General features: G+C 55.4%; 4 protein-coding genes and 1 pseudogene across 18 annotated transcripts; 1 reads left to right on the top strand and 4 right to left on the bottom strand.

Moving 5' to 3' along the window:
• Positions 1–2,657: 2,657 nt before the first annotated feature.
• Positions 2,658–10,928, bottom strand: EBI3 (Epstein-Barr virus induced 3). Of its 2 annotated transcripts, none has more exons than XM_084614849.1 (7): positions 10,754–10,928; positions 8,249–8,459; positions 6,946–7,191; positions 6,502–6,619; positions 6,045–6,217; positions 4,913–5,076; positions 2,658–3,976 (listed from the first exon to the last, which is right to left on the bottom strand). In XM_084614849.1, the coding sequence occupies exons 2-7, from the start codon at positions 8,331–8,333 to the stop codon at positions 3,824–3,826; spliced, it is 939 nt and encodes a 312-aa protein (XP_084470975.1). In that variant the 5' UTR covers positions 8,334–8,459; positions 10,754–10,928; the 3' UTR covers positions 2,658–3,823. The 2 variants fall into 2 exon arrangements, with proteins under 2 accessions (XP_084470975.1, XP_084470974.1); XM_084614848.1 differs by having other exon boundaries at positions 8,249–8,366.
• A 1,515-nt stretch (positions 10,929–12,443) lies between these two features.
• Positions 12,444–45,090, bottom strand: ANKRD24 (ankyrin repeat domain 24; the record flags this gene model as incomplete). 6 transcript variants are annotated; one of them, XM_084614363.1, is made up of 22 exons in its annotated part: positions 12,444–13,021; positions 16,481–16,546; positions 17,160–17,321; positions 18,202–19,737; positions 20,818–20,939; positions 21,415–21,487; positions 21,765–21,863; positions 22,195–22,239; positions 22,544–22,651; positions 22,742–22,843; positions 24,504–24,596; positions 24,919–24,947; positions 25,446–25,633; positions 26,231–26,337; positions 28,216–28,286; positions 28,601–28,658; positions 31,060–31,124; positions 32,656–32,744; positions 33,172–33,302; positions 40,682–40,762; positions 43,205–43,434; positions 45,071–45,090. In XM_084614363.1, the coding sequence occupies 20 exons, from the start codon at positions 40,715–40,717 to the stop codon at positions 12,944–12,946; spliced, it is 3,258 nt and encodes a 1,085-aa protein (XP_084470489.1). In that variant the 3' UTR covers positions 12,444–12,943. The 6 variants fall into 6 exon arrangements, with proteins under 6 accessions (XP_084470489.1, XP_084470488.1, XP_084470490.1 ...); XM_084614362.1 differs by lacking the exon at positions 45,071–45,090 and having other exon boundaries at positions 43,205–43,863; XM_084614364.1 differs by lacking the exons at positions 40,682–40,762; positions 45,071–45,090 and having other exon boundaries at positions 43,205–43,860.
• A 652-nt stretch (positions 45,091–45,742) lies between these two features.
• On the top strand, positions 45,743–70,633 carry SIRT6 (sirtuin 6). Of its 5 annotated transcripts, none has more exons than XM_084614366.1 (8): positions 45,743–45,861; positions 46,585–46,712; positions 53,526–53,708; positions 61,355–61,414; positions 62,692–62,787; positions 64,036–64,116; positions 65,131–65,254; positions 66,478–70,633. In XM_084614366.1, exons 1-8 carry the CDS (start codon positions 45,796–45,798, stop codon positions 66,823–66,825), a joined length of 1,086 nt encoding a protein of 361 aa, XP_084470492.1. In that variant the 5' UTR covers positions 45,743–45,795; the 3' UTR covers positions 66,826–70,633. The 5 variants fall into 5 exon arrangements, with proteins under 5 accessions (XP_084470492.1, XP_084470491.1, XP_084470495.1 ...); XM_084614365.1 differs by having other exon boundaries at positions 61,355–61,462; XM_084614368.1 differs by having other exon boundaries at positions 45,753–45,841; positions 61,355–61,462.
• A 14,433-nt stretch (positions 70,634–85,066) lies between these two features.
• On the bottom strand, positions 85,067–86,161 carry LOC311513187 (relaxin-3 receptor 1 pseudogene; annotated as a pseudogene). The gene has a single exon. The product of its transcript is annotated as a relaxin-3 receptor 1 pseudogene (transcript).
• A 9,789-nt stretch (positions 86,162–95,950) lies between these two features.
• Positions 95,951–111,800, bottom strand: CREB3L3 (cAMP responsive element binding protein 3 like 3). 4 transcript variants are annotated; one of them, XM_084614872.1, is made up of 10 exons: positions 111,649–111,800; positions 108,116–108,255; positions 107,353–107,650; positions 103,280–103,398; positions 101,419–101,553; positions 100,519–100,625; positions 100,078–100,146; positions 99,546–99,630; positions 98,624–98,720; positions 95,951–97,809 (listed from the first exon to the last, which is right to left on the bottom strand). In XM_084614872.1, exons 2-10 carry the CDS (start codon positions 108,248–108,250, stop codon positions 97,466–97,468), a joined length of 1,389 nt encoding a protein of 462 aa, XP_084470998.1. In that variant the 5' UTR covers positions 108,251–108,255; positions 111,649–111,800; the 3' UTR covers positions 95,951–97,465. The 4 variants fall into 4 exon arrangements, with proteins under 4 accessions (XP_084470998.1, XP_084470997.1, XP_084471000.1 ...); XM_084614871.1 differs by having other exon boundaries at positions 108,116–108,252; XM_084614874.1 differs by having other exon boundaries at positions 101,419–101,550; positions 108,116–108,252.
• Between the last annotated feature and the right edge of the window lie 5,014 nt (positions 111,801–116,814).

The following is a 116,814-nucleotide window of genomic DNA, read 5'->3' as shown; positions in this document are numbered from 1 at the left end:
CCTCAGGCCCAGCCCAGAGCCTGCACCCCAACTCTGTGCCCCAGCCCGGTGAAAGTGAGTGAGGGTTGGGGAGAGCAAGCAATGGGGGTAGGGGGGAGGAGGAGTGACTGGGGCGGGGCCTTGGAGAAGGGACAGGGAAGGGGCCTCAGGGAAGGGGTGGGGCAAGGTGTTTGGGTTTGTGTGATTAGACAGTTGGTAACCCTATTAGCATGTCTGATCCAGTGTTGCCAGTCCCAAGCCTTCCAAAATCATGAGGTGGGTTCTGAAAATCATGAGATTTTAAAAAAAAATACATTTGGGGACCTTTTCATTTGCCTTCCTGTTTTTGAGCCTTTAGGATGTACTTGGGTCACATTTTCCTGCTTTCCTCTACAGCTCCGAGGACTGTCTTTAAAAAAAAAATTAAAGCCAAGATTCTTATGTATTCACATCACTGAAGCTTCTGGGGCTTTAAAAAACAAAGAAACAACAAACAAATCCCGTTAAAGCAAGATTTGTGATAAAATGGCAGAAGTTGGCAACACGGCTGAGCATACCCCAAAATGAAGGCATGGCCTCAAACATAACTTATTAAGCCAGAAGGGACGACTGTGATCATCTAGTCTGACTGCTGTCTAGCCAGGCTTGCAAGGGTTGGATTTTGTATTGGTAAATGCCAGTAACTGTTGATTTCACCGTACCCACACAGATGAAAAATATTTCTATCAATAATAATCAAAATGTACAAAGTCAGAAAAATGATGCTTGAGAACTTTGAGTTTGATGTAAGGATTAGGGTTGCCAGGCTGGTTTTTGACCGGAACGCCCAGTTGGAAAAGGATCCTGGCAGCTCCAATCAGCACTGCTGACTGGGCCATTAAAAGTCCGGTCAGCGGCGCAGTGGGGCTAAGGCAGGCTCCCTGCCTGCCCTGGCTCCATATGGCTCCCGGAAGCACCCAGCATTTCCCTTCAGCTCCAAGGCAGAGGTGTGGCCACAGGGACTCCGCGCACTGCCCCCGCCCCGAGTGCCGGCTACGCAGCTCCCATTGGCCAGGAACCGCAGCCAATGAGAGCTGCGGGGGCAGTGCCTGGGAAGGGGGCACAATGCAGAACCGCCTGGCCGTGCCTCCTCCTAGGAGCCGGACATGCCAGGCACTTCTGGGAGCTGCCTGAGGTGAGCGCAACCCGGAACCTACACCCCTCACCCCCTCCTGCTCCCTAACCCCCTGCCCAAGCCCTGAGACCTGTCCCACACCCAAAGTCCCTCCCAGAATCCACACCCCCTCCCGCACTCTGAACCCCTCAGGTCCAGCCCCACACTAGAGCCCACACCCCGAGCTGGAGCCCCTCGTGTCCCAGCCAGGAGCCCACCTCTACATTCTGAACCCCTCATTTCTGGCCCCACCCCAGAGCACGCACCCCATCCCAAAGTCTGTCCCCCCCTCCCACACCCTATCCCCCTGCCCCAGCCTGGAGCCCCATCCCACACTCCGAACCCCTCATTTCTGGCTCCACCCTGGAGCCCTCACCCCCTCCTGCAGCCCAATCCCCTGCCCAGCCTGCTGAAAATGAGCGAGGGTGGAGAAGAGTGAGTGACGGTGGGGGCATGGCATGAGTAGGGGCGGGGCCTCGGAGAAGGGGCGGGGCAGGGGAGGGGAAGGGCAGGGGGTGGGGCAGGGTGTTCGGTTTTCTGCTGTCGGAAAGTTGGCAACCCTAGTAAGGCTATTTACTTTGTATATTTACATGTGATGTTGACAATTTGTGCTGTCATGGTTATAAAGCTTTAACTTTTTGAATCTCAAAGTCTATTGTCATTAAATAATTATTGTTTCCCATAACCGTGAAAATTTAAATAGATTAAAAACTGGAAAAAATGCTTAAAAATAAGCAGCAATATTATCCATCCAAATCATAACAAAATAAAAATCGAATGCTGCCAAACCTATGTATAACACAGGCCTTTGGGCATCCCTGAATTAATTCCTGTTTGAACTGACACATATCTGCTAGTGCAAATGTCCAATCTAGATTTAAAAATCAAATTTAATCTTACGAGGACATAAGAAAGTCCTTATAAAATATAATAGAGCAGGCCAAAACGCTGCCCTCACGCTAAACTGTAGTTTCAAATGGGTATGGTATTCTTACTTCTCCCTGTTCTACACTCTTGTGTCAAACAACCACCAGGCGCCACCCCAGAGGTGGCTGCATTCAGCTCTCCTCAAGTAGAGTATTTTAAGGCCTGATCCTGCAGACATTCCCTGCCAGGCCCAGCGCTCTCTAATGTGAGGCGTTTACTTAATGGGATCATTCATGATAGTAAACAATCCTATGCACAGCAGCAGAAGCTTTGGCAGGGTCAGGCCCATAGGCTGAGATGCTCCAGGGCACTCATGTACTTCCCTTTATACGCACGAGCAGCCCCTCTGGTGTCTTACTAAGCAGGTGTGTCAGTCTTTGCAAGGTTCGGGGCTTAGACTGTAAAACACTTTAAGGAGTGTACACTTTGCAACGAAAGGTGCGATTTAAAAGTAAGATGTTTTTTATCTTCTTTGTTTGAACAGCCTCTGTCTCTTGGCAAAATCGAATAAAATTGAGGAGGAATAGAAATGTGATACACCTAAATCCCCAAAGCCGAAAGGTACATCAGCCAGATTATCGCATAATATAAATGCACTTTATTTCTTTTATCCATTCGCTTTTTGATTTCTCTACAGTACACATTCTGCATTAAAGAGCACGTTCTCGGACAGAATGCCGGAGCATTCTGACTTCTTTGGCTAAAAAGTGAGGGAGTATTTTGGTTATTCTAAATATGTTTAACCTGATTAAAAGATGCCCTGTCTATCGGAAAATCCGACATATAAGCGATGCCTGTGGACACGGAATATTCCTATCCCTGTGACATCAACACACATGTCAGTTGGGTTATAAGGTCAGCTGCTAAATTCGTGCAAAGCCAGAAAATACGTGCATAGTTCCAAGGCACTGACAGATGGGATGTTAAAAGCTGGTGACACACCACCATGATTTGGTCCCATAGGGCCTCCCGTGCTGTCTCCTCTTTAGGAGTAGGATGGTGGGTCTGGCACAGAGGATGGGGACACAGGGAGAGAAGGGCATCCATCGTGGGGGAGGATGACAGGAAGGGAACTGGCCAGAGAAGGGGCAGGAAACCAGAAGGCCCTGGGAAGAGGGTCAGCGGGCCAGCGGGTGGGGAACCAGGCTCGGGAGGAGGATCTGCCATTGACAAAAGGGGCGTTTGAAGTGAACTGGCCAAAGCCAGCCTTGAGGCAGGGGCCCTGGGAAGGAGTGGCAGGCACTTCCTGCCGCCAGCTTGGCTTTGAATCAGGAGCTGAACCATGCTTTGTCCGAAGAGCAGGATTTGGGCTGGAATTTAGCCCCGGCTCTCTCGGGAACCATGTTCTGAGTTGGCCCGGCTAGCAGGGGAAGGTTAAGTGAAACAGACAGGGCAGGCGTGACAGACACCCTGGGGACCTCCCGAGCTGCTCTGGAGATGGGTCTGTACCAGACTCATGTCCTCGGTGAACTGGCCCAGAGCGGGCCTTGTCCCACACGCCAACCAGTGGGGCACGTACTTCCTCTGCTCCAAGGAAACTCATCTCCAGCGTCTGAGGCTCACAGCAGGTTGAATCCGGCAGGAGCCCTTAGTGGGTAAAAAAAGGTAACAAGGAGGATCATAGCATAGGGACCCTCTCCCATCCCAACCCAGCTCCTGTGTTTTCTGTCAGGTGAATTGCAGCGGCCTGAGCAGAAGGTGAAGGCAAAAGCAAGTCAAATCTTGACCCCGAGAGCTTCCGGCCGCGCCAGACACCCCCTCCGCTCACGGCTGTGTCCAGGGGGTGCCTGATACCAGCGGGCTCCAGGTGCTGTAGTCACCGTAGTCCGTGAAGTCCCTGGCTGCCACTTGCACATGGTGGATGGTTCTGGGGCGGATCCCAGTCAGGATGAAGGAGGTCTGCTCATATGGCCCGATCTGGGAGGCAACACACGCAGCGGAGGTGGGGTTAGGCCAGGAACATGCCCCTCAGAAACTCTGCAGGGCCACATGCAAGTGGAGGTTGCCTAGTAGACTGGGAGGCTGGAAACAGAGCTCCTATACCTGGCTCTGCCACGCACTCGCCCCGTGAACTTGGGCAAGCGGTGCCCCCTCTCTGAGCCTGGATTTGCCCATCGGCAGCGTGGGTTTGATGATTCCAGCCTGCCTTTGGGAAGGGCTCTGAGATCCCTTTCGGGAAAGGGCTGTATCAGAGTTACATGTTACCACTGATGTGACGCTCTGGGGGTCCCCAGCCGCCTACTGCTTCTAGGGGCAGTTTGGTGGGGGCGGAAAAGCGAAGGTACATACGAGGAGGCACCGTGCTCGGCGCTGTACGAGATGCTGCGCAGAAAGACAGAGGAGGAGGAGCAGCTGCTGGATACTTAGGGCACCAGAGGAATTGCCTGAGTGGATCAGATCTGGGGCCCATCTAGCTCAACTTCCCACCTCAGACAGTGGCCAGCACTCGCTGCTTCAGAAGAAGGTATAAGAATCCCGCGGCAGGCAGCTGCGGGATAATCTGCCCCCAGGAGGAACAGAGCCAAGGGATGGAGAATTGGGGGAATAGGGATCCCCCCACCTCCCCATGAATCAGCTCGAAGGCTCTTCAGAATGCTCAGAAAAGCAAAGGGGCGACTCTCTGCCCTCGCGCAGACCCTGCAGGCCCGGTGTGGGCAGCGGGCAGGACGTGATGGGAGCAATTTCTATGCCAAAGCAAATAACGGCCTTGACCCAGACCTGGACCGTTGGCCCTGGGAGGGCAGAGAGGGCCTCTCCAGTGGATGCCCTCAGTGCCATCCGCGAAGCAAAGCGAACCACCAGCAACCCGCAAGCTGCTGGAGCCAAGAGCGCTGGGGCGTCGTGGGCACTCACCGTTCGGTTGTTGTTGGCTCCCGCCCTTGCGTAGCGAATGAGGTACTTGAGCGGGAAGTACTGCGGGAAGGGCCAGGAACTGGGCGGCTGCCACTCCAGGAGCAGCTTCTTGCTCTCCCCAGGGATGGGGGAGACCCTCAGGTCTTCCGGGGGATCCGGCCGGACTAACAAGACACACAGAACAATCACACCCCGGAGCGTCTGGCGAGGCCGGCAGCCTGAGTCCTTCCGTGCCAGCGACGGGGACAGCCTCATTGCTTTGCCCAGCAGCGCCAGCTTAGGAGCCCCGCACAATGAGCGTCCCAGGGCTGTGCTCTTTGATATTTACCAGGGGCCCTGCTGGGGCCCCTGAGACCCCAACGTCCTCATGGTAAGGCCTGGAGCTGGAGACTGGCACCATACGGCGGGGGCAGGGGAGGTTTCCCAGGCACAGCCCCCCATGAGGGAGTCTCACCCCAGAGCGAGAGGGAGCACTTCTAAGCATGGTCCGTCCAGTCCCGGCCTGCGGTGATGAGCTTTGGGAAGTAGCACCTGCCCCTCGCACAACAGGCTGAGAGCCAACAGCTCATTGCACAAAGGCCTCCAAGCAGCCAGCCGACCCAGGGGACTTTCCATCCCAGGTGAACCAGCAAGGACCCGGCCTGTTTTGGCTGGGATTTCCCACGGAACCCAAGGGGGGGTGGGTCTGTCCCGTAGGTCTCCTTTGAGATTCCCAGCCTCCAATCCCAATCCAGCCAGTGCCACTGGTATCTGAAACGCGACTGTCAGATTCACTGAAATAGCTTCTCTTTCTCTGGTGCCCCACACTCCACTAGGTAACCCTTCACCCTGGCCCCATTACCTGGGTCACCAAGTGCAGGGAAAGCACAACAGTGGAGGTGGCATGGAACCCAGGAGTCCTGACTCCCACTCCCGCTGCCCTAACCAAGAGAGGTTAAGTGATGGGCTCAGGGTCAGGCTGCAAATCACTGGTAGCTCTGAGAACAGAACCCAGGAGTCCTGACTCCCAGGGCCCAGCTCTAACCATGGTGCCATGCACCCTTATGCCCTGGAGCCCTGCCCCCCAAGCCCCCGGGGATCCCTGCCCTACTCTACCCATGGTGGCGTATCCCGAGGGGCCGTGAACTCTTACTGATCTGCTCCACGATGAAGGGGAAGAGGTTCATCGTTGCGCCCAGCGGGTTCACGGCCGTCACGTTCAGCACATAGGGGGTGATGGAAAACATCTGGATGTCGCTGATGGAGCAGCTGCTGGCCCCGGCCCCTGGCTGGACACACTTGTTCTCCTTGGCCCCCAGGCCATGCCTGCAGTGTGGACGGACGCAGTTCAGCGCCCTGCTGTGGAGACGCTGCTCTCTGTCCAGTGGGCTCCTGTTGCTCATAGAGGGTCTCAATCCTCTGCCCACAGACATACCCCGTGGGCTCACCAGGGCAAGCTGGGAGTCTGCGCTCGCCTCTCACCCCAGCTGATAAGTGACGCCCCAAGAGTCGACTGATTGCACCTGGGGACTGAACTTGGGGTGCACCTAGAGGTCACCTTTCTCCCTCCCTCACCTCCTTGTCCCCAGCTGGCCCCTGAAGGATTTTACCTGTACGTGGTGATGAAATAAGTCTCCAGGCGCGGTTCAGACTTCAGCTTCCAAGTACAGTTGACAGTCTCGGGGTAACTGACAGCCCAGCACTCAATGGCAGGCTTCTCGGGGGGCGCTGCAGGAGGGGGAGGGACAGACAGTCACACAGACATCGCAGCGGGAAGATCAACTACATCCAGGGCAGCTCAGTCCTGGAGCAACACACGTCACCCACCTCACCCAGCCTGGCACTCTGTCCCTGGCAGGGCCCCACTGATCAGCCTGCCCCAGCCTTCGCTAACAGAAGCTGCTCTTTTAGCTCAGTTAGCAGAGGCACGTGCATCTAGAGCCCGAGGTCCCAGGTTCGATTCCCCCACTCCTGACAGCCTGTAACACAGCAGCTGTGGGTGCAGGGGCAGAATGAGAGACCCCCCCCTCCATGGAAAGGAATAGCTCACTCACAGCCCACCCGCAGCCGAATCCTGCTCAGGGTCTTCCCAGTGCCCGGGTGGTGGCAGCTGTATTCCCCCTCCTGGGCCAGGCTGGCGTTCCGCAGCAAGAGCTGGTCCTTGTCTCCTCCCGCTGCGTCCTCAGACATGGCCACCTTGGTGCCATTCACTCTCCATTCCGCCCTGGCGGCCCCCACGGGTCCGTCGCAGCGAAGAATCAGGTCGGTGCCGAGCGCGCCGTGGTGGACGTGGCAAAGGCCTAGAATGCAAGGACCAGTTGTCACAGGGTGCCCGGCATGTTAACCGGAGCTCGGGCAAGCAGTGGGTGCTGCTTTGGGGCGGGGGTAAAAAGCCCACAGAGAAGTGAGGTGCTCAAATCCCATTACAATGTAGGGGAATTCAGAAGGGAGCAGGAGATCTGGTCTGATCCTCTGGGTATCACAGGCCAGAGAATTTAACCTAGTTACCCCCATCATGAGCCCGGTAACTTGTCTGGACAAAGCATCTCTTCCAGAAAGGCCACCAGAGTTGATCTGACGACATCGAGAGATGCAGAATCCACCGCATCCCGTTAGTTAATCAGCCTCTCTGTTAGAGCTGGGGCCCCAGTTCTCACTAGAATGTGGCTGGCCTCTGCTCCCAGCCGCTGGGTCTTGTCCTGCTTTCCGCCGCTAGGTTGACTTGCCTAACTCCCTCAGCTGCTTTTGAAATCCTCACCCCAGGATTGTGACCCAGTGGCCAGGACACCAAACTGAGGAGCCAGGACTCCTGGGTTCTCTTTTTGCCTCTGCCACTGACTTCATAGTAAATGACTGGCCCAGCAGGGGGAAGTTCCCAAGACAGGTGGTGCTGCCTGGTGTGATCCTGGCTACATGGGGCCCCGACTCACTAGCTTGCAAAGCAATGTGACCCCCCCCAAAGGAGGCAGCCTCCCCTCCTCCCCGCCCTTCTCATTGTTAACCTAACGCGTCCAGCATCAGTCCCACTCCTGGGGTTATCCCCTTGCTAGGGGCTGCCCACCCGCCAGAATCAGGCACAAGCCGATCACCAGCTGGGGTCAGGAGAAATTCACCTCCCCCCCGCCCCCCGCCCCGATGAGTCAGGCACTCGGGGGAAGAGGGTTTGCTGCTGTCTCCGTTGCATGCGTCATTGGCTGGGTCCGAGTCAGGCGACTGGGGGAGATGGCGCATCGGAGTGCAAGGGACCATCTGCTCGGCAGATCCTGGCACCACAGAACCAACCCCGCAGCCCAGGGGCAGGAGAAATACACAAAGCCTTGCCGGGGGCCACTGGGAACCGGCCCTTCCTCCTCGTACCCTCCTCTCCCTCGCTCCCAGCCGTGCTGCTGCAGGGGGCGGACCAGGCCGGCAGGACCAAGGCGACAATCACCATCCACTTCATCTCCCAGCGGGCACCGGTCGGCAGCACGGGCGCCTGGAGAAAAAGCCGTCAGGAGTGGAGCAAAATCAGGGCCTGAAAGTGGGTGTGGCTGGGAACGGACGATGTCTTCCCGAGAGGGGCTCGACCCTGGGGGGTTGGTACAAGAGATTGATGTCATTTATGGAGAGGGTTTGGGTTGCACGAAGGCAGCATTGTATAGTGGTTAGAAGAAAGGCCCTGGGGTCTATGCCCAGCAATTGGGCAAGTCCCTTCCCCCTTCTGTGCCTCAGTTTCCGCTCCCCCTCTTTGTCTATTTAGGCTGTGAACTCTTCAGGGCAGGGCTCCTCTCTCTCACTGGGTGCCCTTCAGGGCAGGGCCCTGCTCCGGGTTGGGCCTCCTGCTTGCTACCGGCGTACGGCTAAACAACAATCCTGCGGTGAGGAAAAGCATCCTGCCAGCCAAGCGTGGCAGATCTGATGCTGGGGACGAGGCCCCCAGCTCGAATCCTGCGCCAAACGGCACATGCTGGCGGTTGTGCTCCAGGGGAGGGAATCCATCCGTCAGGCCGCCCCACCCGGCTTCCACTGGGGTCGGGCCCCAGCACCTCCACAGGAAGCTGCTGAATTTGTGCGAGCCCCATGCTCGGTGGCTGCTGCTTTGCTAACAGAGCGGGTCCCCAACAGGCCTCCCCTGGGGTGAAGCAGGTGTGTACTGCGGCAAGCCCTTTAGCCCAGCTGGGCTTCCCCCCACCGGAGGGCCCTGCAGCGTCTCCTGGGGAAGAAGAGAGGCTGGGCTGGGAGGAAACTACCCTGGGTCTCCTTCCATGGGGATCTGGAGACCCCAGTCACAGAGGGGACTTCGGACCATGCGCTTCCCCACCCCTGGCTTAACGCAGACTGAGCCCTAGACCTGCAATTTAACCCTTTCCAGATGACGTTGGCCAGCGCCCAAGGGGTTAACGGGTCCAAGGGGAGGGTGTGGTGCCAGCAAGAAGGAAACAGCACCAAGCAGGAGCTAGAGTCATGCATGCAGGGCAGGCGTCTCCGCTGGGGTTTCCCAGGCTGGGTGAGTGGTTGTGGCTTTGTGGCCGAGAGGGGGCCCTGCGGTAAATGCCGCTCTTTGGCAGAGGTATGAAGAGCCTGCCGCTCTCTGCTAGGGGCCAGGATCAGGACACACCAGGCCAGCACGTGGGCCCCACAGTGAGGTCGGGTTGTTTTACTGGCAGCCCAGCAAGGCAGGGACAGAAAAGGGGATTTTTTTGGCTGATACCGTCTTCTCATGGCGAAACCACTTTTGGAGGCAGCCTGGCCTACTGGTTAGAGCACTGGCCCCAGGGGGACCTGGGTTCTATTCCTAGCTCTGACCCTGGTCTGCAGGGAGACCTTGGGCAAGTCACGTCCCTGCTCCGTGCCTCAGTTTCCCCCTCTGTACAATAGGGGTGATGACAATGACCACTGAGGTTTGAGCTCTGCTACTGGAAAATGCTAGATAAGAGCCAGGGCTCAGCATTAATGTTCCCCTGCGGCCCCGGAGCTCTGTCGTTTAGCGGGGTGAATTCAGAGCTAGGGGCTCTGGGGGACAATCCTGCCTCTCTGCTAGGCAGGTCTCGTGTGGACAGCAGCTCCCGGAGCAGCTGTTCTGTTCTCTGGTCCAGCCTCCACAGCCCCTTCTCCTAGACAGCCCTGCCGCCGCTACCCCTGCTCTGCCTGGGCACTTACCCCGCGGTGAGCCAACATGTCTGAAAGCCTCCCCCCGAGTCAGGGATTTTAGCTTCCCCGGCAGGTAGGGTTACAGCCCGGGGCCCCAAGGCACCGGGTAAGTGAAGGGGCACATAAGTAGAGATAGGAATTGAACCCAGATCTTCCCGAGACCCAGTCCCATGCCCTGGCCACTAGACCACGCTTCCTACCCCAGTCAGGAGGGCAAGTGGCAGGGGGGATTTTGTCCTGCCTGGCACTGAGCTGAGGACCCAGCCCACATCTATGAAATCGCAGCAGTTTTCAGTCCCTGCCAGATCCAAACAGCTGGTGACCTATTTCAGGTTTCAGAGTAACAGCCGTGTTAGTCTGTATTCGCAAAAAGAAAAGGAGGACTTGTGGCACCTCAGAGACTAACCAATTTATTTGAGCATAAGCTTTCATGAGCTACAGCTCACTTCATCGGTGACCTAGATTCTTACCTGGACATTCAGGGTGTGTGTGGGGGGATCTGTCACTGGCCACCGCCCCCAAGCAACTCCACCACTGCGCTCGAGGGCGGACAGCAGCTCTGAGCAGGGCTAGATGCCAGGACGGTGAGTTACCCACCCCTCTCCCGAGCGCAGAGGAGGGCGTGAACGGCAGCGAATGTCATGGTTTCACCCCGCAATGCTTCACGCCAGCCGCCCGGGCAACAAACAGCCCCCACCTGCCACCAACGCCCAGAGGAAACCAGAGACTCACCTGATGTGCACAAATCGGCGTCCTGATGCCGCGCCGAACTGGAGGCAACTGGAGTCACCTCGGCTCGGGAAGCAAAATCCCCGTCTGACCTCAGCCCAGCCGCTGCTCACTTCCTCGCACACAACGCGCTCAGGAAATGCACCAGCCGTTCCCTCCACGGTTCCCGGAGACAACTCGGAACAAACCACAAAGCCCACAAGTCCCCGCCCTGGCCCAGGCGGGGTTTTGGTGGCTGGGGTACGTGGGCCCAGGTCTCTCTCGGAGATGCGGGGGCAGCTGCGGGGGGTGTGTGTGTGATGTTTAGCTGGTCTTTGCCCTGCTACCGCGGGGGAAAGCGTTTTTAAACAAGGGTTTCAGAAAAAGGCAGGGACCGGGTTATTCAGAGGCCTGTTGCTGGGACAAGGTTGGATCCTGCCCCTCAGGAGCCAGTGGGAATTATTGCCCTGAAACAAGCGGGAGTGGGGTTGTATGCACCGTAAGGTGGGGTTCGTGAGTCCAGCCCCCCAGCATGGGCAAAGCTGTACTCGGGGCAGACCCACCCCAGGGGCCTGGATGTGTCTCGGGACAGCGCAGCCATTTGCAGCCAATAGGATTTTTGCTCAACTTTGCTTTTTTTAACTAAGTTGTTTTTAACTCCCAGGTGTGTCTGGGGGCAGCCCCTTCCCAGGTGACCCTCCCCCCCAAAATGGCTAGTCCTGGAGGAAACCATGAGCCCCCAAAATCCCCTTCTGCTCCCGAGTTCTTGCCCAACCAGCTCTCCTTCATCAAAGCCTGTCCCTGGAGTCTCCCCATACTTGCTTATCTGCCTGCTAGCACTGGGCTCCCCCACCTCGGCGGGGTTGGTCCCCAGCTGAGAGCTCCCTTGGAGCAGAATGGGGCCCAATCCCCTGCTGGGAGTGCATCCCCTGGGCTGATGTCACCGGGATCAATCCCAAAGTTTCCCAAATGTTGCCATTTCGTGGGGTGCTGTTCATGACATTTCCCAGCTGGCCGAGTGGAAAAGGAGCATTTTTCGGCCACAGACAAAATGAGTTTGGCAGGGTCTCAGCCTAGTCCCTGCGAAAGGAGCCAGTGAGCGCTGGTTAACAGTCCAGCAGCACTGGCAGAGTCTGCTTGCTTGGGGCCCAGAGCGTGGCAGAGGAGGGTTGCGGCTGCGGGTCGGGATTGAGGGGCCCTGACAGAGCTGGGGTGACTTGGGGGGCAAGGGGGCTGCAGGGCCGATGGGCGTTGGCAGTTAGTGGCGTGGGAAGGCTACAGAGGAGGCCAGGACTGGAATACCAGTTGGAGTGGGAGCTGTCATCCAAGAGTGAGGTGCATGGGCTGAGCTGGGGGGAAGAGTCCTGGGCTGGAACAGCCCCAAACTGCAGCCCCCACCACTATTCCAGCCCTAGGCTCCCCCACCCCCAGCTCTGCCAGCGCCCCTCAATTCTGCTCCAGCCATAACGCTGTCAGCGCACCTCTGCCCTGGCCTGCAGCCCACCCCACCCCTCACCGTGGAGGTCCAGGCAGGCCCATGTCAGGAGGGGCTCCAGCCTGGAATAGCAGGTGCTGCAAGGCAGGAGGGCAGCAGTGGGACATTCAGCCCAACAGCTGCCTGCGTTTCCCTGGCACCAGCTCCCAGGTGTACGACCCCCCACCCTCGCCCCCGCACATGTCCCTTCCCCATGCAGGAAAACCAGTGAGCCTCTGCTGAGTGAGTATAAAGAGTTTATTGCTGTGGATGCTCCGCTGAGAGACGCAGGCAGGAGCTGGTGAATTACTGCAGCCTCTCCCCATCCCTGCTCCCTTCTGCCCACGGAGCGAGGATGGGCCCCTCGCCCAGTGGCATCGCCCGGGTCAGGAGCCTGCCTCCCTCATCCCGTCTTGGAGGCTGCCGAGGTGAAAGCACCCGTGGAAAGGGCCGTGTGAGCTGGGCCTACACCTTGCCACGAGGCACCTTCCAGCTACCTGCCCACGGGCACCTCCCAGCACAGGCTGCCCAGGAACAGGGAGCAAAGGTGCCGCCCCAGGGGTCACCCAACACACGTGTGCCTTGATCTTGGTGAGGAGGTGTGTGCAAAAAAGGGCCAGCTGGCCACAGGGCCTCGCCACACCGCTTGACACTGGAGTCCAGCCGGTTCCGCGTGCAAATCCACTCCGCTCCCCTGCTCAGAACCAGGGACCGGGCCGGGCTCCCTGGCCCCTGGGAGCTCATCTGCCTTGCTCCTGCAGCCTCTGCATCATCAGGATCTGGTACAAGAGTCTCTGCACGTCTTCGTCCATGTGGCCCTGCAAAGGAGACGGAGGCGGGGAAATCACAGCGGTCTCCCCGAGAGCAGGTCAGCGGTGCCCTGACTTACACCCTACACCAGCCCCACTGGCTAAGGCAGGGCAGGACTGTGCCAATTCCAGAGGCAGCCATCTCAGCAGGTGCGTGGCAGGAGCACGTGGCCATTGCCGGATGCTGAGTGAGATAATTCCTTCGTTTTGCTGGATATGGGCTCAGGGTGCAAAGTTCAGCTCCAGATCCCAGCTGCCCCAGAGGCCGGGGGGGCCCAGAGCTGGGGAGCTGGTTCTGGCCCAGCCCTACATTTCGGGAGCTCAGATAGAAAAGGTTGTTCCAGGATTGGTTTCCCTGCTTTTCACATACACTGTCACAGCAAACACGCCCTGGACACGCGGCGCGTCCCGGGCACGGAGACGCAGACGTCGCCACGCGTGCACCGCACGCCCTGGACACGCGGCGCGTCCCGGGCACGGAGACCCAGACGTCGCCACGCGTGCACCGCACGCCCTGGACACGCGGCGCGTCCCGGGCACGGAGACCCAGACGTCGCCACGCGTGCACCGCACGCCCTGGACACGCGGCGCGTCCCGGGCACGGAGACCCAGACGTCGCCACGCGTGCACCGCACGCCCTGGACACGCGGCGCGTCCCGGGCACGGAGACCCAGACGTCGCCACGCGTGCACCGCACGCCCTGGACACGCGGCGCGTCCCGGGCACGGAGAACCAGACGTCGCCACGCGTGCACCGCACGCCCTGGACACGCGGCGCGTCCCGGGCACGGAGACCCAGACGTCGCCACGCGTGCACCGCACGCCCTGGACACGCGGCGCGTCCCGGGCACGGAGACCCAGACGTCGCCACGCGTGCACCGCACGCCCTGGACACGCGGCGCGTCCCGGGCACGGAGACCCAGACGTCGCCACGCGTGCACCGCACGCCCTGGACACGCGGCGCGTCCCGGGCACGGAGACCCAGACGTCGCCACGCGTGCACCGCACGCCCTGGACACGCGGCGCGTCCCGGGCACGGAGACCCAGACGTCGCCACGCGTGCACCGCACGCCCTGGACACGCGGCGCGTCCCGGGCACGGAGACCCAGACGTCGCCACGCGTGCACCGCACGCCCTGGACACGCGGCGCGTCCCGGGCACGGAGACCCAGACGTCGCCACGCGTGCACCGCACGCCCTGGACACGCGGCGCGTCCCGGGCACGGAGACCCAGACGTCGCCACGCGTGCACCGCACGCCCTGGACACGCGGCGCGTCCCGGGCACGGAGACCCAGACGTCGCCACGCGTGCACCGCACGCCCTGGACACGCGGCGCGTCCCGGGCACGGAGACCCAGACGTCGCCACGCGTGCACCGCACGCCCTGGACACGCGGCGCGTCCCGGGCACGGAGACGCAGACGTCGCCACGCGTGCACCGCACGCCCTGGACACGCGGCGCGTCCCGGGCACGGAGACGCAGACGTCGCCACGCGTGCACCGCACGCCCTGGACACGCGGCGCGTCCCGGGCACGGAGACCCAGACGTCGCCACGCGTGCACCGCACGCCCTGGACACGCGGCGCGTCCCGGGCACGGAGACCCAGACGTCGCCACGCGTGCACCGCACGCCCTGGACACGCGGCGCGTCCCGGGCACGGAGACCCAGACGTCGCCACGCGTGCACCGCACGCCCTGGACACGCGGCGCGTCCCGGGCACGGAGACCCAGACGTCGCCACGCGTGCACCGCACGCCCTGGACACGCGGCGCGTCCCGGGCACGGAGACGCAGACGTCGCCACGCGTGCACCGCACGCCCTGGACACGCGGCGCGTCCCGGGCACGGAGACGCAGACGTCGCCACGCGTGCACCGCACGCCCTGGACACGCGGCGCGTCCCGGGCACGGAGACCCAGACGTCGCCACGCGTGCACCGCACGCCCTGGACACGCGGCGCGTCCCGGGCACGGAGACCCAGACGTCGCCACGCGTGCACCGCACGCCCTGGACACGCGGCGCGTCCCGGGCACGGAGACCCAGACGTCGCCACGCGTGCACCGCACGCCCTGGACACGCGGCGCGTCCCGGGCACGGAGACCCAGACGTCGCCACGCGTGCACCGCACGCCCTGGACACGCGGCGCGTCCCGGGCACGGAGACCCAGACGTCGCCACGCGTGCACCGCACGCCCTGGACACGCGGCGCGTCCCGGGCACGGAGACGCAGACGTCGCCACGCGTGCACCGCACGCCCTGGACACGCGGCGCGTCCCGGGCACGGAGACCCAGACGTCGCCACGCGTGCACCGCACGCCCTGGACACGCGGCGCGTCCCGGGCACGGAGACGCAGACGTCGCCACGCGTGCACCGCACGCCCTGGACACGCGGCGCGTCCCGGGCACGGAGACCCAGACGTCGCCACGTGTGCACCGCACGCCCTGGACACGCGGCGCGTCCCGGGCACGGAGACCCAGACGTCGCCACGTGTGCACCGCACGCCCTGGACACGCGGCGCGTCCCGGGCACGGAGACCCAGACGTCGCCACGTGTGTACCGCACGCCCTGGACACGCGGCGCGTCCCGGGCACGGAGACGCAGACGTCGCCACGTGTGCACCGCACGCCCTGGACACGCGGCGCGTCCCGGGCACAGAGACCCAGACGTCGCCACGTGTGCACCGCACGCCCTGGACACGCGGAGCGTCCCGGGCACGGAGACGCAGACGTCGCCACTTGTACCACAGGCCTTGGACACGCTGCACGTGAGAGACACACTGTGGCAAGGAGCGTGCACTCGACATGCACACGCACACCGGCATACACATGGCTCACAGGCTCCTGCCTTCTGCACAAGTCTCCTTCCACCCAGCATGAGCCGCCAGCTCCTGTCCAATGTGCACGGAGACCCTCCGCCCTTCCTCCAAACTCCCACTTGAGCTTCAAGGGACAATGGCAGGATTCCCCACCCCCAAGGGCATGGCACTTCCAAGGTGATGTCGTTCACGTGCTGGGGAGCTTGGGGGCAGGGACGGGAATGGGGGGAGACCAGGATGTCATTTTTGTAGGTCCAAACAGGCCTAGTAAACACTGTGTCTGAAATGCTTGGAATTCAGTCACCCAATACACCCCCCCACACCCACTTATATTGACACACCCACGTGCGAACACCCCCCCACTTCCACACACACGTATGCAAACACCCACCCACATATACTGAGACACACGTGCATCCACACACTTACACACCCCCATGTTCAAACACACCCACTTATACTGACATACGTGTGCAAACACACTTATACTGACACACCCACGTGCAAACGCCCACTCACTGACACGCAGGTGTGCAAACACACACACACTTCTACTGATTCAGACACACGGACGGACACACCCGGAACAGCGAACACCCGTGCCCGATCACTGCGAGACACTGCGCCCCCAGCCCAGCCCTGCCCCCCACGCACTGACCTGAATCGCACAGAGCAAGTGGTTCCGGTAGAGCGAGACGACCTTGCGGTGGTGTGTCTCCATCTCCTGGAATCAAGGGGCGAGGGGGGGTCACACTACGGTCCCAATGGAACTGGGCCACTCTCTGCTCACGGCACCTCTGACCAGTGCCCCCCTGCCAGACACGGCACGGAGCTGGGGGAATCGGATCCTGCTCTGGCTCTCACACCGAACACAGCCGAGAGGAACCGGTGTCACTCCCCTTCCGGCACCCAGCTAAAGCAACTCCCTCAGTGCCGTAGAAAGAAGCGGATGTTTTAGCGGAGGGGTTACTGCTGGACCTCTGCTGTGACCAGGGACGGAAGGGCAGAAGGCATCGGGCCAAGACACACTGGCCCAGATCCTTAATGGTATGTAGGAGCCGAACTCCCAGGGGAGTTAGGAGCCTATTATACCTTTGTGGGGCTGGGCCCCCGAGCCAGCATGGTCCACGCAGCCCTCGGAGCCGCCGTCCCAGCGACTCCGCTGCTTCCACCTGCCCGGACGGTGCCCCCAGGTCCCGAGCTGCACGTCACTTTCCAGACTCAGCCGAGCTCAGCACTTAGCCCCTGCTGTCCCCGAGCCCAACAGGGGACTAACACCACAAACCCCGGGCTCTGCTCCTCCCCGCTCCCCAGTCCCGCTGGTCCCAGATACCCACGGCCAGCTGCTGTTCCAAGGCCTTTATCGTGCTCTGCAGCTTCGCCACCTCCTGCGGGTTCTGTGGGGCCGCCTTGGGCAGGGCCCCCACCTGGCCTGAGCGCTCAGACAGGCTGTTCAAGGCCTCCTTCAGCTTGAAGACTTCCTTGGACAGCTCGGTGATCTGCAAAGGCGAAGAGATTGCCTGGTCACAAAGGGCTGGCTGAGTTCACCGGGGCGGGTTCGAGTCTAGGGCAAAGGCTCGCATGATGTTAGGACACGCAACGCAAGAGATTCCAAAGCCCAGCTTCCCAGCCCCCCCCCGCCCCGGCCAGCCCTCCGCAGACACGCACCCCTCCACAGAGCCAGACCTGCATCTTCATTCTCACTGGGGCTGCTCGTTAACCCCTGGGTTGCTGCTGCTTCCTCCTTTGGGGGCACTCGCATGCCACTGGGGCATCGGCCCTTTGGGCATCAGCAGGGCATGATCTGCTCTGGGTGGCAGATAAACAGCTAAAGAACCAGCGGAACAAATGTCTGTTGCTGGCCAGCCAGCTCCTGTCCCTACCAGAGCCAGTGAGGGAGGTGGGTCGGTCTCTTTTGCCACAAATGTGCCAAACGATTTGTTTTCTTGGAGGTTTTTCGCTCTGCGACCAAAGATGGTGAAAAATTCTGTTTCATTTCCCTGGGGGAACCTCCCCTGCTCGCTTTCTCCCCCTTTTGGAACCTCTTTCCCGTGCAGTGTTCCTCCTTCGAAACAAACGTACTTTCAGGGAACGCTGCACTGTCCCCAGACCCACCTCTCACCCCCTCATGCGGCTCTGTCTCGGGCTGGGATCTGGGATCCCCAGACCCACCTCTCACCCCCCTCACATGGCTCTATCTCGGGTTGGGATCTGGGACTGCCAAACCCACCTTTCACCCCTCTTGAGTCCAGGCTGGGCGATGGGGTTGCCAGACCCAAATTTCACCCCTGTCCCATGGCTCTATTGTGGGCAGGGATAGGGGGTCCCCACCTAACCTGGCTCTAGCGTGGGCGGGGTGATGGGGAAGCCCAGACCCACCTTCCTGTCCTTCTCCTTGACCAGTTTGGCCGAGTCCTCGATCTGGCCGTGCAGCTCCTGGATCCGCCCGGACTCGGCCCGCAGGCTTTGCAGCTGCTTCTCCGTGGCGGCCAACTGGGCCTCGGCCGCGTGCTTCTCGCTCTTCATGAAGAGGGCCTCGCGCTGCACCTGGAACACCTCCGTGCAGGTCTTCTCGTGCTTGCGCTCCAGGTCGCTGAGCTGCAGGCTCAGTGCGCTCGCCTCCGCCTGCAGGCTGCACCGCAGCTGCTCGAGCTCCTCCCTGGGGACCGTGCCCTCCCGAGCGCTGGCCAGCTCGCCCTGCAGCCGCAAGGCCTCCTGGGCTTTGGCGGCCAGCTCCTGCTCCAGCTGCTGGGCTCTGGCCTTCAGCTCCCGGACGCTGCCCTCCAGGGCCTCCTTGGCTCGGGCGTGCTCGGCCGGCGGGACCCAGTCCCGCCTGTACCACTCCGCCGCATGCTGCAGCTCCCTCGCCTCCCTCTGGGTGGCGCTGTGCCTCTCCTCCAGCTCCAACAGCTTCTTGTTGGCCTCGGCCAACGACCCGCCCAGCTTCCCCGCCACCTCCTCCTGCTCCTGCCTGGAGATGCTCTGGGAAGCCAGTTGCTCCTTCAGGCCGCTCAGCTCCTCCTCCCTCGTGCCCTGATCCTCCCGGAGCTGGGCCTGCACCTCCTCGTACTGCCCCCGCAGCTCCGCCAGCTGCTCGCGGAGCTGCCGGCTCTCCTCCTCCAGCCTCTGGCTCTCCGAGAGGCGGCCCATCACTTCCTGCAGCTCCCCGGCTCCCTCCTGCACGCTCCTCCTCAGCTGCTCCGCTTCTGCCTCCGCGTGGCGGCACCTGCCCAGCAGCGCGGCCTTCTCCGCCGCGGCTTCTCCCAAGGAGACGCCGAGGGCCGCCCTCGCCTCCTCGGCGGAGCAGCCTCCACCGGCTGCTTCTTCCTGGGCATCCAGGCGCCCCTCCAGCTCCTTCACCCTCTGGTCTCTCTCCAGCAGGGCCTCCTGGGCTTTCTGCAGAGCTGCCCTCACCGTCTCCAGCTCGCTCCCGGAGCTCTCAGCCGCCTCCGGCTCCTCCACGGACAGGATGCCCAGCTGGATCTGCTCCCGCAGGAGCCACACCTCAGCCACAGCCGCCTCGTGCTTCTCCCGCATCTCAGCCAGCGTTTTGGTCAGCTCTTCCACAGCCGCATCTCCAGCCCCTCCTTCCCTGCTGCTTCCTTCTGCCTGCACCCCAGCCTGGCCTTTCCCCTCGGGCTCAGCTGGGGCGCTGCTCCCCTGCAGCGCCTGCTCTAGGGCCTGGATCTGCATCTCGTATTCAGCCTTCAGCTGCTTGTAAGCCTCCACCGGGACTAGCTCGCAGGAGGCCCCGTGGGGCCCGCCACCTTCCAGAGCCTGCAGGGCAGCCTGGGCCTCAGCGTGCTGCTCTCTGAGCTGGTCGAACTCCAACTTGAGGGAGTTGTAGAGGACGATGGGGACGAAGACTTCAGATGGGCAGACGTCACTCTCGTCTTTCTCGTAATTCTCCAGGATCTGCCAAGGGCAGGGGGGGATAAAACAATGAGATTTCCTCACTGGGATCCTGAGCCCCCGCTACATGGGGATATTACAGCAGCACCACACAACTGTGCCTTGCCATACAGAGCTGCTCAGCTCCCCTGGCCCCGAGCTCCTGTACCCTCAGATGCTTCCTAGGGCCTGATCTCTCCTTCCTTCAATTACACCAGTCCAGGTCCACTGATGTGGGTGGAGTCACCCTGGATTTACACCAGCATGGGAGGAGAAGCAGGCCCTGTAGTTTCACTGTACAGAGGGCTATGATACAGAGACAGAGTTAAACAGCAGGGCCTTGGAGCCGAGCGGATAAGTACAAGGCAAAGGAGAAAAGATTAGGTTTTGATACGAACAGTAGGAGTTGGCAAAGGGAAGCCACCTAGAAAGCCTGCTCCAGAGGCCAGGAGCTGCATGGGAGAAGGCTCTTGCACCGTGACATTACAAAGATTCGGGGCAGACGGGGGAGAGAAAAGAGAAGAGGCTGAAACATGACTTCGGAAGCCGTTCCCAGCAAATTCGAGCTGGATCCTGCAGCGAAGCAGGGAGCCTGCAGAGCCATTTGAAGAGGGTAACGGGGACGGCTGCATGGTCTGATGTCTCTGCACACACAGTAAGGCAGGTGGCGGCTTCCTGCACCTCCCTGAGTCTGGAGAGATCATGGAGGAGGGAAGAGCCATTGGTGTCATCACCGGAGGGTCTGGAGGGCTCCCCCCGAGATGGAGCAGACGCAGTGGAACCGGGGTGACAGCAGGAACGCGTGCAGGCAAAGGGAACGGGGAGGAGAACTCAGTATGAAGAACACTGCCAAGGTTACAGACAGAGATGGGGAGCGGCTGAGGTCTTTGCCGTGCGCGAGGGGTGAGAAACCTGCCGTCCGCGTCTGTGACAAGGCAGCAGCCACTGGCTCACCCCGCCCCCAGGCCCGTTGGGCCCCAACCCGGAACCGGCACACTAAGGAGATGCTGGCCCTGGGAGGGGGGACTAGAGAGGGCCTCCGGGGGATGCTAGCAGGGGAAACCCGAAGCGTGCACCTGGCTGAAGGGGAGGATGGGCTGGTACCTGTATCTTCTCCAGCAGCTCCTGGTTTTGCATGGTGAGCGACTGCACCTGGCCCTGCAGCGTGGCCAGCAGCTCCTCCGTGGACAGACTCAGGGTCTTCCTGGACAGCAGCAGCTCTGCCCCTGAAAGAGCAGCAGAACCCCCGCCCCACCCCCACAAAGACCCATCACTAACTAACCCTGGTCCTTGACCTGAACAGCCCCATCCCCACCCTGAGAGCTGCCCCCTGCCACGCCAGGGCACTTCCCCCTCCACCACCTGCTTCCTGCAAAACCTTCCCAGGCATTAACCAGCACAAACCCAATCCTGCAAGATGCCAAGGGCCCTCCTCTCCCATGGGAGCCACTCATGGAGCCAGTGCGGCGCTCCACCCCCTGGCAAGGGCTGGGCCGGGTACACTGGTGGAGGGGCCTGCTACGTTCTTGGCCAATACAGCTGCGTCTTTCAGCCCAGGCAGCAGGAGCTCGTGCTTAAAGATTCGCAGAGCCCAGCGCCAATCCCCGCTCTGCGGGATACGCTCAGCCCCTCGCTGGGCCGTGCCCTCGGTGTGGAGCAGCACCGGCACCTGGCGGGCACAGGCCGGGCGCGATGACCAACCTGGGAATTCCAGCAGGTCCCCCTCTTCGTCCTGCAGCGTGTCAATGTCGTAGCTGGTGTTCTCCTTCTCGGCCTGGGGCACAGACAAGCAGGGAGTTAGGGACCCCCCCCCCAAGATCACAGCTCCCCCCCACGTTCCCTGCGCTCTCCCACGGCACCAGTCACCGATACATGCCGCGGCTGATGCCAACATGATAGTGCCAAGACAAGGTCAGCGCCTGGCTGATGCATTAAGACAAGGCCGCACTGTCCCTATCACACCTGCGCCAATGTCAGGGAAAGTCCCACAATTCACTGGCCTCCTGCGTGACTCGGTAAGACCTAAAGCTCCCTGTCCCCTTCTCGCCTACCTCCAGCAAGGACAGGCGGCTCCGGAGCACTTCAACCTCCTTCCCCAAATGCTCCTTTTCCCCCTCACTGTCCGCCAGTTGCTGCTGGAGTTCCTTTAGCTGGATCAGAGAATTAGACACATCATTAGATCCGGACACTCGCGCCAATTCCCATCCGTACCTTCCAAACTAGGTGGGGTGGATCTTTCACAAGGCTCCATCTAGTCTAGTATCTTATTCCAATGGTGGCAGATCCCAGATGCTTTGGAGGACGGGGTAACCCCCACCCCGTTATATCCCTAACCTGGCGCTGGCATCCCAAAATTTCCTCCTGACCCCCAGCTGATGACCAGCGTATGCCCTGAAGCATCCACATGAAGCCATTTCCCCTTCCCATCCCCCATTCAGAGCTCTCCGAGTCCAGTCTCCGGAGACATAACACCTGGCCTACCTGCTTCTCCATGGAGCGTAGGGAGCCCTCCTCCAACTCCAACTGCTAGTGGGAACACAAGGAGAGTCCAAGACGGTTAACTCTGCAGCCTGGTCCTGCCCATGGTCACGCATCAGCAGGTCTGACCGTGGGCTCAGAGCCGCAGAATGAGCAGCCAGGCATTCCCAGCCACAAGATGTCCTCTCTCAATTTCCTCCCCACCCACCTTGCCAGTGCAAGACCCTCTGGCAATAGCCAAGGTGATGCCACAAGCAGCTCCCTTCCTTCCCATCCTCCTTCCACCAACCCGCCCAGTCACCCGGCTCCTCCCGGCTCTGGCCCTCGCGGGGCGGGGGAATCACATCAGTACCTCCCGCTTCTGCTTCTCCTGCTGCTGTTCTAAGCCCTTGATCTTCTGCAGGAACCGAGCCCGTTCCTGCCTCAGACGGACGATCTCCTCGTAGGCCTCCCTGTCCTCCTGTGGGGAATCCCAGAGGTGGGGCAGTCAGGGTAAAGCAGTGGGTACCCAGCCCACCCCATCCCGGTATCCCTGCCAGGGGATCCTCACCGTGTCAGCTGGGGCAGGGCGAGCCCTGGCGGGCTTGGCGGTGACTATCCGGCTGCTCCGCTCTGTGGAAGGGGAGCTGTGCTCCAGAGAGCATGGGGCGCGCTTGAAAACAGTAACAGTCGTCACACAGAGAGAACGAGGAGCCGCCAGAAGGGCGGCTGGCTTAGCCAATAAGCCCCCAGCTCCGTTCCCGCAGAAGTCCCTTTATGCCTTCCACCTCCCCCCCAAATGGACAGAATGGCTTTACACACACGTGCAGGGATCATTTCACCCGATCCCCCAATGCAGCCAGCTCTAGGGGGCAGCGGGGCAGCTGTTTCACACCGCACGTTGGTTATGGAAATAAAAGCAGAGTCTCGGACCCAACTGCAACCACGAGGGGGTGGCCCTGCCAGCTAGAGTTTGGCCATGATACTGGGACTACTGCTGCGTAATCAGAGCACTGCGCTGGGACTCAGGAGCCCTGTGTTCTACCCCTGATCTGCTGGCTGACCTTGGGCAAATTGTGCCTCAGTTTCCCCCCCTAAAATGGGACAACGATACTGCTGACCTCCTTTGGAGGTCTACACCTAAGTTTTGACAGATGGTACTTCCAGCAGCATGGGGTCTCCTAATGAGAGATAAATTCAGAGAAGAGCACTTCCTATTGACTCACCATCTCCCATCCAGCCACTGACCAGGCCTGCCCCTGCTTAGCTTAAGCGACATGGCAGGGTTATGACACTCAGTGGCCGGGCAGCTGGAGCCAAAGAGGGGCTCAGACAGCACTGGGAAATCCAGAGCAGGGGAGGGGGCTGGAGTTCTTGTTCTCCCCCAGAACCCCGTCATCAGAAAGACGCTGAGTGGCGTATCCAGCCCTTGCCTGCTGACGCCACCCCCACCACCGGGAAGGGGCATTTACCCAGTGAACAGCAGATGGGGAAACCCTCTTTGCAGACAAGCAACCGGACCAGGGCAAGAGAAATTAACTAGAACCCCCCCATGCCCATAAGATCGACCCATGGCCTGCCAGTGCCAGTCTGCGGCTGGACCATGCCCCTTTGTCAGAGCCAGGGGCACAAGCCTCACAGGCTGCCTGTCTCTCTCTACTGCCAAGGGACACAAGTCGATCACACCCTTAGGAAAGGCCTGGGGGAAGAGCTCGCCTGCATTAGCAAGGTCCCATGGGGGCAGGCAAATGCCTTAGGGCTGCACAGGGGAAGGATGGCACAATGATTAGGGCATTAGTCTAAGGCTTGGACGGCCTGGCTTCAATTCCCTTCTCCGCCACAGACTTCCTGGATGACCCTGGGCAAGTCACCCAGGCCCAGGTCCTCGAAGGTATGTTGGTGACTCATTCCCATGGAAATCAACAATTTGACCTTGAGGGACCCAGGCCTCAGTCGCCCCATCTGTAAAATGGGGCCCACAGCATGGGGGTGTCACGAGGATAAACCTGGTAAGGATTGTGAGGTGCCCAGATGCGAGGGGGGTGGTGGCCAGATAAGCACCTTTGCAGCTCGATGGTCAAATCCCTTTACGTAGGTCCCCTCCCTGGCTGTCTCAGCTGTGCCCCCGCCCCCCATCGCTACATCCTGGTTGTGCACAAATGCTGCAGCTGACTTGGTTACTAAAGGGTGAGTCACCACCACTGCGGAAGCTGCCTAGACCATGAAACACCACAGCCCCCGGGAACGTCACAACACGCTCGGGGACGCTCTCCTGCGGCTGCCTGCTGGGGTGTGGGGAGGGGAGGGGGAGGCAGAGCCGATGGCCACCTCACCTGGCTGGAGGTGCCGGGGGGCGGTGGAGGGGCTTTCCTCTTTCTCGGGCTGCCGTTCCTCTCGTTGGGCGGAGGCTGGCTCGGCGACGCCGTCTGCGGAGACACCGACGGGAGAGGGCTCCGGAAGCTCTCCCAGCAAAACCCGACTGGGGAGGGGGCAGCAAGGACGGGAGCATCCCCAGGGGCTCCTAATCCCTCCAGTCACCCCGGCCCCTGAAAAGCCTCATGTTCCAGGAGGACTTCACGGGACCTCTGTTCTCCCGCGAGCCCGACGAGGGCAGCAGTCCGAGCCCGTCGAGCCCGTCCCCTGCCCTGGGACGCGGCCAAGCCGGGTCAGGACGGCCCAGTTCTGCCGAAGCCCCTGAGTGGTTGGAACGCGGGGCTCTCTGCTAGGCCAGGCCCCCTGCATCTTTACCTGCGACGTTCGCTCAGCCGACTCCTCTTCTGTGGGAGGCAGAGGGGAGGAAACAGAAACCAGCAGGAGGTTAGAGGGACCAGGGGCACTAGGCCACCCGTGGCCTGGTCCCCTCAGCTCAAGGGGGAGCAGACAGACAGACAGACAGACACCCCTCTGGGGCTCCGGGCTCCATGGTGCCATGTGGCAGATCCAAGTCTGGGACCCAACTCCTACCCTTCAGCTGACAGACGCACTCTCAGCCCCTGGGAAGCAAGTGCCGCCCATCGCTCTCCAGCACCCCCCTCTGGCCAGTCCAGGGAGAAGCACTTCCCATCCAGAGTTTGAGCAGCAGGGCGAGTAAAAGGAGGGGTGCCCCGGGTAACTCCCCCTCCCAGGGAAACACCATGCTCCCTGACCCCACCCAGTCACCCCACCTGCAAAGCAGGGACATTGCCGCCTCCCCCTGGGCAGGGGCAAGACGCTGCCGCATGGGTGATCGCAAGGTGCTCTGAGACCCCGGGAAGGACGTGGCCAGGGCACCTTACCGCTGGCCCACGAGTGGCGCTGGGAGGCGTCCTGCAGGTAGTGCTGGATCAAAGCATTCCCCGTGGCCAGGCCGTAGCGGGCTGCGTCCTGGCCCCTGGCGTCCACCATGCCGACCCGCGCCCCGGCGTGGATGAGGACTTCCACCGTCTCCACGCTGCCGTTCTCGCAGGCCAGCATCAGGGCTGTTCTACAGTGGGGATGGGGGGAGAGATGGCCCCACTCACCCACCAGAGCCAGCGGCATGAGGCTGGTGAACTGGATGGGAACCCCCTTCTCTGCTGGGGCCAACTCTCCTAGCCCTTCTCTCCCACTGCTCCTGCCCACTCTCCCCTCTCTGCCCTGAAGACAGGACTGCCCAGGTTTGCAATCAGGCTTGGGGCAGCCAGGATATCCCGCAGCAACAGGCCGGGAGGGAGAACCCCTGCCAGACTCCAGCAGGCATTGCACGGGGGAACCCCATCTCAAGGTGGGGCGTCACCCTGCCCACACGAGGCAAAGGCAGGATCTACGCAGGCCATTTAGGTTACGGCTTTGTAAGACGCTTCCTCGCAGAGCCTCAGCCAGTGCCTGCCTGACTCGTCCAGACCCCCCCCCACCCCACGTCAAGAGGGATCCAGGCCCTGAGCAGCTCACCCAGAGGTTGCCAGCTGGAGACCTCTAGCCCCTAGTCAGACCCAGGTGCTCGCCTGGTAGGACTCACTTCTCTGCCATGAGTCTCCCCACCCCCAAACTTTAACCCTCGCCTCTCCAGCCCCCCTTCCTTCCAGGGCCTTTCAGAGCTCACCTGCCTTGCTGGTCTCTGCTGTTCACAGCAGCTCCGTGATGCAGCAGGTACCGGCACAGCTCTGAATGGCTCATCTTAGCTGCCAGGATCAGAGGGGTGGAGCCACCCTAAAGTTGGGGCATGGCGAAGGAACGTCAATGGGGGGACAGGGTAAATGAGCAGCAGTGGGTAGCCTGGCTCAGATATAGTCTAGTCAGTTCAGGTTCTTGTACAGCCCTCCTCGCTGTCTGGTACCCACCTCCCATCCGTCCAGAGCCAGACCCCACTGCAGACGGACAACGAGCCCATGGAGCACGCACTGTCCCATCACCAGGCAGGGATGGACACCAACCCTTCCCTTAATCATAATGACACCTGGCTCTTCTACAGCGCTTTCCAGCTGGGGACCTCAAAGCATTTCACAAACTTTAACCACCCCCATGAGGCAGGGCAAGGCTATTATCCCACAGTCCAGGAAGGCTAAATGACTTGCCCAAGGTCACACGGGAGGTTTGTGGCAGAGAAGGGAACTGAACCCAGCTCTTCCAACTCCTAGGCTAGTGCCCTAACCACTGGGCTGTCCTTCCTGATGCTGGACGAGATATTATTTTGTAAGGTGGACACCATGTGCAAAGAAAGCAAACTAAACAGAGACGTAAAACCCAGGGCCTGCTGTAGCGCATCTGGTGAAAACCCATCTCCGCGAGGGGCATAAGCTACGTCGGCGGGAGAAGTTCTCCCACCAACATAGCGCTGTGCACATGCTTACGGCAGTATGTCATAAATGTAAAGGGAAGGGTAAACCCCTTTAAAATCCCTCCTGGCCAGAGGAAAAATCCTCTCACCTGTAAAGGGTTAAGAAGCTAGGATAACCTTGCTGGCACCTGACCAAAATGACCAAATGAGGAGACAAGATACTTTCAAAAGCTGAGGGGAGGGAAAAACAAAGGGTCTGTCTGTGTTATGCTTTTGCTGGGGACAGAACAGGAATGGGTTCTTAGAACTTAGTAAGAAATCTAGCTAGATATGCATTAGATTATGATTTCTTTAAATGGCTGAGAAATTAAGTTGTGCTGAATAGAATTAATATTCCTGTCTGTGTGTCTTTTTGTAACTTAAGGTTTTGCCTAGAGGGATTCTCTATGTTTTGAATCTAATTACCCTGTAAGGTATTTACCATCCTGATTTTACAGAAGTGATTCTTTTTTACTTTTTACTTCTTCTATTAAAATCCTTCTTTTCAGAAACTGAATGCTTTCTCATTGTTCTTAAGATCCAAGGGTTTGGGTCTGTGGTCACCTATGCAAATTGGTGAGGATTTTTACCAAACCTTGCCCAGGAAGTGGGGTGCAAGGCTTGGGAGGATTTTGGGGGGGAAAGACGTTTCCAAACAACGCTTTCCTAATAAAAATAAACCCAGATAAACGTTTGGTGGTGGCAGTGGAAGTCCAAGGGCAAACGGTAAAATAGTTTGTACCTTGGGGAAGTTTTAACCTAAGCTGGTAAAAGTAAGCTTAGGAGGTGTTCATGCAGGTCCCACATCTGTACCCTAGAGTTCAGAGTGGGGAAGGAACCTTGACACAGTATAACTTATGTCACTCAGGGGGGTGGAATATTCACACCCCTGAGCGACATAAATTTTGCCGAGGCCGTAGTGTAGATATAGCCTTAGATGCAAGATTCCTCTTCGCTTCATGTCCTTTGACACCGGGCATTATTCTGTCTATCTCGGGTACATACACAGCAACATCCATTAGGAGCTGAAGGTAAAATAGATATATCTGCTATTGTTGTGTTCTGTTAAACAGCTGCTGCGTTCCACCCAAGAGGTGGCTGCATTTCAGTGGTGGGTGAGGTGATCTCTGCACATCTGGTTCTCTGCTACATTATACCACCTTTCCAATGGAGCGGAAGAGGCACCTAGGCTTGTGCTGACTCTCTGTGCAGGGGAAATCAACCCCCTGAAGGTCAACAAAACATAAACCTGATGGAAAGAACTGCCTCACCTTGTCCTTGGTATTCAAGGAGGCCTTGAAATCGCAGAGAATCTCTGAGCATGAGATGCAGCCGCTGACAGCTAGAGAGGAGAAGAGGAACCGTGAACCCCTGTTCACTGCCCCTCCATAGCCCTCCCCCATGCCAGGATCTGGCCCAGAATGGCAAATACTACACTGGAGAGAGCGTACTCTTCTGTCTAGGCCCCGTGGCTCCATCACCATGGAATCTGGGCACACTCCTGGCCCTTACTCCCCTGTGCATTCACCCTTCTGCGCAGCCACCTGCCCTTGACATCCTCACTACAAGTCAAGTTACCAGCAGGCGGTTTACCCAGCTGATTTGACACCAGCGTTTAAGATGTGGGCGAGGGGGAGCGGAGGATGCTCTGCTGACCTGCATGGTGGAGCGCTGTCCGACCGCTGCTGTCGGCTCCATCAACTGGGCAAGATGCCTAATGGGCAGAGAAGATGGTGAGAGAAGAACAGGTGACCACTACCTTCCCGGTGGGGTAGGGGTAAAGAAAAAAAAAAAGAAGTGGGTAATTTGTCAGAGACACCCCCGGGTAAGTACTGGGTGTCAGCAATTCTTACTCATTACACCTAATGCACCATTGTCATGCTATACACCCGAAAGGTTGCCTGTAATACATCCATGGAAAACTCATAACTCACTAATCGTTAAGATGTACGGGGTGTGTACAAAGAGTTATATGTACCAGAATTACGTGCTTAAAGTGTGTTGGGCAAGCAATCCATAAGACTAGTCTGCTTTAGACAAAGGAACGTGTATTTGCTTGTCTGACCAGCCTGGTTGTCAGGCAGACAACAAAGGTATGTTTACATAACAGGTAAACCAAGCCATCAACCTAGCAAATGGGGAAGATAGCGTCCAGTGCAAAGACAAGGTGTCTGAACCTCAGATGACAAGCAGTTGACTCAGTGGATTGTTTAGATTACTATATTATAAAAGTGTAGCAGGTACGATCTTTTATGAAAGCCTGTGACGGGAGAGCGAATCTTGGTCTGGGCTTAGTTGTCAAAGAATACATTGCGAAGGTTTCCTGGGTTATAAAAAGAAAGGGGAGAGAACCCCGTAGTGATCCATCACTAGGGGGATTCAAGGGGGCAGAGACCTAGAAATCACAGAAAGTTGGGTCCTTCAACCAAGGGGGCTGAAGTTCCTGGGAATTAAGTTTAGGTGAGAAACCTACTTGGGCCAAGACTGTAACTTTCTCAAATCAAGGTTTAGTCTTAGAGGCATCTTTTTACTTCTGCTTTGTTTATCTTTATTCCTTACATCTGGGATCACTCAAGCCTCTGACTTTTTGTTTAATAACCTTGTTTTACGTTTTCTGTGAACCAGTGCAGTGCTGTGATTGAAATCAGAGTGTTCGTCAAACCCCAATTCCATTAATGAGCTGCCGCCTATTGACTCTTCAGAGGGGCAATGAAGTTAATAATTTCTGTGTGTTCCAGGAGAGGGCTGGATGCTGGAGAGGCAGGTGGTTTTGGGGAAATTCCGGACTGGGGTCACTCTGCAAACAGTAACGGGGAGATGGAAGCCAGGGTATGACCCGCATGCTTGCCTGCTGGCTGTCAGCCACAACAGTGCAGCATTCCAGGCACCCAGCGTTGCAGGGCCCCCAAAACGTCACAGGTAAACTAACCTGAACTAAAAAACACATTCCCCACATGAGAAGTGGGAAAACTCCCTTTTCCCGCTTTTACTCTCGACTACACTACTGCACCGTCCCCTCATTCACAACACCAAGGCACGGCTGCTCTATGGTGACACCTTCTGCAAATCCCTGGCTGGCTCAGCAAGGCCCCGTCTGAGGTCACCCACAAAAGGAAGGGTAACTGGCCAGGATCAAGGTTCCCTTTTCCTTGCAGGTGCCCACAGTGTAATGCTAAGCTGTGGAGTTCTGCTGTGTCCAGTCACTCGTTGCTGGGTTCAATAGGGAAGGCAGAAGAGAGAGGCTGAGGGATGGGATGTATTGACCTACACTCTATCTTGCTGACCTATTCATGTAATAGCCTCCGGAGGAGACCAAACAGCTCGGGGGGTCATTCATGGACTGGACAGAGCTGGTCAGAAAATGGGTATTTTCCCATTTTTCTCACCAAAAATTTGCACGCTGAAAGATTTTTCTTGAAAAATTTAAATGTCTCAAATGCTGCCACTGTGCCTCATGGGAGCTGTAGGTTGGGTGCCCCATGCTTGCATTCTCTTCTATAGGCAGTGCTCCCTGGTCGGACTACAACTCTCATGATGCACCATGGTCTCCCTTCTTGGGAGGGGAGGCAGGCCCATCATGGGAGTCCCCGGCCATAGTGCATCAAGGGAGACATAGTCTGGCCAAGGAGCTCAGCCTATAGAGGAAAATAGGTACATGGCAACTTAACTACACCTCCCATGAGGCACTGTGGCAGCATATCCCAATCAAAATATTTTGGTTTTTGAGGGATTCTGGTTTTTTTTATACACACACAAAAAGCCAAATAAACAAGTTTTCCCCGGAAAGCAGACACTTCACAAAACACTTGGTCAAAATCCCAATTTTCCATTGAAAACCAGTTTAGATGGAAAATGTTTGACCAGCCCTAGTATGGAGATTTCACTTCCAGATGGCAATTCCAACCCTGCCTAGGTTGTTTTTTAGACTGAACGGTCACATGGACAATATCTCTACATGGCCAGGAGCACGCGCAGGAGGTGAATCTTACGAGGGCTGCTCTATTCCCCACAAGCTCCCTGTACCCTGATCTCCAGTCTTCAGTGCTTCAACACCAACAATGAACACATCCCTCCCTGTTGAACTCCAGGCTCCCACTGCTCTGCTCTGCTCTTACCTGCAGTAGTTTGCTCACGCACTGCGGGTGGCCGTGTTTCGCGGCCAGGTGGAGCGCGTTGTACCCTGGAAAGAGACAGACTGGCAGGTCAAGAGGTAATCATAATGATGGCGATCCTTTATATGTGCACCCAGGGAGATCAAAACAAATCGTCAGCATGAAACAATTTATTCTCCACCCCTGCCACCCCACCCCGAGGCAGGTAATCGATATCCATGGATCACATCACCCACCACCAAATTGCAGCCACCTCTGGGGAAGGACGCAACAGCTAGTTAATACAGTAGTTCACAGCAGCGCTACGCAGTGGCTTAAGAAATAGGGATTCCTCTATCCAATAAGAAGTGCATGAGAAAAACGGGAGACAATGTAATTTGCCAAGCTGGAATCTGACTAGGAATCCAGGGTTAACTCTCCTAGCATGAGGAGAAGCACCATGGAATCAGATCTGGAATCGCTCTAAGTGGTCAGGAGCCAAACAACAGGAAATCCAGCAGCACGGCGCCCCCTAGCACCCAGCTGGGGCACTATTTTATTATCAGTTTGGGAGAAAGAGAAGAACATTCACTGAATCGCCAACACCCCTTTCCTGAAACACCTCAGTGGCCCATGGAGGTCTCCCATCCAAAGAGCAAACTGGCCAGACCTTGCTTAGCTCATGAGATGCAACAAAAGCCCGGCCCAAAGCAGGCTGCAGGATCTCATTGAAGCTGTTCCTATAGGGCCAAGTTTCAGAGTAGCAGCCGTGTTAGTCTGAATGCATCCGATGAAGTGGGCTGCAGCTCACCAAAGCTTACGCTCAAATAAATTTGTTCGTCTCCAAGGGGCCACAAGTCCTCCTGTTCTTATTCCTACAGTGTACATTTTAAAATATTGAGACCATTTTTATTCTGAGTCCAAAGCATGCAGAGGAGATGCCCATACCCCTCTTAAGAGCACAGTAGAACACGCTAGTATGTGGAAGGAGGCAGGTCCCAGACATGGCTTTTACACACACTACCAGAACCACTGCCAGCAATTAGCAAGTGCGTGATGATTCTTATCCACCTGGGACACAGTCCACTGCTCTAACCATTGCCGTTAGGACTGCCGTGGAATGCAGGGTCCCAAGATGCAGCTGGGCTCTGACAGACACAAGATTTCTCATCACCCCTTTTGCCCGTGCTCAGCTCAAGCCTGCAGGGGAGTTTTTAAAGTAAGAATGGTGAGCGGCTTTGACACCTTCTTTCCGAGGATCACCAAGCTTACTCAGCCGCTGAGTCAGAGATTGCAGGGATTTGGAGAGATCCGTCCCTTTTAGCCCGGGAAGGGTTGGCGAACGACCAGGAGATTGGACTAAAGGATCCCAGAGGAGCCTGCCACCCCTCAGAAAGGGGAAGCTTGGCAGCTCCACAGGAATGGGTTGATCCTATGGCTGGGAAACACAGAAACTAGACAGGGCAGAGATCCATAAGGTCCCATTTAATTCCTATGCCCCTTGCACAGTACAGGAGCGGTCTCAGCAGAATGTTTTCTACTGCTTTGTCCAGCTCAAAATGGCCCAAGTCAATGTCCCCACTGTCACGTCATATCAGGGAGTCAGACCGCGCTGCCTACCGGAGCTGTCTGTGGTCATGGCGTCCGCTCCATGAGCGAGCATCACTTCCAGGCAGTCTACGTTCCCTCTCATTGCAGCCAGGTGGAACCTGTGACACAACCGGGGAGCTCCCGTCACCATTCATACTCCAGAGACCCCTCCCGCCACCACCTCTGCTTAAAAGGCTAGAGTCTGAGAAGTTTCCATATTTACAAAAAATCCTTTAAAAACCCCAACTTGTTACTAATCTGTTTCCTTGCCAGTCTCTTCCTCTCTGGTTTATTTTTGTAGGGTTGCTGATCAACTCTTGGCCACGCCCACTGGTTTGTTACCATAGGGCCACTTGTGAATAGGGGAGCTGTGAGAAGAAACGAGTGTGAGAGAGCAGCCTTCGGGTTGCTCTCACATACGCCACAGCCCAGGCAAGGCCCCACACTATGGAGAGGACAACGGTGCCTTAAAGCTATCACCCCAAACCCAGAGATGGGGGGAACTGAGACGCTGGCCCAGTCTCTTTAGCGGGGGAAGTGACTCACGCGGATTTGCCCTCCGAGTCTAGTTTGGTGGGGACCAGGCCCTTGCGGAGGAGTAGAGCCGTCACCTTCTCGGGGTCGTTGTAGTCCACGGCCTGTAGGAGCTTCTCATCATTCTTACCCCAGTCGTGGCTCTGAAACCCAAACAGGGGCAAAATTAGGGACTTCGGAGCCCTACTGCAGCCCACCAGATGGGGAGGAGAAAAGGATACATCCAACAGAGGAAGTTGGGATGCTAGCCGGGGACCTAGGAGCTCCAGGGTCGATTCCCTGCTCTGCCACAGATTCCCTGTGTGACCTTGGGTAAGTCACTTAGGCCTAGATCTTGCTGTTAGGCACCTTTATACCTTGGAGGATCCGGGCCTTAGCCTCTCTGTGCCTCTGCTCCCCATCGGTGCAATGAAATATCATCACTGCCCTACCACAGCGGGGTGCCGCGAGGATAAACACATTAACCCCGGAGGGGAGCTCACAGTACTGCAGGAATGGGGCAGATGAGCTCCGCAGGCAGGCCGATTGCAGGCTGTTCGGCTGAGCTTCCTTAGCCATAGTCGGATCTTAAGAGGGAACTGACACACCCCAGGCACGAAGGATTCCACTCAGTGCCACAATGGAGTCCCCACGATTGGCGCACGACATGGTCTCCGCAATGCACAGAAATCAGAAATGGAAAAGACTCCTTGACCCATCTGGTGCAGTCCCTCAACCAAGGCAGGGCTGGGCTGCCTCTATTTTCTCAAGCTCCCCTCTATTTTCTCAAGCTTCGTCCCATCTAGTTTGAAAGGGCCCGGCTGATGGGGCTCCTTTCCCTGAGGGAGACCATTCCGCAATCTTAGAAGATTGTACTGATATTTACCCTACATTTTCTTCATTTTATCCAATTCCCCCTAGTGCTTTCGCCCCCTTCTGCTGGTCTAAATAATTCTGCTCTTTCCCTGGTGTTTATGCTCTTCACTACGTGGGGTTTCTTTTCTTGGGTGCCCTGAGACCGTGGTGACGGGCAATGGATAAGAACCCAAATAAAGAGAACAACACAGGGGCAAAACTCCCCTTGAGTTCAGAGACAGGCTCAGGCCCCCTTAGCCAAACTAGCCCAATTTGGGCCAGCTCTGTCAGAAGTGTCGGCTGACTTTGGGTGCCTCAGCCCTGTTCCATACTGCACATCTAGATCAGCCTAGGCCTGGTCTACGCTGGGAAACAAGGTAGCATAATGACCTCACGGGTGTGAAATATCCACACCCCTGAGCGATGCAATTAAACTAACCTAACCCCCTGTGCAGACAGAATTCTCCCATCCATCTAGCTACCGCCTTTTCACACCCTGAGTGCCGTAGAGTTAAGCTGACCTAGCCCTGGGTGTACACGTAGTCGGGTCGATGGAAGAATTCTTCCACCCACCTAGCTGCTGCCACTCGGAGAGGGGGATTACCTACATCGACAGACGAGCCCCCTCCGTAGCCGTAGGATGCGCTATATTGCCCACAGCATAGACATGCCACTGGTCTTTCATTGCACAATTTTAGACACCTGGGGCCTGATTTCCAGAGCTGCCCAGCACCCGTCACCAACCCCCTCTGGAAATCAGAGGGCAACCAGTAACCGAGGCCCTCAAAATCAGTGACTGCTTTTGAAAAACGGCTTTCCTTCTTTGACGCAGTGCTCACAAGACAGTCCCTCCAGCCTCTCTGCGGGTTTGCTGCTCTTCTCTGAACTCCCTGCGGTTTGGCTGGCAACCTGGTTCCGGGGAATCCCAGCTGACATCACGCTTTGATCTCCGTGCCTGCCAGAGAAGTTTTCTTTTTGTCTTGTAACCAGCTTTGCGTTTTACTTTTCTGTAAAACGCTGAGAATCCACTGGTCTGCGTTGCAAGCCGCCACCAACACCTGGGAACCAAGCGAGCTGAACTCTACCCAGAAAACTCACAGCAGAATTCATGGAAATCTGTGGGAACACGCCACTTTTCACCTACCTCCCATGCCAGCAGATTAAAGAACACCTCTCATAGGTTTCATCCCTTGCTTGTCTCCCTGCAGTCAAGATGCAGCCACAGTTCCCCATTAAGGTCCTGATCCTGTAAAGCCTTACATATGTGCTTACATTTGCACATCACGGTGCACGCAGCTAAGCATGGGCACAAACTTTTGCAGACTCAGGGCCTAGTCACAATCACTACCACCCCATCGGGGCTGCAGGGTTCCACATTTGCTCTCCCCGGGTACTGAAGGGCTGGGGTGCAGGTTTAATTCAATGACATGGAGCACCGGTGGAGGGGGAAAGCACTGAGGCTCCTAATTAAATTAAGAGAGTGGCTGCCTATAAAGGACGATTCAGCTGTGGTGAAAATGGAAGTCACCTTTAGAGAGCGGGGAATGTCGTCTATCCCTGCAGACCGGCTCCTAAACTACTCCTAATCCCAGGGCCCATGCTACCACTAGCCACCTTTGATGGTCCAGCCCTCAGAACCCCGGGCCACACGGACACCACCAAGCCGGATGGGTGCTGAGCCCCGCAATTCATCTTGAAATCAACAGAAGCCACAGACACCCAGCTCCTCTGGGGAGCACATCCCACGAGGAACAGCTGCCTTGTTCCTAAGGATCTCACTGACATGAGCTCACGCTGGTGCCAGCAGCCTAGAGTAACCCCAGGGCAGGTAGGTAGGTAGGGGGCAGGGAGTGGGGGGATCAACCTCCTGGGGATGAGGAAATTGATGGGTAGGCTGGAGATATAACCTGTGCTCCCCCGAGGTCAGACAGGGGCAGGGGCAAGACAAGGAGCCTAGGCCAGGGCACCAACTGATAGGGTGGGCAGGAGAGGGAATTGCAGGTGTTCTAGCAGGGATGGGATCCAGCTGATCTCCAGATAAGGCAGGGGAGCTGCGGGGTCGGGGGGGCGTGGGGCGGCCCGGCCGGGGAGCTGGGGGGCCGGGGGGGTGTGGGGCGGCCCGGCTGGGGAGCTGGGGGGCCGGGGGGGTGTGGGGCGGCCCGGCCGGGGAGCTGGGGGGCCAGGGCAGCCCAGGGAGCTGTGGGGCCAGGGGTATGGGGCAGCCCAGCCGGGGAGCTGTGGGGCCAGAGATGCATGGGCAGCCCGGGGAGCTGGGAGGCCAGGGGGGCAGGGGCAACCCGGGGAGCTGGGGAACCGCGGGTGCACGGGCAGCCCGGCCGGGGAGCTGTGGGGCCAGAGATGCATGGGCAGCCCGGGGAGCTGGGAGGTCAGGGGGGCATGGGCAGCCCGGGGAGCTGGGGGACGAGGGGTGTGGGGCAGCCCGGACGGGAAGCTGGGGGGCATGGGCAGCCCGGGGAGCTGCGGGGCCAGGGGGGCATGGGCAGCCCGGGGAGCTGGGGGCAAGGGGTGTGGGGCAGCCCGGGGAGCTGGGGCAGCCCGGCCGGGGAGCTGGGGCCGGCCCCCGGCGCGGCAGATGCCCAGCGGGAGCCGGCGGCGGCCGGGCCGGGCCGGGGAAGGTCGGGCGGGACGTACCGCGAAGGAGGCGGCGGCGCAGAGGCAGATCTGCTTCATGGTGCCCAGCAGCGGGCGGGCCGCCATCCACCCACCCAGCCCGGCCGGCCGGGACCCTCCGCCGCCGCCGGACCCCGGCGCTGCCGCCCCTCGGAGCCGGGCTCCAGCCGCAGCGGAGGATCCGCCTCCCTCCCTCGGCCGGCGGCGGGGGAGCCCGGGCGGCGCCTGCCCCCTGCCTGCGGAGAGACCCGACTGCCGAGCAGAGCCGCCACGGGCGGGGGGGACGCCCCGAAACCGACCCCCCCACAGGGCCAGGGAACAGAGAACCCACCCACCCCCAACCGGGGAGCAGAGACTCTTTCCTCCTCTCCCCCCCTAAGCCAGAGGAGTGGGGACACCAGGCATCAGGGACCTCCCCCAAAGCCAGGGAAGCAGAGACACCCTCCAGGCTAGGGGATCAGGAACCCCAGGCAGAAAGGACCCCCAAACCAAAGCCGGGGGAGCAGTTGCACCTCCCAAGGCAGGGGATCAGGAACCCAGAAAGGACCCCCAAACCAAAGCCGGGGGAGCAGAGGCACCCCTCCCGCAAGGATTCCCACCCCAAATCAAAGGGACAGTGACCCCAGGCCATAGGGATGCCCACCCCCAAATATGAACTATTGCTTTACTAACAGCAACATCGGCTTGTTACCCTGTTGCTGACACTGGGGTCCCTGTTTCCATGTGGCTCTGAAGAAGGCTGAAGCAGTTTGGATGCCTACTTTGGCGTGATCAGAGTCAGGGGGCCAGGAATCACGGGCTTCGGCTAGTAAAATCCCCCTAAATCATGGTGTGATGGGATGCACTGGGACTTCCAGGACCCTGGTGAGCAAAGAGTTAAGCTCAGCTTTGTCTTGCACAGATGCCCAGGGGAAGGACCCTACATTAGTGGCTAGGACGGAGTTGGGGGGAGAATGTCAGTGGGAAGGGAAGACTGGGCTTCCTGTCCAGAGGCACAGGGCTTGTCATGAATGTTACCCTTTGAGGAGAGGACCTGGCTGACAACCTCTTGTTTCCTGCTGAGCCATCCCACCGGTTAATAGCTTTAAAGGGCAATATTTCATATTAACGGGATATGCCTTTAAATGCCCACTGTGATCCCCACGCCTAGCACTAGGCACGCTTGTAATCCATAGATCTACAAAGGAGGTGCGTATCTTTATTCCCCTTATGTAGACTGGGGAAACTGAGGCACAGAATTGCTAAGTGACTTTTCCAGAGGCAGACGGTGAGTCAAGGAGAGGGCTGAGACTAACATCTCAGGCATGTGCATCCTGCTTCCACTATGCTACTCTGCCTGGAAACTTTAAATTAAAAAAAAAATTTAAAAAATAGTACCAACGCGAACCTATTTCTGTGGAATGTGGACCCAGTATTCAGTTCCTCAGATGAGAGCTCTGTGTCTGCTTGGTATGAAATTTGCAGCCCTGGCACCCAGACACCAAGGTTAGAGTGCTCTCTCTCTGCCTTCTAATTTGAGGTTGTGTTTTTATTCCGAGCTCCATTCCTCTGCACATATGGGTGATCCACAGACAGTCTCCTCCTCCAAAAAAAGAACAGGAGGACTTGTGGCACCTTAGAGACTAACAAATTGATTAGAGCATAAGCTTTCGTGGGCTACAGCCCACTTCATCGGGTGCATAGAATAGCACATATAGTAAGAAGAAATATATATACATACAGATAAGTTGGAAGTTGCCATACAAACTGTGAGAGGCTAATTAGTTAAGATGAGCTATTACCAGCAGGAGAAAAAAACTTTTGTAGTGATAATCAAGATGGCCCATTTAGACAGTTGACAAGAAGGTGTGAGGATACATAACATGGGGAAACAGAGCGTCCCTTCTGCCTTCATCTTACAGCTGGGAGGGGAAGTGCCCTTTTATCCACACGGCATGCACAAAGTTAAAGCTGGCGGTCTGGAGTCCTCCTCTTTGTTGCTAAATAATTGAAGAGTGTTGATTTTGCCTCCTAGGCTTACTTCCGCCCCAGTGGAAACCTGACTCGCTTGGCTCTGCAGATCTAGAAACCTGAGTGAGAAACCTCTCCTGTACCATGACAAGCCGGCGACCCTGTTCTGTTGGATGGATCCACCCAGAGCTCTCTGTGCCAGGTGGAGAGCAGACATAACTGCACGTCTGGCTGCTCAGTGAGTGCATATCCACGATCTTTGACCATGCACTCTCGCTGTGTGAATGCAATACAAAATCCCAAAACCTGCAGCTGGCTCTGTCAGGCACAAGGATCTGTCCATGCAGAGTTGGCTGTAGAATCGTGGCCTAAAATTCCACCTCCGCTCCCCACGCTCCCTCTCCTTTACTCTGCTTTGTCTTTCTTTTCTCCCCTCTTTATTTCTTCCCCTTCCTTCCGTTCCTTTCTCTGGAACGATCCTGTTTCCAGCTGGAATTTGATCCATTGCACAGAAGCAGCCACTTCTGACAGCTGAATCACTGGCTCAGTGATTGCACCCTGTCGCACTGCGATATTATAGAGAATGACCCTCTGTCAGGAAAAACCAGTCTATATGCTGGACTCCACAGAGAGTGGGAAGAAACAGCTTCTTCAGGCCATTGGCATGAAGCCCAATGAACCAAATCCTGCTCACCCTACTCCCAGGAGTGATGAGAATACTTCACACTTTTAGAGCATTTTGCATCCATTGGTCTCAAAACACTTGGCAAAGGTGAGTGAGCAGTATTATCCGCATTTTACAGATGGGGAAGCTGAGGCATAGAGGGGCAGTGGCTTGCCCAAGGTCAAACAATGAGTCAGGAAGCTAACTGGGAACAGAGCTAGGTTCCCCTGGCTCCCAGCCTGGTGTCCTGTCCGCGGTAGTCTTGGTGACTTCAGTGGGAGCACAGTTGGGCCGACTGACTTCAATGGGACTACTAGCTGAAGTGTCCCACCCTGTTTGCAGATGTTAACCCTTTCCCAGCAGGATCAAGGGGGTTCTCCTGGCTCATTGAGTCAAGGAGGTGGGAGTGGATCTTTCAAGAGAGGATCTAGAGAGCGGGCTGAGCACTCTGGAGGGAGGAACGCTAGGACCAGTCAAGCCCGGGCAAAAGGCATGATCTGAGCTTTGTGGTGCTGTTGTTAGAGTTTTGCTAATAAAGCCAAATCTCAGGGAGCAGGGTGGTACCGTCTGTAGAGCAGACTAGGAAAGAAACTTGCTCATACGGCAGATGTAAAGGCCACAAAGAAGCCTTGTGAGTTGTCTCGGTTTCCTGTCACTCTCCCGTCGCTGTAGTATCTACACTGAAGTGGCGCAGCTGTACCATTTCAGGTGAAGACCAGGAGACTCACCACTGCCCCGAGGAGTCCAGCTACCCCTGGGCAACCCCATGGCACTCAGCGGAGTGCAGGGAGGTAAAGGAGGGCAGCGTTAGGCAGTGGATTTGGAATTTAGCAAACAGTTCGGTGGCCACGTGAGACAGCACAGATACTGGCCGTGCCCCAGAAGATGGAAGGCCAGAACTAGAGTAACACATACAGGTGAAAAGAAAGACCAGTTGACTAAGGACAGCACAAGAGTAGGGGAGGAGGCCGTCATTCTAGCCTGGCCAGGACACTTTGCTCCAGTAGCCAATGGCGGGGGATGTTCAGATTTAGTTCTGGTGAACCCTTGGCTGGAAAGATAATGACTTCAGCGTCCTCTTCATACAAAGGGGGCCCAGAGCGCTTCCCAAGCTGACAGTATGAAACACACCCTTTGTGACTCCTAGGTGACAGACCAGGAGTGGATAATGCTGCATCCAGTTGAAACCGCAGGGGGGAACTTAGGTTGCTCGAATGTAAATGACCCGAGCTGTCATTTGGCCGTGGGTGGCAATACCCTCACTCTTGCAAAAATGCCATGGGGTTCAAAAATGAATGATCGCAGTTAGGGTGTCCGTTTCATTTCTCAATGGAGAAACAGCAGCACAGTATCCGCTAGCATCATGCTGGGGCATCAATCTGGCAGTGCCACAAAGGAGAGCGCCCCCTACTGAAACCTCAGCCCCCCTTCAGCAATACTCACTTCAGTCTTCTTAAACTTGGCCTTCAGGCTTTTCATTCTGGCTTGAGTTCTCACGCTCTGTCTCTGTTTCAGGGGAAGTCTCTGAACAAGGAACATAATGATGTTTTAAGTGAAGCCTGGGCTCTCTATCAGAAGCTAAACGCCGGGTGTAAATTCCAAAATTCCCACCTCTCCCCACATCTCCGACAGTGAGGCAATCAAAACCCTTTCAGTGTTTAAAGGTGAAGATGCCTCCCGTCATGATACATGATGTGACGAAGTGGGACTGTTCTTGATGTTTCCTCCGAATATTGTGGGGGTGCCTCAGTTTCCCCTATGCAGTTCTTGGGTGTCTGGGGGGTGGGGTGGGGTGGGGGTGTGTGGTCATTGCAGAGCCCTACAGGGCAGGTGTGTGCAGGGGTCTGGACACAGAGAATGGCCGACGCCCTGTTTCCTGGCGGCTGGTGGCCTGGGCCCTTCCCCCCTGTGGGGTGGGAGCTGGGGGGTTGGAGAGCAGGGGAGCCGGGTGACCTCCTGGCCCGGGAGAGGAGGAGGCCCAGGGGAGGAGGGGCTGGAGGGAGTTTCAGTTTGGGGCTGGCTGGGACATGGAGTGAAGGGCAGACGTGGTTGTCTGGCTCACTGCCCCCCCCCCCCAAAATGGACCCAGCTGAGGGGTCCTGTTCTCTGCACCTGCAAGCTCTGTTTTAGACCATGTTCCTGTCATCTAATAAACCTCTGTTTTACTGGCTGGCTGAGAGTCTTGTCTGACTGCGAAGTTGGGGTGCAGGACCCTCTGGCTTCCCCAGGAGCCCTGCCTGAGCGGACTCGCTGGGGGAAGCGCACGGAGGGGCAGAGGATGCTGAATGCTCCGAGGTCAGACCCAGGAAGGTGGAAGCTGTGTGAGCTGTGTGTCCTGAAGACAGGCTGCTCACAGAAAGGAGACTGCCCCAGAGTCCCGACTGGCTTCAGGGGGAGCAGTTCCAGAGCATCGCCCAGGGACTCCGTGACACATGACACCAGACCAAGCCACTCAATATACTGCTGTGTACGAGCAACGGGAAGACATAGTGTAGCCTTCATGGAGGCTCAAGGCGGTGCTCGGCCTGATCCAAAAATTCAGACTCATGCAACCTTTCTTTACGGACTTGTCACCAAAATAAGCCAAACCTTAGGGCAGTGGTTCTCCACCTATTTACCACTGTGGGCTGCATATGCAGCTCTCTGTGTTATGTGGGCCACATCCACACACAATATATATTACCCGTATGGCTCTGAGGATGTCACATGGGCCGCAAGTGACCGCAGGCCATGGGTTGAGAACCACTGGCTTAGGGGATGCCAGTTGCTGATTTCAAATGCACATGTCCCTTCTCTTCCATTTGTTTGCTTGCACCAGCATCAACTGCCTCGAAACACTTGACGTTTGATTTCTCGCAGGAGGCCTGTACTTGGCCGGCATAGGGAACTGCCAGCCTGTTGCTCTGTGCTCTGCCACTGAGATGCATCATGGCACACTGAGTCGTGTGATCTTTCCATCAAGGTACCATTAGCCTGCACCCTGTGTTAGAAATGGGGTGTCTTGATCTCTGGGCACATCATGTCGGGATGCACGCCACACCGTGTCCTGTTACCCTAGCCTCTGCCTCGTTCACTGCACTCTATATTACATAACCTTCTATTATAGAAGTTCTCTAGTGCCTTTCCCCTGGGGCTCTCAAGGCATTTTAGAGCCAATAAATGAAGCCTCAGAACACTCGTTAGTGTTAGACATTCTTATTTCCATTTTACGGGTGGGGAAATTGAGAGATGAAGCTAAGAGTTGCCCAAGATTGACTGGCAAATTGGTAGCAGAGCTGGGAACAGACACCCTGAGTCCTGATTCTGAGTCCTCTGCTCTAACCACTAGATAGCACTCTCTCCCTCCTCATCCCACACCGGATTGTTAAATTTGCCTGGGCCGTGCCTTCTACTGCCAAGGCAACCTGCCAGGAGAGGAGCTGACTCAGTGTAGCATGGCATATGGGCATTGCCTTGTAAACATCAAGCTCACTCTCTTTCACAGGGGGAATGTGCCTCCTTGCTAATCTCGCTATTCTCAGCAGTTTTGGAGGGTCCCCTTCAGGACATGTCTAATGCCATGGGGAAATGTCTCTCTGCAGTGTGATTTATATGGCTCGACCCAACGCTTATTGAGCTCCAGCAGCAGAGATTCCCTCATTTCTGCTCTTAAAGATGTGAAATCTGCATTGGAAGGGCTCAGCAGAACGGGGTGGCTATTCACTCAGCCCTGGGGCCTTTCCATCACCCCTCCCAAACCCCTTCCCTACCTTGCTGGTAGTGCTGAGCGCAGCAGGGTGGGCTCCTTCTCACTCACACTCTGTTCTGTGCCCAAGGCAGAAGAAACTGGGACGTGTCTCCTTACTTCAGTCTCATTGAAGGAATCTCACGCTATCAGAAGTGGCCCAGCGGGAGCTAGCTGGTGTCACCACCAATGAGGATAGGCAAGGGGTGGGACTTAGCTGCAGTGGGAATTAAGTTACTCACCTGCTGCAGGTACAGTTACCTCTCCAAAGCAGGATGCTGCTCAGTACTGGATGGTGGCGACAGCATTTGACTGAACACCTTTCTGTGCATAGGGGCTGCCGAGCCCAGTTACTTCATCAGGAGCCATGGGTGCTCAGCAGCTCTCGACTTGTGACCAGGCCTGGCTGCTTGTTTTCACTTTCTGCTAGCTCCCAAAAACCAGGCTACATATTCTCTGTACCTTTAAGGACCTGGAAGGCAGCAGCAAAAGGAAATGATTCACCTGCACCAGGATCTTGTTCATTTAGGCCCAACTCAGAAGTTAGGAGCCTATGTACTTTTGAGGATCTGGACCTTATTTCTTTAGACCATGATGCTGCAAGCTGCTTCCTGTGGGTGGATCCCAGCACTTACACAGAGCCCCACTGAAATCCATCGGCCAGGTTCTGTGCCGTCACAGACGCCCACCCATGAGGAGCAGCTTGGTGGATCACGGCCTTAGTTTGTTGCGTGAAATGTTCCCCTTCGGCATTAGTTCCAAAGGCCTGGATCCACAAAGGTATTTAGGGTCATAACTTCGATTGCTTTCAATGGATATTAGGAACCTAAATACCTTTGTGACTCTGGGCCAAAATGTTTAACCATTTTATTAAATGATGTGTTTCCTTCTTCATAGCGCTCCCCAAGGGCTGAGTCTGCCTCACGCAACCCCTCTGTGAGGTGGATATTATTTTCCCAAATTTACAGATGGAGAAATGGAGGCACAGAGCAGTGAAGAGACTTACCCAGGATCACTGCATGAAGCAGTGGCAGAGTCAGGAATAAAAACCAAGTATCCTGACCCTCCCCCCCACAATCCCATAATCACTAGGCTCTAATCACTAGACAGTGCTATGGCCCTGCTTCTGTACTGATCACCGTGCAGATGGACCCCCTGCACCCAACACAGAGTTTCATGCAGGACTGGGGCCTGTGTTTTCTAATCATTGTTTTATTTTCCTATAACAATCGTAGCATGGTGGGCATGTTGTAGATGGACAAGGAGGTACTATCCCTGCCAAACAAAGGTACAGTAAAAATGTCTCTTGGGAAATATGATGGGAAAAACACACAAGAGCCTAAACTTTATTACGGTAAGGGACCTGCGTGTGTGCTTGCATTGTCCTTGGGAGATGTCTAGAAATAGCTTGAGAAGGCCAATACTAAAAACAGCTTTGTTCTCACCACATGGTTAATGGGAGAGAGCATGTGGGCCACATTTTAGGATCCCAGGAGATACATTTTGGGACTCTGTAGCTACATTCCAGGCATTCCACAGACCCCCTTAAATGCAGCCAGTCATCTTATGTGTCCCTTAGGCAGCAAAGCCAACGTTGGTGAATTTATTGCAAATCTTGTGATATTTGGGGTATTTCTTAAAGCCCCAGCACCCAGAGGCAAGTGTATGTGAGAATCTTTGATTGCATGTGTTTTTCTTTTAAAGTTCTAGACCTCACAGTTATGGAGGAAAACCAGAACATATGTCAAAACCCTAGGGTTGCCAACTTTCTACCTGCACAAAACTGAATACCCTTGCCCCGCCCCCTGCCCCTCCTCTGAGGCCCCACCCCTTCTACAAGGCCCCGCCCCCCCATTCACTCCATCCCCCCCACTCCCTTTGTGGCTCACTCTCCTCCCCACCCTCACTCACTCGCTCGCTCATTTTCACCAGGCTGGCGGGGGGGGGAGTGAGGGCTCCAGCAGGGGGTGCAGGCTCTGGTGTGGGGCTGGGGATGAGGGGTTTGGGTTGCAGGAGGGTGCTCTGGGCTGGGACTGAGGGGTTCGGAGGGGGATCATGGCTGGGGCAGGGGGTTGGGGTGCGGGATGCAGGCTCCGGGTGGCGCTTACCTCAGCGGCTCCCAGAAGCAGCGGCAGTCCCGCCTCTGGCTCCTACGTGGAGGCGCAGCCAGGCAGCTCTGCGCGCTGCCCTGTCCGCGGGTCCTGCCCTGCAGCTCCCGTTGGCTGTGGTTCCCGGCCAATGGGAGCTGCGGAGCCAGTGCTTGGGGCGGGGGCAGCGTGCGGAGCCCCCTGGCTGCCCTTACGCGTAGGAGCCGGAGAGAGGGGGGACGTGCTGCTGCTGCCGGGAGGCGCGCAGAGCCAGGGCAGGCCGGGAGCCTGCGTTAGCCGGCCGGGCCAGCAGCACTGACCGGAGCTGCCAGGGTCCCTTTTCGACCGGGCGTTCCCGTGGAAACCCGGACGCCTGGCAACCCTCCGACGTGTCCACCCCCCCGCCCGGTTCAAAACACAGAGTGCAAAGCAACATCATCCAAAATCTACTGTTCAAAACCCTCGAGAGCACCCGGTCCCCGCCAGTCTCAGCCTCCGCGCGGCCTGGCCAGGGGCGGCCCCCGCCTGGGGCTCCCCGCCTGAGCTCGGCCCCGCGCCCGGGGCGGGCCGCCGCTGCCCGGAGCGAACATGGCGCCGGGCGGCGCGGTCCTGGCAGCTCTGCGCAGGCGGCTTGAGAGGCGGCGGCTTCAGTCCGCCCGGCCCGGCCGCTTCCGCCCTCGCCCTGCCCGAGAGGAATTGACAACAAGGAAAACTTTATTGGTCGCTGGGCCGCGGCCGGCGGGACGATGGCGGTGAACTACGCGGCCGGGCTCTCCCCGTACTCGGACAAGGGCAAGTGCGGCCTCCCCGAGGTGCGAGCGAAGGAGCAGCGCCCCCCCCGGGCCTCCCACTGCCCCCCGGGGTCCCCTCCGCCGCCAACGGGCCCTGCGCTCCCCTCCCCCCCGGGGCGGTTCCTCCCCCCCCAACAGAGCCCTTCCCCCCCACCGCCCCCCAACTCCTGCGCTCCCCTCCCCCCTCCCCCGGGGGCTCTTCGTCTCCCCCCCAAAGGAGCCCCTCCCCCCACCGCCCCCCAACGGGGCCCTGCGCTCCCCTCCCCCCACCGCCCCCCAACGGGCCCTGCTGGACTCCCCTCCACCCCCCCCCACGGGGCCCTGCTGGGCTCGCCTCCTGCCCCTGGGGGCACTTCCCCTCCCCGGCCCCCAATGGGGCCCTGTTGGGCTCCCGCCCCCCCTGTGGATGCTTCCCCTCACTTCCCCCCCCCCCATGGGGGTGCTTTCCCTCCCCTCGCTGACTCCTCACCTCACTGAAGCAGATTTGAGGTTTAAATCTGAACATCCTGAGGCCACGTACCTGCCGGCTCCCAGTACCAGGCCATGGGGTTTGGCAGCCAGCACTGGTTTATCCTCATGCCGTGCTAATACACTTTTTTTTCCCTTCAGTCAACTTGTGATCTTGTACTCGACGTGCCGTGCAGTTCAGCGTGGTGGCTTCGGTGCAATGGCTTATCCGCCTTTTGGTGTGCTGGCGGGGACGCGTCTCTCTGGCTCTCCATTTCCATTTTCCTTTCCCCTCAGATTTTTGACCCGCCAGAGGAGCTGGAGAGGAAAGTGCGTGCGTTAGCAGACCTGATAAGGGGTTCTTCCAATGTAGTGTTTCACACAGGAGCCGGGATCAGTACGGCTTCCGGGATCCCTGACTTCAGGTAAAGGCACTGACTGAAGAAATATCAGTAATCACTGAAGCAGTGTGGGCTAGTGGTCAGAGTGACGTGCTGAGTTAGAACTTGGGGGCTCTATTCCTGGCTTTGCCACTGACTCACCATAGGCAAGTCACTTTGCCTTTCAGTGCCTCAGTTTCCCCACCTGTGAAAACGTGTCTGAGTTTGGCAAAAGGTTAATGTTTATAAAGTGCTTGGAGATCCTTGGAGGACAGATGCTGTAGGAGTGCAAGTGTTATTTTGCTGGGTTAGTGATCATATTTGTGGTATTTATAGTGAAAATATTTCATTAATGAGAAACGAGTAGTTGTCTTATGGCTCCATCCCTGATACTTGGCCAGTTAGCCTGTGTGTTAAGTGCTGTAGGGAAAATAGTCCATTTCTTTAGTGCCTTATAACTGTTACCTTTGGAAAACTCCCTTTTTTCTAACGCTCTGATAAATGGAGGTGAGAGGTTTCCTCTCCTGTCTGTCTACAGTCTCTGCTCTAGTTCGCTCCCAAAGTCAAAAGCTTGCTATTTAGTGGCCAAAGTGGGCTGTGATGAGACACTGAAGTCAGTGAGATGATTCTCCAAAGCTAGTACCCACACCTAACTTTCATCAACCCACGCAGTGAAAGTACTTGATATCTGGTGTCCCCTTTTTATAGCTTATTTGTGCATGCTGGTTAATAGCATAACAACAATATAGAATAACCCCAGTAATACTGAACTTCAGAAGGGGGGGGGGGAATGAGGACGCTAGGTGAATGGAAATTAAAAGGTGAAACGCCTTCAAACTGCATGGAGACTATTTAAAAACGGCATAATAGAGGCTCAAACTAAATGTATAATCTAAATGAAAACGAAACAGTAAGAGGACTAAAAAAATGCCACTGTGGCTAAACAGCAGAGTAAAAGAGGCAGAATGCAAACAGGCAGCCTTTAAAAACTGGAAGTCAGATCCTGCTGAGGAGAACAGAAAAGAGCATAAACTCTGGCAAATCAAGTGTAAATGTATAATTAGTCAGGCCAAGAAAGAAGTTGAAGAGCAACTAGCAAAAGACACAAAAACGAACAGCGATTTTTTTTTAAGTACATCAGAAGCAGGAAGACTGTGAAACAAGCATTATGGAGGTGCTAAAGGCGCACTCAAGGAAGACAAGGTTGCTGCGTAGAAGCTAAATGAAGTTTTTGCATTGGTTTTCATTGCAGAGGATGAGCGGGAGATCCCCACATCCAAACTATTCTTTTTTGGCAACATATCTGAGGAACTGTCCCAGATTGAGTTGTCAGTAGAGGAGGTTTTGGAGCAAATTGATAAATTAAACAGTAATAAGTCACTAGGACCAGATGAGATTCACCCAAGAGTTCTGAAAGAACTCAAGTATAAAATTGCAGAACTACTAACTATGGTACGTAACCTATCACTTAAATCAGCCTCTGTGTGACATGGCTGGAGGGTACTTAATGTAATGCTAATTTTTAAAACAGGCTCCAAAAGTGATCTTCGCAATTTCAGGCTGGTAAGCCTAACTTCAGTACCCGCCAAATTGGTTGAAACTATTATAAAGAGCAGAATTATCGGACACATAGATGAACACAATATGGTGGGGAAGAATCAACGTTGCTTTTGAAAAGGGAAATCATGCCTCACAAGGTTTTTAGAATTCTTTGTGGGTGTCAACCATGTGGACAAGGGCGATCCAGTCGATATAGTGTCCTAGGACTTTCAGAAAACCTTTGACATGGTCCCTCACCAAAGGCTCTTAAGCAACATAGGCATTCATGAGATAAAAGGGAAGGTCCTCTCTTGGATCAGTAACTGATTAAAAGATAGGATACAAAAGGAATAAATTGTCTGTTTTCACAGTGGAGAGAGCTAGATAGTGGTGCCCCCCAGGGATCTGCATTGGGACCTGTGCTGTTCAACATATTCATAAATGATCTAGAAAAAAGAGTAAACAGCAAGGTGGCAAAATTTGCAGTTGATACAAAATTTCTTAAGATAGTTAAGTCCAAAGCTGACTGCAGAGAGTTAAAAAAGGGATCTCACAAAACTGGCTGTCTGGGTGACCAAATGGCCAGTGAAATTCAGTGGTGATAAATGCAAAGTAATGCACATTGGAAAACATAATACCAAGTATACATACATAATGATGGGGTCTAAATTAACGGTTACCGCTCAAAAATGAGATCTTAGCATCATCGTGGATAGTTTCCTCAAAACATCTGCTCAGTGTACCGTGGCAGACAAAAAGGTAATAGAATGTTAGGAACCATTAGGAAAGGGATAGATAATAAGACAGAAAATATCACAATGCCACTATATAAATTCAATGAAATTAATAGACAACAGGTTTAAAACAAACAAAAGGAAGTACTTCTTTAAATCACACTCGGTCAACCTGTGGAACTTGTTGCTGGGGTTGTTGTGAAGGCCACAAGTATATCTGGGTTCAAAAAAAGAGCTAGATAAATTCATAGAGGGTAGGTCAGTCAATAGCTATTAGCCAAAGGTGGTCAGAGACGCAACCCCATACTCCAGGAGTTCCTAAACGTCCAACTGCCAGAAGCTGGGAGTGGACGACATGGGATGGATCACTCGAAATTGCCCTGTTGTGCGTCTTCCCTCTGACATACCTAACACTGATCCCTGTCAGAGACCGTATACTGGACTAGACGGGCCATCTATAAATCAGGGCTTTGCGTCAGGTACATTTCCACCTCCACGAACATGATACAGTTCTGTGGTGACCTAGAATCCTACTTTCAACGTCTCCAACTCAAGGAATATTTCCAACACACCTCTGAACAGCATACTAACCCACAGAGACCTTCCTACCAACACTGCAAAAAGAAGGATTCTGCATGGACTCCTCCTGAAGGTCGAAACAACAGACTGGACTTCTACATAGAGTGCTTCCGCCAACATGCACGGGCTGAAATTGTGGAAAAGCAGCATCACTTGCCCCATAAACTCAGCCGTGCAGAACACAATGCCATCCACAGCCTCAAGAAACAGCTCTGACATCATAATCAAAAGGGCTGACAAAGGAGGTGCTGTTGTCGATATGAATAGGTCAGAATAGGAACAAGAGGCTGCTAGGCAGCTCTCTAACACCACTTTCTACGAGCCATTACCCTCTGATCCCACTGAGGGTTACCGAAAGAAACTACACCATCTGCTCAAGAAACTCCCTGAAAAAGCACAAGAACAAATCTGCACAGACACACCCCGAGAAACCTGACCAGGGGTATTCTATCTTCTACCCAAGATCCATAAACCTGGAAATCCTGGATGCCCCATCATCTCAGGCATTGGTACGCTGACAGCAGGATTGTCTGGCTATGTAGACTCCCTCCTCAGGCCCTACGCTACCAGCACTCCTAGCTATCTTCGAGACACCACTGACTTTCTGAGGAAACTACAATCCATCAGTGATCTTCCAGAAAACACCATCCTGGCCACTATGGATGTAGAAGCCCTCTACACCAACATTCCACACAAAGATGGACTACAAGCCGTCAGGAACAGTATCCCCCATAATGTCACGGCAAACCTGGTGGCTGAACTTCGTGACTTTGTCCTCACCCAGAACTATTTCACATTTGGGGACAATGTATACCTTCAGGTCAGCGGCACTGCTGTAGGTACCCGCAAGGCCCCACAGTATGCCAACATTTTTATGGCTCACTTAGAACAACACTTCCTCAGCTCTCATGCCCTAATGCCCCTACTCTACTTGTGCTACACTGACAACATCTTCATCATCTGGACCCATGGAAAAGAAGCCCTTGAGGAATTCCACCATGATTTCAACAATTTCCATCCCACCATCAACCTCAGCCTGGACCAGTCCACACAAGAGATCCACTTCCTGGACAGTACAGTCCTAATAAGCGATGGTCACATAAACACCACCCAATACCGGAAACCTACTGACTGCTATAATGACCTACATGCCTCCAGCTTTCATCCAGACCACACCACACGATCCATTGTCTACAGCCAAGCTCTAAGATACAACCGCATTTGCTCCAACCCCTCAGACAGAGACAAACACCTACAAGATCTCTATCAAGCGTTCTTACAACTACAGTACCCACCTGCTGATGTAAAGAAACAGATTGACAGAGCCAGAAGAGTACCCAGAAGTCACCTACTACAGGACAGACACAACAGAGAAAGCAACAGAATGCCACTAACCGTCACCTTCAGCCCCCAAATAAAACCTCTCCAGTGCATCATCAGAGATCTATAACGTGTCCTGAAGGACAATGCCTCACTCTCACAGATTTTGGGAGACAGGCCTGTCCTTGCTTACAGACAGCCCCCCAACCTGAAACAAATACCAGCAACCACACAACAAAAACACTAACCCAGGAACCTATCCTTGCAACAAAGCCTGTTGCCAACTTTGTCCACATATCTATTCAAGGGACACCATCATAGGACCTAATCACATCAGCGACACTATCAGAGGCTCATTCACCTGCACATCTACCAATGTGATATATATGCCATCGTGTGCCAGCAATGCCCCTCTGCCATGTACATTGGCCAAACCGGACAGTCTCTATGCAAAAGAATAAATGGACACAAATGAGACATCGAGAATTATAACATTCAAAAACCAGTCGGAGAACACTTCAGCCTCCCTGGTCACTCACTTACAGACCTAAAAGTCGCAATTATTCAACAAAAACCTTCAAAAACAGACTCCAACGAGAAACAGCGGAACTGGAATTAATCTGCAAACTAGACACCCATTAAATTAGGCTTGAATAAAGACTGGGAGTGGATGAGTCATTACCCTAACTAAAAACTATTTCCCCATGCTAATTTTTCCCCTACTGCTACTCACACCTTCCTGTCAACTGTTGGAAATGGGCCATCCTGATTATCACTATAAAAGTTTTTTTTCTCCTGCTGATAATAGCCTATCTTAATCAATTGGTCTTGTTAAGAGTTGGTATGGCAACCCCCATTTTTCATGTTCTGTGTGTGTTTGTGTGTGTGTGTGTGTATATATATATATATATTCCTACTGTATTTTCCAGTGCATGCAACTGATGAAGTGGGCTTTAGCCCACGAAAGCTCATGCTCAAATAAATTGGTTAGTCTCTGAGGTGCCACAAGTCCTCCTCGTTCTGTCTGTTGATTCCTTCTGTTTTCTAGGCCCATCTGTTCCTCTGAAAGAGCAGGTGGTTCTGTTTCTCTGCAGACCTGTCTGAGCTGCCCCAGAAGTAGGGTATGCACATTCGCTGTCTGGGCAGTGCAATTCCTGGTATGCTTTTGGCTGCAAACTTTGTTTTTTGGCACAGTAAAATGTCCCATCATGCTTGTTCCTGGCTGGTAACTTTCACTTTCAGTAGTTGTGGCTTCTGTCAGCCTGTCTTGTTAGTGAGGGGATTCTGAGTCTAAACTGAATGGGGTTCCTCTGGAACATCCTACTGAGTGGTAATGTAATGGTGCCCAGAATCTCCTTGGTGGCTCCTCTGGACTGCAGACTTGTGCTCCTACTAGGAGGTAGGAGAGTATTACTATCCATGTTCAAATATGGGGAAACTGAGGCACGGAAGTGAATTGACCTGCCCAAGGTCCCATGGTAGGTAGCACAGTCTAGAACACACATTGGCCTGTGTTCCTTCTGAAGGGTGTAAAGGTTGTGGCGGGGAAGAATGTTTTAAGGGGATGTAGCCAGGAGTAATAGGACACAAGCAGGCTCAGCATTTGATCATGGAAAGATCTCAGACTGTGGACTTCTCTCAGGGGAAGTAATGGAAGTGGCATTGCTCAATTCATTTAAGATTGGACAGAGCACTGGAGAATATTCCCTACAGTATAATCCTGCCCCGGACCTGACCTAATAGGTCTCTTCAGTTTCTTGATTTCTGATTTGTGTCCAGCTAACCACATGGTGCTCCCAGCCCCCAACACACACACGTTCTCCATTCAGTGACTCTGAGTACTCTTGAGGTTGAATCTAGAGGCCACTTAAAGGATAAGTGTATGTTACATGGCGGTAAATGAGGGGCAATTCCTGCACGGGCAGAGTCCTAGCAGGAAAATGAGCAAGTGGAGGGAAGATGAAGTGCATCTATCTTTCTTACAGCCTCTTGTTGGCTGAACCTCCGGCTACAATCGACAGTCTCCTCAGCATTCAAGTTATATGTTAACTCCATGTGGTGTGCCTCATGTCACCACTGAGCAAGCCTCTGGATTTGGCCAAAATGAGACTGCTGTGGACTATGCCATTGGCTTCCCTTCCCATGTAGGCATCTCTCCTTCCTCATTTGCAGAGATCATGCTCTTACTGATATGCCAGGCAGTGGTTCCTCCCCCAGCTGCTCCTAAATTAAGCCTCATGTCATTGCACCTCTATCATGCCCCGTGGTCCCCAGGCAGCTTTGAGCGCTCCCCTGTCGGTTTTAGGCCCTTTGGGCCTTGCCCTATGTTGCATGCTCTTCTTCCAGTACTGCCCGCTCTTCATGCCTGTACTTTCAGTATTGAATTTGATTTGGGTCAGTGCAGAAGTTATCATTCTCATTTCCATCTTGCTAGTTACTTTTTAATGTTAAAACGTTGCCCGCAGTAGCATTGAATTAAGCACCAAGTTTACAGCTATAGGGCCCAGCCATGTTCTTGTCACATCAAGGACAGAAATGCCATGGTAGCAGGTCACCTTCATTTAGCAACTCACTTTGCTTTCTCCCCCTTAATTAGAGCTCACATGGTGTCTCATGACTGCTGCTTAATGCCTGCTACTTCCAGTTATAACTTGATTTCTTTCCCTTCCTCACCCCCCCCAAACAGGGGGCCCAATGGCGTATGGACTATGGAGGAGAGGGGATTGTCCCCCAAGTTTGACACTACCTTTGAGAATGCAAGGCCTTCCAAGACCCACATGGCGCTGCTGGAGCTGCAGAGAGTCGGCATCTTGAAGTTCCTGGTCAGCCAAAACGTGGATGGCCTGCATGTGCGTTCTGGATTCCCACGGTACTGCACCTCCCCTTATCCATCTCTCGACCCGGCAGGGCCCAGATGCCTGTAACAGGCATCAAAGCTTGCCGCGTTGTTGCTTTTTATCAAGTGCAACTTTGCAGGAGTGTGTGTATGGACGCTACACAAATCTCGGCTAATGCTTGTAACAACAGAGGTATTAATGCTTCAGTGCTCTCCAGAGATGAAAGCAATGCCTGGGGCCCGAACCCCTTCAGCTTTAGAAGCAACATGGCTTCTTAATCATGTTTGTACTAAAACAGCTGTTAGTCCCACTGCTATAGTGAGTGTGTGGTTGGGGGGGGCCTGCCAGATGCCTTTGGGGAAAATAAGCTGCATTGGATCTAAAGAGAGGGAGAGGCTGTGGGACTAGGACAGAGGCAGATCTAACAGCATCAGCACTATCGAATGCTCTTGTGGTAGTTCCATGGACCACCTTAAACCCAATTCTTCCTGTGTTGCTATTTCTAAAGGCGGGGCCTTATTTTGTTTAAGGGCAATGACCCATATAGTTCCAGGACTCCTTCCCAAAGCTGTGCTGGGTCTTGCTACAAATGGATTTGACCTACCCTACAAGATCTAGCACCCACTCGCTGTGTTAGAGGGCAGACATTGGCTCATGTAAAGCAGCCGGTATTGTTGGCCATGGGAAGCATCATGATTGGCTGTGTCTGTAAGGACTGAATTTGTGGGCAGGTTACATCAATGCGCTCTGCCATCACCTTCCCCTTGTGGGCTTATGGGGAGCTGTCATCTTAGCCTGCTAGTTCTACTCTGTGTGTGTCTGTAGGACCCGTTCAAGCGAAAATGGGAAAACTTCCATTTGGTCACAAGCTGATCTAAATTGTACTAATATTTACAGAGCACTGTTAGCGTGCAAGGAGCTGTACAGAAAGAATGTACAGAATTACATTGTGTCTGTAGGGAGGTGTCTTGGGATAGAGTGGGAATGAAAGTTCAGCTGATGGCTGCATAGCCTGCCTTACAAGAGCCGAATTTGCGTGCACATAGGAACAAAGTGCAACCACCCATTAGAGGCAGGTGTGGCCTGCCAAGTCTACAGATCCCAGCATGTGGTGTTCAGGATGGAACACTGCATGCTGGGATTTGTAGTCCCTGTGGGCTGCATCTCTGTTCAAAAGGAGGATAACTGAGGGCTGCATCGTAAAATTCCTTAGACCACATATTGGCTACCACACCTCTTAAGTTGGCATGTCTGCGCTTCTGCTTAGAGCAAGGTCAGCTTCCCTTTACTAGTATGATGCTGACACAGATAATGTAATGCTTGTGACAAGTGCTGGATTATTCGTCTTGGAGATTGAAGTCCCTTCTTGCAGATCAGATCCAGCAACCTTTCCCCAGGCCAGCCTGTCCATGCGCCTCAGTGCTAATCGAGAGGGACCCATTGGAGAAAGGGGAATTTGGTCTCTGTAACCTAGTCAGACCTTGGCTTCTTTATGAAAACCGCCAACATGGGTGTGGTTTGTGGCCTGTTGTGGACACCTGTCCCTTGGAACTGGACTAAGAACGTCAAACTCATTTCAGAAAGGCTAACTTGGCTGTCTTACCCCTTTCGCTGCTCTGTGCAAGTACGGCTTCCCATGTGATTCACCTCCAAGTAGTACATTTTGCAGTAGTTTTTGTTTTGGGTGAACTGGGTTTCATTAGGTAAGGTTAATAAACTCCATCCCTACCCCCTCTCTTCAGTGAGAAAACCTTTACTGGCGCCTGACTGGGTCTGGAGCGCCTTGCAACTATGCTTTCCCGCGTAGATCTGTAACACTTCAGAAGGGGCACAAGGGGGAGATAGTCCTGGGTTTCAGGTTCATCTTCGTTTTAGCAGCACTGTGGTTTACTTGATTTGTTGGCTTCTCTTCCTGCATTCTCGTTATAATAAAGTCCAAAACCGCACGGCTGTGTGCCCCCAGCTGCTAGCTGTGCACTTGATTGATGGGTGGATGCAGTCTCTCCAATCCCCCCATGTATGGTGGTAGAGACCGAGCTGCACTTAGTCAAGTAAAGCCCGCTTCAAAGACGTCCTCAAAGGAACCTGCCTTTCCATTAGCTCAGTCTGGAAAAGGCAGCTTCTTCCTTGGACAGAAACTTTAATCTACAATAAAAATACCCCAGACAGAACATTTCTAGCACTTCAGACAAATGGGTTATTTGCCTTGTGTGCTGGAGTGCCTGAATCAGACACGGCTGGTAGACGAGAATGCAATTTTAATTCAAGAAAGAAAATATAAAGGAAGGCGGTGGTGAGGCAGGTGTGTGAATGGGAACTTGCTTCCTTAGAGAAGGTGCAGCTTACAAATAGCATGACATGGTGTTAGCTAAAGAGCAAATCTAGCAGCTGTCTGGCTTGAGAAGATATTTGCTTGTGCTCTTGTCCCATGAGGAAGCTCAGAGCTTAATTCTTCTTCTTAGCAATACAAACGGCCCTTTGACAAAGTCAGACCGGAGTGATTAGAAAAAACAATGTTCTCTACAAATCTGATTAATTTTCTTTTGAATGTGGCAGAGCCAACTTCACACCTCAAGAAAGTTCTAATGAGAGCTGTGACTATGGGCTATCCTACAGGTTCTCAAACTTCATTGCACCACGACCCCCTTCTGACAACAAAAATTACTACACGACCTCAGGAGGGGGGACCGAAACCTGAGCCCATTTGAGGCCCGCCGCCCTGGGCGGGTGGGCAGGAGGGAGGGGGACAAAGCCAAAGCCCAATCCCCACTGCCCTAGGCAAGGGGGGCCAAAGTCCAAGGACTTCAGCCCCAGGCAGGTGGCCTGTAACCTGAGCCCCACCACCCAGGTCTGAAGCCCTCGGGCTTCAATTTCGGCCCCAGGCAGTGGGACTCGGGCTTCAGCAAGTCTAACACCAGCTCTGGTGACCCCATTAAAATGGGGTCGTGACCCACAGTTGGAGAACTACTGGGCTGTCCCATTTGGTCCCTCTGGTCTCTCTCTTTTTTTGTTTTTTATTTTTATTTCTGTGGCCTAGTGCATACACACACTTGCAGTAGTTAAATTGAAGGGGTGAGGGTTTTTTTTAGCTGGTTTAGTTTAACTGGTGCAGTTTCTGTGTTGGGAAGGCCTGTGTGTCACTCTCAAGTACTGATATGAACACATGTTTGAAAGAAGTTTTTTTATGAGAGAAATACTAGACTCTTATTTCCATCTATGAATGAAAATTTCAACAGTTCTAAAATGGTAAAAAGGAAGTGATTGAAACAATAGGAAAGCAACCGAACTGCCTAAAAAAGCCCAGAACAGAAGGGGAATACATTAAACTGTTGGTTATTGAGGGGTGTGTGGCTAGTGGGTGGTGGTAACTGTCTTTGCGTATTAGGGAAATGTGTGAACCTGTGAACTGTTAGGGCTTATTGTTAGTCTCTAAGGTGCCACAAGTACTCCTTTTCTTTTTGCAAATTCAGACTAACATGGCTGCTACTCTGAAACCTGTTAGGGCTTGGTTTGCTAGAATCTAGATTACATGGACACAACTGATGATCGGGTCCTGTCCAAAGCAGGATGGCTCAACGTATTTTTAGGCTTCAGTATTGAATTTGGAAGGTGGCAGTTTCTCCTCATAGCTAAAGTAAATGTCAAAGCTACTGACCAATATGGCAAATGCTCACTAATTGCCAAATATCAATGTGTGAATTTCTGACAAAAAATGGGTAGATTGAAGGAAGTGGTAGAAAACAAGTGTCTGGAGTAGTGAAAATATACAATTCTGTCTAACTGACAGTATTCACACTGCCAAGCGTTGATAAGTAGAAAGCATCCGCACTCATCTTGGAGTGCAGGAAATCCATTTTTTTTCTTCAAGATCAAAGGTTATTGAATGAAATTTTGCTCATTGAAGCGGAAAAGCAAAACGTTGAGTTTGAGCCTGCACGTGAGATGCTTTTCTTGTCCCAGGGCTGGGCTTTCCAGCAGCTGTACATGAGTTTCATTCAGGAACAATCTCTGTTCATCATTAACACCAAAAAATGGCAAAGATCAAACAGTGGTTATGCCATTAAAACAACTGAAAGGCAAAGACTTGACTTGAAAAGAGTTGCAGCCGTCTCTTACTCTAATTTCACCATGTAGCAAAAACTGAGCAATTTGAAGAAAATATTGAAGCAGTTTGCCCTGGATATTCTTTTCCAGACAGACTTAAATGCCAAGGCCCACAGTTAAAATTGTAAGGGAAGAAACAAGAAAAACGACAGGAAGAACCAAAAGAATTTACCTTGCCATTAATGCAAGGTGTTTGATTTAACATGAGAAATGACCTGAACATAGCCAGAGGCATCCATATGTTCTACTTAATAGTACTGCCTTTCATATGGGAACCACTCCTCCTCCTCAAGAGAATATTGTTTCCAAGTTGCTGAAGATACTATCTAAGAGTACAGAGAAAAGTATGACAGATGCCTTTGCCATTTATCTGGACAATGATGATTAAGTGGGGAAAAGGTGAGCTCTCTGGAGCAGTCATCCTAAACTACTACTATATGGGGGTTGAGCATTGTAACAGCTTGACTATACCCCCTCAGGGTAATAGTGTTATACCAATAAAATAAAAACCAGCAGGATCTTATTAAAGGGAATAAGGCAGAATGCCACATTTATTGTGAATACAGAAAGAATCGTAGTAAGCAGTTAGTTATAGCTATAACATTCCATTCAATTTCATATTTATTCACACATTCATTCATACACACACACAGGTTCTGCAAGGTTGTTATCATAGTTACCAGCCTTAGAGTTGGTCATGCCAAGCCACTGGCCAGGTGGCCTGGAAACAAGGAGGGAGCAGGGCCTTGTTAGAGGCTCATCTGATGCTCCTGGAAGTTGGTTTGCAGAATCAGACCCCAAAGTTCTCCGTTTCTAGAGTCCATTTTTATAGTAATTTATTCCTTTGCCAGTCTATGGGAAGTGCTTCATCATGCTGTTGCTGAATCAATCAGCAGATGGCACATTCCTGACGGCTCCGTGCTGCCAGATGTTACCTTGTTCTTTGGTTCTCCCATCCTTGAGGCTGTTGGGTGGATTCCAGTCTGCCCTCCGGGGGTCCTCTGGTTGTTTCCACTTGACACCTTCTTCGGCCGATTGACACTGGATTCTTAGGCTGGCATCTCCCTGATCGTTCTTTTATTATCCACACCAAGCATCCATCCACATACATCCTCTATCTCTGTTTTAATCACAATTGTTAACAAAGCGAGTTGAAGACAACAAAAGGTCGGGGAGTCTCTGGATGCTGTTTCTTTTGTTACAGAGTATCGCTTTGAGTCTCTCTCGGTGTGAGTAGTTGTTGTTACAAAGCATTGCTTTGAGAACAGACTCTGTCTTAGGATGTACTAACGCAACTGGCAGCTTGCAAGTTTCACACAGAGGGAGAGAAACAGTAAAAACAAGAGACCAAAAACCAAGAGACCTCTTAATTAGTAATAACCCGGAATTTAAACGAGGGGGAATCAAACTCATTTGTGATTTTAATACAGAACTTCTTTAATATGATCCACCATAACCATAGGAAAGGAGCGAGTCAATACCTGTTGTCTGGGACTCCAAGAGTGGAAGAGGAGAAGGCCCTTAAAGAAACAGTAGTCAAGGTTTTTCCCAAGTATTAACTATTCCCCTGGGTCTGTCATCACCTCTCCCATCTGCACTGTGTCCGCTCTCAAAATCCCAGGAACCTTAAAGGGACACATCACAAAACAGATGTTGACTAATCTCTTTGTCCCTACTACTGTTAAGGGGACTGTCCCCCTGTTATAAGCTCATGTAAACCTCACTAAGGCCCTGATTCACCAAAGCACTTAAGCCCGTTGACGTCAATGTGACTTAAGCATACACTTAAGTGCTTTGTTGAACCGGAGCCTAAGGGTGTACGTCGTGCTTGTCGAAGAATTATTGAAAGTCTACAGTCAGCCTCGTGGCTGCTGGCCCAGCTTCCAGCTGCTGACTGCCGAACTCAGGGAGGCTGTGTCTTTGCATCTGCATCCGGCGAGCAGATGTTGAAAGTTGTACTGAGCACAAGGGGAACTTTGATCAAAACAAATCATGCACTTTCCACAACAAAGGACTTTACAAAGAGGCACTGATCTTACAGAAGCAGTGGAAGGCGGTTTCCGAGGTACTTGACAGATCGGGTTGCGCTACTGTGAGTCTCGGTGCAAATCTCTTGATGTAATTGACAGCGAAGACGTGGAACGGCGCAAAGGCAAAATAATCATAATTTTAAAAAAATCAGAGAAGCTCCGGACCCATTTCATTACTGATCTCAAATAAAAATCTCAGGTCAGGTCCAGAACAGGGGGAAGAAATCGGAAATGTGGTTGGTGTATGCAATCTGAAACTCCTCCTTCCTTCTCCTCTAGCATTTCACAGTGAAAATTGTACCTCTAGTGTGGGGTGTGATGCTATGCCACAGGGTGTTCCATCTACGTGGTGGCAGTATAATCACGGGAGAACAGTCCCGTTCAATTCCAAACTTTTTTTTTTTTTTTAAACGCCTGCTTTTAGCATTAGTCGAGCATGTCTCGGTGCATTTGGGTTGGTTTGGGTGAAACTTCAGAGTGGACTAGGTGCTGAAAGAGCAAGCAGGTTGGTAAACGTGCATCATCTACATCGGAGGCCATGTAGCAAAGGGCCGGAGGCCTAACTAGTTAGATGCAGGATCGTCTAGTGCAGTGGCTCCCTGACTTCAGTGGCTCATGTGCCACCTTCTCGAAGAACGGTGAAGTGAATGGCTGGAATGTCAAGCTCAGGGAGCATCAGGGGGACAGGAGTCACCGCTTGGGAGCCCCTGTCTAGTGAATAGGGCACTGGACTGGCAGGCAGGAAACCAGGATTGTATTCCTGACTCTGCTAGTTGCCTGCTGTGACATTGGGGAAGTCACTTCCCCTCTCAATGCCTGTTTCCCCCTCTCGTCCTTTGTCTTGTCTGTTTGGATGGTAAATGCTTGGGGCAGGGCCCCTCACTGCATGCATACACAGTGCACGGGCTACTATTAGTTGTATTCCGGTAGCAGCTAGAGTGGGAACGCTGTTGTGGTGTTTAACTTACAGAGCTGCTGGCTTTTCATTTGAACCTACTTAGATTGTGAGCTCCTTAGGGCAAGGACAGTCTCTCTCTGTTCCGTTTGTGCACCACCTCGCACAGTGGGGCCCTGATCTAGGACTTGGACTCCTACATGCTACCACAATACAAAAAACATACAGAAAAAGAGCCATTATTCTTTATTAGGAGTCAATATGCTAACAAAGGGAATCCCATCAGCTGCACTAGATTAGGCTTGTGGGTTTATTTGGTTTTGGGGAGCTGTGGGAAACTGGCAGCAAGGCTGAGGGCGCCAGCAGGAAATGGTGCACAAGGAAATAACATGGGTCACCTTTAGGGTCACTCAACCTATGGCGTTGCCATCACAGAAACCTTTGGGCCACATGGCCTGATCCCTTCCAGCACAGGAGTGTTTCATCCAGAACAACCCCTTTCACCAGAGCTAGACATTGTCAGAACCTTAACTAGAGACCGGGTGGGCCTGATGTATCCACGATGGCTGTAAATAAGAGTCTCTTGAGCAACCTGAGTCACCAAGTGTTGCCTCCGGGTTTCCGCTAACCTTTGCTGTTTCTTCTGCAGGGACAAGCTGGCCGAGCTGCACGGGAACATGTTTGTGGAGGAATGTGTGAAATGCAGCAAGTATGTCATCCCTGCCGGTCAAGACACACTCGTTTGTAAAAAGGCAGCGTGAGTGAGTCTCTCCACTGCCATGGTGCTGAGAAGCACTGTAGCCCTTGGGCGTGTCTCTGGGGTACAGATGGTCGCTGCAGTTCTGGATTCCCTTATATAACTGTTAGTTCTAGCATGAGTCAAGTTCGATCACTACGTGAGCTTCTGGCAGATAAGCCCATGATGCAGAGAGCACAGGGCGTGCGCTATGAGTAAATCCTGAATAAACACCTAAATCTTGCCACTTAGTGGGAGAACACTAACTCCTGCCCCCATAGAAGATCTTCACAGCTCCTGTAATCTGTTCGTCATATTGGTCATGCCCAGTTTAAATATCAATGGTCTCTCCATTGTAGCCAGGTCTTGTTTATATATGTTTGCCAAATATGAATAAGAGGTCACAGCAGTCTGAATTTTGCCTTTTGATTCTAGGAAATACAAATCCTGAATTCTGAAATTATTGCTCTAAACTCCTTGAGCGGGAGAGTGCCATGGGTAGAACTATGGTGTAGGGACTAATTGATCCCTGGTGTAACTGTTCACTTCACTAGTTACACTGGGGATGGATTTGGCCAATAATGTTCATCTCCAGCTTCTCTTAGCACCAAAGGGGCATGATTCTCAGTGTTTTTCTGCCTTTATATCTTCCTTCTCATTACTCAGTCGCATGGTCTAGAACAGGGGTGGGCAAACTTTTTGGCCCGAGGGCCAGATGTGGATGGGGAAATTGCATGCAAGGCCACGAATGTAGCGCTGGGGCAGGGGGTTGGGGTGCGGGAGGGAGTGCAGGGTGCAGGAGGGGATGTGGAGTACGGGAGGGGGCTCAGGGCAGGGGGTTGGGGTGCAGGGACGGGTGCGGAGTGCAGGAAGGGGCTCAGGGTGCAGGGTGCAGGAGGGGTTCTGGGTGCGGGCTCCGGCCCGGCACCGTTTACCTTTAGCTGCTCCAGCGTGGCAGCAGCACGCACCGAGGCTAAGGCAGGCTCCCTGCCTGTCCTGGCCCCGTGCTGTTCCCAGAAGCGGCCAGCACCACGTCCCTGCGACCCCGGGGGTGGAGCGGGGCAGAGGGCTCCATGCACTACCCTTACCTGCGGGTACCTCCCCCAAAGCTCCCATTGGCCGCGGTTCCCCATTCCTGGCGGGTGCGTTCTAGCATCTTTCTTATCAATGCACTTGCATGTTAATGGTTGTGAACAGACTCTTGTTTTGTCTCACACCCTGAATTGCATCCTTTCTCATTGCATGTGAAGGCAGTACGTGCGGGACGCTGTCGTGGGCACCATGGGCCTCAAGCCGACCGGCAGGCTGTGCGACGTCTCCAAAGCAAGAGGGCTTCGTGCCTGCCGGTATGTATCCTGGAATGACAGCCTTGGGGGAAGGGAAAGGCAGAATTGCATCCTGCAGAAACGTACCAATTATGAAACTCCTGGACTCCACCATTTCCTGGATGTGTGTGTCTTTGGTTTTTACCACATGGCGCAGTCCGAGCGTACCTGGAGGGCTTCTCTAGATACTCAAGGAAGGGCCAACGACTCACATTTGCGTCTGTGTTAGGAGTGGGTGAGTTCCTACACTCAAACCCCCTCAGGTCAGATTCAGTCTGTTAAACTCTCTCCTATGAAAAGCAGAGACTGTGCAGGAGATCTTCAGAGGTACAAATGGGAGCTTGGCACCCAATTCACATCGTCTGTCAATGGGAATTGGGTACCTAGGTGCCCTTTGAAAAACTCCCCTTTCTGTTGCTCCCTGAATCCTGGCTACATGTGGGTCCGTTGCGGCTGAAGTGCGCTGCATTGTGTGATTGCTGTGTTGAAAGGCGCATTCTCTCCCCTGTAGCAGTATGTTTGATTCCACTCTGTCCTGCTGCTGCTTGCATTACGTATGTTAGCTTTGTTTTTAATTGTTTAGCTTTAAGGTGGAGATTCTTTGCAATGTGATTTTCATCGTAACCTGGGCTTAGGGCTGGAAAAGTGGCTCTGTGAAAATGGCATCCGCAGATCTGCTCTGTGTGTATTTCAAATGCACTTGCCATCTTCAGTGACACACTTCTTACTGTTCCTCATTTCTATTAACGGAATGTAGGTCTGGGCAAGAGCGAATGGGCCTGATTCTCCACGCCTCTGCACCTGCTAGGGTCTTTTACACCAGTGCAAATTGTGTGTAGGATACCACCGTTCTGACTTAGTAGCTCTTCACACCCAGTATGGACTGGTTTCAGTGACTGCACGTTGTCCAGAGCAACAGAAAGTCAATCTCATGGACTCCATTCCCGCTCACCCATCATCACAGAATTGTTAACAAAGTTCCAGTTGCAGAGCCACATTCTGACCTCAGTGCTGGGGGCTTCACAGGTGTAACTGACAGCAGAATCTGCCCCACAGAATCTTGTTTGCTGAACCCAGCTTGACTCTCAGATCCCCTGCTGAACTTGTGCAGGCAGGAGTTAGAACATCCATCTTACAAATGGAGCTAATTGGACATGGACATCAAGAGCCTCTCCTCAGCAGCTCTGCGGTTGGGTCCCTGTCCCTGTTCTTTCCCTTGTCTGAGAGCAAAGCTAACCCTGTTTCCTGTTGGATTTTTTTTTTCCCCAGAGGAAAGTTAATAGACACTGTTTTAGACTGGGAAGATTCTCTGCCTGATCGGGACCTGAGTCTAGCAGACGACGCCTGCAGGTATTGCTTTCCGCAGCACTGTGTTTTGACACCCTTTTGTTTAAAACCTGGTACTTCAATAAAACCACCTGATAACTCGTTCAGCATGAAACTTGTTGCTATGAGATCTCTCCAAGCTTCTTGCCATCTGCTGGGATGAATTAGGCTGTTCAGATACTTGGAATCTGACCTGCCATTCCCAGTTCAATGACCTTTTGTTCCAGGCTTTTGACCCTGGCTAATCCTTAAGAGTGACTGTAGCTGGCCAGAATTATAAATCTCAAAGGAAGCGTGTTACTATTGGATTCCAGGAGTCAAAGGTGAATAAAGTGTATTGAGTGCATCCCCTAAGCAGATCCCCTTTTCCTCTTGAGACAGAGATTGTACCTGGCCTATCACCAAAAGGCTTTGCAGATAGTGGGGTAAATGAAACATTCAGAAACCAACAGCTTTTGCCAGGGAGGTGGTGGTTGGATGATCCCAGGTGCTTGTGGTATTCCCCAAGAGGGAAGGATATTTCGTGGGTCTCGTTTCTTATTATTGATCAAGCATCTTAAGAGGACGTAGCAATGTATATTAAGTGACTAGTGCCAAGTAAATAAGTCCCTGCCTCTCAGATCTTGCAGTATAAAGGGACAGGAGGAAATGAAAGGATAATCGTTGCTGCTGGGGCTGGGTGGATATTTACAAGACTTTCCAAGGCCTGGTTCATTATTATTTCTACTGATGTAGTGACCACATTGTGCTAGATGCTGTACAAACACAGAAGAGAGAGAGTCCCTGCCCCCAAGTCTGTTGCACATCATTTGAAATGGGGTTTTGTTCCCTGGTTTCACAGGTTCCAATTCTGAACCTAAGTTGAGATGCAGTTTATTATAACACTTGTAATGTATGGCTCGTCAGAGGGGCAGTAAGACCAGTGTGTAGCATTCTGGCGGGAGTCTGGCCTTTTGTCTTCTTAGAGAAGGGGACTTTAGTCATTGAGACTGGCTCCGTTCCCTTTCACGGGTTCACTTTTTTATTATCCACCTGCAGGAAAGCTGACCTGTCAGTCACTCTGGGGACCTCTCTTCAGATCAAACCCAGTGGCAATCTCCCCCTGCTCACGAAAAGGAAAGGAGGGAAGCTGGTCATAGTAAATCTGCAAGCAACGAAGCATGTGAGTTAAAATGCTTTGACTGGCGCCTTGAGCTCAGAGCTGCCCAGCTACAGTCTGACAGGCCTTGGTTTTATTCCAGCCGTAGCACCCAGCACTCGTGGGTGCTTGATTGAATCCTGCAAAAGTGGGTCAGTCCAGGAGCCAGGCGGCCCGCTTACAATGCCAGCTAGAAGAAATCAACCTAGTTTAGTAAGTAAACATGCTGGGTCCCCATTACCAAAGACCTTAGATCTGTGATTAAAAATAAACCTTCCGGTGGGATCAAAACCCCTCATGTATCCCCAGGTGAATTGGAATCCTGAGTGTTAATTAAGCCCCTGAGTTAAGTCCTTGCTGCGAGACTATAGAATTTGACCAGTTTTATTTATGTTCCTACCTCCCTCGAATACCCGAATCATTAGGATCCTGTTACATAACCAAGGCAGTTTGTTTCCAAGACCTGCAAAGTGTATCAAGGTTAGAGGTGGAAAAAACCACTCGGGTCATCTAGTCCCTGACCCAGGCAGTGCAGGAGTCTTCCCTACAGAACTTTTTCTGTAGTGACTGAACCGGTCTATTTCACAGCTTGGCTGAAAGGCTCTACATTTCTAGCTGTTTTGAGGGTGATACTCACTGAGCACTTCACGGGGGTGGTGTTCCTGAAATCCGCACAGATCCCTGTCTCTTAAACTCCAGGAGGAATAATCCTGCCTCCTTACACCGCCAACTCACCCCTTAGTTCTGCATCGAGATAATTGTAGGGCCAGTTTTGAAATCTGTCCCAAATGTTGCCTGGTCAGTGCGGAGCTGAGAGTTAATCCACGGTGTGATGCAAGTTGCTAGGCCTCGCCCAATTCACACGCGCACGCAGAGCCCTTGAAAACAAGAGCCAAATCGTTGAGGTCAGGTCTCCCTTGAGAGAGTCCTCAAATTGCTTGGTGTTTGGAATTCCCCTGAGGCGAGTCAGCTTTGTCCTCCGCGTGTCCTAACGGGGAGAGAGCAGCTGCACACTAGGGGTCTGTGGCTGAATTTGGGGCTTCTCTAGTAAAAGGAGGTCACCAGCTCCTGTCATCTGGGCGAGCCGAGAGCTGTTGGATGGTGATCCAGAGCTGGTGGATCCAGAGCTGGGCTGGATTGTGGCCTGTTGTAGAGCTGAAAGGCACCTGCCCTCTGGATGCACGTGTAAGTAGTAGGGCTGGAGTGACATCAGCTTCCTGAGCCGGTTTCCTGTCTCTTGGCCCTAGGACCGGCAAGCCGACCTGCGCATCCATGGCTACGTGGATGAAGTCATGACAAGGCTGATGAAGCAGCTTGGTCTGGAGATCCCCGAGTGGACGGGGCCGGTGGTGGTGGAGAGTTCTGAGCTTGTGAAGCCCGAACCAGCCCTAAAACTCGACCCGGATGCTCAGCGCCCAGCCAAGGAAGAGCCCTGCTCCCACCACAATGGCACGGCAGAGGAGGCTGATGGGACATGCCCGGGGCTCGGCACGGCACGCAAGGAGCACGGTGACCGTCTGAAACAGGAAAGTCCTGGCTCAGGCCGCAGCCCCGTAGCAGCCAAGAGAGTGAGAGTGGAGTCACTGCTCACCTGACTTACCAACGTCTTGGCAGTTGGTCGTTGGTCTTAGCAGCTAGCCTGGGCCGCTTTTCCTACCGTCCTTTTTATACCTTGAAATATCACCTCCCTTTTTGTAAGTATTAAATGTACTTCAATGGTGTGTGTCTGTTCAGCTGCATCGCCAGTCGTGGGCGGGCTGGTTTCCAGCTACCCAGCGGCGCTTATGGTGTAGGGGTCAGTCGCTGCTGCTCCGTCCATTGTGAGGGGGGCTGGCTGCTGACCCACACGCTGCCGTCTGCCTTGCTTGGGGAAGGACTGCAGAATTCCCTCGACCTCTCTGGCAGATCTGGCCTAAGGGCTACAAGGTCTGGCTCGTCGTTGTGGGAGGCGGAGCAGGAGCTAAAGGACTCGTCCTTGAGTAAGGAGAGCAGCGCTTAGCCAGGCAACAGCACCGATGAGCTGAAGTCTGGATGGGTTCACGACCCCCAAATCCTGCGCTGCCCATGGCATGAGAACTGCAGCCTTGCCATAATCGGGAAGCGTGGGTACGTCGGTTGCACGTCTCGTGAGCCGTTCGCCCGAAGATCTCACATTGACGCGTGCACGCTTCTTGCAGGAGGGGTGACGCTCGTTTCCCATTTGACAGGTGGGCAAACGGAGATGCAGAGAAGTGAGGGTAAAATTTTGAAGAAGTCCCATGGAAAGTCGGTGAGAGTCAGGTGCCGCTTTAGAAAATGGGACACAGGCTTTTAAGTCAATAGGCACTTTTTGAAAATGTTACCCTGTGAGACTTGCCCAGGGCTCCTCCATGCCAGTGGCAAAGCCTGGCTTGTCTCCCTCATTGTCCTTTCCCTACTAACCCTCCCTCCCTGCTGCGTGGCATTAAATCCAATCATTGACGTCAGTCGGTCAGATCAGATCAGGTCAGCGGAAGAGCCTGACTTGCATCCGTTTCTTTGGCTAAGTCTGCGTTCTAGCTGGCTGAGTGCCCTCACAGGTCTGCTCTGTGGGCCCCTGGGAACACTTGCAGTCTAGCTGCCTGTTACTCTTCTTGCCTTGCAGACTTACTAGCTGAGGTTCCTAGCAGCGAAAGGGCAGCTGCTGTCCAGCAGCAAGAGGGATTCAGCCAGACTCCATTTGGCATGGCTCTGTGTGATTGTTAATGTGCGCTACAAGCAAGGATGTCTCTTCTTTGAGTATGGCCTGGTAGCGGGATGCTGTCACCAGAGCGCAAGAGGGGCAGACGCCTTTGTTGACATAATGAGATGCAGCGATTGCCCTTTGAATGCAGCCTTGCCTCTGCTAAGGTAAACAGATGGTAATTGCAACTGGCTTATAAGAGACATGGCAGAGATTTGCTTTGTGGTCCGAGGGCCGCCTCCTTACATATGGTGTGATCATTTTTCTGATTGAAGGTGGGTTGTAGGGAACGCAAGCTGTGTGGTCCCAGCTGTCTCCACTCCCCTATTCAAGCCTGCCACTGGGGACTGAATTTACTTGCAGCCATTTGTGTCTTAGTAGTAAAGAGAAATGGAAATGGTTGGGGGTGCAGGTGACTGGCTGCGGATAAATTCTCAGTATTTATATTCCTGCCAGTTTTCCAGTGCAGTCTGGATGTTAATCAGCCCAGGTGCAGATCTTCTGAGCCACTTGGGAGAGTCTGGGTTGGGATGCAGAAACTTTCCTGGGAGCCAGTTTCCAGTCTCAGTCTCCTGGTCAGAATTTAAAATGTCCTAGAACATGCTGTATCTACAATCTCCAGTATATCCCAAAAACACAGCACTGGGTACTGTGGGAGTCGCCTCGAGATGCTGTATAAAAATACAGCTTGACAAAGACTGTATCTGTTGGACAAGACTTACACTTCAGGTCCTGGCCATTTGTCACGTAAAGATCTCATGGTACTTGGTGGAAGAGTTTGAGTTAACCCCAGTGACCTGACGTTCCTCTCTGGTAGTTATTCTGCCTACCCCATTTTTCCTGTGGTTTCTACGGGATATTATATTCTTCACTTCCTATCCTCAACTGCCGGGGGCATTCCTGTGCTCTGTTAAACTGCTGCTGGGATCCACCCCAGACATGGCTGCATTTCAGTAATCTCTACACTTGCACAGCCCTTTCCTTCCTACCAGGGATGATGTGAACCTACACTGAAGTTTGTAAAGCAATCGGAGATCCTCTGAGATGCAACTTATTAGCTATAGCAAGGAAGCAGGCCATAAACCTGCAGCTAGACAGAGATGACTGTGGGACAGGACTCCTCAAAGCCTGGTGTGCAATCTACATGAGGCCTCACAGGATTAAAACACAGCTCATGGTCACCCCTTTGCCTTGCAGCAACAGGTGGGGCTCTGCTATTAAGGGAGTTACAACGAATGTTGGGGCTGGGCTCGTTTGTTTTAATATTATGTAAATACACGTGCAAACTAGGTGCAGTTCTTGGGACCCTGGCAAGTTACCTGTGTCCCCCCTGTATGGCCAAAGTTTGGGCACCCATGCATCATGGGCACTCTTAGCTGGTGGCATCGGGCACCATCTTCAACGGGCACTGCAGCTGAGAGTTCCCTCCCTTGCTGATTTGGTAGGGGATGGAGTTCCATAGAATACCCAGAACACCTGGAAGCTTGAAGGCTGCCCAGTTCCCAATCCCTAATTTTTTCCCATTGGATTTTAAAGCTGCTGCATATGGCCTTGTTCCAACACCCTGGCAAGGGCCGTCTGCCTGGGGCTTGAATCTGGATCGAAAAGCAGGAGGCCCGTGTTAGCAGTTACCCGGGGGTTCTGGGATAATAGTTTGGAGATAGGAGGATGCTGAGCACCTTTGACTTCTGCTGCCTTCCATGAGAACTGGGTAAGCTCAGCATGCCTCAGGCCTGGGTCCTGCGTTAATTGAAAGCCTTGGTGGTGCTGGATTGAGGAGCTGCTAGTTCTGGGCCCCAGTGGCTCTGAGTGATTTACAGCCGTGCTCTCGAGCAGAGCTCCCCTTTGGAGTGTCCTTGTGTTTGGGCAGGGAGCCTAAACGTCTGATGAGCCTCGTTCAAAGTGACAGGATAACTTGCTGTCCTGGTCTCCTTGCTGTGATTCCCCCTGCCCCTGCAATGCTTCCTTTTCCGCATGAGCGGCAAGGTACCGGCCACATGGGTAATCTGCCGCGATGCTCTGTGTTGAGGGCAGCGTGGCATGGGGCTTGTGGGTGGGTGTGTGTGTGTCCTGCTGTGGGTGTGAGTGTTCAGTCTCCAGACAGGTCTCCTCTCTATCTGATCAGCTGGCTGGCTGCTCAACACAATGTGGGCTGGGGACTGGTCCAAGGGAGGGTAAACCATTAGATTTTGCTGCCATGACACTACCCTTCTTTGAGTGTTGAGGGCTGCCTTCCTGGGTTCTCGCTATAATATGGGGCAGGACCACCAGCAAAGATCAGGATCCCATTGGGCCAGGCACTGTACATACAGGGGAAGTGACTTCCTACCCTGAGCTACTGAAATCTAAACAGAGGAGACAAAGAGGGGTGGGAGGAGAAACAGGCACAGAGGGGGGAAGTGAGTTGCCCAGTTGACCTTTTTACCTTCTTTATTTTTTTAAATGGCACTTTAAATAGTGCAGCATTCACCATGGAGAGGGAACCAGATAAAAGGACCCCACATGTTTAGGGTTGTGTACCAGTATAACAGACTAGATACAAAAATAGAAAATAAATCGGATTTGAGTTGAAAGAACAGGAAGAGAGTACTATAAAAACCCACCCGCATGTCTGTGTAATGGATAGGGATATTGAAATGTATGTGTAATTGTAAATGAAAACCATGCCTGAACTAAAACCAGAAGCTGAGTTTTTCTCCCCAGTCTGTGGATGTTTTTATTGCTTTGTTTCAGTAGCCTGTTGACTCCCTGAGAGGGAAAACTTAGCCTTTTCGACAGGCTTTGCCTAGTGAATCTCCGACTGTTGCAAAGAAAATGTGAAGCAAGTCTGACTCCTGCAGTAGTGTCTGCCTGAGTTTGCAGAGAGCCTGAAACAAGAGGCAACCCTGTGAATATCAGTGTGGGCTGAAGATGATCCCTTTAATGACAATTTTTAACTATTTCACTGCTCATTAAAGTATGTTAGAAGGGAGAAGAAGGATCATATAATGATTTACTCCAAATGATCAGAATTTGTTAATTTTTTTTATTCCTGTGTGTGGGCAGCATGAAGGACTAGCTGTGGGTCTGCATATAGAAGATGTATAAAGTAAGATACTGGCCTTGAATACCATGCAGGGGTTTCATTTTCCTAAATGACTTCCAAGTGTTTCCTTTTCAGAGCCCTGGGAAAAGCTCAGTGCTCTCCCTACAGAACATGGCCCCCAATCGCTGGAGCACCTCACGGTCTTTAATGCGCTGTGCACCCCTGGGCAGCGAGGAAGGGCTGTCATCCCATTTTACAGATGGGAGGGGAGGCCCACAGAGAAAAAGTTCCAGATCCTTAAAGGAGTTTAGGCATCTAATGACCTTTGAGCACCTGGGGATAAGTGATAATCCTGAGGTCACCTAGGAAGTCTGTGAGCAGGGAATTGTACCCAGGCTCCCATGTTACGCCCTAACCTTGGACAATCCTTTCTCTCTACCTAGGTCAGAGGTTCCCAAATTGTGGGGTGTTCCCTCCTAGGGGGGTGCGGAGGAATCTTCAGCGGAGGGGGAGATGGCAGGACCTGGGCCAGCTCCCATGGAGGGCGGGGAGGGAGTGCCATCCAGCCCCTCCTCCCGTGCTCTGCTTTGGTCCCACCTGCAGCCACCTACCTGGCCATACCCCAAGCCTCAACACTGCTCTGTTCCTGGCCTGGGGCCAAGGCTGGGGGCGGGCCGGGAGTGGAACCGCAGCTGGCCGCGACCCCAGCTGCTGGCTCCTGCCCCCAGCCGCTGCCCCTGGCCAAGACCCACCCCAGCTGCAGCCCCCTTCATCCTGTGTGTATACATACACACACACACACACACACACACACACACACACACAGCATCCCTGCTCCCAACCCTAGGATGGAGGGGGGGCACAGAAGGGTAAGGAGGGGCATGACCCTCAAAAGTTTGGGGACCACTGACCTAGCTCTTTCTTCTGCTCACCAGATGAGTCTGGGGCATCACACCCTTCTCCCGCAAAGGCTCCCCCCAGATTCTAATGTCCTTTTCCTGGGGGGGGGGGGGAAGAGATGTCTAGAAGATGCACTCTAACGTTTTCATTGGCAGCTGGCAGGTGGCCGGTGTATGAAACCTTCTCTGGCATGTGTCTATCAAACTGCCCCTGGAAGTCTTGCCAGGTTCCTGGGAAATCCAGTTAAATTCCACAGTTCTCTGACTTTGGCTGCTCTTTGTGCTATCTGAGATTGGGCTGTGGATTCCATCCTTCCTGGAGATGATCTCTGGGGGCTGGGGGGGGTACGTTATTAATCTTTCCCAGCGTGACATCTGAGAGCAATTATTTGAAGAGGGTTGGTAAAATTTAACATGGTATCTAAAGGCAAATTGACCATGGGCTGGTGCCATCTCCTTGGTGTGGAGATCGTGTTGCTGACAGGGCTGGGGGATTATCCCAAGGGTGCAGAATTCTCTTGAAATGAGCGTTACGGTGACGTGAAATATTGACGTATTCCATGGGGGCTCCTGCTTGACTAACTGTGTCAACATCTTGTTCCTTGGCTGTTAAGCAGAACCGATGGAGGATTGCCCCACTCCCAGAGCTTGCATATCATCACCTGGAATATCACTTATGATTTATCTCAGTGGGAATGATCCAGAGGGTGGAATAGAAACACGAGCTGTCTGAGCAACAGGCTGCAAACTCAAGCAGGGCTCGCAGCTATTATTATTCCTTATTTGTATTACAGGAGTGTCCGGGAGGCCTGGCCAGGGTTGGAATGCCACTGTGCTAAGGTGCTGTACAAACAGAGTGAGACGGTTCCTCCCCCCAAAGAGCTTACAGTCTAAATGGACATGGTGGGAGGGGAAACTGAGTCACAGAGAGGGAAAGTGAATTACCCAAGGTCACTCATCAGGTCAGTGGTAGTGCTGAGAGTGGAAGCCAGGTCTCCTACCTCCCAGTCCAGCGCCCTACCTACCAGGCTAGTGCCTCTCAACTTTTCCAGACTACTGTACCCCTTTCAGGAGTCTGATTGTGTACCCCAAGTTTCACCTCACTTAAAAATCACTTGTTCACAAAATCAGACATGAAAATACACAAGTGTCACAGCCACACTATCACTGAAAAATTGATTCCTTTTTCATTTTTACCATATAATAAAATTAATCAATTGGAATATAAATATTGTACTTACATTTCAGTGTATAGTACACAGAGCAGTGTAAACAAGTCATTGTCTGTATGGAATTTTAGTTTGTACTGGCTTTGCTAGTGCGTTTTATATCGCCTGTTGTAGAACTAGGCAAATACCTAGATGAGTTGATGGACCCCCCATGGAAGACCTCTGCCTATCCCCAAGGGTACCTGAATCCCTGGTTGAGAATCACTGGACTAAACTACACTGCAGGCCCATTTTACAGATAGGAGGGGAGGCCCACAGAGAAAAAAGCCCAGATCCTTAAAGGAGTTTAGGCATCTAACGACCTTTGAGCACCATTTCCATCAGAACATTCCCACTCTTCTGGCCCCCGGTTTAATAGATTCAACAGGTCACTGATCAGTAGCTTAAAAATATCTCCTGAAATCTTGAGTGCCTTAGAGAGAAGCGGGGAAAGAAACAAGTTGGTTGGAACAATGCCAGAGATGCACGTAAGGTATTAATCCTGGGCAAGGTGATCGCAGCTTGCTGGCTCTTCGGGTTTCCGATTGCAAGGCTCCTCCCTCAGGAGGCTGCGCTTTGCTGAGGATCTCGGTCCTGCTGCGGTTTAGGCCACCTGTCCAGGCAGGCAAAGGAAGCAGCCGTTTGCTCTACTTTCCTGTTCCTGGAATGGAAGTGTGGTCCAGGGGTTAGGGCATTATCTTGGGACATGTGAGACTTGTGTTCAAGAGTCTGTTCTTCCACAGACTTTCTCTGTAACCTTGGGCAAGTCATTTAAATTTTATTTGCCTCAGTTTCCCCCCCCCCCCAGCCCAATCCATTGTGGATAATAGTTCTGCCCTACCCTGTAGGTGGAAGGGGAAACTGAGGCATGGAGTGGGGACGTGAATCACCCACAGGGGTGTTGGATGGATAAATACAGTATGGATTGTGAAGTGCTCGTACTATGGTAACGGGGACCAAATAAGTACCTAAAATGCCTAGAATGGAACAAACACGGAGAGGAGCCCCATTGCTGTGAATTGTCGCTACTCCCTGGATTGTCTAGCAGCAGGGGCTGTGTCTGGAATTTGGTCCCAAGAGTCAAACCAGTGCTCTGGGCCACGCATCAGACCCACTGGTCTGAGCAAGACTTGGCCGGATCCCTAAGGGGCCTCTAACACCCAACTGTGCAACCCAAGTACCATAAATCCGTTTTCTTTACCTATCAGTCTGGGACAGTAGGAGCAGGTTGGTGTCCCTGGAACAGCTGAGAAAGAGTTGAGCCACCTTAGACCGTTGCCGACTGCCATCTCTAGGGGCAGAGGAAGGAGTGAAGGAAGCCTTCTGTTCCGTGGAGGAGCCGTGTGAAGAACAGGAGAGGGCTAAGTGAGTAGGAGGTGGCAACAGGCAGCCTGGTTACAGATGCATCCCCATCTGCTGCTACTGCGTTTGGTGGGAGAAGTAGCTCCATGCAGCCTGAAAATGGATTGGGCTCTGCATGTCAGATGGCAAACAGCGTGAAGAACAGGGTCCATTGGCCTGGGCACTTGCTGGGTGTCTGCGCTTAGCAGAGCAGAGTGTTGTCCTGCGAGGCAAAAACTCGAAGAAGATGTAGCTAAACCCGTGCCTGGTGCAACAGGAGGAAACCATGCTGGTGCTTGTTTTCCAGGTGGAATTACGTGTGGAAGATCGGCCCAGCGCTCCTCCAGCCATCTAGCATGGACTGCATCATTGCAAGCTGCCATTGGCACTCAGCCAATGGATCCTTCCCCTAGAATAGGAGGGGTCACCTCTACGAATGAGCCAAGTCTAGTCTTTGTGGCCCACTCGTGATTTAGTGTCTCTGCCAGTGGGGGAGGCGCTGGCTGTGCCATGGGCACCTGTCCTATCGCAAGTACGTGCCCTCTTCCAAAGGCAGCAGCTGGTGAAGGCCTTTGACCGCTGTTGGCCTGCCCGGACTGTTATCTATTGAGTCAGACGCTGAAGGCTCCATACCCCCTTATTGACCCTCCAGTCATCCGGCCTCACCCCTGTTCTCAGTATCCACCTAGTTTAGGGGGAGAGACAGCATGTTTCAGGGGATTGTACTTCCAGTTTTGCCTCTGACCCACTGAGTGACATCAGGCCCCTGTCTGTGTCTTCCTCCGCCACCCCATAGCTGTCTGGTCCATTTAGACTGTAAGCTCTCTGGGGTAGGGGCTGTTTCTCACTGCCCGTTCAAGGCCTGGCACATGGGGGCCCTGATCTCATGAGGTCTTTAGGAGACGGAGGGGTTCCAGATCCTTACCGGACCCTCCCAGGCGGGACCCAGCGCTTTGCGACATAGGAGCTAGGCAGTGATGTTATTGCTGGGGCCATTATACGTCTCCCTCTATTTCTGCACCTCGAGTGGCGTCGCCTCCCTCTGTGATTGTCTCAGATTGCAGTGAAGGGTGGAGATAGCTTTTGATGGCTCCCGATGGAACAGAGAGCAGAGCTGCCAGCCGAACAATCTCACCGACGATGCATGAGAGGGAGCAGGCAGTTACCTCATTACGTGATGCAGTTCCCACTTGCAGCCCTCACGGGGCAGGGCAGGCCGGTTGCCTAAGACGTGGTCATTTCACAGGATCGATTTCCCCGAGGGCCGTTGTCTCATTTACTCTGAGAGCATTTATACGTCTGTCAGCGTAAAGGGGCCTCGGGCTGGGGGAAGTAACATAAGAACGGCCAGATTGGGTCAGAGCAAAGGTCCATCCAGCCCAGTATCCTGTCGACCGACAGTGGCCAGTGCCAGGTGCCCCAGAGGGATGAACAGCACCGGTCATCATCAAGTGGTCCGTCCCCTGTCGCCCATTCCCAGCTTCTGGCAAACATGCTGCTAGCGTATTGGCTGTAGTGGAAATGAGAATAAGATCCTGGCTGTTTAGTTGCCTGACATTTTTGTCAACATTTGCAAACTCCTTGCTGCATTGACAGGGCTTCTGCATTTCTTGCATACCATCATGTTTGTCCCCCCGCTCGCTTCCTTCGGTGGCTCAGCCCTGCACATCTAATGCAACGGAGGTGACGCCGAGCCCGTGAACTGTCCGAAATCCCAGGTTCCTGGCTGTTGCTCTGAGCCATTGCTGCACCTCAGGCCGGGTTCGATCCATCCTCCTGGTACGGCCTCCCTTCAGCGCTTTCTCAGGCTCCCTGCTGTAGTTTCCAATACAGCAACCTCGGCTTGAGTGTGAACGATCTGTTTTGCTCACACAGCTTATAATCATAGACTATCAGGGTTGGAAGGGACCTCAGGAGGTCATCTAGTCCAACCCGCTGCTCAAAGCAGGGCCAATCCCCAATTTTTGCCCCAGATCCCTCAATGGCCCCCTCAAGGATTGAACTCACAAACCTGGGTTTAGCAGGCCAATGCTCAAACCACTGAGCTAGCCCTTCCCCCGCTTCCCTTAGGCTTCAAGCACAAGGGAACATCCAGCCCCCACTTTGACGAGCTGCCGGAAGAGTTCTAGCTGCAGAGCAAGCAGCCCTCCGCCTTGAAGGTGGGGAGAGGTAGAACGAAGGGGCCTGCCAGGAGGTGTTTGTGGTGGGGGTCCAGGCCTCAGCATAGTGGTGGGTACAAGCTCAGGACCCGGTAACTGAGTGTATTCCAATTAGTGAAGGTGCACCGAGAAAGCAGGGTGTTATGGAGCACGTACAAGCTGGACGGAGAGTGGGGATCGGCCTTTGGAGCCGTCTTTCCCCATCAACCCGACTCCAGGATCTGGTCACTAGCGGAGCACGCTACACAACCCTCCTCTTTGCCACAGCGTTTCCACCAGCACTGGCAAACTATACAGACCTCTCTGTTCCCCTGGCAGAGACGCTTCTCCGGAGTCTCAGGAAGCCTTCCCTGGAGTCCTCTAGTGCAATCACCCTGTGGATCTCCTTCACCTGGGAGAGGAACTTCAATATTGCAGTGCTGGACGCTACGGGAAGCCCTGAGCCAGGGAGGTGTTTGTCCCCCAAAGCTTCCTCTGAAGTGGGGCATGTCAGCCCTGGCCCAGAGAGAAAACGTTTGCCCCCTGCATGGCAGGTAAAGAGCGACCAGGCTTGCGGGGGCTTTCTGAGCATTGCAGGGGACTCGTTACTGTTTGTTGTCTGCAGTAATCTTAGCACGGGGCTCTGCCAGGGGCTTGCTGGCTGTGCCTGTCTCGTAAGCCAACGTTTTCCTAAGTGGCCAGCGATCTGGGGTCTCTAGGATTAAGTGGCGGGCTGGGGAAAAAGCAGTTAGAGCCTCTCTGCAGGAGAGCAGCTGCCAGCCTTCAGTGATTGTTCCCACCCGCCATGGGGCCAGGCACTTGGGAGAAAGCAAGGAGCCCTCTCCCATTGATCCCCCCCCCCCTCGCATGGGCACCATCCACCAAACACTGCATCCGAGGGGAAGGGAAGGTTTGATTAATGCTGAGCACTAAGGGGGGGGACATCCCCTCCCCCCAGCAGCCACCGGGCAAAGGCAGAGCAGTGTTTGTCACTGATAGCGTCCATCAAACTGAAATCTCAGGCAACTTCCCCTGAGACCATGTCATCTCCTGGAGGGATTAGCTCTGTCATTTCCCTGTGGGCTCTCTTTTCACCCCCACCACCCCCACTGGTGCGTGCATCAGGCCAGCAGCCAGAGACCCACAATGATGCTGTTACCCCTTTTGATCCAAGCGACTGGCCAAAGTTTGGGGCCTGGCAGGTTGTTTCTGCTAGGAGAAGTCAGTGATGGAGTCGGTCTGATGATGGGTCTCTTCTTGACATCTGTCCTCGCTCACAGGGTGGGATTCTGATCTCAGTGATGCTGGTAAACCCCACTGACTGCCAGGAAGTGACTCCGGCTTGACACTGAGATCAGAACCCGGGCCAATGGCTTATGCTTCCCCAGGTCCAGGAGACGACCGCTTTCTGCCCTTGAGGTAGCAGAGTTGCTGTTGTAGAGTTGTGTTGTGTGTGTGTGGCTGGTTGGGAGTGGGGCCTGGTTTTCCCCCTCCTTTCCCCTGCAAATCTGCTTTGCTTAAGACTGTTGAAAAATCTATAGGAAAATGAATTGATTTTTAGTTCAGAAAAGTTGATAAAAATTTTTTTTTTAAGCAAGGAGACAAAAAAATCTCAATTGAATTTAAAAATCTATTAAAGAGTCTGATTTAGGGCCCAGTCCTACGGGTGCTGAGCACCTTGGCCCTGACCAGGAAAAACTTCCTGTAGAAGCAGTAGGACAATGGACCAGGCTGCCGAGGGAGGTTTTGGAAGCTCCTTTGCTGGAGATTTTCAAAAGGTGGCTGGAGCCATCTGTCTTGGATGGTTTAGACCCAACAAATCCTGCACCTTGGCAGGGGGTTAAACTGGCTGACCCTTGTGGTCCCTGCTGACCCTATGGTTCTATGGCCCAGCATTGCACTTAAGCAGGTGTTTAACTTCAAGCACATATAAAGCCCTCTCGGACAGTAGTACCACACACGGGCTGGGAGGGAAGCGCATACTTCAGCCCTCTGCTAGACTGGGACCAGGATCAAGCATTTAGGGCTCAATCCCAGGCGAGGCCAGTCTGGCCCCCCAGCTGCACTCAACACCTTAACTTGCCAGTGACAGCAAAGTGAAGGGTCTGGTTCTCTTCTCACTGGATACAAGTCCAGCACTGCTCCCAATTTACACCTCGGGGACTGAGACAGGAATCATAGAATCTCAGGGTTTGAAGGGACCTCAGGAGGTGTCATAAAAATAAAGGGAAGGGTAAACCCCTTTGAAATCCCTCCTGGCCAGGGGAAAGCTCCTCTCACCTGTAAAGGGTTAAGAAGCTAAAGGTAATCTCGCTGGCACCTGACCAAAATGACCAATGAGGAGACAAGATACTTTCAAAAGCTGGGAGGAGGGAGAGAAACAAAGGGTCTGTGTGTCTGTCTATATGCTGGTGGTTTCTGCCGGGGATAGACCAGGAATGGAGTCTTAGAACTTTTAGTAAGTAATCTAGCTAGGTATGTGTTAGATTATGATTTCTTTAAATGGCTGAGAAAAGAATTGTGCTGAATAGAATAACTATTTCTGTCTGTGTATCTTTTTTGTAACTTCAGGTTTTGCCTAGAGGGGTTCTCTATGTTTTTTTAATCTAATTACCCTGTAAGATATCTACCATCCTGATTTTACAGGGGGGATTTCTTCATTTCTATTTACTTCTATTTTTATTAAAAGTCTTCTTGTAAGAAACTGAATGCTTTTTCATTGTTCTCAGATACAAGGGTTTGGGTCTGTAGTCACCTAGGCAAATTGGTGAGGCTTTTTACCAAACCTTGTCCAGGAAGTGAGGTGCAAGGTTTTGGGAAGTATTTTGGGGGGAAAGACGCGTCCAAACAGCTCTTCCCCAGTAACCAGTATTAGTTTGGTGGTGGTAGCGGCCAATCCAAGGACGACGGGTGGAATATTTTGTACCTTGGGGAAGTTTTGACCTAAGCTGGTAAAGATAAGCTTAGGAGGTTTTTCATGCAGGTCCCCACATCTGTACCCTAGAGTTCAGAGTGGGGGGGGAACCTTGACAGGAGGTCATCTAGTCCAACCTCCTGCTCAAAGCAGGACCAATCCCTACATGGCCCCCTCAGGGATTGAACTCACAACCCTGGGTTTAGCAGGCCAATGCTCAAACCACTGAGCTGTCGCTCCCACCCTCTCCCAAGCTCTGGGGCTGCAGCTTGATCCTTAACCTCTTCTTCATCCTTTTCCCCCCAGCCCACCCCTTCAGGCCCTCCCCTTATGGCATCTACTGCCTGGGGCAGAGAGATCTGACCCCTGGAGCAAAGGAGACAGCAAGTCAATCACTTTAATCTCCAGCTTAGAATTTCCCGGCTCCCGAGCTGCAGGGAAGTGTCACGTTCGAGGTGATTTGGCTGATCGCCGATGCTGTTTCTTAGTCTCGCTTAAACCACCGAGGGCTTTGATGGTGTTTTCCCAGCTGCCCGCAGCAGCCTCGTGAACCGAGCAGAGCAAAGCCGTGTGTGTGTGTAGATATCCATCGGCTCCATTTGTGGCCACAGCAAAAGGGAGGCGAGGCAGATGCTTCTCCAGCCATGCATTCGTGTGGGGATCGCATCAAAGGGTGACATGTCACGTTCCCAGGTGGGATCGGAGACGAGCAATAAAATACTTCATTAGAATCAGGGCGCTGACATTTGGGTTTTACATTTATCCAAAAGGTTGCGGCTCTCCTGATCCACGAGCAGACAAGGGCTTCTGCTGTCAAAGCCGCTTGTGATTTCTGTTGCGTGCCTTGATTAATTCTCAGCCGCCAGCCTCTCCAGCACTCCTGCCCTCCCGCAGGGGCGCCTATCGGCTTCCAATCCTTGATAAGGGAGCTGCACTGGACAGCACAGCCCCCAGCGTCTCCGGGCTTGCCATGCTTGACGCTGTATGTCTGACAAGAGATTAAAGGAGACGGAGTGGAGTCTGAGACCACCCCACAGGCTCATAGTCACAGGGCTTTGCAACCGCAATTACGCCTAACCCACGCACTGGGTCACTCTCATGATCCCCCTTTTATGGAGGGGAAACTGAGGCACAGAGCGGGGATGGGACTTGCCCCAGGCCACCCAGTGAGACTGTGGTAGAGTCAGGACCAGAGTCAAGCTCTCCTGCCCCCCTGTCCTGTGCTTTCACTGCTGGACCATGCTTCTGTCACCGTTCCCGTTACAAACCCTGGGCCAGATTCTCAGCTGGTGCTGACGGCTGGAGCTACGGCGAATGACACCAGCGAAAGCTCTGGGCCCAGGTTTTGCTTGGGGGGTTATTCCAAGGGCCTAAGAGATGGATTTTCAAAACCTCACGGCTTCCACTTAGGCACCTAGATGAAACGGTCGGATTTCCTAACTGCTCAGTGCCTAGCAGCTGCACCGGCAAACAATGGGTGCTGAGCTCTCTCGGCAGAAATGTTGACTGTGTCTAGGCTGTAACTGGACATAGCCGGGGGCCTGACACTCAGCTATGCCAGCTCAGCTCCGCTGCCAGGAGCATTGGGACCACGGTCTCGCACCAGACACAGGGCTCCTCCTCAGATTGCTGGGTGTGCATAAGGCAGATTGGAGCAAGAGAGACTGAGACAGCTCCTTCACCCTCCGAGAAGCCGGGAGGAGGTAGAACATGATGGCATGCCAGGGAGCAGAGGTCTGGGTGAAACCCCCTTGAAATTCCCAGGCCTGGATTCAGCCCATTGTGCTGAATGGGGTCACAAAGAGCGATCAGCGGGGGTGGGGAAGGGTTCCCGGGGCAGGTTGTCCCACCTCTGGGTTTTCTTGCCACGTCCTTGGAAGCATGTGGTGTTGGTCATGGCCCTCAGGTCTGCTGGGCCCAGCCAGGCTGACATGCAGTGTTTGCCACAGGGGTGCTACCCCGTGCTGCTGCTGGCTGGAGACGTGGCAGTGACATGGTGCAAAACAGCGTAACCCAAGGACATTGTGGCCCTGCCCCGACCTTCAGAACGCCATGAGATTATTGAGTGATGGATTTAGAACAATAAATGTTGGGTTCTTTTTATCTCCCTTCTGGCTTTTGAGCCTTTCGGGTACCCTGGCTTCACGTTGTCAAGCTTTTCTCTGCAACCGTGAGGGCTTGAAACTTACTTTCCCCCCTGGGAGCTGAGTTTCTCCTGCAATTGCTTCATTCCAGCAACTGGGGCTGTAAGGAAAACGGTGGAGATCGTGAAAATATCAGTGGGGTCCACAACACTGTGTAGACTTTGTGGTGCAGTGACTTTGTGGCTCTTAGGGGCTCCTCCCAAGGACCCCAGCTGCGTAAAGCTCAGCTGTGCCTCCAACCCAATCGATCTCGCTGCTAGAGATGTAAGAGACTCCTAGGAGCGTATAACATGGTGCGCAGGGCGTGGGAAGTGTCCATATTAGTTTTTATGAACGTTGTATACATTTCTCTGCAGGTTTGATGGGTATTGTATTTCTGGCTAATCCTGTAGTACCCCAGGTCAGGGGCTGTAGACAGGAGGAGTAGACCAATACTTCCAATAGCTAACCACTCACCAGTAATTAAAGGACAAAGCAGAGAGCCTACTGCTTTGAAGTCTAACCTGACCCTCCCACCCTTCCCCTGCTCCAGTTTGGAGCAGGTTCAGGGTCTCAGGAAGATCAAGGAGCTGTGAACTGGATCGAGGACAGCCTCTGAACTCAGAGTCCGACACTTACTCAGAGAGATGTCGGCTGAGCCTCAGACTCAGAAAGGGTGGCTGGGACAAGTGGGCAAGGAGAGTACAAGAATGAGAAGAGATAAGACGCATTTGGGGTCTCGTTATTTTAGCCCTTTTCTCTCTGTGTGTGATGTTCCTAGGGCTAGATAAACCCAGCTCTGCTTGGAACAAGCTGTTCTCTCTCGCTGCGTTTAGCAGCTGTCACAGCTCCCAAGGGGGATTTTAGAGCAGGGACCAACCCCAGCCGGCCAGGCTGCAGGTAATACAGTTGGGAAGCAGTGGGGTGCTGTAACCTGGTGGTCAGGTCAAATGTGGCATGTACGGTGGGGTTCCCCTCAGAGAGGAGTGCAGGAGTAGGACAAAGTGCCCATGGAGAGAGAGATCCCTGGTGCAGCTCGCTCCTGCCCCATAACACACATGACCCTGGCTGCCTGCTCTTCGTGTTTGGAAGAAACAAAGATTTAGGACGTTCCCAAAGGGCTGGCATTGCCTGGCATCCAAGCCTGCATGTGCCAGAGCCACTCATGCAGGGCACGCCGCACAACGCCTGCTTGGGCAATGGACCTTTGGAGCTCAAGCCTGTTTTCCTCTGGAACTGCTCCCCATGAAGCCAGGCAGGACTCTGGGGCAGTCTCCTTTCTGTGAGCAGCCTGTCTGCAGGACACCCAGCTCACACAGCTTCCACCTTCCTGGGTCTGACCTCGGAGCATTCAGCCTCCTCTGCCCCTCCGTGCACTTCCCACAGCGAGTCCGCTCAGGCGGGGATCCTGGGGAAGCCAGAGGGTCCTGCCCCCCAACTCTGCAGTCAGTAAAACAGAGGTTTATTAGACGACAGGAACATGGTCTAATACAGAGCTTGTAGGTGCAGAGAACCGGACCCCTCAGCTGGATCCATTTTGGGGGGCAGTGAACCAGACAACCACGTCTGCCCTTCACTCCATGTCTCCAGCCAGCCCCAAACTGAAACTCCCTCCAGCCCCTCCTCCTCTGGGCTTTGTTCCTTTCCCGGGCCAGGAGGTCACCGGATTCCTTTGTTCTCCAACCCTTTAGCTCTCACCTTGCAGGGGGGAAGGGCCCAGGCCATCAGTTGCCAGGAAACAGGGTGTCGGCCACCCTCTGTGTCCAGACCCCTGCACACACCTGCCTTCTAGGGCTCTGCAATGATCACACACACTTATCCCACCCCCTAGAACTGCATAGGGGAAACTGAGGCACCGCCGCACTATTTAGAGGAAACATTAAGAACAGTCCCACTTCGTCACACATGCCAATGAGGGCCTTTTACACAACTGCCTTTCCTGCATACCTGATGACGGGATATACGGGCACAGGCATGCAGGAGTCCCTGCTGCCCCAAGCCAGCCCCCCGGAACAGCTAGAAGAGGCATGTTGTTCTGTTTTCCTCATCTTCTAATTCACACACTTGCAATTAAACCTGACTTGAAATGAGCAATCAAGACTCCATCCTCTCCTGCTCCCTTGGGTTTGTGATTGCTAAAACAGGGCTTGAGACTTAACCTTACTGTTCACAAGCCCTGCCCGCCCCCGGGGGCTGATCAAAGAACCAGATTTCAACTCCCTGCTCCCCCACTGCATTAAGCCAGAGCCTGCTGTTTATTTTGAGGTCGTCTCTGCGTGGGGAAGGGAGAAAAGGGGCTTAGGGCTCGTGGGAACAGGACTTCTCGTCTCTGCCAGGCAGTCGGTAGGATCAGTGTGTGCGTGCTCTCTCGCACACAGTGACTTGTTTTCACTCACCAACACGCTCTCTCTCGCAGCCAAGCAGCATTACAGAAGTGGTATCGCTTTCCCCAGTTGTGGGCCGAGACACCCGGCCTCTTTAATGACTTCACCATTAGCCTTTCGCACGCCACTTGGGCTTTGTCGCAGGGGCAGCAATCGAAACACTGGAACAGATCCCCCGCACCGGCACATCCCCTTCTTTGCGTGGCACAAAGGGCCCTTTGTCCCCAGAACCGCCACCTCCCGAAGCACTTGTGTCACAATCCGGAGCAGGGACGGCTGGGTGCCCAGCTCCGGCTCTGCTCTTGGGCGCTGCCCCGATCTCGTTCCCCCAGGCAGGGGAGAATCGGACAGAGCAGCCGTCACCAAAACACAAATTCATGTCCACAGGACCATTCTGTCTTGGGTTTCTTGTCTCAGCTGGGGGTTTCCCAAGGCTCCTTGAGGAGCTGTCCGGAGTGCTGAAATCCTTCTTCGCTTGGGGCATCAAAGCAAGACTTTAAAGGAAGAACAGTACAGAGGGGCTCCCCGCTCGCCCTCCTCCCCACGCCCTGCCTTAGGAACTCTTCTCTTTAACCTGTAAGTCTGTGACTTTCAGTGTGCCAGAGGGGATTGAGACACTCGATTCCCATTCATTTGAATGGGAATCGGGCGTCCAAAGCCCTTAGACAGCTTGGAAAATCCCTGCCTAGACCTGATCTCCAGGGATTTTTGTCCCCTAAACCCTTGGATCCCACATACATTTAAAAAAATTACTAGATCCCCCCACACATACACAGCTCCCCCTTTAGTGTCATTATTTGTATTCCAGGGGCCCCCAAAGACTCCAGTCAGCTCCCCATAGTGCAGGGGGCTGAATGAACAGACGCTACTGCCCCAAATGTATCCGGATAGCATGTAGTGATTGCAGCCCCTTTGTGCTAGGCGCTGTACATACACAAAGCAGGAGACAGTCCCTGCCCCGGAGAGCTCGCAATCTAAATAGACAAGACGGACAAAAGGTGGGAGGGGAGACGGAGGCACAGAGTCAGGGAGAGACCCCAGTTGTCCTGGGTCCTAATCTGGTGCCTCAGCCATGACACCTCTAAATTGAGATGAGCGGAGCTTCACGCACAGGACAGAGGCTCAGGCAGTTCTCACTCTGCTGGCAGGGCTTTGCTGGCACGTTTTCTGAAGGAAGGGGTTACCTTGAGCAAGAGTCCCGTCAGCGCCTCTCGGAACTCCCTTCTCACCAGGCAGTAGAGGATGGGGTTGAGGCAGCTGTTGGTGTGAGCCAGGCACACGGTGACGGGGAAGATGTACTCCTGGGTGTAGTAGAAGGATTCAGTGAAGGGCACCAGGTTGAATTTGATGAAGATGCCCCAGGCCGTCAGAGCTTGGTTGGGGAGTCAGCAGATGAAGAAGGAGAGCACCACGATGGTGACCGACTTGGTGACCCGGGACCTTGTCTTGGGGTTGCTGCTGCTCATCCTCATCCTGCTCAGGAACTGGAGGAGGAGGACGTAGCATGCTGAGATGATGGCCTAGGGGATGACAAAGCCCAGCAGGACCTTCTGGGTCTGGTACAAGCCCAGCAGGAACTGGGGGTTGATGTCTTTCAACTCCAGGAACTTGACCAGGCAGAGCTCATCCCCGGAGACCCTATGGGTGGTGGAGAAGATGGCGTGTGGCAAGGTGGCTATGGCGGCAAAGAGCCAGATGATGGCATTGGCCACCTTAGCGAGGCACCTGGAGGAGGAGCCCTGGTTGGCCTTCGGGGACGACACCACAGAGCAGTAGCGGGCCACGCTCATGGCAGTGAGGAATAAAATGCTGGCGTACATATTCATGGCCGAGACCGAGGAGATCAGCTTGCACATGACCTTGCCAAAGGGCCAGCTGAAATCCAGGGCCGTGTCCACCACCCAGAAGGGCAAGGTCAGGACAAACTGGAAGTCGGTCACCGCCAGGTTGAGCACAAAGAAAGTCATGCTGGACATTCTCCGGCGGTGCCTGGAGCCCAGGAGGAAGAACACCAGCAGGTTGCCCAGCACCCCCAAGGTGCAGACGGTGGAGTAGACAATAGCGATAGCGATCCGGGTGGCTTTGGTGCCGTCCAAAGGCAGGAAGGAGACCAGGTCCACCAGGCTGTGATTGGAGATATTCCTGTTGCCTCCTGCCAGGAGTTTCTCATCCGTGCTGCAGCAGCTGTGCTCAGACATGCTGGTGCTTGCTCCTGGCCTCTCCTCGCCTTCCCGTTCAGAGCCACGGCTCGCACTGGGCTCTGCTTTTTGCTGCTTCCATCAAGTTTCTGATCCGATCTCGCGGCACCGCTCCGTTTTGATCAGCCCACGCAGAGCCCCCCTCCCTGCCACGCAAACCTGTTGCCTGCTCCCCCAGCTAATTCTTTCCTCTCCTGCACTTGGCAGGGAAACAGCAGGAGAGGACAGTGTGCCGGAGCGGCTCCGACAAGGAAAGGGGGCGAGAGGAGAGAGGAATCGCAGTGTGTGGCCAGTGCAGCACACACTGTGCAAGGAGAGCAGGAGTAATATTAAGGTGACTTTTACCAACGTCCCTCGTGGGATGATTATTTCTTCTTTACACTACAGCAGCGCCCAGACCCCCTGACTTGGCGTCAGCGTCTCATTGCGTTCGACACCATCCAGACGTGTAGTCAAATGACACACCTTGCTTGAAACAGGGGAAACTGAGGCACAGAGCCGGGAACTGAGCTGCTGGGTGACCTTGGACAAACGGCTTCCCCTCCCGCCCTTTGTTTATTTAGACCGTGAGCTCCTTGGGGCAGGGACGGTCTCTCACGGTGTGTCTGGGCAGCGCCTAGTGCCCCAGGGTCCATACCACCTCTAGGTGCTACTGAAGTATACCTGCTAATAATCTGACTAGCTGTGGTAGGTATCTGGCCCCCCATCACCACCATATCTGAGCTCCTCCCCATCGTCAATGCATTTATCCTCCCAAGGGCAGTGCTGTGATCCCCATTGTACAGCAGGGGGACTGGGAGATTAGGGGATGCACCCAAGGACACACAGGACATCTGCGGCAAAGCAGGGGCTCAAACTTGTGTCTCCCGAGCAGTAGGCTGGCTCAGCCCTAACCCCTGGCTCGTCTCACGCAGGGCCTGGAGTCCTAGGGCAATGGCAAGGGTGCAATAGGTGGGTGAGAGAGACAATCGGAGGGTGGGGTGGGGTGGGGGACAGGAGAGGAGGTGGCCTCAGCAGCATGAACCTGTTTCAGTGCAGACGAGCCGTGTGCAACGCAGCCCTCCAGCTGCCTGTGTCTATTACTCTGTTAATACAGGTTTGCCAGCACCTCAGCCACGCCTCCACTGTAAGTTGTTGTTTGTATTGTCATAGCACGTAGGAGCCCCAGTCATGGCCCAGCACTCTGTTGCGCTAGGCGCTGTACAAACACAGAACAAAAAGGTGGTCCCTACAGTCTAAGTAAGAGAGGCCTTCCATTCCACTCCAGTTTTTATCTGTTCCCGCTATAGTATCCCAAAGCTTGTGGTGGGGAACTACACCACCTGTCATTGCAATGCAGCCCTCCCTGGCATGAAATGTTGGCAGCTGATTACCAGAATACAGCAAATCTACACAGTTGTGTATGACAGGCAGGTCACGTTTCACACCCACTTTGCTCTGGTGATAATTCGAGTTGCAGGGCAGCGGAGAATCTGGCCCGGTGTTCCTTCCACGCTCACTCGACTTATTCCTGATTTACACCAATAGGGGAAGAATCGGGCCCCTGCAGTTTGATCTCTTCTACCCTACCGATCAGCCAGTGTCGTCTTCAAACAACCCATGGAAGCGAGCGCTGGGGGAGGCATTTCAGTTCACCAGGCTGAATTTCCAGGGGTCCAGATCTTCATTTCCAGCATTCCCTGGTGGTGGCATTAGGAGTCAGAACTGGATACAGAAATCGTGAAATGCTTTTTGACCCAATTTAATCCTCTGAAAAAACCCACCATCTCCAGAGGAGAGACCCACTTAGTGGGTAACCACTGCTCTCCCTGCACTTTAAATCCTCTGCCAGTCAGATTGAAAACCACATTCAATTTCCCCTCTTGCCCTCCTAATTTCACCTGCCAGCTTCTGGCTGGAGAGGCTGACTGCTTGCTATTTAATCTTAAATTACACCTTTGTCAGAAGCACTTCCCGTGAGCGTTAGAGGCATGTCACGAGCATAGCGGTGACCGGAGCGAGCCCCCAAGCCGCTCATCTGGGTTTGATTCCTAGCCAACATGACAGTGAACTGGGCTGTTCTGAAGAGGACAGTGATCAATTGTTCTCCTTGAGCACTGGAAGCAGGATGATGTAGTTGACTTAATCTGCAGCCATGGAGATTTAGGTTAGATACTAGGGAAAAACTTTCCAACTCTCAGGGGAGTTAAGCTCTGGACCAGGCTCCCAAGGGAGGTTGTGGATGTAGGCGGTGAGATATGAGCTTATGGTGCCCATGCTCCACCAATATTCAGGAAGGTGGGCCCAGCTCCACCAATGTTTGGGCTTATATTTTCAGAGCCATCCTGTTCATAGGATGGACCGGGGCTTTGGGGGGCTCCAGGCTTCAGCCTTGTCTCCACGGCTGTTTTGCCCCGAGGTAGCTAGCCCCAGTTAGAAGCTCACCTCTTTCTGCAGTGTAGACGTACCCTAATGGTACAAATTTCCAACCGGACATGTTTGCAAGGCCCTGTTCGCAAAAGGACTGCAGAGTAGGTGGTGTGTGGAGAAGAAATTCATGACTAATTTCCTAGCGGGGAAGGATGAAAGTGAGAATTACGGTTGAGATTCTCACCCCCGTAGCGTCCCCTTTGCACCGGGGAAAGGGGCCGGAGTGATGTAAAGGGGCTCTAAAAACTCCAGATCCCTCCTGGAGAGAATGCTTCCAGCATAGGAACTGAGCAAGACAGCCCCAGGCTGTCTTTGGAGGCTTCCCTGGCATACGGAGGGTGGGAGGGGGCAGAAGGAGCCCCGCAAAGCCTAGACCTGCTATGGGGCATCTCAGCAACTCCAGGCTTTGAGCACCTCACGTGGGAGCATTGTAAATTAGCACAGCTCCCATTGCTGCCTAACTCTCAGTGCAGATTCCAACACAGCCCCGACTCCAGGAGGGGTAAAGGGGGCTTAACACCCCCACCTTAGCCCCCCCAGATCCTCACCCACTAAACGTGCTTTGGCACCCACAAGTATTCTTTGCTCCTTTCTGCCACCAAAGGCATCTGGGCATCTTCAGAAGGTAGGAGTGTCAGTTACCGTGAGCCTGCCCCGGCAGCTGCCCCAGAGCAGGAGCGGTGAGGAGAGTAAAGAGATACCGATGGATCGGCTAGGAAGGAAATGCTGCTAAGCCCTAGAGTCTTCCCTCCTGCCACGCTCACACCGAGTGCGTTCCCGCGCCCTGTAGGATGTCACTGAGATGGCCTGTGTTGGGCTACATTGTACAGTTAGGTCGACAGGAGGCAGCTTATGTCCACCTAATTATGTCAGCGTCTTCACTACAGCCTTCCTCCCACCCGTGTAAGTGCCTACTACACCGACAGAAGAGGCGTAAGGCTTATGTCAGCGTAGTTAGGGCCAAGCCCTGTCTGTGCACACACAGGGTCTCTTACCTTGTCTTGTCAATTTCAGGATAGGAGCCATGAAATTGACAAGTAAGCCAGGCAGCTACAGCCCAGCTGTCTCAGGGTCCCCTGGAGAGCTGGGTGGCTGGACCCGGCTCCTGGCTGGGAGCCAGGGTGAGAAGCCCCAGCAGCTTTGCTGGCACATGATGGCATATATCACATTGGTGGATGTGCAGGTGAACGAGCCTCTGATAGTGTGGCTGATGTTATTAGGCCCTGTGATGGTGTCCCCTGAATAGATATGTGGGCACAATTGGCAATGGGCTTTGTTGCAAGGATAAGTTCCTGGGTTAGTGGTTCTGTTGTGTGGTATGTGATTGTTGGTGAGTATTTGCTTCAGGTTGCGGGGCTGTCTGTAGGCAAGGACTGGCCTGTCTCCCAAAATTTGTGAGAGTGTTGGGTCATCCTTTAGGATAGGTTGTAGATCCTTAATAATGCGTTGGAGGGGTTTTAGTTGGGGGCTGAAGGTGACGGCTAGTGGCGTTCTGTTATTTTCTTTGTTAGGCCTGTCCTGTAGTAGGTAACTTCTGGGAACTCTTCTGGTTCTATCAATCTGTTTCTTTACTTCTGCAGGTGGGTATTGTAGTTGTAAGAAAGCTTGACAGAGATCTTGTAGGTGTTTGTCTCTGTCTGAGGGGTTGGAGCAAATGCGGTTGTATCGCAGAGCTTCGCTGTAGACGATGGATCGTGTGGTGTGGTCAGGGTGAAAGCTGGAGGCATGCAGGTAGGAATAGCGGTCAGTAGGTTTCCGGTATAGGGTGGTGTTTATGTGACCATTGTTTATTAGCACTGTAGTGTCCAGGAAGTGGATCTCTTGTGTGGACTGGACCAGGCTGAGGTTGGTGATGGGATGGAAATTGTTGAAATCATGGTGGAATTCCTCAAGGGCTTCTTTTCCATGGGTCCAGATGATGAAGATGTCATCAATATAGCGCAAGTAGAGTAGGGGCTTTAGGGGATGAGAGCTGAGGAAGCGTTGTTCTAAATCAGCCATAAAAATGTTGGCATACTGTGGGGCCATGTGGGTACTCATAGCAGTGCCGCTGATCTGAAGGTATACATTGTCCCCAAATGTGAAGTAGTTATGGGTAAGGACAAAGTCACAAAGTTCAGCTACCAGGTTTGCCGTGACATTATCGGGGATAGTGTTCGTGACGGCTTGTAGTCCATCTTTGTGTGGAGTGTTGGTGTAGAGGGCTTCTACATCCATAGTGGCCAGGATGGTGTTATCAGGAAGATCACCGATGGATTGAAGTTTCCTCAGGAAGTCAGTGGTATCTCGAAGGTAGCTGGGAGTGCTGGTAGCGTAGGGCCTGAGGAGGGAGTCTACATAGCCAGACAATCCTGCTGTCAGGGTGCCAATGCCTGAGATGATGGGGCGCCCAGGATTTCCAGGTTTATGGATCTTGGGTAGTAGATAGAATATCCCAGGTCGGGGTTCCAGGGGTGTGTCTGTGCGGATTTGATCTTGTGCTTTTTCAGGAAGTTTCTTGAGCAAATGCTGTAGTTGCTTTTGGTAACTCTCAGTGGGATCAGAGGGTAATGGCTTGTAGAAACTCGTGTTGGAGAGCTGCCAAGCAGCCTCTTGTTCATATTCCGACCTATTCATGATGACAACAGCACCTCCTTTGTCAGCCTTTTTGATTATGATGTCAGAGTTGTTTCTGAGGCTGTGGATGGCATTGCGTTCCGCACGGCTGAGGTTATGGGGCAAGTGATGCTGCTTTTCCACTATTTCAGCCCGTGCACGTTGGCGGAAGCACTCTATGTAGAAGTCCAGTCTGCTGTTTCGACCTTCAGGAGGAGTCCACCTAGAATCCCTCTTTCTGTAGTGTTGGTAGGGAGACCTCTGTGGATTAGTATGCTGTTCAGAGGTATTTTGGAAATATTCCTTGAGTCGGAGACATCGAAAATAGGATTCTAGGTCACCACAGAACTGTATCATGTTCGTGGGGGTGGAGGGGCAGAAGGAGAGGCCCCGAGATAGAACAGCTGCTTCTGCTGGGCTGAGAGTATAGTTGGATAGGTTAACAATATTGCTGGGTGGGTTGAGGGAACCATTGCTGTGGCCCCTTGTAGCATGTAGTAGTTTAGAAAGTTTAGTGTCCTTTTTCTTTTGTAGAGAAGCAAAGTGTGCGTTGTAAATGGTTTGTCTAGTTTTAGTAAAATCCAGCCACGAGGAAGCTTGTGTGGAAGGTTGGTTTTTTATGAGAGTATCCAGTTCTGAGAGCTCATTCTTTATCTTTCCCTGTTTGCCATAGAGGATGTTGATCAGGTGGTTCCGCAGTTTCTTTGAGAGCGTGTGGCGCAAGCTGTCAGCGTAGTCTGTGTGGTGTGTAGATTGTAATGGATTTTTTACCTTCAGTCCTTTTGGTACGATGTCCAAGATGTAGTGTAGACATATCTCATGAGCTTTCCCTTCAAAGGCGGCTCCATCTCACCCCCTGCCCTGTCCCCACCCCCCACTCCTCTGTCCCCGCTGGGCCGCACTCCAGCTCGCTCCCTGCAACCGGAATACGAATGAACCCCCAAAGCTTCCGCAGCTCAGAACAAAATCAGTTACTTGCAAATTGGTGCTCATTTCCGCCCCACCCAATGGGATTGGCAGCCTCTTCCAAGCCAATTTTTCAATTCCAAGTAATTTTCATCCTCAAGCCCTTCTTACCCAGTGCAGTAATTACAGCTCTGGTTTCTGGTGCATTTTAATCAGCCATCCCCCAAGCCCAAGCGTGTGAGAAGCGGCTATTGGCAGTTTTGTACAAAGAGCCCTGGCTGGATACATCCACTAGCCAGTGACGTGCATTGAAAAGGGAGCAAGCCGTGCCTGGAATGCTTCTTCGACACGGCACCTCTGCATTAACTCACCGCTTGGGATGTTGGCCTGCGGTCCTTACTCGGGCAAAACTTCCATTGCACTCTAGGGGAGTTATACCTGAATAAGAGCAGAGCACAAGGACCTGACCCTGGGAGCTCCTCATTATTATGCTGGTTCCAAGAAGCCCCCAACCAAGATCAGGGTCCCACTGCGCCATGCGCTGTACAAACACAGAAGAAGAGGCAGCCCTCCCCGGAAGAGCTTACAATCTCAACAGACCAAGAGGGGAAGTGACTCACCCAAGGTCAAATAGCAGCGCAGTAGCAGAGCTGGTACTAGCTCCCTGGTCTCCTGAATCCCCATCCAGTGCTCTATCCTCTGGACCGCGCTGCCCCACTGGGCGTTCCTGGAGCCTCCACAGCCCTCCTTGGCTCTGGGAGGCGCTGAGGGGGCTTGGCACCAAGCTGGATTTGCCGTCCCTTATGGCAGTGCTGGCTCTGAGTCAGCTGCTCTGCTTGGCTCCTCCTCCATCCGTTTAATTTCGGGATGCAGACTGATGCCTGGGGACAACGGAGGCTGAGGACGAAAGCAAGGCTGGGCTGTGAACAAGCAGAGCCGTTCCTCTGGAGTGCAGACCTCAGGGGGCTGCCCGACTGGGAGTGTGCACACCCGGGGTACAGCAATCAGGCAGGAACGCTGCATGCGGCTCAGGGATAGCAGCCTAGACCCTCAAAGGGATTTCGGCTCCTAACGGCCATTGATCTCAGTGGAGCCTAACGACGCTTTGAGGCTCGGGACCAGATTGGGTGGAGCTCTGCTCCGCCTTCTTCCCCACTGATCCAACTTCTTTCTGCCACTCCCGTCCCGTGACTGCCCTGCTCAACTTTTGCTGCGACTTCAAGGCCAAATCCCAAGGGTCCTTACTCAGGTTTCATTCTGGCACATTCTCTTTGCTGGTAAGGGAAGTTTGCCCAAGCACAGGGCTCCAGGGTCTGTCCCTTGCCACACGCAGCCACTGAAATGCAGCCACTTCTGGGGTGGGGCGGGGAGAGTGGAATCCAACTGGTTACCCCCCAGCAGGAGAGAAGGGAAATGTGAGCTAAGGACAGCAGGGTAAATCCTCTCTTTCATAACAGTGCCCAGCCCTGATTCCCTGTCTGTCAGTCATTTTCTCCCTCTCCTCCCCATGTTCTCCTGGCCTGTTTGTTCCCACCCTAGCAGGGAGAACCAGCCTCGTACTCTTCTCTCTCGATGCCAGTCAGGAGCTCAGGGTGTCTGTGGCAGACTCCATCTATCAATCAGGCATCGACGGGTAAAAGCCCCCCATAGCCATGGCATCTCACAGCCCCGCCTCACACCACTGCCACCTGGGTCCCACCCACGTTGTGGTCAGGGCCTCGCCTGGGGAATGCAGAGGAACAAGGCACTGGCCCAGCAAGGCTGAGGTCTGTCTCCAGCCAGGGCCCAGGCCTAGTGCTAGAAGGGAAGGGAAAAGCTCCTCCTAATTCAGCGGGCCCCTTGCTCAGTGCTGCATGTAATGAAGGAGATGCTGCCCCCCGAAGCAGGTGGTGAGGTTACCTGGGGAGGGAGTGCGTCTAACGCCCAGAGCAATGGGGATGGTGCTACTTCCCGGCATCGCTTTTCTAGAGCATCTCTACGCAAAGGCTCCCAAAGCACCCTGCAGCCTCCCCAGGCAGAACTCCCTCGCCCGCTGCTGGAACGCGCCCACCTCTGGGCTGCTCCGTCTGCTTCTCCAGAGGAGGGCGGAGGAATCCCTTCTTGGCCAGCGGAGCGCGATCGTGATCCAGGGTAGAAAGGGGCTGGGACGCCAGGCTTCGCTCCCTTGCAGCTGGACAAGTGGCAACACGGATACCTGGGCCCCACGTTTGTCCTCTGCTCATACTGTTCATCTTCGCCCTCCTGCGGACCCTCCTAGCCCCAGGGTGACTGGCCCCTTTACGTGCAGCGGGGGCCACACCCTATAAGCAACCCAGGAGGACCCGATTAAAGAGCAAGGTGGCAGCTGGGGCTAATCATGAGCAGAAGACAGGTGTGAATGGGGGGGCGCTTTACAAGCCATGGGGGAGGCTGAGGACAGCAAAGCGGCCCAGGGGTAAGTCTGTTGCCCTTCCCGAGCTGGAGAACCAGGGCCGGGAGGCGGGAGAGGGCTGAGGGTCGTAGACCAGCGGCGGGGCTAGTCTGCCAACCTTGGAAGGTCTCCTGCGGGGGAGGCCGGGGCGGCCGTCCTGCTGAAAGGGCAGGTGGGGACCAAGGTGGAGGCTGCACGTGGCAGAAGATGCTGGAGCAGGGGTGTGCGGGGTGGCGTGGGACTGCCCCAGACGGGGTGCACCATGCGGGGGATAAATACAGCATGAATTGGGCTTTCCAGGATGCTGGGCCATTTATGGGGTAATCAGCTGGCCCCAGGTAGGGTCCTACTGGACCCAAGAGTACTTGTGGTGGAGTCTCTAAGGGTGGGTCGACACGGCCATTACCAGCAGAGGTGGGAGGGTCCCAGAGCTCGGGACGCAGCCCAAGGGTCTGCACCCTTCGCCCGAGCCCTGCATGCCCAAGTCAGCTGGCGCGGGCCAGCCGCAGGTGGCTGATCGCAGTGTAGACACAGCCGACAAGACCAAACCTAAGGGACCTGGAGACTGAATCTTCTGGTTGTCTCCTGGCCCTGCCCTGCCCTGCCCTGGGGCACAGAGAGGAGTCAGCCAGCAGCGGGGCTGGTTGAATGGGGGTGACTTGAACAGACGCCCTCTAGGACCGAAGGAGAAGTGCCTGCCAGTGGGCCTGCGACTCCCCCTTCTGCCCCTACCTCTGCTGAGCGGTGGTTGCATTTGTGAGGCGCACACCTGCCCAGCCCATGACCCTCCGCTGGGATTTGCAGCCAGATCTCCAGCAAGGAAAGGCCAACGCCTCCTTATTCTCACTGCCCAGCTGAACTGCGCAGGGCCCCCCCACCCCGTACCTGCCCTCTCCTCCTTCAGTCCCACGTGTCTGCCACGCCCAAGGACCCATGGGCCCTCAGCCCCCACCGTCCAGGAAGTGCTACCAGGCCCCTGCTCTGTTGTTCAGCCAGCTACAAACGTATGGTCCTGGACACATTTATCTGGCCCTGCCCGGGTATCCCTCTCCCTGCTGCTTGCCCCTCCATGGCATTAGTCTTACCCCTTGCCCTGCCCCCCGCCCAGTTCTGTGCTAGCTTCAAAGGGGACGGCGTAAAGCCATGTGGGCACTGGTGGAGCGGGCAGCCAGGCCAAGGTTTCCTCCCTGCTACAAGGGAATCCGCAGGAGGAGGGAGCCCCTGCCCCACGGTGCCCCGCCCGCCCCCCACGGGGGCTGATTTTCAGAGCCTCTGCAGCTCCCATTGACTTGGGTGCTCAGCGCGTCTGAAAATCGGGTCAGAGGGAGAGTGCAGGGGAAGCGGCCTTGCGGAGGCAGGTGGAAAGCTGCTGGCAGTCAGGTGCTGGCCTTTGGCTGTCCCAGCGTTGGCCAACCCCGCACCCCTTCCTGTTTCTACCCCGGCCAAACTCCACAGCCCTTTCTTCCAAAATAGTTTATTAGGAGATGAAAACTCAGGCTTAAAAAAAAAAAATCCACCCCCAAACAGAGAAACACCAAATATCCCCGCTCCCTCGCTGGGCCCCCCGATGGCCATGCGGGGCCCCCCTGGAGAGAATCGTAGCGTGCGCCCCACTCTAGCCAGGGACACGGGCTTTCGCAGGCCTCCATCTGGGGAAGGGCTCTGAGACCCCAGCCAGGGTCAGTCGCCACCACCTCAGAGGTACTCCCTATACCTCCGCAGTCTCTCTCCTATGCACACACACACCCCTCCAGACGCTCCCCCTCTGCCTGGCAGCTAAGCCGGATCCCAGCCCGGGGCTGACGGGGCCTGGTGCATCGCAGCTGCCAGGCGCGGTCAGTTCCGCTTCGCTGAACTCGGGTGTGAACTCTTGGCTCCTGAGGGGTTGTGCCCCGCACCCCAGCCCCGGGTGTGCCTGGCCATTTCAACTCCCCACCCGCTCCCTGTGCCCCGGGAGAGGCAGCGCTAAGAGCAGGCAGAGCTCGAGCCCCATCTCGCTTGCATCCCAGCCCCCTAGCCAGTGTCCCCGGGGCCTTCCTGGAGTATTAACCAGCTTATGACCGGGCGACGCTTTCCGTGCACACGCTGGGGAGAGCAACCCGTGGTTTTCCAGCCCTTCCCCTGCCCTTTTCACAAGAGGCCCCAGCTCCCCCTTGCGCCTCTCTCGGACAGGATCGAATCCCTTTTGGAAACCACATGGTCCCCTTCCCCTCTGCCTCGGGATCACACTCCTGCCCCCAGCCGCTCCAGGCTGCCCCAGCTGCCAGCAAAGTGGAGCTGCAGGGAGGCCTGCAGGGAGGCCTGGTTTCTGCCTACCTCCCCAGGCCTTCGAGGTGATTTTTGGGCTAGGCACCCAGAAGCCACGGGCTGTGGGGCCGGGAGGGGAACGACCCATCCCTTTCCATGGAGCAGCTTGGTCCCGGCCGCTCTGTGCAGGTCCCCACCTTCCCTCCCCACGCCGAGGGAGGACAGAGAAGAGACACAAATATTGAGCAGGGGCTGGGGGTGGACGGGTGCTGCTGGGATAAGTGTCTGCAGTCCCAGACAGGCAGAAAGGGGAAATGTCAGACAATTAGCAGGGAAACCTCCCAGCCCATGGAATCTACAGGGGACCGGGCGGGAGCCCCACGCTTAGGCAGGGACCGTGCCCCAGCCCGGGGGGGTGGAAGGCTGGATGGGGCCGGATAGCCTTGTTCCCCTGCAGCCCTGCGCTGGGTGAAACGGCAGCTGCCCAGGGGCCAGGCTCCCCTCCCAGACAAATGCTGGAGCCTCCAAGGAGCCAGATGCTCCCCCTCTTTTTACCCCCCCTTCTCTCTCACTCTTTCATCACGCGCACTCTGCCCCATCCCCACCCCGGGCAGGCCACCGAGGGCAGCACTCCCGTCAGTACCCCCCGCCTGGGGTCCTGGCCAGCGGCTCCCGGTGCTCCCGCTCACGACTGAGCTCCGTGGCTGGCCAGGCGTGGGGGAGACGGCGGGGGGCGTTCACAGCTCCTCGGCCGGCTCCAGCCGCACCTGGCTGGGCTGGCTGGGCTCTGTCCAGGCCAGCGAGGCCGCAATGGGGCCATCGTGACTGAGCGCCTCCAAGTCCGAGTGTCCGTCCTGCGGCAGGGCCCCCGTCCCATTGGCTGGCGGAGCCTCTGCCCGGGGCCTGGCGAGCACGTGGCTGCCGAGGAATTTGCGGAGGACTCCCTGGGGCTCGCTCTGGGCCTCGCCGGCGTACTCCGTCCACACGGGCTTCTCCGGCTCCTTGGGGCTCTCGGCGCCATCCTTCATCAGGGCGTAGACCACCCGGGAGGAGGCATCGTTATGGAGAGACCTGGAAAACACTGCCACGGGGTGGCGGAGGGGGCACAAGCCTGATCAGTGGGGCGTCTCCCAGTGCTAGCCACCCAGCACCATTCAGCAGGACCCCTCCCACCCACCGCCCTTCCCCCACAAGTTGTGAGAATCATGCTGCACCCGATCGTTCTTTATGGGGCACGGAAAGTGCTCCACCCAGCACTACCATGCAGCCACCTCTGGGGTGGAACCGGACAGCTGCGTAATAGCGTATGGCAATGCTGCCCCAGGATCGCACTCCCCCGGTGCTGAAATGCAGCCACCTCTGGGGTGGGATGCGGCAACTGTGTAATAGCTCGCAGCAACGCCGCAGTGCTCTGCGGCGCCAGGAATGAAACAGAACCAATGTCTAGTCAAAACTCCATGGGGCAGTTAGGAAGGCAGGGTTACCCAGGTTGGCATTCAGACTGGACACTGCAAAAAAACCAAGTGCCAGGAGAATTTTAATTAAAGACGTCAGATTCCCAGTCCAGCTCCTGAATGGCGGGGGCAGGGGTACTGCCTGTGGACAAGGGCTTAACTTCAGCCCTGCTTACCCCTCCACCGATGTTGTCTCACATCACTATCCTCCTGCTGTTACATACTGAGAAACTGAGGCACGGACCTGGGGACAGTGCCTTGGTCACTCAGCGAGTCTTGGCAGAGCTGGGCTTGAAAACTGGCTGTCCTGTCTCCCAGACCTTAACCGCAACACCATCCGTCGCAAGTAGGTGTGTGCAGGACCCCTCAGCTCCCAGGGAGCAGCCGGCATGTTGTGGACCCCTGGACTCCCACTGCATTCTGCACATTACCAGCACATACCTCTCACCGGCCCAAAGTCACCTTCCGGCTCCGCTTTACTGGGGGCGAAGGGGCTGATGGAGGGGAAGATGATCAGGGCGAAGGAGAGCAGCAGCACCTGCGAGCCGGAGGGAGAGAGATGTCAGCTGCCCCCCCCCCCGATAGCCACAGTCTCCTGGGCCCCCCGTCTGTGGGTTGGGGGGCAAGAGGAGGGGAATGTGGGTACCAGCCAGGGGACCTCAACTTCCCTAGGGACACTGGGAGCAGGTCATGGGTCTGTGTCTGTCTGTTTCCATCCCCATTCGTACCTCAATGTCTGCCTGTCTGTCCATCCCCATCCTCTGTCTATCCATCCATACCCCTGTCTGTTCATCCATCCATCCTCACTCATATCCTGTCTGTCTAGCTATACATCTCCATTTGTACCCCTCTGTCTCCCTGTCCGTCTATCCATCCCCATTCATACTCATCGGTCTGTCGTCCAGCCATCCATCCCCATTCATACCTCTCTGTCTGCCTCTCTCTCTTTCTATCCCCATTCATCCCACGTCCGTCTGACTCTGTCGGGCCCCACACACTCTCTGATGTGTGTCTGTCGGCCTGTCCGTCTACCCTTCCTTGCCTGTGCCCATTCCCGTGGTGTCGGAGCGCCATCCTGTGGCCAGCAGCAATGGGGGAGAGCGAAGCTCCATGGAGCCAGACCGTGAGAAAGCCCACCCCCAACACGGAGGCAATGGCAGAGCTGGGGGTGCCGAGCCAGACCCCTCCACGGGAATAGGGGTCTCGTGGCTACATGGAGGCAGTGGGTGGAAGGGAGACGGATGGGGCCCAGGAGGTCTTGCCCAGCAGAGCCCCCTCCCCCCCCACTCCCCTAAAGCTAGGCCCAGCCCCCGTTGGGGGCATCTGCAGAGAAGGGAGCAAAGGGCAAGAGATCTCCACACACCGCGATGCAGGTCCCCGTCTGGGCGGCTTTGTTAGTCGACTGCACCACGAGGGTCTGGAGTTTCCTCAGCTGCTCCAGGAGGGACCTGGACGCGGAAAAGACCCGGTCAGAGGCAGGCGCTGAATGTGGGGGGCACTGCCCCCGTGGGGTGCAGTCTGGACCCCCCAGGGGCAGACCCATCCCTCAGGGCACTTAGAACCAGAGAGCGGCCTGGACCAAAGCCCCCGACGCAAATGGCACCTGCCCCACGCTGCCAGGCACCGGGGGGGCGGCAGGGCTGAAGTGGGCGACTTGGGCCCATCCCTGTTTGCAGCCCCAGGGACAAGTGTAGGGACCCAGCCTGCCCCTGATGGCCGAGGCAGGTCTCCAGGGGGGCTCTGGGTAGCTTTCACTTCCAGGGATGCGGGGGAGGCCTCCCCTGGGCTCTCTGGGGCTCTGTTTTGCAGCCGGATCACCCGGTTATTCAGGTTAAGGCGGGGACAGGCAGCGCCCCCATCCCCCCCGGCAGCAGGGAGCTGGGGGCCGGACTCACGAGTTCTGCTTCTCCAGGTGCAGCACCTTCCTTTGCAGTTCCTGGTTCTGCGCCGTGCAGGCCGACATCCTGGGGGGAGAACCGGGAGGCGGCGTGAGCCGGTGGGGGGCTGAGCCGGGAACGGGGGAGGGGGGGCGGAGATGGGGCGTGGGGAAGCAGGGCTGAGATAGGAACTGGGCTGGGGGGCACAGATGGCACCGCACAGGGCAGGGCTGGATGGGAACGAGGGAGGGGCATGAAGCAGGTTCCTGTCTCTCTAGAGAGCGGGCCCGAGCCTGCACCGCCAACATCCCAGCCCAGGGGCTTTTTGCCCCCATGGCCCAGCAGTAAATGACTGCGTGAGGTGCAGGGCACAGGGGATCGGGGTCCAGAGACAGCCGGTGCCAGCCTGAGGCAGGCAGCTCCTGCTCTGAGGTGTGGAGCGAGCGGCTGGGGTCTCACCGGCTTTCCAGCCCGTCGATATACTCCTTCTTCTTCTTCCGGCTTTCCTGAGCCGACTGCTTATTGCGGATCTTCCTCCGGATCTTCTTCAGCACCCGCTCCTCATACTGCCGGAGAGAAGGGCAGAGCCCAGACCACGGCGGTGTGGGTGGGACTCCCTGATTGGGGTCCTTCCCAGCCCCACAGCCCGTCACCCTGTGGCCCTGGAGAATAGATACTACTGTGTGCCTCTCGCTGGGGGTGCTGGAATGCTCTGCAGGGAGCAGTTACCTGACCCCCCACCAAGATGGGAAACTGAGGCACCAAGAGGGGAGGAGACTTGCTCAAGGCCCCCCAGTGGCTAGGACCCAGGAGTTCTGACTCCTCGTGCTGGGCTCTAACCAAACCCCCACAGCTGAGATGGCCTAGCGGGGAGGACAGGTTCTGGGGATTGCGAACAAGCCGGCCCCGCCGCTCTCCCTCCCCTAACCCCCCAGGGCTGATCTCCCCTGTGTGAACAACCCGCTTCCCCCAGGGCCTAGGCATCCACCAAGACCTGTCCTACAACCCACCCCCACGGCCCATTCCCTCACCACCACCACCCACCGCCGCCAGGCTCCTCCACTCCCCCGGGCCCTCGCTGGGGTCCAATTCAACCCTGGGGCAAGTGGGTACCAGCACACAGCTGGAGTCGGTGGCACTGCCGTGGCCTACGCCAGGCCTGGATTTGGTCCAGGAGCTAACAGCAGGCCAGAACCCGCGGCTGAGTCCACAATGAGCCCAACAGGGACCCCCCGCCCCATGGGCCCTCCATGCCCCCCACCCCTCTACGCCGACCCAGCTGGCTCTCCAGGCACAGGAAGGATACGGCTCAGCTGTAACGGTGACCCAGGGGGATCCCGTCCCTTGGCCTCTCCTTACCTTGGTGAGGGGCAGCTGGGTGGGCAGCGTGACCCCCTCCTTGGCCAGCAGCTTCTTCTCATCCTCCGTCAGCGCCAGCTCCTGGCAGTGCCCCGGACCTTGTCTCAGCAGCGCTGGGGTCATCAGCTGCTGCTGCTGCGTGAGTGGAACCAATGTGGGACCCCCTGGAAGCGCCTGGCCCCCCACCCCCGCTCTGCTCCGAGAGCCCGGCCACAAGGCCAGCCCCCAGCTGGGGGGACCATCCCAGGGGGCAGGGCGAGCCCACCTGACCCCTCTGCAGACCTCCAAGTGAACCAGAGATTTGGGGAGGGTCAGAAAAGTCCAAGGCTGCAGGGTGAGGATTGAGGGGCATTGGCAGGGCTGGGGGGTGGGCTGGACTAGCTGGGGACAGGGCTGCAGGGTGAGGATTGAGGGGCATTGGCAGGGCTGGGGGGTGGGCTGGAATAGCTGGGGACAGGGCTGCAGGGTGAGGATTGAGGGGCACTGGCAGGGGTGGGGGGCGGGGGCAGACCTGGACTCGCTGGGGACAGGGCTGCAGGGTGAGGATTGAGGGGCATTGGCAGGGCTGGGGGGTGGGCTGGAATAGCTGGGGACAGGGCTGCAGGGTCAGGATTGAGGGGCATTGGCAGGGCTGGGGGGTGGGCTGGACTAGCTGGGGACAGGGCTGCAGGGTCAGGATTGAGGGGCATTGGCAGGGCTGGGGGGGACGGGCCTGGAATAGCAGAGATATGATGAGAAAGGACTCAAGTCCTCGGGCACTGCCCCCAGGGGAGGAAGCTTTTCACGGTCCCGGCTTGCCCTCTGCCCAGCCCCAACGAGGGTTATCTACGCCCAACTTTCAAACCCCTAATTAACACGGTTGACCCAGTTCACCATTGCCCTGCAGCTCCTGCTGTCATGTCCAACAGGGCCCAGGGGCTGGAAAACGCCCCACGCTGCTCTGGGGACATTTTACATCCCTTTGCACGGGTGCAAGTGACTGCACAAGGTGCAGGGCAAGAGAGAATTGGGCTCTTTGGGCCTGACCTCCTGTAAGCCAGTAATTACAGAGCAAATGGGGAAGGATGGATGGATGTGGACAGGTGGATGGAAACAGAGAGGTTGGAGAGGATGGATGGAAACTGGGTGGGGATGGATGGATGGAGGATATAGAGAGGTGGATGGATGGATACAGTGAGATTGGGGAGGATGGATGGTTGGATAGTGGGTGGGGATGGGTGGACAGATGGATGGATGGAGGGTGGATGGGAATGGATGGATGGATGGACGGGGGGATGGATGGATAGTGGGTGGAGACAGGTAGACAGATGGACGGATGGTGGACATGGGGACAGGTGGATGGATGCAGGGATGGATAGTGGGTGAGGATGGGAGGATGGATGGACAGGGGGATGGATGGATAGTGGGTGGGGATGGGTGGATAGGTGAATGGATAGAGAGTGGATGGGAATGGATAGATGGATGGACAGGGGGACAGGTGAATGGATGGAGGATGGATAGTGGGTGGGGATGGATGGATGGATGGATGGATGGACAGACGGGGGACAGGTGGATGGATGGGGGGATGGATAGTGGGTGGGGATGGGTGGACAAGTGGATGGATGGAGAGTGGATGGGAATGGATGGATGGACAGGGGGATGGATGGATAGTGGGTGGGGACGGGTGGACAGATGGATGGATGGACGGACAGGGGGACAGGTGGATGGATGGGGGGATGGATAGTGGGTGGGGATGGAGGGATGGATGGATGGATAGTGGGTGGGGACAGGTGGACAGGTGGATGGATGGATGAACGGACGGGGGACAGGTGGATGGATGGAGAGTGCCTGGGGATGGGCAGGTGGAATGCAAGGCCCTCACCATCTCACAGCTGCTGGACAGCAGCAGGTCCTTCACCGTCAGGGTGCAGGAAGCTGCGATCTGAGCGGGAGCAGGCAGGTCGTGACTCTTCTCCAAGAAAAACCCAGGATTCCACATGTCTGGGAGGAAGGACACGGGGCGATGTGGGGTCAGTGTGATCGGTGCCCTGGCCCAGCCGACCGGCGTCCTGGTTGGGGCGTCAGTCCTGCTGTCCGGGCCCCAATCCCCTCCACCCCTTGCAGGACTCCCCCTCGCTCCCTCTCGTCTGCTGCCGGGCCCCTTGCTGGGCCTGCCGCCCGGGCTCCTGCCGCGCCCCGTGGGAGCGAGTCACCACACGACACGCGGGGGAGGGAGCATCGGGCCCCGAGTGAGGAGCTGAGCCCGGGACTTGGGGGGCTCCAGCTGCCAGACCCCCACCCCCAGCTCCCCCCAACCTGCTCTGGCCGCAGGTTCCCCGCTGTGCTGCGACCAGCGGGATTTACCGCCATCTGCTGGCGACTCGCGGTGCTACCGGGAAGATCCACCCGCGCCGCAGTTCCACGGACGGGCTTGTGCGCTCGGGAAGGGGAGCTCAGGCCGCGCTGCGTGCACACCCGTCTGGGCCCCCCCCGGTGCACGACCCCCCCCCAGCCCTGCACCCCGGGCTCCCCACTGACCCCCCCAGCCCTGCACCCCGGGCTCCCCACTGACCCCCCCCAGCTCTGCACCCTGGGATCCCCACTGAGCCCCCCCCAGCTCAGGCCCCACTGCGTGCACACCCGTCTGGGCCCCCCCCCGGTGCACGACCCCCCCAGCCCTGCACCCCGGGCTCCCTACTGACCCCCCCCAGCTCTGCACCCTGGGATCCCCACTGAGCCCCCCCCAGCTCAGCCCCCGCTGCGTGCACACCCGTCTGGGCCCCCCCCGGTGCACGACCCCCCCCCCAGCCCTGCACCCCGGGCTCCCCGCTGACCCCCCCAGCTCTGCACCCTGGGATCCCCACTGAGCCCCCCCTCAGCTCAGGCCCCACTGCGTGCACACCCGTCTGGGCCCCCCCCGGTGCACGACCCCCCCCAGCCCTGCACCCCGGGCTCCCCACTGACCCCCCCAGCTCTGCACCCTGGGATCCCCACTGAGCCCCCCCCAGCTCAGGCCCCACTGCGTGCACACCCGTCTGGGCCCCCCCCCGGTGCACGACCCCCCCAGCCCTGCACCCCGGGCTCCCCACTGACCCCCCCAGCTCTGCACCCTGGGATCCCCACTGAGCCCCCCCCAGCTCAGGCCCCACTGCGTGCACACCCGTCTGGGCCCCCCCCCGGTGCACGACCCCCCCAGCCCTGCACCCCGGGCTCCCCACTGACCCCCCCCAGCTCTGCACCCTGGGATCCCCACTGAGCCCCCCCCAGCTCAGGCCCCACTGCGTGCACACCCGTCTGGGCCCCCCCCGGTGCACGACCCCCCCAGCCCTGCACCCCGGGCTCCCCACTGACCCCCCCAGCTCTGCACCCTGGGATCCCCACTGAGCCCCCCCCAGCTCAGGCCCCACTGCATGCACACCCATCTGGGCCCCCCCCGGTGCACGACCCCCCCCAGCCCTGCACCCCGGGCTCCCCACTGACCCCCCCAGCTCTGCACCCTGGGATCCCCACTGAGCCCCCCCCAGCTCAGGCCCCACTGCGTGCACACCCGTCTGGGCCCCCCCCCGGTGCACGACCCCCCCAGCCCTGCACCCCGGGCTCCCCACTGACCCCCCCCAGCTCTGCACCCTGGGATCCCCACTGAGCCCCCCCCAGCTCAGGCCCCACTGCGTGCACACCCGTCTGGGCCCCCCCCGGTGCATGACCCCCCCAGCCCTGCACCCCGGGCTCCCCACTGACCCCCCCCAGCTCTGCACCCTGGGATCCCCACTGAGCCCCCCCCAGCTCAGGCCCCACTGCATACACACCCATCTGGGCCCCCCCCGGTGCACGATCCCCCCCAGCCCTGCACCCCGGGCTCCCCGCTGACCCCCCCAGCTCTGCACCCTGGGATCCCCACTGAGCCCCCCCCTCAGCTCAGGCCCCACTGCGTGCACACCCGTCTGGGCCCCCCCCGGTGCACGACCCCCCCCAGCCCTGCACCCCGGGCTCCCCGCTGACCCCCCCAGCTCTGCACCCTGGGATCCCCACTGAGCCCCCCCCCAGCTCAGGCCCCACTGCGTGCACACCCGTCTGGGCCCCCCCCGGTGCACGACCCCCCCCAACCCTGCACCCCGGGCTCCCCGCTGACCCCCCCAGCTTTGCACCCTGGGATCCCCACTGAGCCCCCCCTCAGCTCAGGCCCCACTGCGTGCACACCCGTCTGGGCCCCCCCCGGTGCACGACCCCCCCCAGCCCTGCACCCCGGGCTCCCCACTGACCCCCCCAGCTCTGCACCCTGGGATCCCCACTGAGCCCCCCCCAGCTCAGGCCCCACTGCGTGCACACCCGTCTGGGCCCCCCCCGGTGCACGACCCCCCCAGCCCTGCACCCCGGGCTCCCCACTGACCCCCCCCCAGCTCTGCACCCTGGGATCCCCACTGAGCCCCCCCCAGCTCAGGCCCCACTGCGTGCACACCCGTCTGGGCCCCCCCCGGTGCACGACCCCCCCAGCCCTGCACCCCGGGCTCCCCACTGACCCCCCCAGCTCTGCACCCTGGGATCCCCACTGAGCCCCCCCCAGCTCAGGCCCCACTGCATGCACACCCATCTGGGCCCCCCCGGTGCACGACCCCCCCCAGCCCTGCACCCCGGGCTCCCCACTGACCCCCCCAGCTCTGCACCCTGGGATCCCCACTGAGCCCCCCCCAGCTCAGGCCCCACTGCGTGCACACCCGTCTGGGCCCCCCCCCGGTGCACGACCCCCCCAGCCCTGCACCCCGGGCTCCCCACTGACCCCCCCCAGCTCCCTTCACCCTGGGCTCCCCACTGAGCCCCCCCCAGCTCAGGCCCCGCTGCGTGCACACCCATTTGGGCCCCCCCGGTGCACGACCCCCCCCAGCCCTGCACCCCGGGCTCCCCACTGACCCCCCCCAGCTCCCTTCACCCTGGGCTCCCCACTGAACCCCCCCAGCTCTGCACCCCGGGCTCCCCACTGACCCCCCCAGCTCTGCACCCTGGGATCCCCACTGAGCCCCCCCCAGCTCAGGCCCCACTGCATGCACACCCATCTGGGCCCCCCCCGGTGCACCATCCCCCCCAGCCCTGCACCCCGGGCTCCCCGCTGACCCCCCCAGCTCTGCACCCTGGGATCCCCACTGAGCCCCCCCCTCAGCTCAGGCCCCACTGCGTGCACACCCGTCTGGGCCCCCCCCGGTGCACGACCCCCCCCAGCCCTGCACCCCGGGCTCCCCGCTGACCCCCCCCAGCTCTGCACCCTGGGATCCCCACTGAGCCCCCCCCCAGCTCAGGCCCCACTGCGTGCACACCCGTCTGGGCCCCCCCCGGTGCACGACCCCCCCCAACCCTGCACCCCGGGCTCCCCGCTGACCCCCCCAGCTTTGCACCCTGGGATCCCCACTGAGCCCCCCCCAGCTCAGGCCCCGCTGCGTGCACACCCATTTGGGCCCCCCCCGGTGCACGACCCCCCCCAGCCCTGCACCCCGGGCTCCCCACTGACCCCCCCAGCTCTGCACCCTGGGATCCCCACTGAGCCCCCCCCAGCTCAGGCCCCACTGCGTGCACACCCGTCTGGGCCCCCCCCGGTGCACGACCCCCCCAGCCCTGCACCCCGGGCTCCCCACTGACCCCCCCCAGCTCCCTTCACCCTGGGCTCCCCACTGAGCCCCCCCCAGCTCAGGCCCCACTGCGTGCACACCCGTCTGGGCCCCCCCCGGTGCACGACCCCCCCAGCCCTGCACCCCGGGCTCCCCACTGACCCCCCCCAGCTCCCTTCACCCTGGGCTCCCCACTGAGCCCCCCCCAGCTCAGGCCCCACTGCGTGCACACCCGTCTGGGCCCCCCCCGGTGCACGACCCCCCCAGCCCTGCACCCCGGGCTCCCCACTGACCCCCCCCAGCCCTGCACCCCGGGCTCCCCACTGACCCCCCCCAGCTCCAGCTCCACCCCTGAACTCACCAAGGTCTATGGAGACTTCAGCCTCCCGCACGTCAGCCCCAGGCAGGCTGGGAGCAGGCTGGGCCCGGGAGGACTCCCGGTAGGGGTACGCCGGCTCGCCGGGCCCCGCATCCGAGTAGCCCTCCGGGCTGCCTGTGGGCACGTAGTGCTGGGGGCTGTCGAGCTGGTCCGAGTTCGGGTCCTCAGAGATGCCGCTGTCACTGGCTGCAGGGGACCAGGTCGGGGAGTCGGAGCAGGAGTCCCCCGAGCCCAGGATGGAGTTGAGGAAATCCTCGTTTTCCTGGGCACCGGGCAGCTGCTGGAGATGAGACGGAAATGGGCCCAGGAGACGAGTCACCCACGGGAGGGGGAAGCCTGGCATGGATGGAGGGCATCGGGCTGCCCATGGCCACGCCCTGCCAGAGCGTGAGCCAGCCTGGGACGAGGGTGGGGCCGGGACTAGGACTCTTGGCACTAGTGCATGGGTGGGGTTCCCCGTGCACCAGGGTGGGGAGGGGCTCCTGGCACTAGTACATGGGGTGGGGACCCCAGTGCACCCAAGGGAGGGGGTGGGGACCCCAGTGCACCCAGGGGAGAGGGTGGGGTGGGCCTCCCTCCCAGCACTAGTGGTCTGCACTGGTCTGATTGGTCAGTGACTTGTTGGCCTCCCAGGCAGAGGGGTCCCTGGGGAACCCCGGGTCAGGAGCCAGGGCCAGTGTTCCCCTTGTTAGCACTGCGAGCCCCGTGCCCCTGCCTCCCGCAACTCTGGGGGAGGGGAACTCACACTCTGCTCTGGCCCAGGCCAGCTGGCCGAGCGGCCCCCGAACTCCACGTTCCGGAGGATCCCGTCCTGGCGGTCAAAGAGCAGGTCCAGCAGCTCCAGGCCGTTGAGGCTGCCCATCTGGCAGCTGGAGGCCATGTCTGCTGGGGGAGAGATGGCACCGTATGGCCAGGCCAGCTCCCTGGGCACCCCGGGGTGCAGAGCTGGGATGGACTCAGCGGAGAGCTTGGGGAGCAGAGACCTGGGGGGGGGGGCTCAGTGGGGAGCTCGGGGATATAGTGAGAGCTGGGACAGGAGGGGGAATCCCTCCTGCCCTGCCTGCCCTGGGGAACCATCTTCCCACCCCAGCTCCTCTTCTCTTGCCTGGCACGTGCTGTGTCCCCCCCCAGCCTTGGGATGGGGATTCCCTCCCCCCGCCAGCCCTGCCCCCAGGCCCAGAAGTGGGGGCGGAGTCCCGAGGGAGTGGGGAGCGTTCTGGTTCTTTCCCCTCCCCTCAGCATTGGCCAGGGAGCCTCACCAGGCCTCTGCGGCTGGGTTTATTGCCGCTTCCTAGAATCTCCCCCCCCCCCCGCCCGTCCCACCCCCGCCCCTGCCCCCGCCCAGCCTGACCGGAGCCACATTTACTGCTGGACTCTGAACCTCCAGCTTTTCTCGCCATCTGAATCCCTGCGACTGCCCTGGCTGCCTCCAGCAGCGCCTCCAGCTGGATGGGAACAACATTACAGTGCTTCCCCAGCATAGCGTAGGCAGGGGCTGGCCCTGGGTGGCTCCCTTGGGGCCCACGCTTAGGGAAAGAGAGGCCACTATTTCCCAAGGGGGGAGGAGTGATTCTGGGGGGCTGACTTAGGTCACCATAAAGGGGGCTGCTTTTCACCCACCCCTCTGACTGTCAGGCCCTTTAAAGTGTCTCAGGTAGGGCACCCAAAGTTGGTAGTCACTGCTGAAAATCTTGGCTGTTGTGTAGACACAAAGAAGTGGCCGGGGGGGGGGGTGTCTTTGTGTGTGTGTGTGCATATGTGTGCACCAGTACCCTCTAATGGAGGAAATCCAAACACCTGACCTGTGTTTCATAGCCCCTATACTGCCAGCACCGAAGGGAGATTCTCCATTAGCTTAAGAGACAGGAACTGTCATTGCACAGCCAAGTTCTCTCCCCGTTGCTATGCTGGAGTTCCCAGGGGCTGTGGGGAGCATTGCAGGGACATCCAATAAGTCCTAAGTGGCTATGGTCTATTCTCTTGCTTTGCACCACTCTGTTGGGCAGGGGTTGGCATTTTGATAGCTTTAAGCCTCTCCACTACCCCTGTCTCTGCCATGCAGGAGGGAGGCCCCTGGGCCAAGCTGGTGACTAATAAAGGTCCCTCCAAACTGCTCCAAGCATGGGGGCTTCACCCTGTGGGATCCCCGGAGATCAGCTATTCTCCATACAGCGAGTCTCTGGAAATGGGCAGATGCCAGACTCCCTCCTGCGCATGCCAATCCCCCTTGCTGAGCCCCTGGAGACGAGAAGATGGTGCTGGCAAGCCCCCAAAGGCTGGTTGTCAGGAGGCACCACTGACTTAGAGGACGGGACCGTCCCAGCCGCGGGGAGAAGGCCCTTGGCTGGAGAGAAGTGTCCAAAGCACCCAAACTTGGCTGGGCTCTGAGAGGCAAAGCAAGAGGCCCTGAAACCTGGAGCACCTTTGCCACATCCCAGGCCACGGCTTGCACTGGTAGGATGGTCCTCGGCCTGCCGAGCCCTTTCTGGTGGCCCCTGAGGCTGCCAGAGCAGATGGAGACGGACAGAGGAGTGGGAGGTGTTAGCGGCTGGCTTTGGGAGGTTAAGAGGAGAGGGGACTGGGCAGCGGAAGAAGGGGAAGGAATGAGCCAGAGGCCCAGGGCTGTGTGATGGGCTCAGTTGGTGCCCATCTGAAATAATGAGCAACTAATTGTTTCCTGGCAACCAGGAACCTCTGAGCTGACCCCAGCCTGGGACTCACTCCACAGCTACAGAACTGGGGTGATTTTGTGGCTGTAAATTTTCTCTTGCCCCATAGCGTGGCCCTCCACAGGGTTCTGGGGCTGCCCGCAGGGTGCACAGGAGGTGAGATCAAGTTGAGTGCCTCTCAGCTGACACCCCCACCTCCACAGAGAGCCAGAAAACAGCTACTTGACTTTGGGTCCGTCCCCCTCCAGGGGCAGGAGCTGGCTGACCTGCGGGAGGGGACAGCAGATGTGAAACTGATCTTACGCTTGATTTTAGCCAAATCTGCCCCTAACTTGGGCTCTCATTTCCCTGGTGCAAATCCAGAGCTGAGGGGGCTGCCTCTGCGTTCGCTTGTGTCGTACACCGGGAGGAATCTGAAATGGGTGGAATTGCACCTGTACAGGGCTAGCACAGGGCCAAGGAGGATCAGGCGCACTGCAGAGCTCCTCCCAGTCTACCCCAGCCTAAAGCAAACCGTGGCCCGTTAATTCTTTATTTCTGCAAACGCAGCCCTTGGGCTCCGTAGTAACGGCGATGATGTTTTTCCTTCCAAACGTTTTTCCGATGCCAAACAGCTTTCCCTTGGGAAAGGGCCAATTTTGAAGAAATTTGGGGGCCTTTGTTGAAAAACCTGAAAACCTTTCCCTCTTCAGCCACTGAATCATTTTGCTTGGCCACAAACCCAACGGTTTTGGTTGGAGTTTGGCTGGCCAAAAATGTTTCAGTTTGGCGCAAACTTCGGACAGCAAATCTTGACAAACTCTTGTTTTGTTTTCATTGAAATCTTTTGCGGGTACCCAAAAAATCAGTTCCCAGCCAGGTTTCAGAGGAGCAGCCGTGTTAGTCTGTATTCGCAAAAAGAACAGGAGGACTTGTGGCATCTTAGAGACTAACAAATTTATTTGAGCATAAGCTTTCGTGAGCTACAGCTCACTTCATTGGATGCCAGCCAGGCGCGTTCTGTCGCTACGAGGTCAGATTTTCAAAAGAGCTCAGCTCTCGTCGAGGTACTTAAATTCAGGACAGATATTTCAGATCTTAACCCCCAGCTGCCCCTGTTTGCTACAGAGGGCCAGCTGAGCTCTTGTGAAAATCTGGATACTTAGCTGGGGGCCCAAATGGAGAGTGGTGATAATTCATTTGTATCATACCACCTACGACCCATTTGTTGTGAAAATTCTGGCCCTAAGAAACAAACAGGTACCAGTTAATCACATTTTATAGGTGTCAGACGAATATTCAGTGACTGGATCTGGACTCAATGCTTACAGTGGAGATGCCAAATACCAATGTTTGATGGCAAGTTTGAAAAATATAATGGAAAAAACCCCACCCCAATCTGAGGCCGACCTTCTAAGGTAGCTGCTTGAGTCTGGGTGGGAAGTTGCTAATTAATACGCTATTAACAGCAATCGGTTGTTATTAAATCACTTTTTGGCCAGTGGATTGCTCTGTCCCCATGTCCCGACCTTTGTCCTGTTGTTTGTGCTGCACTGATAGCCAGACGTAGGGCTGCTAGGAAAAGACACCGAAAGGACAGATTTCTGGAGGAATTAGCTCATGAACTCACCTTTGTCTATAGCCAAGTCCCACTCCAAGGGCCTCTGCTGATGTGAACTGGGGGTTCCCGGCAAACCCCTGGAAGTGCTGGTGGCTGGGATGTGTCTTTTCTCTCTCTCTGCTTCTCCCCAAAGCTTCTTTCACTCAGTGGCAAAGTTTAAACTCCAACCGAGCAGAAATAAGGTCAAAGATTGCAAAACCCTCCCCAGTTCTGATTGGACAGCGGGGCGAAGGGCTCTGTGCTGATTGACAGCTAGAGGGGAGCGGTAATGGCTGGGGGGAGCTGGGTAACTATTACCAAGATGTTTCTGTTGTTCTCCAAGCCGGGGTGGGCACTGGGCCCGGCAGTGCAAAGTCCCAGCCCGCTCCATCTCTCTGTGAACTCTCACCCACTTTCAGGAACGATTTCCCTTTTGCTAGACCAACGCATCAGCACTAAACACATTTTCTGGGTGTCAGAAATAATCCTGGGGCATTTGGAAGACGTTGTCTTGGACTCGTGCCCTTATCTTATCCCGTATCATAAACACGTTGAGCTGCCTTTCTGGCCTTCTGAGGCCAGGGCACAGGGCAGGACACCTGGAGTCCTAGGTTCTACCCCCAGTTCTGGCCCTGACTTGCTGTGTGACATTGGTCCAAGTCACCGAACCTCCGTGCCTTGGTTTCCCCACCTGTGAAATGGGGATAATGGTACTTACCTTCTTAAGCACTTTGCGATCGATGGATGTAAACCTCTAAGGAGTAGAAGGTTATTATCGTGCTTTGTCTTCTTTCTCCCTCAGTGGGCAAAATTCCCATATGGTACCAGGTGATGGAATGCGTGGAACTAACGTCCTGGGGTCTGACCTGGCTCTCTCTTCTACTGCCTGGACATTGACTTTAATGGAGTCACTTCGGATTTACACCAGCATCAGTGACAGCACAATCAGGCCTCTTGTATATGGGACGATACCTGTTCTCCCCAGTAATTCAGTGGCTGAGCTTACCATGTTGCCCAGATACTAAGGTGATGGTCACATTGGAAATCAGAGGAGACAGGCCACACGTCCTGAACTTCATAGAGCAGTCTGTTTTTTGATGGGTCTGTTCCATGTCTGTCCTGAGGCCGGTTTTGTTCAACTTCTTCATTAATGATCTGGAGGATGGGATGGATTGCACCCTCACCAAGTTTGCGGATGCCACTAAGCTGCAGGGAGAGGTAGATACGCTGGAGGGGAGGGATAGGATACAGAGGGACCTAGACAAATTGGAGGTTTGGGCCAAAAGAAATCTGATGAGGTTCACCAAGGACAAGTGCAGAGTCCTGTGCTTAGGACAGAAGAATCCCATGAACTGCTATGGATTGGGGACCGACTGGCTAAGCAGCAGTTCTGCAGAAAAGGACCTGGGGGTTACAGTGGATGAGAAGCCGGATATGAGTTTGCAGTGTGCCCGTGTTGCCAAGAAGGCTAACGGCATATTGGGTTGCATTAGTAGGAGCATTGCCAACAGCTCGAGGGAAGTGATTATTCCCCTCTATTCGGCACTGGTGAGGCCACAACTGGAGTATTGCGTCCAGTTTTCAGCCCCCCTCTACAGAAGGGATGTGGACAAACTGGAGAGAGTCCAGCGGAGGACAATGAAAATGATCAGGGGGTTGGGGCACATGACTTACGAGGAGAGGCTGAGGGAAGTGGGCTTATTTAGTCTGCAGAAGAGAAGAGTGAGGGGGGATTTGATAGCAGCCTTCAGCTACCTGACAGGGGGTTCCAAAGAGGATGGAGCTCGGCTGTCCTCAGTGGTGGTAGATGACAGAACAAGGAGCAATGGTCTCAAGTTGCAGTGGGGGAGGTCTAGGTTGGATATTAGGAAACAGTCTGTCACTAGGAGGGTGGTGATGCACTGGAATGGGTTCCCTAGGGAGGTGGTGGAATCTCCAACCTCAGAGGTTTTTAAGGCCGGGCTTGACAAAGTCACATGGCTGGGATGATTTAGTTGGGGATTGGTCCTGCTGTGAGCAGGGGTTGGACTAGATGCTCTCTTCCAATCCTAATCTTCTATGATTCTATGGAGATGAGCAGGGTGTTGAGGCTGGCCGATAAACAGAGAGCAAAGATGGTAGCAGATGAGGTGCAAGGTGCAGCCTGGGATGAGCAGGCCTATTGAGAGGAAGGTCGGGCTTGGGGGCTTGGATTCCGGAGAATCTGGGTTCAAATCCTGGTGCTACCACAGACTTCCGGGGTGACCGCAGACACGTCCCGGCATCCCTCTGAGTAGCTCCTCCTGCGTAAGGTGGAGATAATGATACAGATTTGCCAGGGGAGCTGGGAGAATAAACAATTGTCAGGTGCCTGTTTACTGCAGCCATGGGGGCCAGAGAAGCTCCTAGACTAACGAGAACATTTTCGGCTGGTGTGGTGGGCAATGGGAGGAGTGATGTGGCCCGGAAGGTGATTTTCTCAGTGCAGATTGTGGGAGATGTTCACAAGGTGTTATTGCATGGTGCCGGTTTGCCCTTCAGTGCTCATACGGGGGGAAACACCTGTTTCAGAGGCATTTCCAAAAACCACGCACGGAAACCTCCGAATCCGGGCAAGTGGATGCTTTGGGCTGTGGCTACGGTGCTTCCCGTCTGGCGCTAGGAGAGCAAAGGTCTGGTCCTGCTCTCAGTTATGTGGTAAGTCAGAGAAGGGCCATGGAAGCCCAGGCCCGAGATGTAATAGCCAGTTGCCAGCCCAACCCAGCTCCATGCTGTCACAGGGGAATAGTAGACTTGGCAATTGATCCTGATTGTGTCTCGGGGGTGGGGGGTAGGGAGTGCTGGGAAGGGAGCAAGGGGAGAAATATACCAGCATCCCCTCCGACTGAGTCCCAGCAGAGGGATCCCGAAGCCCAGATGAGTAAGAAGCCTTATGACTGGGGTGTGGCGCAAGGCGCCAGGGCCGGGGGGTGGGGGGGCAAGGCCATGAGTGAGATGCAAGGTTGGCGTCTAGCGGTGTTATCTCATTGCACAACATCGTCAGATTAGCAATCAATGGCCTGATCCTAAGAGGCATTGGAGGCCCTCAGCATCTGTGGATGTCCCAGGGAGTTGCAGGCGCCCAGCACCCCATGGGAGATGCGGAGCGGTGCACAGGAGCGGGCTTTATGGGAGCGAGATTAGGGATTGAAGCCCTGCTGCCACGCTCAGGTGAACACAGTGGGGATTGCCCACTAGGCACCTGCGTGGCAGATCTGGAGGGTGAGTTTAGCAGATCGCCTCACCCCCAAAACCCACTGATCCCATCTCAGAGGTTACGCTCCTGCCTGCCTCTGCTCGGAAGCAGATTCCAGTCAATATTGACAGGGAAGGTGTAAGACTAAACAGGATCTATTCAAATTCAGGGCCCCTTAGATCACTCCCAAGAGGGAATGTGGGGCTGCTCTCTTGGGCAACAGTCCAGTGGGTACACAGAGCTCCCCCACTGCTGAAGAGAGACAGAGCTCTAATCCTGCTTAGGGGGAGCATACAGGTTCATATCCCCGCTCCCCGAGAAGTTGTGATTTTTTAAATCCTGTTCCCCAGGTGCTGTCAGCTCCCGTGGTGATGCAATAGCATCGGGGCAGGAGCTTCCACTGAGCAATGTCCTCAGGTGTGTGATTTTATTGTCGGGTTACTGGAACCCAAGGCACTTGGTGCAAAGGTCGCATGTTTCAGCTTCACATTCTGCAGGAGGCAGCTAGGGGAGTAAATGACAATTATTAGAGAGCCTGGGACCTGGAACATAATGGCAACAGAGAGCAACTAAATCCAGGCTGCTGGGGGCATCCTCCCCTGGCCTCCAACCAGGATGGTGGAAAAGCCAATAAAGAGACTCCCACCTCCATCCTGGGTTTGCTGCTGAGCCTGGCACATGCTGGACCTGAACTTCAGGCGCATAGCCTGTGCCATGGGGATGCCCATGTTTAGCAGTCAGTGTCAATTAAAGCTCAGTTATACATCTCACTTGAGAACCTCTGTGCTCAATAGCATCCCTTCTTCTTCGCCCATAGCAAAGAATAAGGAAGAAAGAAAAAGGCTTGGGGCATTTATAGGGTGACCAGATGTCCCGATTTTATAGGGACGGTCCCAATTTTTGGGACTTTTTCTTATATAGGCTCCTATTACCCCCTGCCCCCTTCCCGATTTTTCACATTTGCTGTCTGGTCACCCTAGGCATTTAGAATGTATGGCTGGCCAGCCTCCAACACCCATATGCCTTAAAGTTCATGCCTTAAGTCACTGGAAGTGGAAAGGTCTTTCAGCTGAAATGCAAAATCAAAGGCCTGCAGGCTTTGTGATTAAAGAGCCCTTGACGCTTTTTGCAAGATTTGTACTGTTAAATGCAGGCTCCTAACCAGAGGCAGTTCTATTCTGTCTCCCTACATACCCCATAAAGTGTCCAGTGGATACTGTATTCTCCTTCACTTCCTGTCCTGAGCTGTTGTGTAGCATTGCTGTGTGCTGTTATACAGCAGCTGCATCCCACCCCAGAGGTGGCTGCATTTCAGTGGGTTTTCAGTAGTTTGCACAACATCCTGAGTTCCTGAGCACAGTGGAAAGGCCATCTGACTACCCAGCAGGCTGAAAAGCCGAGCAATCTCGGGCAGATGCAGCTGGATTATGCTTCCCCAATTCACCAAACTCCTAATTATCCACAAATTTGTGTCTTTCCCCCAACAAATAATCAGGGCTCTATTGTAACACATTTTAATTTTTGCAGCTCTCCTAGCTACAAAAGTATCCAGTAGCTTTGTAGTAAAGAGACCTAAAGGCAAAACAAACTTCTGGATCAAACCAGACAGGAAACCAAGGGGCTGTGATGTAAAACCAAGGGACTGTGCCAAAGGCCAGAACTAAAATTTTTCATCAAAAGGGGCTGACACCCTGGGACTTCTGGAACCAAAAGGGAGGAAGCTCCAGAGAGCTGGGGTCCCAAAAGCAAAGATAAGGGGCTTGATTCTCCCCTCATTTTCACCAGTGTAAATCAGACGTCACTCCACTGATGTAAGTGCAGATGAAACTGATGTATAGCAGTGGAGAATCAAGGCCAAAGCCAGTATTTCTCTAGCTCCTCCGTGTTCCTGGTCCCTGGGTTCAGATCTCAGAAGGCACGAGAACATAAGAACAGCCAGACTGGGTCCATCTAGCCCAGTATCCTGTCTTCCAACAGTGGCC

The sequence above is a fragment of the Lepidochelys olivacea genome (assembly GCF_965140295.1).
Source record: "Lepidochelys olivacea isolate rLepOli2 genome assembly, chromosome: 25".
Classification (NCBI taxonomy): domain Eukaryota; kingdom Metazoa; phylum Chordata; order Testudines; family Cheloniidae; genus Lepidochelys; species Lepidochelys olivacea.
Note: the sequence above shows the minus strand (reverse complement) of the source record. Positions and strands in the feature narration are given on the sequence as shown.

Bases quoted from the DNA above. Each gene is read 5' to 3' on its own strand.
- EBI3 (XM_084614849.1), bottom strand. From the start codon at position 8,333: ATGAAGTGGATGGTGATTGTCGCCTTGGTCCTGCCGGCCTGGTCCGCC. The intron at 7,192-8,248 runs GTACGAGGAGGA...CTTGCATTCTAG, and splicing joins TGGGAGCGAGGGAGAGGAGG to GCCTTTGCCACGTCCACCAC. The intron at 5,077-6,044 runs GTAAGAGTTCAC...GTGTCTTGTTAG, and splicing joins CTTCATCGTGGAGCAGATCA to TCCGGCCGGATCCCCCGGAA.
- CREB3L3 (XM_084614872.1), bottom strand. From the start codon at position 108,250: ATGGCCTCCAGCTGCCAGATGGGCAGCCTCAACGGCCTGGAGCTGCTG. The intron at 100,147-100,518 runs GTGAGACCCCAG...TTCTCCCCCCAG, and splicing joins ATCGACGGGCTGGAAAGCCG to GATGTCGGCCTGCACGGCGC. The intron at 97,810-98,623 runs GTATGTGCTGGT...ACCCCGTGGCAG, and splicing joins TGACTTTGGGCCGGTGAGAG to TGTTTTCCAGGTCTCTCCAT.
- SIRT6 (XM_084614365.1), top strand. From the start codon at position 45,796: ATGGCGGTGAACTACGCGGCCGGGCTCTCCCCGTACTCGGACAAGGGC. The intron at 46,713-53,525 runs GTAAAGGCACTG...CCCCCCAAACAG, and splicing joins TCCGGGATCCCTGACTTCAG to GGGGCCCAATGGCGTATGGA. The intron at 61,463-62,691 runs GTGAGTGAGTCT...TTGCATGTGAAG, and splicing joins CTCGTTTGTAAAAAGGCAGC to GCAGTACGTGCGGGACGCTG.